The 124,805-nt window shown below is 41.7% G+C and overlaps 9 protein-coding genes and 2 long non-coding RNA genes across 21 annotated transcripts; 4 read left to right on the plus strand and 7 right to left on the minus strand.

Moving 5' to 3' along the window:
• Positions 1 to 340: 340 nt before the first annotated feature.
• On the minus strand, positions 341 to 3,302 carry LOC127142350 (acyl-coenzyme A thioesterase 6). Its single transcript, XM_051069815.1, has 3 exons — positions 2,846 to 3,302; positions 1,955 to 2,142; positions 341 to 1,417 (listed from the first exon to the last, which is right to left on the minus strand). The coding sequence occupies exons 1-3, from the start codon at positions 3,300 to 3,302 to the stop codon at positions 794 to 796; spliced, it is 1,269 nt and encodes a 422-aa protein (XP_050925772.1). The 3' UTR covers positions 341 to 793.
• Positions 3,303 to 3,908: 606 nt separating this feature from the next.
• LOC108884331 (acyl-coenzyme A thioesterase 1) lies at positions 3,909 to 7,311 on the minus strand. Its single transcript, XM_018678181.2, has 4 exons — positions 7,161 to 7,311; positions 5,730 to 6,244; positions 5,320 to 5,507; positions 3,909 to 4,783 (listed from the first exon to the last, which is right to left on the minus strand). Exons 2-4 carry the CDS (start codon positions 6,190 to 6,192, stop codon positions 4,175 to 4,177), a joined length of 1,260 nt encoding a protein of 419 aa, XP_018533697.1. The 5' UTR covers positions 6,193 to 6,244; positions 7,161 to 7,311; the 3' UTR covers positions 3,909 to 4,174.
• Positions 7,312 to 9,810: 2,499 nt separating this feature from the next.
• LOC108884326 (supervillin) lies at positions 9,811 to 52,275 on the minus strand. Of its 9 annotated transcripts, XM_051069812.1 has the most exons (41): positions 44,695 to 45,027; positions 42,480 to 42,543; positions 41,359 to 41,450; positions 41,194 to 41,251; positions 40,926 to 41,074; positions 39,110 to 39,944; positions 33,330 to 34,685; positions 32,693 to 32,863; positions 32,459 to 32,496; positions 32,253 to 32,317; positions 31,978 to 32,114; positions 31,628 to 31,723; positions 30,176 to 30,467; positions 29,236 to 29,301; positions 27,296 to 28,046; positions 25,305 to 25,842; positions 23,727 to 23,859; positions 22,318 to 22,374; positions 21,184 to 21,261; positions 20,541 to 20,688; positions 20,300 to 20,395; positions 19,933 to 20,013; positions 19,517 to 19,694; positions 19,147 to 19,325; positions 18,643 to 18,798; positions 18,240 to 18,376; positions 17,559 to 17,706; positions 17,283 to 17,428; positions 16,323 to 16,498; positions 16,000 to 16,147; positions 15,547 to 15,826; positions 15,081 to 15,232; positions 14,614 to 14,719; positions 14,067 to 14,274; positions 13,839 to 13,972; positions 13,525 to 13,680; positions 13,244 to 13,387; positions 13,020 to 13,141; positions 12,765 to 12,920; positions 12,420 to 12,441; positions 9,811 to 10,725 (listed from the first exon to the last, which is right to left on the minus strand). In XM_051069812.1, exons 1-40 carry the CDS (start codon positions 44,753 to 44,755, stop codon positions 12,430 to 12,432), a joined length of 8,100 nt encoding a protein of 2,699 aa, XP_050925769.1. In that variant the 5' UTR covers positions 44,756 to 45,027; the 3' UTR covers positions 9,811 to 10,725; positions 12,420 to 12,429. The 9 variants fall into 9 exon arrangements, with proteins under 9 accessions (XP_050925769.1, XP_018533691.1, XP_050925767.1 ...); XM_018678175.2 differs by lacking the exons at positions 12,420 to 12,441; positions 44,695 to 45,027 and adding an exon at positions 51,673 to 52,275; XM_051069810.1 differs by lacking the exon at positions 12,420 to 12,441 and having other exon boundaries at positions 40,944 to 41,074.
• A 2,256-nt stretch (positions 52,276 to 54,531) lies between these two features.
• On the plus strand, positions 54,532 to 83,680 carry LOC108884337 (uncharacterized). Of its 3 annotated transcripts, none has more exons than XR_007812960.1 (5): positions 54,532 to 54,574; positions 55,394 to 55,484; positions 56,604 to 56,674; positions 80,325 to 80,524; positions 83,542 to 83,680. It is a non-coding gene; the product is annotated as an uncharacterized LOC108884337 (long non-coding RNA). The 3 variants fall into 3 exon arrangements; XR_001961031.2 differs by having other exon boundaries at positions 54,538 to 54,687; XR_007812959.1 differs by lacking the exon at positions 83,542 to 83,680 and adding an exon at positions 81,454 to 81,591 and having other exon boundaries at positions 54,538 to 54,687.
• On the minus strand, positions 56,702 to 71,468 carry LOC108884328 (junctional cadherin 5-associated protein). Its single transcript, XM_018678176.1, has 4 exons — positions 71,330 to 71,468; positions 65,851 to 66,283; positions 59,881 to 63,779; positions 56,702 to 59,108 (listed from the first exon to the last, which is right to left on the minus strand). Exons 2-4 carry the CDS (start codon positions 66,174 to 66,176, stop codon positions 59,074 to 59,076), a joined length of 4,260 nt encoding a protein of 1,419 aa, XP_018533692.1. The 5' UTR covers positions 66,177 to 66,283; positions 71,330 to 71,468; the 3' UTR covers positions 56,702 to 59,073.
• On the minus strand, positions 79,251 to 90,097 carry kcnj9 (potassium inwardly rectifying channel subfamily J member 9). Its single transcript, XM_018678177.2, has 8 exons — positions 89,228 to 90,097; positions 87,950 to 88,363; positions 86,292 to 86,505; positions 85,216 to 85,417; positions 83,826 to 84,018; positions 83,517 to 83,714; positions 81,471 to 81,601; positions 79,251 to 80,587 (listed from the first exon to the last, which is right to left on the minus strand). The coding sequence occupies exons 2-8, from the start codon at positions 88,245 to 88,247 to the stop codon at positions 80,321 to 80,323; spliced, it is 1,503 nt and encodes a 500-aa protein (XP_018533693.1). The 5' UTR covers positions 88,248 to 88,363; positions 89,228 to 90,097; the 3' UTR covers positions 79,251 to 80,320.
• Positions 90,098 to 90,175: 78 nt separating this feature from the next.
• Positions 90,176 to 93,613, plus strand: eif3f (eukaryotic translation initiation factor 3, subunit F). The gene is made up of 8 exons (XM_018678183.2): positions 90,176 to 90,339; positions 90,740 to 90,810; positions 91,631 to 91,710; positions 91,799 to 91,936; positions 92,037 to 92,128; positions 92,350 to 92,486; positions 92,722 to 92,835; positions 93,192 to 93,613. Exons 1-8 carry the CDS (start codon positions 90,228 to 90,230, stop codon positions 93,267 to 93,269), a joined length of 822 nt encoding a protein of 273 aa, XP_018533699.1. The 5' UTR covers positions 90,176 to 90,227; the 3' UTR covers positions 93,270 to 93,613.
• Positions 93,614 to 93,911: 298 nt separating this feature from the next.
• LOC108884335 (MICOS complex subunit MIC26) lies at positions 93,912 to 94,901 on the minus strand. Its single transcript, XM_018678185.2, has one exon. The coding sequence runs from the start codon at positions 94,752 to 94,754 to the stop codon at positions 94,161 to 94,163; it is 594 nt and encodes a 197-aa protein (XP_018533701.1). The 5' UTR covers positions 94,755 to 94,901; the 3' UTR covers positions 93,912 to 94,160.
• A 228-nt stretch (positions 94,902 to 95,129) lies between these two features.
• dnaaf6 (dynein axonemal assembly factor 6) lies at positions 95,130 to 97,780 on the plus strand. Its single transcript, XM_018678186.2, has 6 exons — positions 95,130 to 95,417; positions 95,661 to 95,727; positions 95,855 to 95,960; positions 96,388 to 96,484; positions 96,850 to 96,935; positions 97,181 to 97,780. The coding sequence occupies exons 1-6, from the start codon at positions 95,319 to 95,321 to the stop codon at positions 97,302 to 97,304; spliced, it is 579 nt and encodes a 192-aa protein (XP_018533702.1). The 5' UTR covers positions 95,130 to 95,318; the 3' UTR covers positions 97,305 to 97,780.
• A 412-nt stretch (positions 97,781 to 98,192) lies between these two features.
• Positions 98,193 to 115,896, plus strand: pip4p1a (phosphatidylinositol-4,5-bisphosphate 4-phosphatase 1a). Its single transcript, XM_018678184.2, has 7 exons — positions 98,193 to 98,485; positions 99,513 to 99,706; positions 103,453 to 103,559; positions 105,801 to 105,906; positions 108,855 to 108,907; positions 109,881 to 109,971; positions 112,894 to 115,896. The coding sequence occupies exons 1-7, from the start codon at positions 98,368 to 98,370 to the stop codon at positions 113,035 to 113,037; spliced, it is 813 nt and encodes a 270-aa protein (XP_018533700.1). The 5' UTR covers positions 98,193 to 98,367; the 3' UTR covers positions 113,038 to 115,896.
• On the minus strand, positions 101,997 to 103,551 carry LOC108884338 (uncharacterized). Its single transcript, XR_001961033.2, has 2 exons — positions 103,418 to 103,551; positions 101,997 to 102,788 (listed from the first exon to the last, which is right to left on the minus strand). It is a non-coding gene; the product is annotated as an uncharacterized LOC108884338 (long non-coding RNA).
• Positions 115,897 to 124,805: the final 8,909 nt, after the last annotated feature.

A 124,805-nucleotide genomic window follows, 5' to 3' on the forward strand; every position in this document is an offset into this window, starting at 1 on the left:
AGTGGTTTGAGAGGGTTTTCAGACTGTCTATGAAAGACCAGAAAATAGTGCCAGTTACCTGTTGTATTGTGGCACTGGGCACATGGGTAATCCCCATCTTTTAAAGGGGCTAAAAGAGTCTGTTTTCGATCTGCTATAATGTTTGCCTGCACAAGCTTGCTGCGTAACTTAGGGCTTCTTTAACAGACAAGGAGAGGATCCCTGAATTACTGTGCTAATGCTGGGTCAGAGGTCAAAACAGGCCAATGTTTTAGAATAGTATTTTGTGAGGATATGGGCCTGAGGGGTGTATGTAGCACACAAAAAAGCACTCCCAGCAAACAGAGAGGACACTTTTTTTTTCCCATTTTTTCAGTTTATTTTGAACTACAGTACATACATCCTGTCATTATTTTCCCTTTTAAATGATAAGCCTGCCAATACATGATATAATCAAACATCAGTCAAATATCAAATTGTTCCATTCAGTACAGAACATTAAACCATAAAACATGATTATCTACAGTTAATTTAGCAGCATGCTGAATGCTGAGTTAAACAAACTCATAATTCCAATCCCTAATCTGTCATGGTACACCTGAGCCTGAAATCACTGATCCCACACCATGAGGAGACACCACAAATGCCCATTTACACATGCACAGCGTAACACTGTGTTTTGATTGGTAAAAACCTTACAATACATGAGGTATGTAACCAGCAATCTCAAATGCTGTCATTAATACAGCAGTTATCTTTGATTAAATGCAGCCATCATGCTCTAATGTTGTTACTTGTTCCTAAATCTTTCCTTTCATCTTATTTGAGTCTGTAACTTGGCTTTAGTCTGTGCAGCATCACAGCTCAGGTGAGTTCTGAAGAACTCCTGGATCTTCTTCCACATATGGACTTCAGCTGCTACGTGGGACCTGGGCTCACCCCCCCACATGACTGGTCTACCCATAACCCCATGAAAGCTGGAGGGGTAGTAGGGCCCATAAGGTGGCTCTAGTTGATGTCCCGCTCTAGGGTAACTCACACTCTGAACATTTTTCTTCCCATGACGCTTCAATCTCTCCACCATCTCCTCCATGTAACCCTTGCTGTCCCAGTTGAGGTCGTCATCTCCAGCCACAAAGAGGAAACATCCCCTGGTTTGTTCAATGGGAACCAGGCTGCCCCTGTTCTCCTCTGCCAGAGGATTGCTCACGCCATACTTTATTATGCTGGCACCTGATTCAGTGAGAATTATTTTGCTGGAGTCAAACAGTAATGGTGAGAGGATCTGCCGGTTCTTATAGAAGAGAGGAACGGCTGCATTGGCGCTGCAGCCGTTAATCCACACTGTGGCCTCAACACCTGACACAAAAGAAGCAAGTGAGAGCGCGATGTCTGCTCCCTTTGATCGAGATACTACACCAACTCCTTTGCTGCCCACCTGAGAAGAGAAGAAAGAAATAGAGGTGAAATACTGACTAGACAGAAAATCAACGGCACATGTCAAATCCTCACTGGAGCTGCTGAAATCACACCAGTGAATAGTCTGACCACGGTCTACTGTCCTGTTAACTGTCCTGAAATAAACTAAGGACATTCATTTGCATATTTCAGGATGAGCCTCATTCTGATTAATCTGCCAATTATTTTCTTGATCCATTAACTGATCTTTTGACCTTCAAAATGTGACATAAGTGAAAAAATGAATGTAACTCTCCTAAAGCCCTGACTAATTCTCTAAAACCCAAAGATAGTCAGTCTAACACCAGATGAGACAATACATTATCAAAATAGATGCTGATTAATTTTCTGTTGATCATTGATTAATCCTTTTAGTTCTGTTGTGTTTTGCATTCTGTTCGATGCAATATACAAACAACCAGGAACAAACTAAAATTAAAGGGAACCATTGGAGCAGGAGCAGCAGGACACATCACTGCCTGTTACTCAACCAAAAGCACCTGAGGTCCAACTTTACCTTAGGATGTTGTTTTAGGAAATCAACTGCCTCTTCAAAATGGTCGAGATGTAACTCTTTAATGTTGGCGAGCTTATCATTGAACACAGCTACTGTCAGAACCATAAACCCTCTGTTGGCCAACAGAGAGGCTCTTTTCTCACACGGAAAGGAGCACAGATCCAACACAGCAGGAAACGGACCATCTCCTGGAACATGGGAAATATAAGTTCACATCATTAGTATAGTTTGAATAGTGCATCCTTATTTTTTTTCATACACAGCTACTGTTTACATTTTTGATTTAGCCAGCTCAACATAATTATAATTAATTCTAAATTAATGTTTCTTAGCCCCTGTGACACTTAACAGATAAGTGGTATAGATAATGAATGAATTAATAAATGTTACTTAGTGACTTAATAATTTACCAAACAAAGATTAGCCAATATTGAGGTCAATGGCCATGAGGTTAAGCTGAATATAAGCTTTACTTTATAAACTTTTGGGAAAAATTAAACACACATCTAAAATCATTTCCTTCCTCCAACCTTTTTTCATGCTCACCATCGTAGTTTAGGTTGTTGGCATGCTAATATTTGCTAATTAGCCTTAGACACATTGTACATTTGTGGTTTATAAGAATATCGTTAGATTTGCAGATGGTTAGTCATAAACCAAAGAACTGGACTTATAGTAATTTTAAGCCGATGATGGTGCTTGATAAAAAATTAAAGATTCACCAGAGTTATTTCAATTAGGGGGACTGGGATGTCTGAAAGTAATTTCATGGCAACTACTTTCAGGGAGTTTTTGGGGCAAATTTGGGATTTGTGATATTGGTCATTAATATAATTGACCTGACCTCACTACTTCAACTATGATAAAGACAGAAAGCAGAGAGCCACTAACCTGGGGGAGTAAACAGGACTCCACGAAGGTTCCCCTCTTTGACAGGGCACCGACTGACTCCATCCCCCATCAGAAACCTCTCATTGATCGCCTCTGCCAGCATCCTGCCCTCCTCCTCCTCCTCATGCACAGAGAACTTCACCACATGGGGGTTTAGTGAATTACTTTTTTGAAACATTTTGTGTAAGGAGTCCGCCTTCAGCGACCACAGCAGACCCATGGGTTCAACCCCGACGTAGCTCCCTCTGAGTGAGGGGTCTCTGTCCAGGTCGATCTCCCCGCTCCCATCAGCCCTGTAGGTGGCCGAGGAGCTGAACGTCACTCCCTTCTCATCCGTTGACCTGGCTCTCATGGTGACCACCTGCCTCGACCTCAACCCGGCCACCTTCACCTGAACGGGCTCATCGAACAAACACCTGGCGCTCGGCAGCAGCCTCAGTCTGACCTGGGAGGACATCTCCTCTGACACTAAAGATCAATTCTTTCAAAGTCAAGCTGAACCATAAACACAGGAGGTTGATATTGATTTCTCAAAGTCTAATTGGTTACTTAACTTTTTAATAGTTAATGGAAAATGGTTAATTTTCAGCATGACAAAAAGCAAACTTTTTAAGAGAGACTTAGAAGTTGCACTGTAACTGTTCTGTCAGGTCACTGTGGCCCAGTGTTTTATTGAGACACTGATTTACTTTGCTTAACTGCTCTCAGCATCATCTTACTGTAAGTGGTTTGAGAGGGTTTTCAGACTGTCTATGAAAGACCAGAAAATAGTGCCAGTTACCTGTTGTATTGTGGCACTGGGCACATGGGTAATCCCCATCTTTTAAAGGGGCTAAAAGAGTCTGTTTTCGATCTGCTATAATGTTTGCCTGCACAAGCTTGCTGCGTAACTTAGGGCTTCTTTAACAGACAAGGAGAGGATCCCTGAATTACTGTGCTAATGCTGGGTCAGAGGTCAAAACAGGCCAATGTTTTAGAATAGTATTTTGTGAGGATATGGGCCTGAGGGGTGTATGTAGCACACAAAAAAGCACTCCCAGCAAACAGAGAGGACACTTTTTTTTTCCCATTTTTTCAGTTTATTTTGAACTACAGTACATACATCCTGTCATTATTTTCCCTTTTAAATGATAAGCCTGCCAATACATGATATAATCAAACATCAGTCAAATATCAAATTGTTCCATTCAATACAGAACATTAAACCATCATCATCCTCATCATACAGCCATGCTGTCATTAATAGAGCAGTTATCTTTGATTAAATGCAGCCATCATGCTCTAATGTTGTTACTTGTTCCTAAATCTTTCCTTTCATCTTATTTGAGTCTATAACTTGGCTTTAGTCTGTGCAGCATCACAGCTCAGGTGAGTTCTGAAGAACTCCTGGATCTTCTTCCACAGGTGGACTTCAGCTTCTGCATGGACCTTGGGCTCACCCCCCCACACAACCGGAAAGCTAAGGAGCCCATGTAAAGCAGAGGGGCAGTAGGGTCCATAAGGCGGCTCCAGTAAGTGTCCAGCTCTAGGGTAACTCACACAATCAAAATTTTTCTTCCCATGATGCTTCAATCTCTCCACCATCTCCTCCATGTAACCCTTGCTGTCCCAGTTGAGGTCGTCATCTGAGGCCACAAACAGGAAACGTCCCTTGGCTTGTTCAATGGGAACCAGGCTGCCCCTGTTCTCCTCTGCCAGAGGATTGTGCATACCATACCTTATATTACTGGCACCTGATTCAGTGGGAATGACCTTGCTGAAGTCAAACAGTAATGGTGAGAGGATCTGCCGGTTCTTATAGAAGAGAGGAACGGCCACATTGGCGCTGCAGCCGTTAATCCACACTGTGGCCTCAACACCTGACACAAAAGAAGCAAGTGAGAGCGCGATGTCTGCTCCCTTTGATCGAGATACTACACCAACTCCTTTGCTGCCCACCTGGGAAGAACAACATACACATTACAACACAAAAACTAAAACTGGTACTCAATCGAACTCTATTGCCAATATAAAGATAAATTGTATGATAAAACTGGATAAAAACATGCATTTAACATAACACTATCATGAAAGCAGTATGACCTTTTGCATATATGACAAGGCAGTAGAAATGTGTTATCATATAATTTAAAGGATAACCAGTATTTTTGAACCCAGGCCTTATTTTCCAGTGTTTCAGTGTAAATGATTGATAGGGACAACAGTTTTTGGAATCAGTACAGTAACAAGGACAGTGCACCTGGCAACTGCAACAGCGAGTTAGATCCTTTTTGTTTAATCAGAAACATTGCTGTATATCACAACAAGACTCCACTGACAAAAACAGCAATTTTACAGAGCAGAGCGCGGGAGTTGCTGGAATACCACTGCCTTGATTGGTCAGGTTATTTGTGTCATTAATCATATTATTAATTTATTGTGTCTGACCATAGAGAGTCAAACAACAACCAGAAAAACCCAATCTGTTAGGTTACCTTAGGCTGTCGTCGTAAGAAATCCACTGCCTCTTCAAAGTGGTCCAGGTACATCTCTTTGTTGTTGTCAGGCTTGTCGATGTACACCGCTACAGCCAGGACTACAAACCCTTTGTTGGCCAAGAGACAGGCTCTTTTCTCAGACATAAAGGTGCACAGATCCAACACAGCAGGGAACGGACCCTCACCTGGAACACCAGACACATACAAGTAAATGTCAATAACAGGTCATATTAAGTCCTAGATCTTACATAACCTGGACAGCCACAGATATAACCACAGCTTTATAACTGTTACAGAAGTTAACTTTCATGATGGCCATGGTCCATTTACCTCAGCTGGTTCCAGGGGCCTTGTACTGTGCATGGTCTCACACTGTCAGGACTTACTGGGACAGCAGACTCACTAACCTGGGGGAGTAAACAGGACTCCTTGAAAATTCCCTTCTTTGATGCGACGCCGGCTGACCCCCTCTCCAATCAGAACCCTCTCATTGGTCGCCTCTGCCAGCATCCTGCCCTCCTCTGCGTCCTCCTCCTCATGCACAGAGAACTTCACCACATGCGGGCTCAGCGCTTTGTTCTTGTAAAAGTATTTGTGTAAGGAGTCCGCCTTCAGCGACCACAGCAGGCCCATGGGTTCAACCCCGACGTAGCTCCCTCTGAGTGAGGGGTCTCTGTCCAGGTCGATCTCCCCGCTCCCATCAGCCCTGTAGGTGGCCGAGGAGCTGAACGCCTCCCCTCTCTCGTCCATCGACCTGGCTCTCATGGTGACCACCTGCCTCGACCTCAGCCCAGCCACCTTCACCTGAACGGGCTCATCGAACAAACACCTGGCGCTCGGCAGCAGCCTCAGTCTGACCTGGGAGGACATCTCCTCTGAGAGTAAAGACCCTCTCTGCACAGCTTCAGACTTTGTTCTGTGACTGTAACAAAGCAAACAGGACAGTTACACTTTCTGGGCAGTGTGACAAAGCAGAGCAACAACACTATCACTACGAGATCGAAACAGAAAGATTTAAAATAGCAACATAAGCTGATAAATACAGTGGTCTGCTGTGAAAAGACCTCACATTTTGGCTGATTTAAGAATATAATCAAGTATGAGGGTAGGCTATGTAACGGCCTCTGAGTAATGCAATAGTTAGAGAGTACCACAGACTATACCCTCCAAAATGATCATACACTTCTGTAGAACAGTTTCAATAAAACCTGAACATCATAACCTTCATGATGTGGCTGAATGCAAGCATGTGACACATAAGCTACAAAACTGGAAAAAGTCATCTCTCAGTGTTGAAACTGCTCCTCTATGTTCCTGGAAGACGTAAAGACAACACTCTCACACCAGCTGTGTTTTTTTTTTCTTCCTTTGGGTAAATCCGGCATTCAGTTGATCCACAAAATGACACTTCATAAAATCTGAACTAAGGCAGAAACAGACTAACCGGATGAGAATGAGGTGAGAGGTCAACAACGGAAAATAAGCGTTTAAAGTTTGTGACTACATCTTAATGCAGCGGGGTTCATCGTTTATTACAATAGCTATGACATTACTTTATATGTACGAGTTAAAAAAAACATTTAGTGGATTCAGAAAACCCCTCAGATTCTGCTTTTGCAGATTCCTCGAATCCCCCTCAGATTCTGCAGGGTCAGTGAGTACGACGACTCCTCTTGTTGTGATTATGATCAGTAGTTTCTGGTGAGTTTGAGACATGCCGAACATTAGCCTGGATACTGAGACTGGTCAAGCGTTATGAATCTAATTTATATGATGTGTGCAGTTCTTCACTACAGAAAATGCATGATAGTTAAACAGAGTTTTGAATGGAGGGGAACCTTTCGAGGTGAAGTCGCTGAGACGTTGTTGTTGTTGTTGGAGTTCGGTCGCAGTGTTTCTTTTCTCTTTGAGTTCTTGTTTTAATCTCGCTCGATTAAAACAAGAATCTATCTAAGTTTCGATCGATCTAAGTTTTCTCTGTCGTCATCAAAACAAAGTGCGTGAACTCACCGAGACCGAAGTCAAGTCTGTTCAAATATCCGGAATCACGGACCCGAAGGCGCGTTCCCGATTAGTGCACGTCAACACTGATATTAATGTGAATAAATGTGCGCGTACACCACAGCAAACACTTCTTCGTTATAATGTAACATTATCAGAAAAGATGAGATAAATCTGGTGCAAACACTGTTGCAAACAGCAGCTGGTGATTGTGAATGAAGCTCAGTGTGTGTGATTGTAAACTCTGACCGGCAGAGGGCGCTCACAAATCTCAAAACCTTACACCGATCAGCCACAACATTAAAACCATTGACAGGTGAGGTGAATAATATTGATCATCTCGTTACAATGTAATGTTCTGCTGATGCTAGTTTTCATCTAGACGGTAATTTGACATGTACCACCCACCTAAACATTGCTGTTTAGGTTTTAGGCACTCCCTAATGGGAGGGGCCTCTTCCAGCAGGACACAACCCACAGGCCCCAAACAATCCACTGCCAATGTCTCAGTGCCAGACACCACAGGACCCCCCACCAACAGACCACCTGAGGTCCAGGGCCTGTGTCCATGCCCTGATGGGTCAGAGCTGTTGTTGGGAGCATGAGGGGGACCTACATGATATTAGGGAGGTCCCACAGATGCTGGATCAGACTGGAATCTGGGGAGTTTTTATGGTGTGGTTGGAGCATTATCCTGCAGGGGGAGGCCCCTGACATTGGGGAGTGTTGTTGCCATGGGTGGATGTGCCACCCATGGTACATGTCAACGTAACATCCAGATGAATGAAGAACCCATGTTTCCTCAGCAGAACATTGTATTGTAATGAAATAATCAATGTTATTCTCTTCACCTGTCAGTGGTTTTAATGCTGTGTATTGATCTGATCGGTGTATTTGTGACAGGTATCTGATCACTGCAGGTGGAGGGGTAGAGGAGCAGAGGAAGAAAGAGAAAGAGAAATACTTTCCTGTAAACATGGGAAAGAAATGCACATCCATACACAAATATAAACACACACACACTTAAAAAATCAGTTTTGGGACATTGTATTCATTTGGATTAATCACCTGAGGCTGAACTCAACCCTAAACCAAGTTTTAAGCCTTTTATCTCTACATGGGAGGTGAATGAACAGGTTGATGTCTCCTCAGTACGGTTGATAATTGAGGCATGCACACACACACACACACACACACCTTCAGGAGATTAGTGAGAAGCTAATCAGTGTGATTGCTGACACCTGTGATGGCTGCTCCTCAGTTATATAAGCTGCTGGACTCAGGTCCTCAGTTTCCTCGGCTGTGGTTGTCTCTGGTGCTGAGTTTAAATCTGTTGCGTATTTCATGACATTTTAAATGTATGTGATTTACACACTCAACATTATTTTATTTCTATCTTTCTGCACGGTCTCCACTTCTGAAACCAAAGCCAGATGCAGTTTTCATTTTGTCTTCGGTCAGTGTCGGTCCTCTCAAAAAGTTTTTTCTCATGTGCTCACAACAGTGCTGCAGATATTACTGTGCTTCTTTAAGCCTGTCTCTCCTCTGTCTTTACTGGATGTTCTCTGTAAAAAAAAAAAAAAAAAAAAAAAAAAAAAAAAAAAAAAAAGTTGCACATGGCATTTGAGTGCAAGTGTGTCTATCTACAACAGCCTGGAAAACAAACAATCTGAATAAGTTTATCACCATCTAGTGGCCATGGTGAATAACACCAGGCTCTTGGGAGAGTCCCTAAGAGTCAGCAGGTCCCTGTACCAGAACCTCTGTTTGAAATGATTGTAAATGTTTTTTGTTGTAGCCAGTCAATCAAATGACCATAAAGTGATGCAAAATGACTGAGAGGAGATTCAGAATGAGCACTAAGAGAGAAAAAGAGATACAAAACAAACACGAAGAGATGCAAAACAACTGTATCTGTGGTGTCTTCCCTCTATGTAGGAGGGGTTGGGTGGCCTGTCTGTGCTCGGGGAGCCATTGTCTGTCTGTGATTACGTGTCCAAAAATATGTGGACACGGGAACAATGTATCCAGACATCCAAACGTCACACCCACATGTGATTACTGAGACCCCAGCTGCAGGGATTTGCTCCACTCAGCTGGAATTACCGCTCATCAGTGAGCTGTGGTTTTTAGGCCTGGCTTTGCAGGTGTTGGACGGGGGTTAAAGTTACACACACAACGTTTCTTTATGGACCTGCCCCCGTGTACGGGGCATATTATCACAATGAAAGAGGGAAGGGGCTTTCCCAAACCGTTGCCTTAAAGTTGGAAGCACACTCTCTGTGGCATTGAGATGTCCTAGTGATCCTGTTCAAACCATAAAACCACAAGTCAGTGGTGGAAAGTAACAAAGTACATTTATAACAAAGTACAGTAGCTGTTTTAAGTACTTGTACTTTACCTGAGTGTCTGTTTTCTAATACTTTATTTTAAGATACAGTGTTTTTAATGTGTGTGGCAAGAGACACAGAAAACACAGAGTCCTGGTTTGATTTGAGCATTATTGTGATTTAATTCACTATGTCTTATATCACAAAGAAAGTCTTTAAAAATGCAGACTAGAATTTCTGTATATAAACTGTACACAAAAAGCAAGGCACTATACATTCAGATTCCTCACGCTGCTGTTTCTCCTCTCATTTAAAGTCAAACCGTTTTTAAATTACAGCTCTTCTCTCTGCTATCAGGAGTCACTTCAGCAGTTTAACACAGTCGAGCAACATGAGTTCCCTACGTGGCCTGACAGCATCCAGACAGGAAAAAAAAAAGAGACAACTTTCCTCACAACATCTGACGTGACAGGATTCTTTTTTTTTTTTACATAGATACAAAGTCACAAACGCATCTACACACACATTTACAGAAATAAACATTACACGCACTTACAAACATTATATACAATCGCACGCACATACATACACAACCACAGCATGGCACTCTGACACCAAGCGTCCTAGTGTTTTTCTTTCACAAAGTCCATGAGCGGTGACTTTTTAGTGCTTGGAGGAGACTCCAAATACACACCACGTACTGTATGAACCAAAGCAAGGTGTTTTTTAATTTTCAGTTAAACCACTTGAGTTTGATTTTGTTATGTAAAGACAAAGTCGAGAAGTAAAACATGACTATAAGCAAGGTGAGTGCATCTCCAGTCTCATCATTCATGTAGGTTTTCTTCAGATTCAGGTTCCCTCTCTTCAGGACGCCGTGGATTTCCATCCCCCCAGCGTCGTTCATGTGACATTTCCTGTTATCTCCGTCTCAACCGTCCACCCTGTGTCCACTTCACACACCATCTTCAGTTTAAAAACTTTGTTAAAACAGTCCTTTGGCCTTCTTTAAATTCACTTGCTTCCACCCTGGCAGACGTTCGTATTCCTCTCTCGACATTTCTAAAGCTTTCTGTAACAGAAGACGACAAACAGACAGCTCGTTAATCAAAAAGTAAATGACACAGAGACGTCCACAGGCTCCTGGGTGAAGTTTAAACATACTGTTTTAAAGGAAAGTCTTAGTGTTTGAGTTTTGGCAGGAGCTCAAACACAGCTTCCTGTGGGGGAAGTATTGGTGTTTATGGTTACAAAAAAAAAAGACCAAATGCCAAAAAATTCAACATCAGGTTATTTTTTTAGCCTCTAAATTACAATAAATCTTCCCAGTTAGAATTTTCTGTTTAAAACATGGTTTCAAATGGCAAACTAAAGGGAAGATTTATCAGATATACATATATATTAAATTAAATTTTGATTGTTTTTATGAGAAAATGAGTTATTTTGTGCATTTGAACTTCTCTAGTATATATTTTTGATGTTTCCAGCTGTTAATTTGCGGTTTCTGTAATAATACACTTGCTGATTGGTCTAAAAGTGGGTGACATCAGAGCGTATCGTCATCATATTTAGAGCTCTGTGGAGTAAACCTCAGTAAACCTCTTGTGCCATATAAGGAGAGTTTAGTTGTTTCAGTGTTTTCATGCCTCCGTGCTGTGCTCCATAGACAGAGTGAGTCAGACTGGGGTTGTAGCCGACGGTGAATCACAAGTGCATTTAGAAAAAGAGTCTCAGGTAGAGGGTGTGTGTGTGTGTGTGTGTGTGTGTGTGTGTGTGTGTGTGTGTGTGTGTGTGTATGAAGAGTAGCAGCAGCAGAAAAGTGTGGACACAGGAAGGTGGTGTAGGTGAAGGTGTCGAGCAATTAAACATCTCAATTATCGCATCGGTATGAATTTGACATAAGTCTTTAAAGACCTCATTTACAATCTCAGTTGTTTCATGTTAAGGAAGTGTGTTAAAAACAGTTGAACCTAGTGTTATCACCTAGGGTTGTATGGAGGCTCAATCCTGCCAAGAAAAAAAAAAAAAAGAAAATGAAAATTTATTTTTCTGTAATTGAAAATTATGACATAAGGATAACTCTTTGACTTTCTAGGGCTGCAAGTAATGATTATTTTATTATTGATTAACCTACCAATTAGTTTCTTGATGAATCACTTATTTGTTTTGTTTATAAATATGAGAAAATAGTAAAAAATCTGGTTTGTCTAACCTCTGAGTCCAAACTGACATCTTAAAAAGTTACTGTTTGTCCAAACAGCAGTTAGAGAATCTCTGTGTTTGCTTGATAAATGACTAAAATTATTTATTGATTATCAAAATAGCTGCCAATTAATTTAATGACAGATCAATTAATATGAAAAGACATACTTTTATTTTTAAAATTTTGTTATCTTGTATCTATTCTTATAATTTCTAATATTTCATCTAGTTTACTTTCCTTGCAGAAATGGATTGTAAGTTTGGGTCATGTGTCTTTTTCTATATTTGTTATCTACTGTGAAGAAGCTAAACTCTCTGACTGCAGCTGATATAAAGGACCTGACTGACTGTAATGTCTGGCAGAGTAATCAGGATGTAACTGTGCAGCCAAGCGCAAAAAACCCTCCTCCTCAACCAGCACCACACTTCAGAGACGGGAGTGACACAGGAGTGAATCAGAGTTTTCAAATCCACACAGGAAGAAGGAGAAACACAGTGCTGACGTGCTCGAAAGAAGAACAGGTCGCTGGTGCTGATGAATCACACACGAGTGGCTCTTCTTACCTGAATCCACCTACAACTTGGTCTGAAAAGTGAGAGTTAGATGGAGTTAGCATGGATAATATGAATGAGGTGTAAAGATTGAGAGGGAAAATCCACCTTTTAACTATTTTATACATCAACTCTGATCAATTCAAACAGAGCAGAACTTATTTTTTAGTGATTAACTGAAGCTTGTGTTGTTTAATGATTCATTTTTTTATAACGTAATAAAATCACTACTAAAAGGACAAAAATGTCCTTCAAGTCTGATCAAGAAAAAGACACCGTGCCTCCAACAATACAAACAACACACTTAAAATAAAGTTATCCAGCTCTGTGCAGTGGTTATCTGTCAGGTTCACTGACCTCAAAGTCCTGGTCAGACAGGTAGATCTCCAGGCGGAGTGGGTCGACTCCCTCGGGGAGCGGCCGGGCCTGCAGCTGAGCCAGAGGGAAGGTGTTCTGACAGAGCCGGGCCAACACGTCCTCCACCAGGATGATCTGGTTACACACCTCCGCCTCCTGCAGCCAGAGGAGAACATACTGCGTAAAGTCCTTCATAACAACAGCAGGTGTGAAAAGGTTGGTGGTTGGTGGTTCAGGTTAGGGTGAGTCTCTGACCCTCTCTGTGATCTCAGCCACGTCCTCTCTGTGCTCCCAGCTGGGAAACATGTTGGTGAAGGTGAGAGGCTCCAGACCGGCGTGGATCAGATACGACTTCTGAGGCTTCTTCTCATTCTTCTCTGAAGGAGAAAATCAGCACAATGAGGAAAAAAAAGACCTACTCACATGACTAAAACTTGCATTAAAATTAGGGACTGTGCAGTACACTCCTCTTTCCTTACCTTTGCAGTACTGCAACACAGTCTCCATTGCACATTTCCTGTCTGCATCCCAGCGGATACGAGCTGAGCCGGTGCTCTCACTGTCCTGAGGCCACCAGCCCTGCCACAGGTAAACCTCATGGAAGTTATCCACCAGGAACAACGCTGGATGACGATAGGAGGGAGAAATATCTTTTACTCTTTCACTACAGTGTGTACACAGCCTGTGTGAACGTATATCTGTAGATTAGTTTTTAAATGTGCCAGCATGACTCAGAGTGAGATAAAAACACACGCCTCACCAGGCTGAGGTGCGTTGTACAAGTCTTCCTGCAGGAAAGGCAGCGAGCTGACCAGGTCTGGAGCTCTGGACAGGTGGAAGAACTCTGTCGCCACAAATTCTCCAGATGTGCTGCTCAGCTGGAAGAGGCGCGGAGTGAAATTGAATTTACCGGGATCTGAAAAGAAAAATGGGAAACCAGCATTTAACGACATAAATCATTCCTCCAAGTTTAGTCAACATTCACATGACACTGTAGCACCTACTGTAGCACTAGCTGTGTCTGAGGGGAGGGTTTATGTCTGAATGAAACACTGAGTACAGAGTTTCCTGTACCTTGCAGCATGCAGTCGTAAGCCTTCCTGTCCTTCCTGCCCAGAGCCTCCCAGAAGCCCGGAGGCTCCACTCCCTCATCACACTCATGGATGGTCACCTTACTGCTGCTGTGGAGACCTGCTTCCAGAGGACACCTGAGAGGAACACGAGGGGAAAAGAATTCAAACCATGTCCATGTTTAATGCCGAGTAAAACTCCCATGATACCCCACTGCCTTATAAAACTCACTGTTCTTTGATCTTGTGTGCGGCCGTGTTTCCCACGCTGCGAGTGTGCAGCTGCGTCTTGCAGCCGTGCCACAGGTAGATGATGGCCTTGTTGATGTTGAGCAGGATCATGGAGGCTCTGGAGCGCAGGCTGCTGCAGTGGCACGCCACCTCCAGCAGGTGGCCCTCCACCGGCACCTCGCCCCGCACACAGTACAGACGCCACTCACCTGAACACAGGTGAAACAGGACATTTTTATTAAGACGCCACTTAATAATAGTGATCTTTTACTGTCAGTTTTAGCTTTACTGTAAGTTTTGCACAGCTCAGATCTTTATCACACTCTAAAGGTAATATTTATTACTTCATATTTCTCAAAGTGCAGCCACTGTATGTCTGAATCAAAGGTCACTGTTTAATATTGATAATAGCTTCAGTCTTAGCTGTAGTTCCATAATGACTTTCAGTGTTTAACTGCTGCCAAAAACCCTTTGGCCCTGTCTCCTTGCTTGGAACTCTGAAATGGTGAAGCATAAATAACTTGCAGGAAAAGAGTTAAAAGAATTACTCTGAGTGTTCTCCTCCTCCTCCTCCCTTTTGCCAGCGTGGATGATCATGCCTCCGTTGAAGCACTGTAGGAAACATGGAGGCTCCTTCCCCTGCTGCACCTGAACCTGTAACACACAGACATGCACCACACCGGTTATGAGACATGACGCTAATGCAAACACATCACTATTTTATGCAGTTACAGTCACAGACTGACAGGAATCTGGAGAACCTACTGCAAGAAACCAACATCAGGAAACATCTGAATATCATTCATTAACATGATCCTTCAAAATCAGTGTTGACATTAAAAATAAGTGACCACGTCATGGTAGATAATACTGATGCTGTTTGGATGTTGGCATGAGAAAACCATTATTTATGGGTATAACATTTCTAATTTTTTTGTCGCACTTTACTTTCTTATAGATCTGTGTTTATTTTTTCTTCTGCCCACAGACTGGTGAGAAGCCTTGTCTGTTGTACCTGTGCCCCTCTCTCCTCGTCCAGCTCCACCGTCATCAGCGCTGACGTTCCCTTCTCGCTGACGGTGGAGTGTCGGCCCTGCCAGAAGAAATAGCAGCATTTCTCTTTCCCCGGTCCAGTACTCCTCGCCTCGGGGTTCTGCCTACGACCAACTGGGACACACACAGGCAAAATGAAGACTCAACAAACTGCTCTGAAATATCAATTCTGCTAAAAAATGAATGCTCCTATTGCAACAAAGCCTCATTTTATCTCCCTGTATGAACTGTAGAAACCTAGAGGCTTTTAAAAATATTTTTTTCTTTTAATTTCTAGAAAAATCTATCTGTTGTTTTGACACCAGTAGACTCTCTTGCTCTCAAACTGATCATAAAAAAACTGATGCTGTTGCAGAAATAAGAGTAACCTTGAATTTCTTTCACAAAATCAAACAGATGTGTTAGAGCGTAAACACACAGTGACTCACCTGAAGTGCTGACCATGTACTTCCACTTGACCACGTAGGCGTCTCCCTCGTGGAACTGGCCGATGCTCTGGCGTGGGAGGCGGCTGTAGTCGAACTCCAGGATGTGCCAGACGTCCACCGACACCGTGCTGATCTCCTGAGTCCTCATGTGGTCCTCGGTCTCCACGGGGCCGTAACCGCGGCCCACGTTTACGCCCTCCAAGATGGTGGAAATGGACGACTGGAGGACGGGCAGCATCAGGGTGGCGTCGTAAGGCCGGCACTCTCGCCCCGGGGCCTCCTGAGAGTAAGAGTCAGATCACAGACAGGATTTATGATAAAAGTAAAGACTGAGAGGGAATGGATGATATGAAGCACTTTGATGTGTTCATGCTTCTCTATGAGCTCTAAATGAAGAGCCTCTGATGTGTGTGACCTGTGTAATTAATGTAATTATCCTCCTAAAACAAGCACCTTCTGCTCAGGCACGAGCTCGCCGCCTTCCTTTGGTGTTGGCGGTGTTGCTTCGGTCCAGTCCACGAACTTCTCCTTAAATAAGATTGTCTCGTTGTGCTCTGTCAGCCGGCCAAATATCGCCCAATCAGGACGGCCCTGGCCCTTTCTGCGGGGAAAATGCAGACACAGGGGAAAAGGAGTTTTATTCCGGTCTATGCTAAATCAGAGAGCAGTGGAGAGAGGATATTTTTGGACAGCACGGACACTTGGTTTACAGTTAAGGTTATAAGGGAAGTGAATTATTGTGCATGCAAAAAGCATGTGTGTGTGTGTATTCTCACCTGGGTATGAGTGTGTTGCAGCCTCCAGGGTCCAGCGGGTTGATGTCACAGCAGGTGTAGTCAAAGGTCCCGTTCCAGAGGTGTTTGGCGAGCTGGAAGGCCACCTTCCTCTGGGCCAGGGTCACCTCCTTACCGTGCCACACATACACCTCACTGCCAAAGTCAAACACCAACACCTGCAGCACACAGACAAAGGGAAACAATGTCCAGTTAACTAACATTGTACAGCTGTTTTATCACACAAGCTGCATGTGGACAATATAAATTTATACACAGATTTCTTCCAGTTTTTACAGCAAGACCCATCTATACTACACACTGTACCATATACACACTGTATATATATAAAAAGACAAAATATAACCTGAAAAACATGAACTAAAAGCAAATTACATTAAACTAATTCACAATATTCTAGACACCGTTCAGTGTCTCTCCCTGGTCTTAGCCCCTGTGTCCTGAACCCATGTAATTTCAGCAGAAGCAGAGCACAGATGGATGTAGGAGGATCTCGTTGCAGCACCTGCTGTTGCTAAGCAACAAATTAAAACCAGCTTGAAGCACAGAGCTCCTCTGAAGAACCCTGAAATATTTTAATATTCAGAGGTTGGCGCCTTAGAGAAAAAGTCCACCATTACATTGTGTTATATAATACTCTCTAAGTGAATAATACCATCTGAATGATCAAATCAAATTTAATACAATGGCAAGTTGCTGCACTGTATTCTGGTCTAGTGGGGATACAGAAAGGCAGAAATAGAGAAAGCGGTTTCTCCTCTCACCAGTCAAGGTGCGACTAAAAGAAAAGCTGAACAGTGCAGACAAAAAAAAACCCACTGTTCTGGCACCAGGCAACCAGACTCAAAAGAATTACAGCAACATCTTTTCTGCTCAGATATGAGACCAAGAATGAAAAGGATGTAAAGATGTTTTTATGGACAAACGTGACGTTCCACTGACCTCTTTGGATGCCAGCAGGGAGCTGTGAGGGACCTTCCCCCACTCATCATCATCAGGAACCAGCTTGTCGTCCAGCAGTCTGAAGATACAGTTAGTTTCCACGATGGCATTCTCAAACTGCTCGTCCTCCTCTGGGGGACCCGCAGCTATGGCACAATTGGAAATATATTAAGTCAAATGTTTGAAATGGTCCAACAGCACACAGAAAAACAGACTGTTGAGAGCAAAGGCTTCAAACTTCTTGTTGAAGCTGAGTTTATAGTGCTCATTTCTTACGTTGATAAGCCGTCTGTCCTCCCAGGATCGACCAGAACTGCTGGTTGTCTGGACCCTGTGGGTTCACACCTTCCTCGATCGTCTGCACCTGGTTCGCCCTGCAGCCCATGTCCTTCTTCGTCTGGATGAAGGTGGCCAAATCTATCGCCTATAGACACCAAACAAAAATCTGTTTTTAGAGATGACGTGTTCTTATTTGACTTTTTACGTCTACAAAATCCTGCTTCACATTTATACACAAATTCAGAGAAACAAGTACAACTTAACAACTGAGTCAGATACTGAAGACAAAACAATGTTGCTGTGAACAGACTTGGCTGATTGTTCCAGGGCTTCCTGTGCATAAAATCATAATAATATGAGTAAACAGCAATGAATGAGGGGGCGGTGTAGAAAAACAAATGTTTATTACAAAGTGTCTAGACAGACCTCCTTTGGGGAAATGGAAAAGCTGTAACTGAGCCAGGAAGCGTGTGTTTGATGGGGAGCACAGATGGGCATATGTGGCAGTGTGTGTTTTTGTGTGTGTGTGTGCAGGGAAATGGAAATAAGAGACAGAATCATCAATGAATCATCTTTGTTCAGCTGCCAATATTACGGCAGTAGCCTTGATACTCAGCGTCTAAAACTGAAAATATGAACATCAGGCCCGGTCTGACATAATACTGGTTCAGTGCTCACCTTAGCCTTCTCGATCACATTTGCGAACTCTCCGATCCAGACGAAGCAGCGCTCTGGAGTGACCAACAGGAAACAGTCTCCACTGTTGAGTGAAGACGCTCTGGGCTCCACTAACCTGGTCTGAACATGACGACGACCTGGAGAAAATTCGTTCTTGTTACATGCATGTGGAGCTCAACTCTTTATGTCATTATGCAGAAAGTTTGAACTTAATAACTTATCAATCATCCCTTGTATTTTTAAAAATGTAAACACAACACGGACATCTGATAAAAATCCAGTTTCTGCCTCTCAGCTATCATTGTAATCCTGAATGTAAAGATATTAGCACTGACAGAAAATTTTATGTGAGTAAAACACAACAGTTTTCTGTAGCTCAGCACAATCTGAAATGTTTTTTTACCTTTGATCTGCATCAGCATGAGATTCTTGTACGGCACAGCGCTGTTGTTGGACATCTGCTCCGAGATGTTGATGCTGCGCAGACTCACGTTGCTGAAGTTTTCTTTACTGGCCAGACCTGCCAGAGCAGCTTCAGAGTACTCTGAGGTTTTATTCACTGGAATGAGAGAGAGCACACTTTTTTTTCTTTTTTTTTTACAAGAACACAAACCTGCAGGGGGTCGACAAAATAACATAAACGCTTCATTAAACTTTAAATGAACAAGATCCTCGCTGTAAACACTGCTACAAAACTGGGTCATACGAGGCTCCAATTAGTTGTGTTTCCACAATCAACAAAGAGGTGCAAACACCCATGATGTTTTCAAATTCAAATTTTCCAGTGAGATTTTTTTATTACAAACAACATGACAAAGATGCTAATGCTTTATTTAGCTCTCTGTAACACAGACTTTCTGTCTCCCTAACCAAACACACATCCATAAACACACGCCGGCATCCTTACACTCCTTCTTCTCAGCCCTCATCCTCTTGCTCTCCAGCTGTGCCACATTCAGTCTCTGCTCGGTGTACTCGTGTCTGATGTCCTCCCTGGCCGCCAGCATCTTCAGAGGGTTTCTGGATGCCTGGACGTTCCTGGACGGACGCACCGACCGCTTGTGTTGCACCATGGCTGAAGTCAACCTGGTGAGGGTGACAAGCAGGAGTATGAGCATGATGTAAAATACTAAATAATTATAAACGACTAGCTGTTGTCCTTATAATATTATTAAAGAGCTTCCGGTTACAACTCCCTCACTAAATGACAAAGTCAACATGTGTCGTCATACAGTCCCCCGCTGTAACCATCATCAGATGATTTCCCATTTTCTTACTTGGGACCCTGAGAACCGAAGATGGTGTCAAAGTCCTCGCTGATCTCGATCCTGGTGGGCATGCGTGGGAATTCAGCGACACGTCTGTAAAACTTGGAGAAGATTTCGTCATCCAGCTTCATCACTTCCTTCACTGCCTTCTCCGTCACTGTTATGGTGGTTTCCTGCAGACCTGCCACTGATCAACAGAGAAGAACAAGAGGGAGACAAGATTAGGTCCTGATGCAATAAGAAAATCAATACGCACAAAGGAAACAGGTCAATGAGTGGAGCTTAATGCTCAGTAAACCCCTCACTGAATAGATAAATAAAACATTTACAGACTCTTTAGAGTGTACTACAGGTGAGGATGACAGAAAATGTTGCTTAATAAAAATATCACGTAATGAGCTTAAAGTAAAGATGGGGGGACAAACCTTTGCTGTTCAGACGTCCCAAGAAGGTCTCCAACTTGTCTAGTTTCTTATCTGATTCCATGTCTGGTCGAGCCTCAATTTCTGGAGATGAAATAATTCAAATTTACAAACAATGGTGACATTTACGGTGATTAAGTTATTCAGCATTTTTCTGATTAGGTCTGGTTTTAGCTATTTTTATAAAAATATTGTGCAGGTAATGAGCTTTGAAGTGAAAGTGCTGTTCACTTCCACTTACAGAGCTGGAACAAATGGTTAAAGTATCTTTAAATCCATTCAGGTTCAAATTAAGTTTATAAAATCCTCTGGCTGGGATTTCTTTAGCTGAGGCGACAGTGATGACACACGACTCGCTAATCTCTCTCACCCTCTTGTGGTTTGCTGACAGCAGGCGTGCTGCTCTTGAGTTTGGTGGAGACTGGTGACAGGATGGGGCTGATAACAGAGGAGGAGGCTGCGAGGCCTGTGGACAGAGACAGAAATTCACAACACTGTGGAAAGAATACTTCAAAAAAAAAAAAAGAATCTATAAATCATACCCAGTGGCATTTTCAAACTCTGTACACCTCAGTGAGGATTGGTAGGTAACAGCAGGTTTGTGCACTGACCTTTCTTGACCATACGTGCAGCCACTGTGTACTGGGTGGAGTCATTGGCTGCTCCTTTGCCCTTCGTCTTCCAGGCATCCTCACGGGTCGAAATCATCTGTTTCCTCTCCTCGATGGTCATCTGAGCCTCGGTATCCTCTCCCGTCTTCTGCACAGAGGAAAGAGGAAATCATCATTATCCGTCATTATTAAATTCAAGTGCCAAGTCTCACATGCAAAGCAATAAACTCTGCACACAATGAGGCTGACTGTCAGCCTAAAAGGAGATCATAGAGCAAAATTCAGAAGCTTCCAAGCACCAATGGATTGACAATATAACACTGTCACTTGTGACACAGCGTCACTTTAACTTTATGTGACTCCTCCGTTCCCTCTGGAGCAATTATTCATGTAGTAACAGTATCAAACCAAGCAGATATAAAAAGTTTTGATGCATTCAAGCGTGCTAGGTGCATGTCCTTCCTAGTCTCTATTCCACAGTAGAAGTGACGGCTGTACACTGAATTGTTCTCATGCTGTCGCAACCAAGTCAATCTCAGCAACTAAGAAAGCGCCCCTCACACGAGAAGCTGCAAACCAAGCAAGGAAGATAAAAACTCCAGTACATGCAGCCCATTCGAGCGTGCCAGGTGCATGTCCTTACCTGACTGTGATGGTCAATATACTGACACTTTTGGCCAAGTGAGATAGGAGGAGAAAAGGTAGAAGAGAAGACAGGTTCCTGGAGAATGCAGAGGTGGATGGATAAGTGGAAGAAGGAAAAGAAAAATAGGAAATGGAAGGAAAAAACAATGAAAATGCAGACGATGGAGGATAAAGGACGGATGCAGAGGAGAGACGTCTGAGGCCAGAAACTGGGAATGCAACTCGCTGTCCTTCAACTTCTAGAGCTAATCCAAAACCTCTGTAAACAACAAGTTGTGTACAACATAAACACACATGCACAACACACTGTATATATCAATTTGTTTCTGTATCTTTAAGAAATTACAAAAGCTTTTCAAAAGAAAGAACCATCATCTAAAAGGAACTTAAAATTATTAATAGCCACTAAGATGTAAACTTGTACTGTTAGTTATAAAGCAGCAAACTGCAGAAGCCACTGACTCTCTGGTGCAGTGAAAACACAGCTTTAAGTTTAAAGGGGGCATTAAGTAATAATTGTTCTTAAAATGACCAAATGAACAAAAAAGATTCTTGTGCTGAAAATAACCATAATATAATGTGGAAGAAAAGGTGTTTTAGCCTTTCATGACCCCTCAGATTTATTGTATGACCTCTAGATTAGGAACCATTGGACTAGTTTAGTGTAATGATGCACTCAAAAACATACTTTCTGCTCTGTTTACCTGGTTTTTGAAACTGCTCTTTTTAAACTTAGACATGTTGTTCTCATGTATTTATCTTATGAAACTGTATGAAGAGAGACCTACTAATGTTACATAACTTCCTTGGTCCTTGGTTATAATTGAAGATGATTATCTGAAAGAGAAACCAAAACTAATTTAGATGTAACTTTCTCTGGACAATTCTAATTTAAAGTAAGTTGATTATTTAATGCCCCTTTAAGACAGAATCAGCCAAGCTCAGAAAAGTTCCAGCATCAGCCAACCACCACCCTGCTGCTTCAGAGAGCAGTGTTACAGAGCAGCCAGAAAGATCCACAAGAAGCAAACAGCCCCACGCAACATCCAAACACAACTGTGATTGGACAACACAGGTCCCACATGAAGCTGATTGGTTTAGAGGTCGGTGTGCGGCTGCCAACGGGTCTTACCCACAGCTGTTCAGACACAGACACAGCAGAGTAGTCTTGAATGACCACCCCTTCCTCCTGAGGGGTTAAAAACAGGGGAAGTACTTGGTCAGAGGGAGGCGGGAGGGGGGCGGCCATTGTTTGCTTTAATGGGTTTAGGGGTGAGACTGCCTGGAGGATTACCATCCAGGGTTTAAGCAGGCAGTTTCTCCCTACAGAATACTAATGAGAGGTAGATGAGCTGCAGGAGGAAAGAGACCTAAATCCTTAAATCAGATGTTGTATGAGCATATGACATCATTTTAACTGCTGTTTAAACTAATACTGACGCATATAAGAGATCTTTATATCATCTCCCTCTGTCAAAGATGCTTTCAAAGTCATTCTCTCTTGAGGTTTTAAGTGAAAGCCTGGAGTTTACCCAGCTCCAACTCACTCCCGGTACCCTCGACTGCTAATTCTACAAGCAGACTGCCCCTTATGTTCATGTGTTTACAGTCTACGAGGGCTGGATGCTGCAGTGATCTGGACGACTGGGCTCAAACAACAGATGGACTAAAGGGGGGAAATGAAAGGAGCACTTAACTAAAAGAGCGGAGGACAGGAGCTGGCATGGCAACCATGAAGGATGGGGGATGAAATGTGGCACTGGTGTTTACTCTGTTCAACCATAACACCAGACAGTGTAATGTTTTGTGAGAAATATCTACATTTTCTATTCAGGGACGTACAAATATTTTAACACAAGCCCTCAGTAAGTAAGTGAATTAGAAAGTGGAAGGGAAAATTCAGTTTTTTCTTCAACCTGGGTTGTACTTGCATTGTTTTGGATATTACCTGCACTGGTTATGTTAAAATGTGAATCACCAGAAGTGAGATTGAGATTTCTAGAAGACTGTGGCTTAGTCTAATTCTCATTTAGGAGTCAAATCATATGTAAGTGTTAGAAGTTGTAACGTGGAAACGGCATTGCAATCATCCACTGTACTGTGTATGCACTGGTTAAATTTGGAGGCTGAGTCATATTCATGAGCAAACACGGTTTTATTTACAGTGCTGTAGAAGCTAACATAGTTAATTTGGGGAGACAGGTGGTGCTGCAGAGCCTCTGCACACCTGTGCATTAGAAAAAGGGGGACAGCAGAAACCCAATCAGTATAATCAAGAAGTCTTACATAAGGTAAAGTAACGCACACAATTAATCCCAGTTTGTGGAGCTCAAATGTCTCAAATGTAAAAACAGAGATTATATGAGAGGAGCAAACTTGCGACAGCACATTTTATTATGTTATGAAGACAGAGTCAATGCTGATGTTTCCTGCTCTAGCACACGCTGCTGTGAATGAAGTAATCCAGGTAAAAGGAGAAACAGATAACTGATATTGATACCAAACAACAAACAAATTTGCGCGTGTTGTGTATAGACTGACCTTCTTCTGGCTGGTCTGCTCTGTCTCCCATAGCTGAGCCTGCTGCTCAGTAGACGCCACTTTAACCACTTCCTGTTTCTTGTTGATCCTGTTCCTCCAGTCCTCCTCACCACTCTTCTTCAGCAGTGCCACTCTGACGTAAGACAAAAACAATTTCAGGTGAATTAACTTGATCTTAAGAACAATAATCCTATGACCCTCCCTGTTATAAGTAAGTGAAAACAGCTCCAGGAACAAAGTGAATATCAGCTGAAAAACCCTTCAGCCCTTCACTCAAAATGTGGTCAAATCTATTTTGAAATGTTTCAGACTTATAGTCTTATGACCCAGTGAATCCATGAAAAGAGAAACACAAAGTCATAATGCATAATAAATGTCACGGTAAATTGTTAATTCTAAATTTGACCTCTTGTTCTGCCAGTGAGAGGCTCAGAGACGGTTGTTGTGATCTGTCTGATATTAAGAATCAAATAAAAAGGGCATGAAGCTGCTTTTATAGCAAACCATTTCCACTTCCATTATTTCCATCAAGGTTATAAGAAAAAAATCCTTCAAGGGTGAAAAACCAGGTCAGATTTCTGCTCTGCTGCAGCCAGCAAACGTGACTGTTGAAAAAGACCTCCACAGACTGCATGAGGAGTGGCTGAGGGGTAAAAGAAAGTATGTCATCATCTCCGCTGCTTGAGTGTGGACAGGGCAGAAATGAGGGCATTAGGAGGAATCTGTGAAATCTCTGAGGATTTCTTCAGTCCACGCAGCTCTGTGCTGGCTGGGAGGAGAAACACAATGATGCTAAAAATGAATCTCTCTCTCCTCCAAAAAGGTAAAGGGTGGAACAAACCTATATACTGCAAGGAAGGGCAGGCGGCAACTCTCGCCTGATTCTGTCAAACACTGCAAGATTATGAGACACTGGCTTTTGACCCAGCTGGCGAAAAATCTCTGTCGGTGTCTGATCTTTGCTGACGACTCGGTTTTCACCTTGTAAAGGGTCGAGCTCTGACAGGATCCTGGATTTGTGAATGGAATAAAGGTTGAACAAAGCTCGCAGCTTCACAGAGCTGTTTGTTTTTTCATCTGGCTAAAATTAGAGACCCAGTTGCTGCAGACTGAGAGTGTTTAATTTTTGCTCATGTTTCTTTCCTCTTGTTCAGTTTCATGGCATTTTGATGGGCAGTCAGATGGGCAGGTTTCATGCAGTATGAGAAGATGAGAACTGAGCCCCTGGCTTCAATAAGTCGGCTAATGTTTAGTGATGCAAAAAATGATGCCTGTCTCTCCCACAGAGTCTCTCTAGCCGTGGATGACAACTGAACATCTGTGCAAGATTACAGCTATTCCTGACAGACTTAAAAACTTGACATTTACCATTTATCTTTTAATTGTGGACCATGTTTCTGCTGGTGTAATTCACAGAGAGTACAGCTGCAGTGGAGATTTGTCAGCACTACACTTTCCACATTCGGTCCATAACATAATGAGGTAGGAAAAATATACTACCAAACAACAAGAGTGTTTAGTGTTGATTTTAAATAAAATTTGTAGAAATATAATCTCTCTGTTTCAGCCACCACTCACCTCTCCTTGATAGACATCTGTTTGGTGGACATGCCGTCAGACAGTTGCTCTCCAGACTCTGTGGGGGACAGCAGATCTCCAGAATGGACACTGTGCTTGCTGAGGTCCTCGCTGTGGTCCAGGGGCAGGGACTGGGACTTGACCAGGGCCTGGGGGAAGGACTGGGGTTTGGGTGGTGTCTGCGGAGGCACCTGAGGTTTGGGCTGAGGCTGGGGTGCTGTCTGTGGGTAAGGCTTAGGGAGAGGCTGGACAAATCCCTGAGGTTTGGGCTGGGTTTGAGGGGACTGGGTGAAAGGTTTCGGATATGTGGGTGGGGGTTGTGGGGGCTGGGAGTACGGCTGGGGCTGGGGCTGGATGTAGGATGGTGGTTTGGGCTGGGTTGGAGGAGGAGGCTGCTGCGTGAAGGGTTTAGGAAGAGTTTGAGGAGGCTGGATGACAGTTTGCTGCTGATGCTGCTGACTGCTGGACACGTGAGACACTGTCCTGGATGATACTTTAGAGATCAGTGGCCTCAGTGGTGCAGGATGATCCGGCACGTCTGAAAGAAAAGGATACAAGACAATGTCTGAGGTTAACTTTCAGACATCTGACACCCACAACCTTATTAGTATGTTTTTTCTCTGTCTTTTAATGTTTAGAATCAGACATGAGGTATTAAAATCAAGCCTTTATTCAGTAAAACATCTGATTCTTCTGTTTTTCACTAAGGTTTGAACAGCTCTTCACACTCACACAGGTACAATACTTTAGAAATTAGCACATTGGATTGCATCCATCCCATAAGCAAAACCTCTGATATAACATCATTATATACATATATATACGATGTACACTGATCCATATTAGATTACTGGAATCCCCTGGGTAACCAGTACTCATCCCTTAAACACATGCATGCACATGCTCATATGCAGTTGGTTTGAAGGGGAAAATTAAATAAAGCCACACAGAGCCTGCTGTGTTGGCTGCTATGTCTGTGTACGTATCTGTATGAAGTGCATTTGTCCATCTGTCCACTCCTCTTATTGGGGAAAACAAGCTGCTCCCCTCAAGGAAAACCTCTGCATCTTAGGCTTTAGTCTTGTCCTTTGTTAAGGTCAGGGTGAAGGTTGGTGTCAGACATGTAGTGATAAGTCCCCAGGGAGTTAGTGTAAATCAGTGCAAGCCCTCCTAACCTCATGAAACTATAGTAGAGTAGACTAAACTTTCGTTAAGATCTATCCATGCAGAACTAAATAAGAGCACAGCCTGCAGACAAGGCTTCCATTGTGTCCTCTCTGTCCTCTACCTGCTTCGTGTAAGTGCCGACCAATTGTTCTGCACTCTCTCACTGAGTGCTTTCATCTCTCCGTGTACTGTTTGTGTGCAGGCATGGGAAAGGACCACCCCATGACACATTCTGCATTAGCACATAGAAACAGGTCAGGTCCATTATACTGTAGTATGTGCACAGCTAACCCACAGGCGTAATCTGGTGCGAGGGGACCACAGCCCCCGTACAGGCCACGACAGTGGGCACACACAGCTCGATCTAAAAAATCTCTTAGCTGACAAACAGCGTGTCAGGAGAGGGCTTCCTCTTTCTAGACAAAGGAAGCCACGAGGCAAATGCATGGAAAAATATGCTAATTAGATGCAGCTTCAGACGTCTCTCTCTCTCTCTCTCTCCATCACACACACACACACACTCTCTCTCCCTCTATGAGCCAAATCAAATACCCCCAGCTGGGACAAGTGTGTGTGCAGTCGGCAGAAAGCAATCATGCGTGGGAGCATGCTGCATAAGACATTGAGGATAATGAGAGCAGCCCCTTCCCTAGACATTGCTTCCTCTTTTTTGTCACTCCCTTTTTCTCTCTCTCTTCTTTTTTTGTCCCCTGTGTTTTAATTTTCAGACCCCTCCCTGTACCCTCAGCTATTCCCTTCATTTTATTATTCTCCCCATGCCTCTTCATCTCCTCTGTGTTTAGGTCATCAGAGTAGCCTCCTACCTGAGATGCCTGCCTGGTTCCGGCTGCTGTTCCTCTCCTGCTCCTGTGTGGAGGAGCTGTGAGCTGCTGCTGCAGCCTCTCTCAGGTAGCCTCCTCTTCCTCTTCCTCCTCCCTCTGCTCTCTCCCTACTCTCCTGGGAGTCTCCGTCTGCAGCTCTCCAGCTGGGCAGAGGCTCTGACTCGCCCCTCCACAAAGCGGGTTCAGCAGAGTGCTGAGGCTGAGGATGCTGCTGCTGCTGCTGCTGCCTGCCGTCCCGGTTCCTGTCAGGGGAGTGCGGCTTCCCCTTAATGCTGCCGCCTTGGATCTCCTCTCTGGCTCCTCCCTGCTGTCTCCCCCTAACCTCCTCCTCTTGCTGCTCTCTCCAGCCCCCCTCCACTGCCTCCCCCTGCTGCCTGTGACCAGAGGAGGATGTGGGAGCAGGAGGAGCCCCCACTCTCTCTCGGCTCTCAGGGAGGAGAAGGGAGGAGTCGAGCTCAGGCTCGGGGTGGCCTGGGTCCCCGCTCTGGGTCATGGAGAAATACCTCAGCGCCCTCTCCTGGTGGCTGGTGGTGGTGCTGGAAGCCTGTTGTTGGGCAGGGATGTAGGGGATGGCGGTGGACTTCCCTGGACAGAGACCGTCATCGTTGCTAATGCCGCCGCTGCCAGGCGTCATGGTTACCGTGGTGACAGACGCTTGGGAGGTGACTGCTGCCACAGATCGAACCAGGGAGGCTGACAAAGGCTCCAGTTTGATCTCGCCTCCGTTTTTCAGCTGCAGGAACAACAGGAGTAATGTCAGGAAAGTCAGGAGGGATAGAATCACAACAGATGAGCCACAGGGATTGATATGGAAGAGACATGGATTAAATACGGTTGAGAGAGGAAAGTTATTGATTAATAGAGGGATGCATGGATGTTACAAAAGGTATGTGGTGATGAATAGATGGATGGAAGAGTAAAGTGGCTTGGCAAAGGGGATGAGAGGTAGGAAAGAAACAGATGGATGGATGAGAGGAAGGAAAGCAGCAATCAAAGCAGATTAGGGAGAAAACAAAGTAGTTCAGGTTTGCTCATGAAGCTGCAGCTCCATAGCAAGTCTGTCATTCACAAAATGGCAGCAAGAAGCACAGACTTTAACACAACTGAATCATTTATACCTGCAAGAAAAAAACAGTTACTAAAGCTAGATGATGACTTACAGAAGAAGCCCAGACATAATAAAATACTGATAATGTAACAGTAAAAGTGACTTGAAAGAAATCAGCATTTATTGTTTATTTAAATTTATTCTGTTACTGTTTATTGAAACTAAGCTAGAAAGGTCAAATGGTTGCATAAAATGATATTACTTACCTGTAATACAGCCTTAAAGGCCAGAAAAATGCTGAATTAAAGCTTTAGCATTAGTAGCATATAAATTAGTGCACTGTATATTGAAACCCATCTTTCCTTCCAACAGCAGCAAACAGAGGTAGTTTTCTTCTGTGTCCAGAGCAACAACCAAAAGGTTTGCAATATGCAGCTGTCTCAAAATCCACACTAGACTACTGTCAATTGATTTTTGGTTGCAATTCAAGGCCTTGTATCGACCCTCACACATTTCTGCACACAGTCAATATCTATCCGCATACTCATTCCCAGGATAAACATATTTTTGTGCTAGTTTATTCAGGTTCGGAGAAGGCCTGAATAAAGTAGCATACACCGTTTGCATTCAAATATCCCATGCTTGTTACGCAACAAACAAGCATGTCATTACAAAGAATACATTTAATGCTTCACAGTTTGACAGTCATTTCTTGATTGTATTCGTGAACACCATTAAGCTCAGCATTAAAAGCTACAGTAAGCATCCACTGCCATACCAAGACTGGTCACTGGAGAGACCAATTAGATCAATCAATAACGCGATCAATCAGTGTAGCCAATCAGAAGCTCTGTACAGGCAGCAGAGGTCTTACATGTTCTCCCTGATTGGCCTCTAAGTCGTCGTTACACGCTGCAGAGGTTACAGGTGGTTCAGCTTCCTGTGTGGACACCAGTGATTCACTATGATTCACTACTGAGAATATGGTGGAGGTGAAGGTCAACCTACTATACAGTACTGGCTAATTGTGTGTCCTGGGACAATGTGCTTAGGTTTGAGTCCATATACTAAAGAATAGCTGTGGAATTCATTTTTGCACTAAACTTCACCTGCGCTTAAACATCAGTGTAGGGAACTAAAGAATATGTAATTATAGGATGCAAATACAACAGGCAAGGTTTTATCTATGAAGTTGTTAAAGTATAAAATCATCAGGAGACAAAGATCAAAAATATATTCCAAGCAGAATGAAAGCAGGATGATTATTCATGATTAAACAGAAACCACTCTTCCAGATACACAGTATTTCTGACTTCCCTTATATGAAAAGTTAGTCATTTGTGACATCTAGAGGCAAAAGAAGAATAAACTCTGTGTCCTTTGTTCTTGGTATCTACAGTCATCCAGCTGCACAGAGATCCATGTCATCCATCCACAACGCATTAAGGGAAACTAGTACACTGCAAAACACTCACCGCACTGAGTGTAAGTGACCTGGAAGTGAGTTGTCTGTAGCTGCTGGGCTTTTACAGAGGATTCAAATAATGCTTAGATGCAGTATTTCAATTCATTATGATGGCTTGTGCACATCTGTTCCAATGGCTGCTCTGCATGAAAAGGCTACTTAGGAACATCCACTGACCTGTCTGTCTAACACTGGGTCTTTACTTTATTACAACTGAACTGTTGTTCGGAAAATGCCGTAGAACAGGTAATACCATCCTTGATCTTGAGTATTGTCTTTATTTCCTTCAACATTTATTGGTCATATTTTAGTGTCACAAAGAAAAATTAAATGAAGTAAACTTTTGTACCTGCTCCACCTCTCCTTGAGTGATGGGCTGGGTCTGAAAACGGGTGTTGGCCCTGCGCTGCCGGGTGTCCCCTCGGGCCCCTTCGGTGGTCTTGCCCGTGGGGTGAGCGAGGCGGTTGAAGAGGGCCATCTTCTCAGCTAAGCTGAGGGTGGACAGGTCGGGCTCATCTGAGACAGGTTCCAGGCCGTCCCCTTCCACCCCAGAGCTGAGAGCTTGAGCTGGTCTCTGTTGTTCCTGGGTGTCCTTCTCCTGCTCCTGCACCGATGAACCCGGCTGAGAGGAGGCCTGAATGCTGGGGGAGTGACAGAGGGGTGTGAGGGTGTGTGTGATGGGTATCAGTCTTCAAATATCCACTTGTGTTTGAAGTGTTTATGTCTTAAACACAGCAATTAATGACCAAAGAAAAAACCTGCATCCTGAAGGCTGAAATGAGAAATCTGAGGTAACTAAAATTCAAAACATAGTATATATAGAGTGTATGGTGTCTAAATAGCGGGAGATGTCTTTGGAGGATAGTATCTTTATTTCAAGAATAAAACACTAAATCCAGCTGCCTTTGACTGAATGAGTGAATCTTTATGAATGAATAAATACATTTCAGTTTTATAAGAGATAACTGTAAATGGTACCAAAAGCTAGTGTATGACATGCATGCAAATACCAGCCAGTTAAATAACTCTGATAACTGTGTCAGATTACAGGCACAGCAACAGAGACATAAGTGGATCAGCGCACGTATGCCAGATAATCATATAATGCACTCAGATGTTTGCAGGGGTTATGGTGATCTCCCAGCAGTGTGCTAAGTTAAACCTGGGTTGGTAAACAAACTGCAGGACACGTGAACCCAGACATGCAGAGGGGCTTTAACTGGCTCAACCTCTGACCTTTCCATAAGATATGTAACCTGTTTCTTCACACTGACATTTGTGACCTGCGTGTGAGAAATGCTGCGAGAAAAAATGCTTGGAAACCAGGCATGGAAATTACTGAATGAGTTATTGTGTAAACACCAGATTCTTTCCCCTATAAGGTGCACACGGCTAAGAAGCAGCACATAAGGGGGCAGATTTAACGAGGTAAAGTGAGCTGGATGAACAGGTCTGCACTGCAACCAGGAGAGGGAGATGGAGAGTTAAATGTGGGACATTAACGTTGTTCAGAATCAGTGCAGATGAGACATTAAGTTCATAAGAGGAAACAGTTGCACTTCTGTCCAAACTTTCTCTGGCATTTAATTTCAGTTGGCTGCTCTGCCTCAGAAACAACAAGAACAATCTCCAGTGTGCTTCTGACAAACTGCTGATACATTTTGGTGTCAAGCCTTCATCCAATACATACAGAGTATCTCGTACAATCAGCATTTTCCTTTGGTTAGACTCATATTGTAGAGACATTACGTGGGTTTACGCATAAATCACCACAATCACCTATAGCCCAACCCAGCTGTACCTGACGTTAGTCACACTGGTGTTGACTACAGCAGGACTGGGGACGCAAGTTACAGTAGTGTGAATGCCCACAGGTTGTGATGATGTGGCAGGATCACTTTAAGGTGGAGAAAAAGGAGATGCAGATGGAAAAAAAGACTGAGTGAGAGAAATATAGATCATTTAAGATGAGGGAAAATACAGTCACTGAAAAAGTAAGGACAGGAGAAATTAACGATGTAAGACTTGAAAGAAGTTGACAGAGGCGTCAGATGAGGAGGGATGGAGCAAAAGACCAGAGAGAAAGACGGAGCAATGGTATTTTGTCTATTGTATGATACAAACTACAGCTATATAAGCAATACAACCTACCTTGAAGCATTGACCACCTCCCTGTTGGTGACGGGTTGTGTGTGTGATCTGTCCTGAACTCTTCTCAGACGTCTTTCTACAGCAGCATTTCGAGAGCGTGGTTTGGGAACACCTCCGTCTGATGTCCTCTCCAGCTCCTGGAGGAAGATGTCAAGAAACATCACAGTGTTCAAAAGTGTTCAAAACACACAAGTTCAGCTTTTGGTGCTGAAAACATTATTCATCTAAAAAATAGATAAATTATTCTGAATGTCTGTATTTAAAAGGACATGTACCCTGAAAAGAGACCTCTTGGCAGCCACACTCATCTTGGCTCTCTCGTCAAGCTTCTCTTCATCTACTGAAAAAAAGATAAGAATTATGTTGCATGGCATCAACTGCATTTTAACTTCTGTAAAAACATCACAGAAATTTTCTTAAATTATAAAGAATCATGTATAAATATTATATATTGTGTATGAATACAACAGACTGAACTTGCCTTCTGCATCCTGTAGCTGTGATGGGCTTAGACGTGACCTGCAGAAAATATGAATACACATTAACCAGCAGCATTTATACTCCTTTTTTTAAATTTGAGGAACCACTGGATATTATCTTGATCTGAATGCTAGCCTAGAACCATGCTCTGCCACCCTTTTCAGTGTACTGTTCATTGTAAATGAAATGATTCTGAAGAGCTCCTGCAGACCGCTACAGAGAGCCTCTCCTGTACCTATCAGACTCCAAACGCTCTGCAGAGGTGATGGGCTGGGTCCTAAACCTCTCCGACATTCGACTGTCTCCTGGGGTGATGTAGCGTCGAGGCCTCCGAGCCCCCCTGTCTCGATCACTGCTGCTAGCTGGATCTACCTCCATTGCTGAGAGATCTACTTTAGTTGTCTCACTTTTGGAGTGGTGGGTCAATTAGAACGGATTGACGAAGACAACAAAAAGGGAGAGTACAAGTAAAAAAAAAATATTAACGATGGTTGGTTTTGATGTTGTTTTAGTAGATGAACAGTTCACCAGCCACTCCATTCAAATTAGAAGAACAGGGCCTCACACACTGATATTGCCGCACACACTGAGCACAACCTAACTGCAACCCAACTGTGAAGAGCCATTAACCAATGTTAACATGCAGCAGGAGACAACTGCCAAAGGACAACTTGCACAAATAAGTTAAGCTCAAAAAAGAAAACTGCAGACATTATAATTAACATGAATTACAATTAGATAGAATCAGAATTAGATTCTATCAGCATCATTTTCTTGGATCACCATTAGATTATTTGTTTGCAACAGCTCACTAATGCAGAGTTAGAGAGTTATTTAGCGATGCCACACAGAGCCCATGCCACTGGACGTACAACTCAGGTTTCCGGTTGGCATTCTCCAGATAAGAGTGTCGCAGCTGTGCTACAGACACCCTGGTGTCTAGGGTACCCATCTCCCCATTTGCCATCCCTGAAGGAGGGATGCCCCTGGATGTCTCTCTGCTGGCCGCTGCCCTCTCCATACGATACATGGCAGAATGTTGGCTTACACCTATATCTGACATGGAGCGGGTTCTTATCTTGGGTTTGGGCCCTCCGCTCATCTCCATGCTTCTGTGTTTGGCCTGAGGCAAAGAGGAGCCCTTCTGGAGGTAGACAGCTGAGTCAAACCCCTGGTGGCCTGATGGATCCAGCTTCTGCTGCTGCCTCTGAGGCTCAAACTCTTCAGCTAGTTGGGGCTCTTGTTGTTTTCTCTGGGAGTCTTGCTGCTGACTTGGAGGCTCGTGTCTTTGGATCTCATACTCCTGCTGTCTTTGAGAGTGTTGTTGTCTTTGAGGCTCTTGTGGCTGTCTAGAGTGGTCAAACTGATGCTGCCTTGGAGGATCTTGCTGCTGAATTTGAGCACTATGTTGTCTCTTTCTGGGTTCATATTGCTGTTGTGTTGGGGGCTCTTGCTGCTGAATCTGGGGCTCTTGATGGTACACAGGCTCTGAGGATTGATGCTGCCTGGGCAGCTGGCGTACAGAAGAGTGGGGAGGCTGCATAGATCTAAATACTCTCTCCTCTTGGCTGTCATGGCTGGAAAGATGCTCTCTCCCCCTTTCTCTGATCCTCTCAACATTTCTCTCCCTCCCCCTCTCCCTCGGTCTCTCCCAGTCCCAGTCCTCCTCGCCTCGACTCATTCTCCTCTGTTCTGGACTATAGTTTTGCCAGTCCATATCTTCATGCCGGCCCCTATGAGTATCATCCACACTCCTTTCCCTTCGGCGGATCTCTGAGGGCAACACAGCTTTCCTGCTCTTCAGCAGGCCCTCTGTATGGGCCTCCTCCTTCAGGGCCTGCCTGGCTTCTGACCTTGCCTCCTTGTGGGCGGCGTAGACTTGATCCGCACTCACTCTCCTCCGTGGTTGCACCTCTGGAGGACCAGGATGTTTGGCAGTGGCCACTGGGACAGGCATGGCCAAATAGGGCTGAGAGTCCATTGCAGGGCCAGAGTGTTGGTACTCAGGGGCAGAGGAAGTATAGGCTGTTTGGCCGTGGGCAGGACGGTGGCCTGGGCTGGGCTGAGGCTGGTGAACAGTCCTTTGTTGGGTGGGTTCTGAGTGCTGTGGTGTATGCTGTGCAGTGTTCCCCTGAGTGCGGTGTCTGTTAGTCTGGTGCCTGTCTGGACTCCAGTCAGGGGGCCTCTGGGCAGTTTCATCCCTGGACAATCGTTCCCTTACTCTGATTCTTGGGGAAAAAAACGGATAAGGGAAACTGAGATTCCAGTTCAATTAAACAGCTACACTCTCGAAACTCTCCAAACCCAAAACTCAACTCAAACCAGTGATCTTAAAGACATATATGAAGCCTTTGTTCCATGACACACAAAGACTAGTAATGATAAAACAAATATTTGGAGTAGGGTGGTGTATAGTTGCCTGTAGGTGGCTGGTTGGCCAGACAAACCTAACACAGACATTGACTAATTTATTAATTTTGAAGACTTTCAAGTTATTCTCTCTAAAACTTAATTATGACAGATCATAAATTTAATCTATCAAGTTTGCTCAAAGTGCAAATTGTGAACTAGAAATCATCTTTCAAAGGTTTCACACCAGCTGCAATACGGTCACCATAATGACGTTCCGACATGAGATCTCAGTAGTCATTACTAAATTATTACGGTTGGACCACACCCATCTTCCAAGCTGGTCTTCATTTTGATCTCAGCTACACACCTGCAAAAACCTTTTGTCATAGTTGTGACAAAATCTATCCACAGATATAAACACTTGCCAAAGTACTTGGACAAGCCTCAGTGGTCGTTGCCTCAACAGGACCACATAGTGCCATAATAACACACACACACACACAGACTCACAAAGTGAAAACAATACCAGCCCTGCTGTCGCTGCTGGTAAACATATGGTACAAAAGTTTATGACATGAGACTATCACGGGACAAACTTGAGCTCCCAAATCCTACTCTAGGATTGCAACAAGGTCAAGCATCAGCATGTCCTGGGTTTAAATTTTACTCTTAGTTCAAACAACTCTCTCTCTCTGATGTCTCTGTGCCAAAAAAGTAAGCCAAACTATTTTCATCTGCAACCTTCTGACCCCTGGTAGCCAAAGGTTCCTCTAATCTCATTGTAGACCACTAAGCCAGACATAATTGATGGGCCTCTGCTTTATCTGACATGGCATGAAGGACTTAAACGTGCTTGTGCTACATGAGTACACACTAATACTAGCTAGCATAAGCAGCTGATAAGGCCACAAAGGCAATCACTGCCAGTGGCATACAGTGATTAGATCTTGTGAAATCTTTTCACCCTTTGAGAGAAATTAGTGTTAGATTTCCAAATCATGTTTATGTGTACCAGTGAAACCAATTAAGCTTTACTTATACTCTCTAGATGGATTTCTCTGACTAAACTATTCATGCCTCTTTGAATTACACCTGTCCATATAGCTCAGAGGAACACCATGGGCTCTCATCCTTTCATAGGCTATTAGCAATGCAGGTATGCCTTGAATCTGGGCCACTGTCTCGTCCAGAAATACATGTATGCCCAAGGACCAAAAACTTAAATGGCAAACTTCCAGGACCACATAAATCAATCAATCGAAATTTTTGAGTCATCTGTTTCTCTAACAAACCTTTCAACACAAAACCACATCAGGTGATTAAAAAACATGCATGCGAGCTTTCAAGGGGAGATACATGTGTTATGCAACAACATTGTCAAAGTTACTGACAGGGTGCAAGACTAAGATGTAATTTCATAGGGGTTAACAGGCCAGAATCTGAGGAGGAGGGGGTGTGAATGCAGCCTCAGCTGACAAGTGCTGAGTCAGTGGATCTGTGACTGACTGGGTCAGGGTCTGAAGCTGACTAATGTTGTCACCCCTTCAACTCCATTTCACTAACACCACTCATCTGCTAATTAGACCCAGACCACACATAGCCACACTAATTTAACAAGAATGTAGGCGCAGGGGCTGGTTTTATACAGATGACAAAACTTTACAGCTTTACAGAATTCTGGGTATGTTCACAGCATGTGAACTGACATATATGACAGAAGAGTTGTAACATGAAGTGGGTCAAGTACCTCTGTCTCCTATGTAATGTCACCATTACCAAGATACCCTTAAGCAAGGCCCTAAAGAGACTATCCTGATTCTTTACAGGCTGGACATTAATTTAGTTGAACGCAATTCAGAGTGCTTTACAAGTGTCTGATGCACAGAGTGGTACAAATAGAATAGGAGAAAACCAAGACACAAAATATAAATACAGGTAAGAGTCAATTGGCCTGGTGTCATTGGGAGACACAGCCACATAAAGCTGAGTGTCATCAGCATAGAGTAGAAAGGAAACGTATATAACTGAAAAAGTAATGGTCCTAAAGTTGATCCTTTCTGCACCCCATGGGTGACGTCACAGTGCTTTGAGGAGTGGTAGTTTCTTGATACTGATAGCTGATGGTTTAATGAAGTCATTCAATACTTTTAGCAGGGCTGTCACTGTGCTGCAATTTGTCCTAAAATCTGATTTCTTGATTGCTACAGGTGGGTGTCACAGTGGCAAAACACAGCAAAGTAAATATGAAAATAGCAAACTTATCATTCAAGACTGACATAAAAATTTGTGTTAAATTATGAGACTAAATTAGGAATGAAAGTTTGTCAGTTGAAAAAATAAAATCTATAGAACCCCGAACAAATGTTAGGTGGGAAATTATGACACCAATTAATTAGGGAAGTATTATTGAATGAAATATAATAATGAAAAGTAATATCTAATGAAAAGAGTTAGCTGCTTGTCCACCGGAAATGTGTTTCTAAAAGTGCTTGCTTAGTTACCTCATTATGCAGGTTTCACAATATCAAAGGTTTTGTAAGAAACTTTGTATTTAAGAAATTTCTCACTCCCCATAATTGTTTTCAGACATATGAATACCCCATGAAAAAGAGATGAATACAAAAAAGAAATGTTCAGGCTGGTTTTCAGAGAAAAAAAAAAAGAATGTGACGAATTATGACCAGTGCCTCTCTGAGTGTCTGAGCGCTGCCAGCTAAAAACACATGTACCCGGTGGACAATGGGTGTCTGACAGGTCTTCACACTGATGACATCCTGTGTGGACAGTACCTTGAGGGCAAGCCGAAGACTGCCTGAGTGTCACTCTCTGAGTCTATGTTGAGAGACCAGTCGCTCTTTGACAGTGCAGCCAGGCTACAGGATGATGTGGTGACAGTGTCAAACCCTGAGGGAAACTTCTGATCATTCTTTCAAGGATCAAAGCAAATTGAGCTACACTGATCAGCTGAACCATAATCAGGAATATTTAAGAGGTTTTGTTTAAAGTTGGCTGTGTTGAAGTGGTTATTATTAACATGTGAGCATTCCCAATTGTTGCATATTTATTTTTGGTGTTGTCACTTCTTAATGTTCATAAATATGAACAACATTATTTATAGGCTTTAGCTCTTAATGTTATCAAATACTTCATCATTTACTCAACTTGACAACTATTGCAATTCTCATTCCTTTTCTGGTAACATTTTAAAGTTTATAATAGAAAGTGATATAAGCATTTAGCTAATGAACCAAGCTGCTGTTAGATCAGGATTACCTCTCGGGACACGTAGGGAAATCATATCCCCTCCAAAAACCTACCCTGCAACCTTCCCTCCTGCCCTACAGTCTTTCCCTGATGAGCTCCCCAGAGTACCTTTCTATGTGAAACTGGAGCAGGGTGAGTGTGACAGAGCTAGATAGACCCACAGTCTAGAAAGATCTCAGCACTGGCATAGAGGTAAAAGCAGCACACTAGCTAGCTCAGTAGCCCAGTTCACAGCTATAATTGCACCAGTTCATGAAATTTGGCTCAAATTTCAGTACACTTTTCCACATGGTCGGATTTTCTACATCTTGCAATTATATTTGATAAATAATTTTGGGTCACTACCTTTACAATGGCAAAAAAGATCTGACCTGTTTAGCGTGTTCCTGCAGAAAGTTACTAGCAGCAAGTGGACTTCTGTGAATATCAGTGGGACATCTGGGGTTCATGTGGTTTCACATCTCTTAGACTAAATGCTCTCTAAAAATACACTGTAGACACAACATCAGATTCTTAATGGAAAGATTACTTCATGCTCAACAGGCCATATTGCACTGCAAACAGAACTACCCAGGCAAGAACTTAATGACCTCTGATAATGACGCTGTGGCACATGTTGGCATCTCATATTGAAAAAGTGCCACTGTTATGACGATGACTATTATGGTATTAAATCAGCAGGTAAGAGTAAAATCGAAACAGAAAGAAACATTTACAATGTGGTGATAAAGACATCACTGAACAGACTACATTTATATTTAAGCATTTCATTACATGAAAAAGTCAAAACAAACTGCAAGAACCAAGATACAAGCTGAAGATGTATTCTTGATTCTGTTAAGATGTGTTAGATTTAATTTACCGGACATAATACTAAAAAGCAGGTATGCAAATTAGGGTTTTTTCTATTATTCTAGCTGTACTACAGTCTGTAAATCATAAGCGTTCATCCAATAGCACAGCACTATTTAGTTCAAAAGCGGGTGATGACCTTACAAAGTTATATGATGTGATAACCTAGCTTTTATAAACTCACCCCTGCCTGTTGAGGATGCTCTGGGCCTGCTGCTCTATGAATAAATCCCCAGGTGAGATGCCATAGCGGGTGGAGGGCAGGGAGGCCCGGCGGGCAGTGCGAGGAGAGTTGGGCACCGCTGCGATGCTATAGTCCCTGGTGGGGGCAGAGCTCGGCTCCTGGTGGGCAGCGTCTTGGTGGTGCTGGGTGTTTTGTTGTTGTTGGGGCTGGGGCGGATGCTGCTCCTGGGATCTGGTTCTTGAAGTGCCTGAGCGCTCTTGATTCGCTCCACGCCGGTAGTTCTCCATGTTCATTGCTCTTTCCCGCTCTGAAAATCTGCTTGGTCTTTCTTGTGCAGGGGGAGGAGCTTGGTTTGTGTGGGCAGGGCTTGATGTGTTAGCAGGTGCAGGATCTGGATGAGTCCTCATGTAAACCCTGCCCACCCCAGAGCGGTATGGCACCTTGGGCTCCCGTCCTGGTTCCTCTGCTTCCTGTCTGTCTTTGTCCCGCCTGGCAGTCGTCGGCCGACCTGAGGTCTCAGGGTCTCGACGGGACCGGTAGCGTGGCGTGTAATCGATGTCCGCCTCCTGATCAAGGAGGATGCCATAACGCTCTGACAGCTGGCGGCGGCGCTCTGCTTTGTAGCGGGCAATGCGTTCAGCCTTGGAACTGAGGCTGGTGGGGTCTGTGGGGCCAGATGTGGGTGTAGAGGAGGTGGATAACGTTACTGGATCAACATACACCAACATCGGCTCTGGACGGCTGCTGCCAACTCCACCTTTGACCTGGGATGATCTGTCTGCAGATGACACCTGCTTCTGTGGAGCTTCCAAATCCTCTCGACTGTAACGCCTCACTGTGGTAAATGGTGGAAATACTTAATACTTATCAACATCTTGCCTTAATAACCAAGAATTATGCCAAATTCATATCACATGGGAGTAATTACTTGAAACCAAGCCTACATCGACTACATGTTTAAAGAGTTGGAAATATAATAGTTGGAAAGTTCACCAGCGACATTAACTAAAAAATTAATGCACAATAGGAAAAAACAGCAGGTCAGAGATCAGTGCTCTTTACCATAATTGTAATCGTATCGCAAGCTAAGGTACCTGACAACTTTAGCTAGCTAGCCAAACAATCAGTAGCACAGATAATTCCTTTGTGACATTTCAGGGTAATGTCAAGGACGAAGGGTAAAAGCCAAAAAACCTCAGAAACTTTTTTTAGAAGGCCAAATACTGGAGGTGATGGAGGCACCACCGAGTCAACGTTAGCCCAGCTTAATGCCGTTAGAACAGGACCAGCTACTGAGGACAACGTGTATTTCTGAAAGCTCAGATCGACTTGGCATGGTACAATACTACTATGCCTAAAAAGGTAAACAAACATGGATGGTTAAACACTCACTACTTTCCATCCCACATGACAGAAATGTGGCATTATTCTGACAAAATGCAGCACAGAAATTCATTTCAATGACTGAATTCACATCTTGCAAAATGCAACAACATGCAAAACTGTAAAATTTTTTGTGTTTTACTGACACTCACATTCACTAAACCTACAGTGCAGCTGCCCAGTATAACCACAGATACTAAGTGTTGGTCACTGAGCAGCTCCACTGGAGGAAGTAGTTTCCCTTGACGGCTCAAGAGTATGTTAAGACACAGTGAAAGTAAATTACCATTATAAATCCTATGGGTTACAAATATTGAACAACAAACATAAATCAGTGGTTCTATTTCAAACATCAGAGACATTTCAGGAAGGTCAATCCAAGTCAACTAAAGGCTGCATCATATATTTCTACAGTGCATCGTGCCATGCTTACCCATCACACAAGGCTCACAGGGGTCTGAGGCGCGGGTGTACCGCGGTGGATCCTCCTCTAGCATTCTGTTTGCTACCAAACCACCGGGCACCAGAGCAGGAGGAGCATCACTTTCAATCCCCTCCAGGCGCCGGGCTATCCTCTCCTTCCTGACAGAAGACAAAAGGCAGAGGGTAAAGTTTAGCACTGATTAAATCAGTCTTAATGAAAATATTTGGTTCAGTTCAGTTTAGTTCAGAAAATTCAGTGTAGTGAACCCTGTAGATACCTGTTCATTCCCAAATCCTTCGTGACAGCTCCCTCAAAGTATTTCTTCAACTCAGATACTGATTGAACAGAAAATACAAAGTTAGTCTCAAAAAAATGTCAAAAGTAATAACTAATAATAACTATATGTGAGGCTATATTATGTATGATTAAAACCAATGCTCACCCTTGGGAAGGGCAGCCAAAAGTTTGGCATCTGTATCTGAAGCACTCTTGACCAAGGTGGTCTTGTCACCCAAAGAGAAGTCACTCTGAAAACTGAATGAGAATGGAAAGTCACAAACCTGCTATCAACATACTTAATTTAAAATAAAAATAAAATAAAATATCTATTGTAATGGTAGAAATAGTGAATTAGAATTGTTCTACTCTGCAATAATTCATCAATGAGTGCTTTATTGTGATTTGCTCATGTATAAAAAGATGAAAGTGTTGACACTGAAAGAACAGAATCTAGAAAATGTCGTAGCCTGAAACTAATGACATTATTTGCTGAAAAGAAGCCACATAAAATGCACATCACAGATAAATGGTAGATTCTCATCTGAGCCCTCACGATAACTCTGCCTTAAATAACTCGTCTTAAAGAGGTGACGGCAGGTAAAGGTGAAGCTCAGCTGGTGTCACTTCCATCAGGATCCAGTTTAGGAACTAGGTCATCAAGTCCTGACTCTGCTCCAAGTGGAAGCAGATCAATCATGGCCTTCTCTTAATGTCTTTAAGTGTCAGCTTCAACAGGTCACACAGACACATCAGGTGTTTCAGTTAAGAACTCAATTATTTTCTTATTTCAAGGGTTTTTTGAAAATAAGAGCTGCTCATTATGGAGCAGATAGTGTTTTCACGATTTGATTTTACTTTCTAAACCTTATTTTTAAGACTACATACCTTTTTCTTTAACAGTGATGGAAATTTGCCTACGTGGTAAACAACCATAAGAAACTGTAAATTAATGCAAACAGGGACAAAGTACTCTTGAAGGAGGTATTATGGCTCTAATACCCTGAGAACAAAAAAGTGTCTTAGGATAAGCTGTTCCAGGCATCTCCAGCTTTTAATGCTTTCTGTGCATGATAAGCTAAAGCACTCTAGTAAACCTATATCCGTATATATCCCCATCTTGATGACAAAGCAAATGAGAGGAATGTAAATGCGCTTAGAAAATGGTACACGTTGTTTCTGTAGTTCCACTTTCTGTCTTTGAACTACAGAAATTTAAGCTCTCCCATTCGACCCATGTCTATGAGTGGTGACTGCATAAAAACAGACTTTTTTTTTCTTCCTCACCTTAAGGCTTCTGTTGGAAATGAGGCTGAGCTGCAAAGCTTGGCGGGAGCTTTAGACCCAAATCCTAGGGGGAAAAAAATGAGACTCATTCAAGAACCCGAATTACAAAGAAATCCACCTTTCAGATCAGTGAGTAGTATCTCTGTGCTGACATTGGATGTACAGTAGTAGGAGTAAGGTTCATGATAAGGTCTTCATCTATGGATTAATGACACTGTTGAACATAACAGAACTGTTAATAGACAGTCAATCTCCTGTTTAGCAACACAACATGCACATTAAAAACATCTTTACTAGAAAAGCATTGACCTTACTCTGAAAGGCCATGTTCAGCTTGACATTATCACTGCATGAAAACAACACAGCAACCTCATTAATTTCATTAAAACCACTGAGTTGCCACCCTAATAAACAGCCCTGATGTAGAGTAAAGTATGATACCACTCTGTGTAGCACTGTGCTGGCCAACCAAATATCCTATCCTTATAAAGTATTATAATCTGCAGTGCAGTGTTTCTGTGTCTGATAAGGACTTAAACTCATGGATGTATTACTCAAACTAGACCTTTTCTTTTCAGCAATAGAGACAACATGTCCCCACAGCCCATATTTTCTAATGCAGTGCTGCTTTTGCTAGTTTGATTCCCACTAAGGCTACCAATTTAAAAAGTGGCAGCATTCATTATTATGATCTTTAAAATTAAAATACAGTGCTGATGAAAGAGACTATAAATGATTGCATCTCTCAGAGCAGTAAACACCGACAATATGCCGCTCAGTTCTGACAGTAAATTCCCAACCTCACTATGAGTCACTCGTCAGAAAAAGGTTACTCAGAAAGTTCACATCCAGTTCCCAGCTGATAGCTGACCCTCTAACTCATGTCACAGCAACAGCAGCCTGTTGTAAAGTTGTATCCCAGTATAGAGGAACAGATCGTGTTACTGCTCCAGACGCCTCCAGACCACCTCTGACTTATTTTGGCCACCAAAGACTATGTGGCAATACAGTGGGGAACAGAGTATGGACATGGAAAAGCGTGGTGTGTGACGTAAAGTCCCGGTGCTCACTTGGACATCAAGTTCAAGGGTGTGTGAAGTGACCTAATGAAATTCAAGGACATGTTATGATCTAAGACAGGACACATGTCAGAATTAGACATCAGAGAGGCCAGAGATCAGGGTTTGAAGTCTTCATTTTATAACTGTGCTGCATGAATGTGAAGCTCCATCACATGTTTATCCTAAGGATGTTGATCCTGGAAGAAGAGATGGCCATGACAATTCTGGTGCTCTATTTTCATACCCAAAATCAGTAGATGCCATAACCTTTAAAGGATTATTTCTTCTCACATCCACAAACATTCAGTATTTTTAAAGCCGGTGGGACTGTTGTGGAGGTGTGAGTACACGTATCTGCCTGTTTATCTGTCTGTCTGTGACTTCACAAGTCTGCTTCCACCGATGGAAAGCCCCTTGCACAGGAGTCAGTCCGGCTTTCCTTGGAAACGCCTGAAGGTTGTCAACAAACCAAGCAGCACAAGGCTCAAGGCTGGCAGTGCCAGAGAGCAGCTTAGGCTGCTGACGGTCCCAAAGTGAGCGTGGTGAGGAGAGGGATTTTCTATAAATATTCAGAGGTGCAAAATAGACTCCCTGAGTGAACTGGGCCCTCACTTGCACACAATCTGTGTGGAAAGGTTGCTGGCAGAACATGTCCAGCCATCTTCCACCTCAGAAGGCAATGATACAATGTGATGTTTGTAAAGGGCATTTTGTGTAAAGAACACTGACAAGGTAAAACATCAGGGAGGAGGCAACAGGAAAAAGCATGACAGATAACACACAGCGTCACCCACCTGTTGAAAATACAGCACCAAATAAGTGTAGTGAAAATGCTCACACACTGATTGTATTCATTCGAAGAAGCCAATATGCTAACATTCATGCTCATAATAATAGAAATATATTTAAACCCTCTGTACCTTAACTATTAGACAGGGATGATCAGAATTCTTACACTTGCCATTTAAACCAGAACAAAAAGGAAGGAATCAGGAAACTTCATGGGCTCTCAGTACATCTTACCAAGCTGAATCCCCCGCCTGCTGCACTACTGACACCTACCAAGCTCTGTCATTTAGCTCAGTAAGGAGTTAACTTGCATTAGCCAAGTCATCCTACAGGCAGACCAAGCCTTCCCTCTCTACAGGCCTTACCTTGGCCACAGGGCTGCACATGGTTCACATGGTAACTAGAAATCCATGGGTTTCGAAACATGTTTAAGGAGATGAACAGCAAGTACGCTTCGCTGCTAGACTCCCCTCCGATCACAGCGGTGGTGACGGGCAGCGGACAGCGGGAGCAGCAGCAGCAGTGGAGGCGAGAGGGCTGCTACCGGTAAGCAGGCAGGCAGGGATGAAGGTGGTGACACAACCACACACTCACGCACACACTCTCATACACACAGACAAGCACACAACCATATCAGAGTGACTGCCACGGCCACACAGCAACCTACAGCCTACACAGACTGACTGGCTGTCACACAGTGTGTGTGTCTGTGTGCATGTCAGTGTGTGTGTGTGTGTGTGTGCACGCAAGGGAGCTGAGAGAGAGAGACAGCGCAGCAGGGTGCTAAAGCAGCTCAGAGCCCTAATCAGATTACAGGCAGAAATTAGCCTTGATGATAAAAACTCTGGAACAGGATTGGAGGAGGGTGCCAGCAGGGCTACAGAGGGTGGTATGGGGTCCGGGGATCCTGGAAGTCAGATGGTATCCTTAAAGCACACAACGCATCAGACATGCTTAAGCCAAGATGGTTGGGTGGCATCAAATGTCCAAAAACTGCAGCCAAAAACTGCATTAATATTGATATGATTATGAAGTTGTCAAGACAGTTTGGCTGTGAAATCTTCCTTATTCTGGGTTTAAATGCAGCTGGAGTCCACCAGGTCATAAAATTTAATGTACCACTGGAAATATGATTCCTTATGGTTGTAGGGCTTTTACTGACAGCCTTGTCTTGATGCCAGTTCAGCCAGTAAGAAAAGCTTTATTAAGCTGTCACAGTATTCATAACCTCCTGCCATATTCTAATCTATTCTCATTAAACACAACACTACTAAGACTTTTGACAGTTCATACCAAGACTTTAAACAAACCTAACTGATAGGGTTTTACTTTATATCTTCCTCGTGTTGCCTGTTACTTCCTGTTTTGCTGTCTTCCTCTGTCCTCTAGCTGCAGTTCTCTATAACATGCTCTGCTTCTGCCACAAGTTGGCCTGAACCCAGAAGTGCAGACATAGTCACACAGTGGGTGCACGCTAAATCTAATCTAAGAGATGACAAAACCCACTTATGAAAGTCATCACATCATCATATCAGGGAGTGTGAGACAAGAAGACAGAGCAGCCTGGAGGTTTCTGAGAGTCCAGTATCCACACTGTCACATCAGAAACTGAGTCCTTAACTGCTCCACAACTGCACTCTGACCCTTTAGTTCATGTTCCTCTGGAGTTTTCAACTGGGACTTGAGGACTGACAACAAATATTTAATCTGCTAAAACATGAACAGTTGACCTTGGATCACAAAGACAATGAAAGTAAAAAGATGCAGAGTAATGTAGCCTACTCTAAACTAGGCTAAAAGTGCACATGTACACTTACACAGATATGTCACAACACAAACAAGCTCTGAAGAGCAGAGACTGACAACAAATAAAGGAACCTCAGTCCAGAATTAAAAAAAAAAGAGTAATATATCTTTTTAGTGTTTCAGATAATATCTTATTATTTTATTCTGAACATCATACAAGTACAATGCATGGACATGTAAGGCATGCAGGCATTATGTCACAGTACAGAGATAAAAAAAAGGGGGGTTTGTGATTCTTTGACATTAAATAGATTGGTAAACAATGTTAATGTGGTACTCTGCAGAGGCTGCAAGATAATGCTAGACATGAATGTTACCTAATAACCTCCGGCACGAGGAAAGCAGACATCAATAGAAGAACAAAAATGTGCATTAATTTACACTTTCTTCCTCCTAGAAGAGACCCTACCCTTGAAAAACTTAACAATGATCTCATTTCATGCTGTATAATGTACATTCTTTCTGTAAGATCTACAGTATGTAACACTGAGCAGCTGAGGAAACTCTGTTCAAATCTAAAAGCTATCTGACCCGCAGTGGAGAGGTAACATGCTCATAAAAAAACAGCTCTTTTGCTCTTGTTACACACTTCTGGACTCTCTTAAGTCTTGCTTGCTTGCACACTCACCCACCTCCTCTGTGTGATGCTTTTTCTCACCCTTTCACACACAACCCCCCCCCCAACCTTCCCTAGTCTGCCTACGCTCCCAGTAGACGCCCCTAATAAGGCAACATGTGTTGTGAGTGGCTGCCTTAGGGAGAGGTCACCCTGTCAGCCAGCCGGCCCGTGTTTACCAGGGGACCGTCTCTGCGACTGCTCGCTGCTCTGCCTTGTTTTCTTTCCCACTCCTTCTCCCTTTCCTTCAACAGACTTGTCATCCTTGCCATCCATCACGCTCGCTCTCTCTGTTCTCTGGCCCTTCCTACTCATTCCTATCAACTCCCTCTCATTCCTCATCCCCTTTTCTCTCTTCTCACTCTTTCCTCTCTCTTGTGTTGCTTTTGTTTAGATTCCTAACTCTCTCTGTTTGCTTCTTCACCTGTGACTCTCCATTTTGTTTTTTATCTGTATGTTTACACCCACACCAACACCCACTGCAACAAACATGATACATCCTCCGTCAATCTCTCTCTGTCTCATCAGTTGCATACCAATTTACAATTTCAAAACAGGTCACATGTCACTCACAAGGCTTTTCTCAGTTGTAAACTACACTGGTGTGAGAAATAATAGGCTCCTGAGTGACTAAACTTGTTGGCGAGTCGATGACAACATGGGAACTTGTTAGAAATCGTGACCACAGAACTGAGATCTGGTTTGCAGAGCTTTTAAGGGTAACTTGTGGACAAATAAGCTTTTTTAAATGGTCCTTTAGGAGTCTTGCACAACTTGCAACTTTCTCTGCTGTTTTTGTGTTTTTTTCATTTTTATATACAATAAATGATATGTGTGTACACACTGTAATTCAGGTATTTTCATCCTCTTAGGACAATATGAGACAATATGAGTGTATAGGATCACAAATTTGAATCAAAAAATACTGCTAGTTTACCCATCAAATTACTGCGTCAGGTTTTTCTGTATATAAATAGTTTTTTGATCTGAACATGTTACCATCTAAAAAATAAACCTGCCCAAAAAAAACTTTAATTGTCTCTTGATCTGTTGGGTCACAGACAGAAATGTGAAACTCAGCTCAACAATTTCATCTAGCAGTCACACACTTCAATAAAACTCAACACCCAGGACATCATGTAAACAACACGAGGTGGGGCCTCAACAAATCCCCGGGTGACTCAACATCAAAGCATCTCTCAGCAAATCAAACTTTAAGCTGTGAAGCACAGCAGCACACTGAGGTTAAGGAATAAGGATGAAGTTTTGCTGTGGAGGACAATACCATTTGATCCTTTGTTTCGGTCTGTCTCTCTCAGTCTGAACTGAGCTTTACTGAGCTCAGTTCTTTATATGATGTACATTATGACTGACTGGAGTTGAGCCACAAACCTCTGTTTTAGTCAAGCTAACCCTTAGTGCTGAGTTCAATGTCACTTCCCAAATCAATATTTTCAATATTTTTATGTCATTCTGTCAGACATTATTTTGACCAGTAACCTGACAACCACAATATTATCCACAATAAGCCAATAAGAGCCACTATACCGGACATTTTGTAATCTTGCAGTCATTAGAACGACAAAAACAATATGGTAAACAAGCGTATTACGCTGAATCACTAAAATACACTGTCCAATCTCTTGACACTTTGGCCTTAGTAGTGCTACTTCAGGTGCGTTTTTGTTTGGAACAAACTCAATCTTCACACAACAATTCTTTGAAAGTCTCCTGATTCTATCTGAGCAAAACATATTTGGTTCCCTCATAATACTGCAAAAGCTGTTGATGCAGAATTGGTTCAGCCTTACTGAGTGTTTTCCACACAAAATGGACAACTACAGGCCTCCTGTTCCAAAAGAGGTGAGGCAAGAAAAACTTCTGAGTAACCTTTTTAATTAGGGTACATTATTTTTGGGCTTGTGCACAAAAATGGGAATGTCTGGCAACAGGTTAAATGTTATAATTAGTAGAGCAGATTGTCACTCAACATTAGGAACCAAACTTGTATCTCTAATGTCTACCTCATTCTCACACTGCCTGTTTACACGTTTGGACATTACATAAAATACATGACCTCCTGTACATCCTGGATGACTTTTCCCAGACCACTGTTACCAGACACTGGTTGCTTAGAATAGCAAAGTAGTTATTGTTCTATCAGACGTCTTTGTACTTTAAGCAGATGCAGACAGTGTGGTCAAAGCAAGCCTGCCTTTATAAGGAAAAACTTTCTGTGTTTAGGTTAGCTTAGCACAAATGCACTAAGGTACACTAAGACACAGACATGCATGCACTAATATCAACACATGCACACACATGCAACAGAAGCACATGATCCAAACTTTCTCTCTCTCACACACAAATACACAGGCCAAGTCAGAGCCTGAGGCAGCAGAGCAGGAACCCTCATCCTTCCTCCCTCCTTAAACATTTACTCTGGCATTCCCTCTTTAGATCCAGATCTGCGTTCCTCTCTGCTGCCTTGCATCAACTCTGCCTGACACTCGGCACAGAAATCTGCCTGCTCTGCTCTTATATGGATATCGATGAGCACAGAGCCCGGTGCTGAGGAGAGACACTTAGGAAGTTCTGCAACTTCTTGGGCAGAGGAGGAGAGAGGGAGGAAAAGCAAAGAGAGACAGAGACAGAGGGAGAGAGAGGGTGAAGGAGGAGGAAGATGAGGATGTCAAGCCAGAAATGGTTACTTGAGGATTTGGCTGTCCTTCCTTAAAGGTACTTCATCCAGGAACATCTTCACACTATGAAACAGGACGTAACTTAAGGGAACTCAAGACCAGACAAACGAGTCAAATCAATTTAGTGTTCAATTTGATGCAATGCAAAGTTATAAGTCATTGGTAAAGCATGTCTCAGTGTTGCAGGGTCATTTCTACAGCTTCACTATGTTTGGCTACATAGAACACAGAAAGCTAAGGTGGGAAAGAGAAGGTGCTGTAATGTCAGTTGTTCAGCTATTAATGAGAATAGACTGGCCAAAACCAATCTTTAAAGACAACACAAGAAGTTGCTTTTTGCTTGTGGTATGATAATATGATACAAAAACATGCCAGAAATAGATATATCATTAGTTAGTTACTATGAACATCCTAGAGCTAAGGACCTGTTTGTGAGTGTGTGCATAGTGCCCATTATCAGTGACTCCTGTCACATATAATCTAAACAGCAGTCATACATTCAGAGAGAGGCCAGCATGTTAGCAGGCCAGCAGGAGCTTGAAGGCCATTTCTGCCTTCTGACATACTAGGTGCTGACAGTAACAGCAGACAGTGGGGACAATCAGAGATGTTGCTGAGCACAAGCTCCAGGGATAACTGGTACATGAACACAGGGGAAGGTGCTGGAGTCACTTTGGTCATAGGAGTATGATGAAAGGTTGTAAAAGAAGATACAGAGAGTTGGGGTTGTTGTTCAAATTCTTGCTTTGCTTTTCAGAGAACTGAATCTTTGCCCATTCATTTACAAGAAAGTTATTCTTACAGCTATGACAACCTGCTGTTTCAACATCCAACACTGCTAGTACTTTCATCCTGAGAAAAACAACAACTGTATATTTTAGCACTGACTAAAGTAATAAGTGCAAGAATCTGCACTTGTTTTTAAGAGTGAAACAAACCTGAAACTACTTTGTATAAAAGCTTTTTGTTGTGCAACCAGGAAGACAAAGAAAAGAATGCATGCATATGTGCATATATAATTTGACCATGTTTTAATGAAGAACGCTGGCCTTCAGCAAATGAATACGCGTATCACAGCTGGGTGATAATGTGTGCATGTCCTTCGTCTTATATGTAGATGAACAGAATCCAGTGGCAGGGGGTCAACAAAGAGGCTAGCCAATAAACCTGTCTGTTCATTTTGATGGGTACAACAGGTGCAACTGCCTCTCTCTCTCTCTCTCTCTCTCTCTCTCTCACACACACACACACACACACACACACATGCACTATAAAAACTGTAGAGAAATGACACCTGCCCAGTGTTGGAACAACACACCAGCCCAACACATAGCCGATAGATCAGCTGCACACACATACCACCATACAGCCATAATCTGAAGCTTGGAATGCTAATACCCATGTGGTTACTTGAGACAGCACAAAGCAATTGGGGGGGGGGGGGGTTCAGCTGGGATACTACATTCAGTTCTCAGGGGGGAGAAAAACTAAACCAGATACCAGTTAAGTACTGCTGAGTTTTGGTGTTGGCACCAGTGTTTGTCTCCTCTACTGGGCAGTTTGGCAAAGAACAATGAATGAACTCCCCAATCTTACAGTCACTTTAGAGGGCACAACATTTATACCACCAAACTAAAAAATCCACCAGGTGACTGATGAAGGAGAAAATACTTGTCTGGGATTCTGCAGTAATGTGACAGAATTCATTCATAAAGACATTTGCAAATAAAGTTACTCTGGTTTTGTCTGTGCGAACAAAAGTGATGGCGATTGTGCTTCAACAAGCTATGCAGTGGGTTTAATCTACCAAACAAAGACCAAACAAAATGACAGAAAGCTTGTTTATATTTACCAGCAATGGCAAAATTCCCTTCCTTTTATTGACTGCACCCAAAGCCAAGTGTACCAGATCAGTTGAGAGGCAACTTCTGGACTGTTAAATTCTTCAGTTTCTAAAGGATGTTTTTTGTTACCCTAACTAATGCCTGGTAGTCATGTCGTATTTTATGTTTAAGATCTAGCAAAGCTTTTGTAGCATACAGTATTTAATAACCTGCCATAAAGGCAAAACAATCTTTCAGTTTAGCATATACGTGAAAACCTTTGCTTTGCAACTCACCACAAAACTACGTCATAAATGACTGATTACCTACTTACTTGCTTACCTAATATACATCATAGCACGGATGAAATTAAACTAGGAAAGAGGAAACAATACTTACAGTTACAGTGCTTTAGCTCCAATAATACAGGACTGAGAGAGATGCTTCACAGGAGAAGTCCATTTGTCCTGACTGTAGAGTTCAGATATGACACCACCAAACCAAGGAACTCACTAGTTCAGAGCAAAGTAGATGCAGAGGATGCAGGAGGTGCAGGTGTGAGCAGGTAAACCCAACAAAGGATCCAAAGTCATCCACCTTGAAGCAGGTCCAACCTCAGCAGCTGACAAATATAGCCTGGTGCTTTCCCACTAGCTCTGCTGCACCAGGCCAAATAAATCAGTCCAGGAACAGCAAAGAGGAAAGAGGGGAAGGGAGAGGGAGAGAGAACGAGAGGGAGTAGGGTATGCAGGAGAGGGGTGAAGGAGAGAGACAGGGATTGAGGTGAAACGAGGGTGAAACTGAGAGAAAAAAAAAATATTCAAAGGGGTGCTACAACTGGCTGATACTCCTACAGTTTCTTCAAACTATTCCAAAAGTCAAGACTGTGGTTCCTAAAATGCCCATTCTTGTGAACCAGGTTTGGGACCCTTGTCTGATAGAGTTTAGACTGACGGTGAGAGGCAACACAACACTGCTTCCAAAGCGTTTGGGGAGTGCGGGCCAAAACCGGCGTGGTAACCTCATCCCACAGCAACCATGTATGGGCTGAAGAGAGCGGCCTCGATAGAGGGGCATCTGCCATAAATAGCCAGGAAGCGTCGGGCTCCCAGTGCAGGAGGATCGAATCAGCTGTTAAAACTACAATCCAGCAGCACAGTGCGATCCAGGCTCTGCGGGGGCTCTCCTCTATTACAACACTGGGGTCTAACAGCACAGACTGGGGCCACATTTAATTTAATTTCTACATTTTTTTCAGCCAAATGGTAGGATGCATTCAAATTTGTGTTTCATCACACTATATAGTTTTAAAGGCCACAAGTGACAGGTGTTTCACTGAATCTAAAATTAAAGACAAAGAGTGGAGCTTCCATCTCCAGTATCCCCACTTATGACTTAATGATCCTTGCCAAAGGACTCATTCCAGGACAGCTGTGACATGCACACAACAGGATCTTCTCTGCACTGCTTATGTCGAGGTGTTCGCCCACATGAACACATGTGCAAGACATAGTGTAAATATTTATGAAAAGTTATGCAACTATTGTTTTCATCTCCAAAAATGGGCACATGAGGGCAACTTGCAAACATACTTTATTTGCCACTGCAGTCGACAATGACGTCAACAAAATTGACTTCCCATGGTCTAAACTGAATAAAGCTGCAATTTCTTTTAAGAGGAAAATTACAGCATGTGCTAAAATTTACAAATAAACATGGAGTTATACAACAACGCCACTGTTTTCATTAGTCAGTTCTGACACACTGAACTTTCCAGACCCTATCCAGATGTGCAAGTGCAACCTACCAATATACAATATACTGTAAACGTGTTAGAATAAACAGGTTAAAGTATTTACTGTCCTCGGGTGCTCAAGTGAAAGAGAAGCAGCAGGGACAGTTTAGGATAGTGGTTCCTATTTCTGTTTATTTGTTGATTGTCTCCATCTTGTGGATTTAGCTAGCTACAGCAGGACATGCAGTCCCAGATTCCACCACAACAAATGTTCTGAATGTCAATCGATTAATCATGTTTTACTAGCATTAAATATCAATTCAACAAAACACAGACAAGGAACTAAGTTAATATAATCTTTGTTACTTTCATGATAAGGATGATTCTTTTGTCTCATTTTATTTATTTTTATGTTGTTCATAATCTGAATTTGTTTGTTACAATACACAGTATTACATTCATATTTAAAACTGTATCTGCTGTCTCTGCTACATGAATATACAGTACATAAAGCATCACATTCTTGTAGTACCATCGACCACATTCATGCAAAACTGTATCTCCCACCTCTGTTCACTGCTTCAACAGCCAAAATCTTGACATCAGAGGATCTTTAAGAGTTCACCTGCTATACCACTTTTGGGGTGCAGCACAGTAGAGAATGCAGTCTATGTGCAAGGAGTGGAGGAGAAGGAGGGCAACTGTCACTGTGCCATTAATGGAGTCACTTATTCATTGAGCAGCGGAGGCGAGCATGCTTGACAGGTGTACAGTGATGATAGATATGTAGTTTACTTACCGAGGTCTGGTGTGGAGACTGAGGCAGCTGTGATGGAGGGACAGCTGGAGGGCTGGATGGATGGCAGTGAGCTCCCAAGAACAGTGGCACACTGTGTCATTTTGAGAACGCTGCAGTTCCACAGTGAAAATAAGGATGGTATATTACTAGATATTTAGAAAACATAGTCACTAACATTATCCTTGCTCTGTCCTACCATTGCACAAACTAAAATAAGTAGATAGAAATAAAATGAACAAGCAGCAAACCCTCACACCTGAGAAGCTGAAGCCATTGGAAGTTAGGCACTTTTGCATGAAAAAAGATGTTAACGTTTATCAAAATATGTTCATTTTTAGTCACTTGACTTATTGATTAATCAACCAGTCATTGCAGCCCTAAGTCTATGATACTGTACAGTTAATTCTATATTAAAGCAGAGAGTATAAAATAACATGAAAGTGCAGTAGTCAAGTAAAGAACAAATACCTCAAATTTGTACTTAAGTACAGCAGACCCGTAAACCGTAATCAGTAACTGAAGCTGCAGTATATAACCGTCTGATAACAGTGTCAGTAACTTGTCTTTTATGACAGAAGAAACAACTACTAATAAATATAGCAGTTCACTTAATAGCTCTTTAAGTTTTAAAAACATGTTGCATAAACTATCAATCATGCTAAAAGTGAATATGAAGCTGGTCTATCTTACTTCCCTGGGGAAGATGATTACCAACGGTTATAAACGGCCATATTGCCGGTGAACTGTAACGTCAACACTGGAGAGAGGTGGGGCTCCTAACTTACGTTGCTTGTCATGGCGAGGTTTGAACTTCTTAATCGTGGTCAATAGTAAAGACTAACTTCTGAATCTAAGAAATTCCGCTCTTAATTATGTTAAGGTAAGAGCACAGTAAAACAAAACTGTCCAAAAGTCCATTAATTATTGTTCTGTCATTCGTAAAGTTAAGCTAGAGTTGCTTAACTAGCTAACCCAGAGGTGTGACACCTAAGTTACTATGTCAACTCACCCTTAAAAGCTTAAAAAATGTACCGAATGACTGGTTTTCTGTCGATCTTTACCCATCAAACTAGGCTGGTAGACTGGCAGCACTAAATGACTTTAGCGTAAAAAATACCTCAATGCAACTAGCTTGCTAGTAGCAGCTAGCTAGTCGGAGCTAATTAGCAAGCTAGTGCTACTAGCCACTAGTCCAAAGCAGGTAACTGACTTGGGGCTAATAGAGTGATTCTGGCCAACAGGTGCTGTAAAATGAATGCATGCATACATAAATCTAAACTAAAACAAAATGAAATTTTTTTGTCTTTTGTGAATTAAATAACTGCCCTTTTACTATTATGTACACAGGGTATACAGGTCTTAAAAGGTCTTAAAAAGCACTGAAGTCAGTCCTAAAATAAGTACAAAGGTCTTGTACTTTGTACGTTTTACAACCTATAATGTTATCCTTTTATATAACCCTTCCTCTTTCTCTGCCTTAGAGCATAGCAGTGGGAGGAAAGTGAAAAGAGAGCATGCTTGCATAATAAATTAATAAAGTATCACATAGGAGGAAGCATTAATCAGACTTCTCACTCTCCTTTTAGAAAAAAAAGATGGAACATAGAGGAATTTGAGCAGCGCCTAAGGATGGATGCCCTCCAAGCCTCAGAGAGCATGCTGGGAGGTTTTTACAAGGTTCAGCTCACATATTGTCTTTGCCAATGCTTTAATCCAGCAAGTGGAGCTCAGTGTGACAGTCTGGCAGGGTAATTGGACTGAAATTGGCAGTACACAACCCTACATGTGTGAAAACACATGCAGACTTGTGCACATACAAATTTATTATTTTACTATTTCCTTTCCTTACTTTACAGATAGAAGTGAACTTTTTGAAAATGAGATATCTACCTTTAAAAAGCATAAGACCACTTACGACAGTAGTTCTTGCTGAACTTGCTACTGACCACTGATTATGTTTGTTTTGCTTTCTTATGACCTTCCCACACAATAATATACATTTTAGAGAAAAAGCAAGATATTTTTTTTCATAGATATATGTGAAGTGCATAGAGTATACAAAACAATTAAGCAATTGATCACAAACACAACTTTCATGCAAAGAGTTTATTTATGAATCAGACTGCAGTATCATACAACAGTAGCACAATCATATGACTATGGATTATGCTCATATTTATAGATACAAAGATAAAGGCATGTGTTAAAGGAAAAAAATGAATGAGCTCTCTTTTGATTTACTCTAAAAATAGCTTTTAAATACTTGGCATAGTTTTGTAAATTAAATTATGAAACATAATGTTTTGCCCACTGGTTTTACTATTGGAGTACCAAATGCAAATATACTTTATGAAAAACTTTTTTTTCCTCCTCTCTCTTGCATTTCATGCAAGGAAGAAAAAAAGATGTCAGTGAGTACAAAAAGCACTTAAATCTCATATGAAAATAGAAAATATTACAAGTGTGCATAATTACTTCATGTTGCACGTAACCTGCAGTACAAAAAGTCAAATGACACTATGTTCAAGTGTACCTGACATGCCAATTATTAGGGGGGCGTATGTACTGAAATAGCTATTTGAATGTTATTAGGGGCAGTTTACACACAAGACCGAGGCAAGGCCTTTCAGTCTTTAAAATGAATTGAAAATGAGATGTTAGTAATTATGGGCGTGCCAGCTTGTCCTCCCTGTGATGCTGACTATGGGCTTGTCTTGAAACACTGAATCTCTACTTTCTATAATTATGCTTTTTGTATTGTTTGAAGTTCACAGTTTTGATTCAATGTTCCTACAGATAAACAGCATGAAGAGCAGAAACTATCCACAATGCTACTGTACCTCTCCAGCCAGAGGGATGGCAGAACAGTAAGTCTGTAAAAACCTAAGGTATGAAACAGTGCTTAGTACGTTAATATTTGGCATTGCCTGGAGTATAATGTAATGCACACATAATAAGGCGACATGATTATTCCAAATTTACAAGAAATGTTTGAAATACTAAGACAAAGTTCTGAGTTGATAAAATGCTACAACTGTAAAATGCTACATAACAATTAAGTGATACTTGATGAATGATCAAACAATGGATTCCTACAGATCTGTTGTTGATACATCATACCAATGTAACAGTGCTGTTGTGGAAAAACCATGTGACTGCAAATTTGTTTTTATCCACAAGAAGATTTTTTAAATCATTTAGATTTTGAATTATGAATTTAAATTTATCAAAAACCCCTGTACCTTTTTAGAAAAAAAACTTTTTTATATTTTTGCAAATACATGGTTTTTAGCCAATAATAGCATGCTGCATTGTATCCTTTAGTGCAAGAGGTGTTAGTGACAGCAGAACAATTTACACAAAATGAACACACTGTGAAATGAAAGAAACAAAGAAATAAAGGAGGGAATTAGGTGGAGGAGAGAAACAGGAAGGGAAAGGGTGAAAGGAAGGAAAAGAAAAAAAAATCCCAATTTTATTTCAAAAAGTTTTGAAAGAACCAACAACAGAATACATCATATATGTTGAATTGGAAGACATACAACGACAAAAATAAGACACAGGTGATGTCTCACCACCAACATAGGAAATACAGCTGAGATGGATTTATGTATCAAATATCTGATATCATATCTACGACATGTTAGCAATGAAAAAGCACTATCAAATAGGAAATCATAGCACAATCAAAAAGTTTCCACCATGTCAGCACTCGCATTGATGAACCCTATCGCTCACTGAAACCAAATCGTGTGATCAAGGCACACCACAGGGTCATCCCTTCCTATATCACTCTGTTAGATTTTAAAGCACTAGAAAATTATGTATACTCTCAATATGACACTATACAGACATATGATACTTTCAGCTTGATATAAGCGTGGAGAAATAAAATTTCATGGTTGAATACAAAATATCTCTTAAAATATTTAAAATATACTTTATTTTGTACATTATGCAAACTGATTAACAATTTGATGATAAAAAAAATAAATATTCAGTGAAATGTTGTCTCTTTGCGATACAGATGTATGAACATAGATATATATCATGAAGTGAAGCACCCACCCCCTGTTAAGCGCCTATATACCCTGACACAATTCCATATCCCTGTAATATGACTTGAATGACACGTTCACATTAAAACTCCTGACCATGGTTCCTACACATAGCTCCACTACACCACTGAGCTGTTTGTACAACAGTATTGCTCTACGGATCTTTTTTTGTTCTTTTTCCCTATATCCATCTTTAACAATTATCAAAGTTGCTGACCACCATTTCAACTCAATCTGTGCCTTTATTGCTTCCTGAAATTACCTGGAAATGGGAGCTATACATCAGATTGATCAGGTGACTAACCAGAGACTTCACCTGATCCAACCAGGAAATACACATCTGGTTAAAGAAGGCAACTCTCCCTCTCCAGCGTAGAACCAATGTATCATATAATGCGTCACTGATCTATCATGTCATGTGGTATAGAGTCACTCTTCATTGAAGAGCTCTATGGGTTATGGTTGCAGTGTGTACAAAAGCAATGAGACAGGGCACAATGTCATTAAAGTTTAAAAAAAGAAAGGCTGATTTATCTCATCTGAAAATCAAAACAGTTCTTGAGCCAGAGACAGTGATGTCCAGTTCTAAAACAGCTGTTGCCTCACCACAACAATCAGATACGCAGTTTATTTTGGTGTAGTTTAAATGCAACAGAACAGGTTTGTGACAACAACCCTTCTATGTCTACTTTAGGTTAAACATAAACGCTTACATTCATATCCTTAACGGCTCGCCCGTAAACAAACAGATTCGTTCAGTATGCAAAAAATGTCTCAACTGTATTCACTATGGACATTTTAGAATTTCTAGTATGCGCGACAGAATTGCATAATGTCTGCCAATGAGAAAAGCATAGAGAGGATAGAATAGAAAGGACAAGCCGCTACAAGAAGACTAACTAGTAGAAACCCTATAAGAGGTTGGGTTTGGGGATGGAGGACAGATGGGGAAGTGGGAAGTCAGTTTGGGAAGGCCGGGGAGGGATTCGGGGTGGAAGTTGCCCCTCAAGTTAAAGGGGCACCTCCCTTTGGCAGTGGAACAGCACTCTTAGTAGTCAACGCAGCGCCGAGGGTGAGGGTGTACACAATGCTCTTGTCGGACAAGAAGGCCATTTCAGTGTCAAGATGAGATGAAGGCATTCTAGTAGGCAGCCAGGTCACAGTGTTGGAGCTAAAAACCTCAGATGGAGATGATGGTCGTAGTCTTTCTACAATGTCTCCACTCGGCTGGGATCATGGGGTTCTGAGATATACAGAAGAAAATTAGTCATTTAGAAAAGATGTATTTTATCTATATCAAATATTTTATTACATTATTCATCTAAATTATCTACACCAAAGAAGCAAAATGAAAAAAATGGACAAAGATTACAATATCTATCGCTGAAATTCAGTTTTGAAAGAGCAGTGAAAAATGTCTTGAACACTGACACCATCTTGTGGAGATGTCTTTAACAGCAAGGCCCATAGACGGTTTCTACAATTTTGATATTATCTAACCTCCAAATATAAATAAACAATACATTTTCAAGATTTTATGCACACTTGGGACAATATCTTCTCTTCTAAATTTGGGTTTTTATTGGTAAGGAAAATACCTATGATATATTGGGAAAATAAACTGTAAATAATGCTTTCAGCCACATTTTGATGTCTCCTTTACAGAATAAAACCATGAATAAAAAAATAAAAATGATCCATGTAGCATACACTGACTTTTTTCTCTAAATAGCCATATGCTCATCATTCCCTACCAGTGTCTATAAACTCATTCATGCAGTCACTCAGTGGCATGCATAATAAATCTGTGCATAGCAACAGTAAAATTGTAGGATTGTTTCAAATAGATGTAGTGGTATTTTCCTTCTTGATGGTCTTCTGAATCTGTGTGGAACTCCAGGAGGAGTATTTTACTTTAAAAGTCACCCTGGATAACTTTTAAATGTATGCAAATTTGTAAACAAACTTCTCTCTCTTTTTCCACCAAGATCCTTAATTTCCTCTCGTTTTCTTACCTGAGAGAGATGACTCCTCCTCTTTTTGTAACACTGTCTCCTCTGAGACCTGCTGTGAATGGGTGACCTCTTGATCGTTCTCCTTGTGTCTCTGAGGAGCGGGGTGGGTCTCCTCCGCTTGTTCGTCCTTGCCCTCCCCCACCCCCTCCCCCTCTGCCTCTGCCTCCCCTTCTCCAGAGTCTGTACTCCTGATGCTGAGGCGCCTCATACGATACATAACATCCACCTCCCTCATCCGGGCCAGTCGCTCAACTGCCACCCTACCTGGAGAAATAGCCAGCTTGTTCTGCAACGCTTCAATTCGGTGAGATGGCCCCCTGCTCCTCCTCTCCCCCTCCAAGCTAAGAGACAGCCTGCGGTCTAGGTTTGGGGGAACTGAAAGTGGCAGTCTATCTGGCGGAAACTCTGGTAACCCTGGGTGGTCTCGCCCCAGATGAGTCCGTAGACCAAGTCTATGCTCTGGGACAGCAAATGGCTTCTTCTCTTGCTCCTGTTTGTCATCAGGCATTGTATTGTCTTGTCTCTCACACTCACTTTTCACTTCAGTAGACTGTTTGTCTGCACTGCCTTCAGGTGTTTCTCCTTTAATGGCTTCCTTCTCTCCCTCCTTAGTTACTGTTCCACTAACTCTCTGTTCCTCTGTGACCTGGGGGTCTCCAGGCACATCATTTGCTAATATTGTGGATGCACTCTCCTCTGTAGCTCCATTCGCTGGTATGCTCTCAGCAGGAGTAACTGCACACAAATTGTCCAAATTTTCTGCCTGAGCATTGTCTGTTTTTTCACCCCCTCCCACATTTTCCTGTGTCAATGAATGCTGCTCCCTTGTGTCAGCACATAGGTCAGACCCTGACTGATTCAAACTTGAATCATTTGGCTCCTCAGTTTTTGTGTCTTCTGCTGGACTTTCTAAGGCAGTGCATTGTGGTGGACTGCCATTTTGATTGGCTGAACTGTCTGAGCTGTTCTCCTCATGAAGTGGAGGCAATGGGCCCTGTCTCATCTGATTCTCAAGCTCTCGTTTACAAATAGGGCACTCCTCCTCTGATTCAACACTGAGATCTTGAAGAGGCTCTGCGTCATTAGGTTTGGAATTGCCTGTGGATGCTTTATTGACATCCGTCGGGTCTCTAGATTGACGCAAAGCCTGGCATATGTCCTCATAATCTGGAGGACTAGTGAGTGTAGAGGCATCCTGCATGGGCTGTCTATCTGCCCACGGCACCTCAGCTGCAGTGGTGTGCGTTGTTGGACTGAAGTCACAAAGTGGTGTCTCAATGGGCTCATCTGGCAGGTCTAGTTTTACTGTCCTGCCATCATTGCTCCGTCTGCGCGAAAGATGCGCAACAACCCTGTATTCTCTGAAGCCTGTCTCCCGAGGTGGGACAGGGAGTTCCTCCCTAAGCTGCTTGCTGAAGGTTACCGACTTTGTTGCAGGCCTGGAGAAGGCGCTCTTGACTTCCCTGTATTCTGGGTCAACAGACCAGCTTACTGCACTGCGCCTAAGGCTGCTGGGCTTGTTGAGAGGTTCTGATGTCAGTCGGATTTTGATACGCTCTGGGATTTGTACAGAACCATTTGGGACTTTATTGCTGGCAGTGCCTAGCTCCAAGATGTCTTTGTAGGCCTCATTGAGGTCCTCTATGCACTTATCAACACTGGGCTGTTTGCTGCTCTGCTGCTGCTGTTGATCCTGGACTTCCTTTTTGATGGTTTCCAGCTCCTTGACAGCATCCCATGGTCGCTGGATGGCCGGTTTCAGAAGGAACTGTTCAAATGCCTCCTGACCACTGTTTGCTGCTGGTTGGGTCTCCTCCACATTTCCTGAGGATGGTACTGCTGGCTGCTGAGCTGTGCTCTTGTTCAGCTGGTTGGAGAAGGTGGATGTTAGGGAGAAGGCGCTGTTGCTGGACAGTTTCAGGCTCTTTACTCCCTTTATAGGAAAACTGAAGGCAGTGCCCACTACACCGCTGTTGTCAGGAGGGACTTCAGTGTCAGGAGGGACAGGATCTTGTTGTGCTTCCTTGTTTTCAGGGGCAGGTTTTCGAGCCTCTGGGCTAGTTTGTGTCTCCTGGTCTCGATACTGGTTTGAAGGCCAGGATCCCGACAGTTTCAGCTCCTTGTAATGGTTTATCTTAGGGGGCCTACAGGGTACTTTTTTAAACATTTTGCTGCTTGCTCTACTGCTTGTTTTGCTGCTCGCTATGCTACCAGTTAGTGCTTGCAGCTCAGCTTCAGCTGAAGATGTGCTTTGGAGACTTTGGTTTGTTAAGTGGCCAGTTTTATTGTCACTTGGACTGTCTGCTGGGTCTGGTGACTTCTCATTGTTGTTATTCTGATCTCGGATTGTCCCACTGAGCTGCGGAGTGACAGGGACAGACACCAGACAAAAAATTGTCTCACTAAGTCTCTTTTTTAGATTCTTGGATTTGTCTTTCTCTGGTGGATCAGGTTGTTCCACCTTTTTTACCTCTGTCACAGTTTCTGAAACACCCTGGTCAGCCGGCTTGCATGGGGGAGGTGGTGGTTTACCCAGAATAGATGAAGGAAAAAACTGACTACGATTTTGTTCGGGACCTACACTATCACTTTTTTTAATTCCCCTGTTGCACCATCGGTTACTGCTGTCGTTGTCATTGAGAGCTGTTTTTCGGCCGTCAGTATTGAGAGCTGGCCCCTGTTGGGTAGGAAAGGCACTATCATGTGTAGATTGTCCTAAAATCTTAGCGGATGAAACCTCTTTGTTGATGGTACGGATCTTGTCTAAGTCAGTGAGAGAATTTCCGCCAGGCCCTCCTGAGATTTGCTTCACTCTTGGGTCTTCAGGTGGTAATTGACGGGCATGAACTGGTTGCTCTTCGTGTGCAGAATGCACCTGTTTTCGATAGGACGCACCACGATCTCCATAGTGCTCCAGCCATGAACTACTTGACTGTCTGGAAAACCATCTTCCAGGATCTGAGCTGTGCATCTGCAGAGCTTCCGCCCTCCATCTTAGGTTTGCCATTTCATTGCGGTTGATTGAAACTGCTCTTGGGGGTGGGGCTCTTTTATAAGATGGGGGTGGGATGTAGCCAGGGGGTTCCATTCCTGTGATGGCAGAGTGTTGTGCGAAATAGTCCTGTCTCAGCTCCCCACCCCTTGGATAATAGATAGACCTGTCTTTTTGTTTGGCACCCTGGTCTATAGCAAGCATTTCTGCGCTACCCCTAGTCTGCTGGTGAATCTCATATGACGGAGGCTTTAAAGGCCTGCTGAACCTGGGCTTTGGTAAAAGTGCAACATGGCTGCTTGGCCCAACATTCCTACCCCAACGCTCCCTGCCAACAGCACCACTATAGATATATCTACTATAGGGCCCAGAGAAAACAGTGCTGCTTATCCTCTGTTGTCTATCAGGTAGGCTAGGCCTGGATGGAATGAGCTCTCTGCTGTCAATTCCACCAGGTGACAAAACTCGGGGGAGAGACTGAGACTTTGCTTTAGTTCTCGGGTGAAAAAAACCTTCAGGTGTCCTCAGGCGGTACTGGTCCTGAGCCCATCTGTCCCCATCCCCATCGGACAGCTGCCTCCCCAGGCCCACAGCAGGCCTCCACTCCTCTGTACCAAGGCTCTGGCATTTCCTCTCCCCAGTCACCCTTAGCTGACCAGGGCCTGCATCTGGGTCCCTTAACCAGGAAATGTCCTCCCATAGCTGCTGCGCTCGCCTTTCTGCCCTGTGTTCCTCTGCTGCGATCAGGGCTTGTGGCCTCCATGCACCAGCAGAGGCCCTCAGCTCCCTGCCATCAGCATAGTCCAGGAGGATGCTGAAGTCCTGGCCTCGCCTCCGCCAGTAGGAAACATCCCTTTCATCATGGCTCAGTGGCTCTGAATAAGTCAAACTAGGAACATCGTAGAACCTACAAAGACAGAAAAGTTCAGTATTAATAAGACAGCCACAGTGTTACAGATGGAGAGTGAGGTGGACACTTGTTATAATTCTAAGTCAGTATTCTTTTATGTACTATGTACTTTTACCCTTTCCAGAAAACAAAACAAAATGAATCAGAATTCTTAGTATTATCTCAGTTAAAATAATAGCAAAAATAAACCAAAACCACCCTTTTGAGATTTAATGATTATTAAATATTAGAAGTGACATATTCATGCCAGTCTCAAGCATGTGTTTTGGCTTTGGCAGTATTGGCTTTCTAACGCAACTTAATCAAGGAGAGCCAGCACATATGAGACAGAAGTGCTTGAGTCAGCGGCTCCCAAGTCCCTTAAAGACACCATGAAATTGTGATGCTACTGCAATATGATTTGCATATTAAATTGTGCTGACCTTATCTTAGAAGCTCCTCATCTGGACAGTGACTGTGGAAAGTCTAAGCAAAAACATCCCATTACCTGATCTGACACAAAAGATAAAGTACCTCTTTCCCTCTGTTTAACTGATCACAGAACTCAACTGGAAAGATCAAACTGTACCCTTTTAGGAAATACATCCTACAACTGCTTCACTGTGTCACAGTAAATAAACTTAAGGAGAAAATCAGAAGAAATGGGCCTTTTTTATTGTTGCTAGGGCAAATATGTAATAACAGAAGCATTCCTGTAATTTTAAAAATGCGTGATGAAACTAACATAAAATGGCAACTGCGTGACAAGTGACTGTTGGCAGGTTCAAAACAGTGGTTCCACTGTAGTGTGATAAAGCAGTGCTGCCTGGAGATAATTTTAGTTACGGTTCCATATTTACCTCTTAGGTGCAGGATATGGCGGTAATGCATGTTGCACTGCCAAAACAATTATCTTAGAAACAGCATACTTAATCGTAACAGATTAAGTCCAAAAATCAGAGCTTCACTTCTTTGTGGTAAAGAGGGTCATTTTGTTAAATTACACTGTAATTTTAATTTTCCTCAAGCAGTCGTGGTAATTTTCTCACTGTGGTGAACGAGCACTGCTGAATGAAGCAGAGGAAACACTGAGAAATCCATGAATATTCCCAGGTCATCAGTCATATCCAGGCATGTTTAAAGCCAGCCTGATGACAGTCAGTTATCATGGAACAAAGGAGTGTGGATTTGAAATCCTTGTTGAAATTCAAATATAACCATCAGATCTTTCAAATAGAATAAATCAATAATTGTATTTCCTCGGGGGTAGTTTGTTCATATTTACTATACAGGCACATATGGCCACAATTTGCAGTTAGCAGTTCCATAAAAAAGCAAATAAAATGTAACCATAAAAAATGTAGCATAAATACATATTACAGTGTAAGTTTATAAAATATCAAGTCTAATAAATAATAAAAGAGAACTAAAAAAATGAATGAATTACAATTACCCTTTTTAAGAGCTCAATTTCATATCTGCACTGCACTAAATAACTGTGTTAGTCACTGTACTCATTCATTTAAGCAGCAAAGTCAATGGATCATCCTCAGCAGCATATGCTACTGTATGGCTGAGGGGAGCCACGCTGTGCACACTTGCCCAGCAACATGCTTACATCACAGAGCACGTGCTGGGCGTGATTCAGTGTGCCAGTGTTTACAGTGGAGTGATTACGCTCCTGTCTTGAGGCATGTTCAGTTCTCCTCAGTTTGTTCACTGTCTAGTGCTGCTGTTTACATCTGCCTGCCTCGTGGAGGCTGTGGAGACTAAACCAGTACATGGGTGGGCTCCACAGAGACGCAAGCCACCTCTCTGTGCAGGCATGCAAACAACTCAAACGAGTGCGAAGGCACCTTTCATAATTCCTTACATCCCAGCATAAGATATGTCAGTGGTGCTGCTGCAGCCACAGTGTTCTGCAGCTCTGGAAGGAGGGGAAGGGGAAGAGGAGGAAAAAAAAACCCTGCGCAGTGCAGACTCAGTTTTGCATGCAATACCGAAGGGCCCCAGTGAGAAGGAGGGGAGAGGAAAAAAGGGAAGGTAAAGGGTGTGGGGGATTGCAAAAGAGAGGGAAAAAAACACTCACCCACTATCTGTGGCGAGAGAATCACCCAAGGGCTGAGCGTCACCTAGGATACCGATGCCGGCTTCTTTTCTCCTTTGGTTCCTTTCCCCGCTCTCGTTGTCTGTGGCGGGGTAGCCCTTCACCAGCGCCTGCCTGCTGCCGTAGATGGCTGTGATAGATGCCCCCCGGTCCGCCTCATACCCGTTCAGTGTCCCCCGGCCAGCCCTGTTGTCCACAAGTTCACGCTGGCAATCAGCAGGGCGCTTGTCATAAGGCGTGGCAGACGGAGGGCCGCTCTTGGGCAATTTATATCCGTGCGAAATGAGAAGGTCTTCCACACTGTACATGGTGGTGTCTCTCTCACTTCTGGGCAGGAGGGCAAAGGTGGGTGTGTTGCCTTATGCGCAGTGCTGCTGGTGGAAGCTGGAGCACGTTTGCTCAGCAGAGGCCATCACTAAGGAGAGGACAGGGGAGTGAAGAGGTAACATGTGAACAGATTATTTCTGCATGCATCTAATTCGGGGATGTGTCTTTTTCAACGCTCAAACTGATGATGCCAGAAAACAGATGACTGCGTTACCTTTAAAGATGTGTTAAGATGTTACTTTTCAACATAGTACATGTTGAAACCTCAGTGAGTGTTGTCCTAAATTAAACATGAACATGTGCTAAACATAACTCAGTCTTTTGTGCAGACATTATTTGCGTCTCCAAGAGCAGCTCTGGAATGTACAACTACAGATTTAAAGGTGCACACTGCAGAAAATGTGTGGTATTACCAGCACTCTTTGTTCCTCCCAAAAACGTGTTACCATCTTTTTCTAAAACATTTCTCTAAAATAGGAAATTGACAATTGTTCCTGTCCATTAAACCACTGCCTACATGATTCCTCTATCCTTTGTCTTGGATAAATACAATGAAAAAAAAAAAAACACAAACAGGTTCTAGGAGAAACATTTGTCATCAGTCAGTACAATCACTGTTACTGTTACGCAGACACTCAGAGCACCATATTCTATGTATGTTGATATTAAATACCATATTTCCAATAGACAAGAATAACTGTGTATATGTTAACAAAACTACAAAGAAATTCTTCCACATTAAAATAAGAGATTGAATACCCCACCATGCTATCAATCTGTGTCACATACTCTTAAGGTAATCTCTGCTGGTATAGGTTGCATCATACATTTGCTCTCATGCTAATTTAATAGAGTTGCACACATCCCGTATGCCCACAGACAGGAAAATGGAGTATTCAGTATAAATTACAAAATGTATACTGCCCTTTGTCTCTGTGCTGTGTCAGGATGCATGGTTTAGTTCATATGACACCACTATTTCTTGTGTTGTAATGGCATCAGGAAAAAATATGGCACATTTATTACATGTAATTAAAGTGATTTAAGCCCTGATTCACATTCAAAGTTTAAGTCTTGCTGTGTTGACAAAAAAACTGAAATGAACATGAAAAAAAAAAATATATATATATATATATATAAAATAAGTAAAAAGAACTGGAAAGTAGTTTTTACATCTCTGTAAAAGTACATGCTGATGAGTGCATTATATTGATTTATTTATTTACTTTATGACAGAAACTTTATAAACCAAACCAAAACTTTGCAGACCACCTCAGCAGGCATGTACATGATTAAGTTGTTCAACAACAGAACAACAACAAAGGTTTTCAGCTCTTCTCTCAGACTGAAGTGTTTGTCTTTAATATGCAATAAATTAGATTACATTTAGTTAGTTAGTTTTACACAAAAACTGCCAATGCGGAATATTAGAAAATAATTGACTATATCATTAGTGAATATTCTACAGATTATTGTCTCGATTAATTAATTGTTTGGTCCGTGTAGTGTCAGAAAGTGATGAAAAAGGACCAACAACTAATTGTTTTGTTCAGCCAACAGACAAAAGGATATTCTGGTTATGATCACATTAGACAGAGACATGCAGCAAGTCATCACAGTTGAGGAGCAAAAACTAGGAAATATTAAAAAAAATGACAAGCAATGAAAAGAATATCAAAATAGTCAGTGATTACTTTTCTGCTGATCTAATTGTAAAATCAACTATTAATTTTCAGATGTAAATATAATACTACAAATGTATTAAAAAAAAGAATAATGTTGTTTAATGACTGCTTGAACACACTAATGTGAAGAGTCTATTCTGCTAAGTTCCTCTACTGTTTGTGTGTTTATGCGTGCATGCGTGTGTGTGTGTGTGTGTGTGTGTGTGTGTGTGTGTGTGTGTGAATGCACAACTAGCCCTGCCTGTCTGATATATTAATTAGTGGCTATAACAGTCTGTCCTGCCTGGAGATGACAGTGGATGGCTTATAAAACAGTAACACAGTGATCAAAGGCTTTGCACACATTAGCATTTTGACTAATCATGTTTGGACTTGAATAGTGGCTCACTATTCATTTTCCATTATGAAGGTGTCACTTAAAGGACAAGTACAGTGTTGAATCAAAGACGTGAGCGTTAGAGTAGAGTAACATACCACTACTCACTTTAAGTCAGGGTAATACTTTGCCAACATTGTTCATAGTTCCATTTATTTAAACTACAATACTCCACCTGTATTTTTATGGGATGTTACATGACCGAACTTCTATGGTAAATGGTGCATCTCTTACTTTTCTAAAAGTTTGCAACAACAGAGTACTTGTTACAGTATGTTGTATGTGTATGAACAAAATGTACTGGTTTCATATTGGTAGTTCACCATGAACAACAACAACAATAAATCAGTGCATTTAAATAAGTTTATATGAGACTTCTGCCTGTCCTTTTTGATGATAGTGACAGGCCACAGCTTTCCTCAAAAACTATTAAAAGGGAGTGCAATGGATAGTTAATATGTAAGATATTAGTATTATATTCACTTTCTAAAGATTCTTAACTTATAATCCTTCCAGTGCAATATTGTTTTTTAGCTAAATTGAAAAGATATTAGATCAGATAAAAATGACTATTCATATAGAATATTTATGACAGAAGGTATTAAATCTATCTTACAACTTTTGTTAATGCTAATAGTTTATCAATAAGCGGACTAGGACTGTAACTCAGTATCGATTAATCTGCAGGTTACTTTATCAGTGAATGGATGAATCATTTAGTTTATGAAAAGTAGATAAAAAGTCCCAAAGTGACGTCCTAACAGTGCCACTTCTCTTCAACCAAGTCTAAAACCAAAACATATTATACATTATATAATACACATAAATTATTGGATATGAGAAGATGGAAACAGCAAATTAAACAATATTATCAAAGTAGTTGCCTATTAATTCTCTTTTCAATCCTGTAATTGATTAATTGACTGATCACTGAAGCTCTGAATTATACTTCATTTGTATAACAATTCCAAGAAAACTTAACCAAACCCAGTAAATTATTTTCTTTTTTTCTCCATTCTTATCACTAATGCAAAATATCTCTTAAATAAAGGATAATTTCATTTAAATAATTTGTATAAAATTCCTTCCCCTTGTCTTGACCTTAAAGTGACCTTAACGTTTCTTACTTCATAACTTTGTGCACTTTGCGGTAAGGAGTTGCCTCTGGCCTGGGAGCTTATTTCATACCGTATGATTCACTGTAACACTTCAGATCACTCTATAGCCTGGAGATAATTAATACTAGCCAGATGTATAATGCTCAGCAGAAAATCTCCACTTTAAGACCACACTTTGTGTGACCATATTTTCAAGGACAACACATGTGAAAATGGATTAGCCAATATATGAATGTCATTGTAACTTCACCAACAAGACAAGCCTTAGCAGAGCCTAAAATAACATTAAACAAATCAGCATGCTGAAATCAGAGCTTCTGATGTATAAGTCCTCCAACTACCCCTCACTCCTCAAGTGGAGCGAATAGATAGTGTGGTAAATGCAGCAAAAATCAACTCAAGGGCTTCTTGAATTAGCCAAAACCAGGAGCAGTCATGGCCAGTGAAGATGGACTCGTATAGATAGAAAAGTAGCTTCCTTTAACAAAGAGTCTGATCAGAGAGAACCAGAGTGAACCAGACACACACTGGCCCTTTTTTGACAAGGTCACAGCTTCAAATGATTGCAGTGGAAATATGGCACATGAGCCTTTTTTGCATAGCAACAACAAAACTACCATCAATAACTGCAACACAAGTATATTTTTACATGCACATTACTGATATCCTGAGGGATTTAACAGGTTTTGTATGTTGTGAGAATTAACAATAAGGTCAGCTGCTGTAAAAGTTGCTGTTGATGTCATTCATTAGCTGATAATTACTGCTATTAACAGCTGAGTCCATTTCTGCTTTTGGAAAGATGGATCATTTTTTTAATGTGAGAAGCTGTCATTCATAACTTTCTCATGCAGCCCTAAAAACACAACTTTAATCAGGAGGTGGAGTCCAACTTTTAAAATTTTAGTTTTATTGACCACCACCCACCCGAGCTCCCTCCCCGGAGCTGAGGGAGGGAGGCCCCCCAATGTACAGCCAGGCCTAGCAGACTGCATGCACAGGTAGTGGCCACTGTAACACATCAGCACTAGCAGGCAGCACCACCCTAACTGCTAAGGGAGTGTACCTACATCTTACCTAGTGACAGGGAAAACAGAGCGGCACAGATCAGGCTGATCATAAAAAAACTGCTTATGCAAACTCATTTAAAGCGCGAGTCCAGCACATTTATAATTAAGCACTTTGTGTTAACTAAGATTCTCTTAAAAACATCTTCCTCACCATCATTTCCCCTAAATGAAAACTCACTGTATGAATGAATAATGATTTGAAATAGATCCGTTGTATCATAACACATCGCTATCAATAATATATCACTGTTGTAGGGATAGCTGTCTGTGCATAGATACAGTATGACCTACTATAGCCATGCTATAGCCTACTGCAGTGTTATATGGCACAGCCTACATAAAATTGACTGCTATGAAATGATTTTTCAAATCAGCTCCCAATACCTGCTTCGCCCAGTGCCGCAAGTCCAGCGCCTACCAGAAAAAAACCTCTACCTGCACGCACTGCAAGTTGAAAATATAGTCAGCGGTCATGTTTTGACGAAAGCCGCTTGGCCAAATCATAACCCCGTTGCAAATTTTCCCCGAGAAATGCACGCAGCTACAGCAGCGAGCGCACATCCCCGCCTCGCCACCAGCAGCGGCGGCTCGGCGCTGATCTGTCGAAGGGCGAACATTTTGAGGTGTGTGCAAGTTGACGCGCGGTTAACGAGAAGGTTTTGCAGATGCGTCTTCGCTGACTGAGAGTGTTTACCAAGATCCGCTGCCCTGCGCTACCGTGGAGGCTACGTGAGGCACCAAAAAAAAAAAAACAACAAAAAAAAAAAAACACAGCAACCCCTCCCTGGAAATAAGCCAGAGTCGGCAGAGCGGGAAACAGCATGCAGCAAGGATGCCATAACATTGCAAAAACGAATAAGGGCGTAGCGACATAGAGACGCATACCTGGGAAGATGCTTGGCGCGGCCGTCGCAGTTCCCCTGCGCCCAGCTTCAGCTGCTGAGACTGAGAGCACTGCACAGAGCCTGAGCCGAGCATGCCTATTGGTAGGCAGAGACGCGCTGGTTGCTGGCTGCCTGGACTGGGCTCTCCTCACTACAGCTGAGGTGGGGTGGGCTCCTCACAGGCAGGCAGCTACAGAGAGGGATGTCAGAATGGTTTCTTCCAAACTGTTTCTCCTAACTTTGCTTTTTTTCATAGCAACAGTCATTTTTTTCATTCAATCTGGCATATTGACTTGAATGATAACTACAGACACGTGGAGCAGTGAGGTCTTTGTATCTCTTTGTGCCCTAATCCTAGTCTCATGTCTGGAAGATAAAAACCTGAAAGGAGCACACCTTATGTATTTCTACAAGAAAGGTCAGCTACTGCTTGTGCTCTTTTTGCTGCATTACTCAGCCGATTAAAAAAAAAAAAAACATTATCCCCTAGTGACAAATATCTATATAAACGCCCATGCGTCCCTTTACCATCCCATTAAGTTTTAGACGTGCAGTACGGTAGCGAGCAGTACCGCGCCCTTGGTGATGTTGATGACTCGTCACTGTGTGTGTCCCCCCTCCCATCCAATGCCAAGACAGCTTGGCTAATTAAATGTGCTGGGCTCAGGCCTTCCTGTGCCAATTGTGACATGCTGCACTCTGAGGGATCCCTCGTTTGGAGGAGTGACGGGCAACATGCACATCCCAGAGATCCACTCACTGATGAGGAAGTGTTGTAGGCTGACCTTTCACTGTTTGCACTTACTCAGAGGAGAAGGGTTAATTGGCATGCATCCACATTTGGTAGCTACCCAGTACAACCAGCACCAGTGACCAGTGGCTCCCAGCTACTGATCAGTTCAGTCATGTGATGACTGGTGACACTTTATTGAGAAATGATGATTGGCTCCCTTGGCTGATTTTGACAAAGCAAATTCTATCCAGGATGTAGACAGTACCACTCAAGTGAACCCAAATAGCCAGAACACCTTGACCCTTATTCTAGGACACCTGGTTGTCAGACTCATGATAAATGACGCATCTGGCTAACACTGGACCTGCTGATTTTCATTCCAGATTTATCCACATCTTTAATGATGAATGAGGAAACCATACATGTGCCATACTTGGCTCACCTTTGGTCCTCCTGTGCCAATATACAGCCACATCTGCTGACCAGGCTTACTGTAGTTGGAACGGCACTGCACATCATTATCATGCACCAAACTCAGCAACATATGTTCAACCAACCACACTGTCTCTCCTGTAGTTTAAACATTATTCCAGGTACTTCTCTGCTGATGTGTTGGAAAGATGTGGATTTCAGGCTCTGCTCAACTACACAACTGTTCATTCAGCTTACAGTCCAGATTTTACAGCAGAAAACTAATGAACTTTTTGTTTTTTTTAATCTCCTACACATACTGTCATTAAGACAGAAATATGTAGCTGGGAAAAAAGCACCTGTGAGCATGCAAGAATTTTGTTTTGTGGTTTTGTGTTACATATTCATGTCACAACAGAGGAGGTAATAGAGCAGGATGATGTTTTCACATTGAAACTTGGAAATGCTCACACGTTTTTAATGAACATATTATCAACCATAAACTGCAGCAGATATTGTCCTACTGTAATGTTGATATAAGTAATAACTGTGTTTTTCCTTAAGCTATTATTCCCTTGTTGATGCAATTTTTATCATTTCTGCAAATAGATTTCCTGCATGTGTAATAAAACAGTCTTAACTCTTTTTTCAGGCTTTTTTTTTTTTTTTTTTTGCATTTTGCAGATGAAGAACATGAATTGTGATTGGAAGCTCAGAGAAAGCTAGTACATGGATCTTAAGTTGAGATTATTCTAAGAATTAACTTTTGCTCAAGACTACCTACAGTTTGTTACTTTAGGGGATTTTTAGAGTCAACAAGAAATGTTCACATGCTGCTAAGATGCTTGTGTGGACAGCTTTACTCAGTCAGCAGCAATTATACTTTATGTGTTAAATACAAGGTGATGTAAACAAGATGCTGGGTAAATGAATAAGTCATGTAAGTTTTTTTATTTAATTATCAGTCTTTGTAATGTTAGAGCTTATCTCACAGAAAAACTGTGAGATGCCTTAATTTGACAGCCATTAGAAAATTCAGAGCAGAAAATTCTTAGATTTTAGGATGACCAACACTATTACTGTTGACATTGCATGTGTTAATTGGAAGATCACAGGTTCACACCCTGCACAAGCCAATCATTTCCAGTGCAAAACAACAGAGCTTTATAGCCAGTAGTTGTAAAACTAGTTTGAGATTCCAGGCTTTCATTAGATTCCCAGTATTTTTTCCCCTTAGATTTTAATTTACGCTGTACAGTATTCACTTCACAACCTCCCTACACCTGACTAAACACGTGAACAAACAACATTTTATAGGTATACGGAGTGACGTTTAGAATCAATCAATAAAAATCAGTCAACTTATTTTTAGACCTCTAATAACTATGTGTGTGAGTGAAGAGCGTTATAATCAGAATTCCACCACTTCACATTTTTATGCACATGTTAGTATTTCACTTGCCTTGTGCTGGATGTCTTACCATTTTAAATGTTGCCAGCCAGGAATACCCACTGAACACAGACCACTGTATCAGCTCTTCTCCTGCTTTCTGTCATACTGTCAAGGCACTGCCAGCAACACCCATCTCCAAGGTAACATACAGTAACTTATGCCATTTGATGGAGGCTTAAAAGTCTTATAGTACTTGAGTGCAAGCTGCTTTTTTAGAACAATTTTCCAAAGGTGAGGGCCTGACTCTGGTCTGATCACAGGAAGGGTCAATATTGCTAGAATATTTTACCTGAGAGACACCGAATTATTGATTAGCAGGTTGTGTTGCATTAATCTGATTTTACCTTTTAATTTTCTTGAATTGGAGTCAAATACAGTGTTGAAACATAAATATAACAACATAATCACTTTTGATATGTTTTATTATAGTGTCTGCTGAGCTTTTGCAGATGGACACGTGTCTGGTGAGTTACGTTAAAATTTTCGTCATTTTTGCTGTTAAAAAGAGCTGCACGTTGAGTTTCAGTATTCCTTCTTGGACTTGAAATTATCTCTTATATCAAATTATTTTCATGAGACATATCATGATAATAATCTCACCTTGAGATCTGTTGAGAAGTCTGTCAGGAGTTCATAAGATGTGATCTTTTTCTGAGCTCTGGAACTAAATGGACTTAGGGGTGAAATTGTTTTGTCAAAGCTGTATTTTTTAACGCACGTCTTGGTGTTGCTCCCTGAATAGTCCTCTATCTTGTTTAGCTCTGATCAGTACTTGATCTTGATTACCTCAGGCCTGCATGGATGTGGTCTTCAAATTTACTTAGAACTCGTCTGTGGTTTATATCTGCCTGTTCTTGGAAGGCACTGGTGATTATTCTTAGAAAACACACCACATCATTGTACTTGGAAGGCACTGTACACCCTTGTCATGCTTCAAACTCAGTAACATATGTTCAGTCAACTACGCTGTCTTTCCTGTAGTTATATAAATTATTCCAGGTTTCCAAGGATTGGGTCAAGGGCAACTGGACTTGGTTGCAGATACATGAAGACGTTTCACCTCTCATCCAAGAGGCTTCTTCCGTTCTAGAGCTGAAACGTCAAGGAACAACAACCAAATCCAACTGCTCTTGATTCAGCCCCTCTTGGATAACCATGACTTAGATGACTGAGAGTCTTCACAGACGTGATTCCAGGTACTTGTCTGCCAGAGGAGAAGACGATGTGCAAGAACGTTTTGGATTTTAGCTTTTTAAAAGCTCTGCTCAAGTACAGAATACTGTGAATACTGTTCCCTCTAACTTGCTTAACTCTGATCAGGACTTAAATCTTGATCACCTCAGACTTGCTGCAATGTGGTCTTGAGATATACTTAATAATAGTCTGTGGTTTATATCTGCCTCCTGTGGCACTGCGATATAGAATGATATCATTTGCCAGACTGAAAATTACTTTGCCATTTCTGTAGCCCGTCTTATAGCCTGCTGCATGTTACAGTGGGTGGTCTAACACCTTTATCAGCTCTGCTCTACTTCACATGGCAGGCAGACTTTTACTGGATGGAGGTCTTTGCCTCTAATTTACTGCTTTTAAAGTAATCGACTAAAGGGCTCAGAGATATGTCACAAAAAAGCCACAAGACAACCATTTATACCTCTTGGAAAAATATGGTTTGAGATTTTATCAACCAAAGACATTTGGACTTCACTTTAAACAATTCTTTACGTTGATTGAATGTTGTGAATCAATTGTACTTATTCTCAGAACAGCTGTTACCGGAGGTGAATGTCTCACTTTAGATTGAACACATATCAGAGGTGTTGCTGCGTGTTTTTCACATCAACAGTGCAGCAGGAAGAAAGATCTGACTAAGTTGTTTGAGGCTTGTTGGAGGTATGTGGCTTCAGAGTGTTGCAGTGGAGCCTTGTGGTTCATACAGTAAGGAAATGGTTGCGAATATGGGCAATTAAATGCAGAAGGAAAAATAATCAGTCCAGTGCTGTGATCTAAAAATGATTTTTGCTACAGCTGATATCACTAGTACATGAGGTGAGTTCAAAAAACAATTCTTGAAATTCATTTTGATTTGGCAGTTCCAGATGTAGTTTTTACTGCAGCAGATATTTGTAAGTCACAGACACACACAGACCTGCTGTGTTGTTTTGCAAAGACACTTCTGTGGTTGTCTAAGCTTTCTTGCAGGTTCTCTATTTTTCTGTGTTTCCATATTGGGCTGTTTAGCTCATATTCTTAACAGGATGCTAAACAGTATTAGTATTCCACAACCACAGCACCCTGGAGTCTTTGAGGTGCACTGTCAAAACCTCATGGGAGCTGTAGTTATATTGGATGCTAAAGAAACAGGCATTAAGCCTACAGTGTATCTCTATTTCACTGGCGTACTGTAGTAATCAGACTTGTAATGATGCATGATATCTGAACATAGCTAGAAGATAAAGATTCTGTGTCTGCCCAGGGACATTTTGATATGGCACATCTTTGAGATTTCAGGGACGTGATGGTCTAAGCTCACTACTCAGGTTTTGAGTAACTTACCTGTCTCTGCTTATGCCAACAAAGCCTGGACTTTAAACCCTCATTAACTGATTATTTTTTTCCACTTGGTGCACTGCAACGATCTATAAATGTAACACAGACACAGAGCAAAATTAACATTAAGTTGTGTTCCTGGCCACCTGGCGAATGGTCCATATTCACTTTTCTTTTAGCTCTGGTTTTGTTTCTAACTACAATACAATTTTTTTTATCTGCTGACTGATGATAATTCTGTGTGTTCATACTATGAGTGATTCCTTTCACATATTGAAGTCAGTTGATCCTCTGTCAACATAAAAATGTTGGTTAGAGCAGCTGTCACTGGCCATATTTTGTACCACCAGCCATCAAGCACATTGTCATAGTTATTCTCAGTTTGTTTCAAGCTTGAGCTATTCATATTTACATTGACTCTAACAGAATGATGACCCACTATTGATTCTTTATTTTCAAAACTGTTAGTGGGATAGGTTTTGTGTTTAAATTATGCTGCATATAGAGCATTGATGTAAAACAACTTCTACTGGTTACTGTAATTGGATTTTGTCTGGAGAGTTTTGTGCACTCTAAAAACTTATTTAAAACCCTCATTTGCTGCATGCTAGTAGTCACTGTCTTGTAGGTAATATTTTATTTTCTTCTATTTTTAACATTTTTCTCTCCTCCTCCTTTTTCCATCTGCCTAGACTGAAACCAAACTGTCATGACTTCCTCCCATCAAGGGAAACATTGATTTTGGCTCAGCAGGGATCATGCAAAACAGCCTCTCATTAAAATCATAATTAGAACTTGGAAATGGCACATGGGGTTCAACTCTGTGGCGAACTGAAAATCACTGGAAACTATTAAACTCGCACTTAGCCTTTCACTCCCAAACAAAACGTGTGTGATCCCGGGTTGTGGCGTCTTATACAACGTGAGGTGAGAGCTAAAAGCTAAGTCTGCTGAAGCTTACATTGAGTTTCTCTTTAGAGTTAAAGTGTATTTCTCATTAACTCTAGAAATACACTTCAGCCTGTCCTCTTTAATCCTTTTTAGTGACCAAAAAAGTCCAAAAAATGACTTATTCAGATGCTAAAACTTGTAGTTCTATGTGCTATTCCAGATAGCTTTATTATAACAAGTAAAAACAAAATGAAAACATCTCATTATCCTTTGTGACTTATTGTTCAATGTCAAGGGCATTCGCTCTTTTCTGCCTGAAGGTCACTCCTTTGCATCATCACCGTCTTCTACTCTTACACAAATATCAAACTCAAACATCAAATTAACCCTCTGACAATCCTCATAAACTCCCCCATCAGTCGTGAAAGTCCAGTTCAAACACACATTAACACACACACACACAAACACACACTCTGCCCTCTCCCTGTCCCCAGCCCCGGTTGCCTAGGAGACAGCTGAGCTGGGGACCCCATCTCATTACACACCAATAGGGCTGTGGGACTGGCTGGAGGAAGAAGCTTGGGATCTTTATCGCCATCTAGCAACCAAAACAGAGAATGACAGTTAATTTTTTTTTTTTTTTTAAGCCAAGATTCTGCCTAGTAACCCAATATGCTGACTTCTCCTGGCATCTAGATCCAACTCTGAATTTCTAATGAGACACATTGCGCTGTGAGGCTTGACATGAGACACAGTTAAAAAGTTTTATATGGGCCATTAGTCAAATAGTAAATTGATAGGTAATGAGTTATTGATTGGCCCATATGAGAACAAAAATGTGTGTTTTTAAAAAATGCAATTAAGAAAGGCTAATTAAGCTATTATCACACTTAAAAGAGTGATTCCTCTGAAACCTCAAGAATAAATCCTAAAAATGTGTTTCCTTCTAGACAGATACAGCTAACACATTGCCAGTTGTGAAAAGTAACTAAGTACATTTACTCTAGTACTGGTCTTAAGTATAGTTCTGAGGTACTTGTGTTTTACGATTTAATGCTACTTTATACTTCTATTTGAAAACATTTGTAGGGACAATATTGAACATTTTGCTCCACTACATAAAATAGTTAGTTTTCAGTTTCAGATTTTACAGGTAAATTACATATATGATCACCTTCAAAAATATGTAGGAGCATTATAAACTATGCACATAGGTGTCAGGGGATGAGGGGTGGTGACTTTGAACACCACAGATTATATCTAAAAATATTCCATTACAAATAAAAAGCAGTAAATGTACTTTAAGTATTGAAGTACTTTGTTATGCAGAAAAATGGTTCCTGTGGGTGTCTTATAGATTGTATTATTTATTCATTCTTATGGCTGCATTACTGTCTGAGCAGCATCTTAATCTAGCTGGTGGAGAGACTACTTTGTAACTGTTGAGCAGTTTATCTCTCTCATCTGTCACAATTCACCATATTTTTTTAAGGTGGTTAATGTTTTGTTGCCTGTGTAATCTTTTAATATGTAAAGTATCTAGTAATTTAACTATTCAAATAAATGTAGTGGACAAAAAGTGCAATATTAATCTCTGAGATGAGGTGAAGTAAAGAGTAAAGTGGCATAAGGTAGAACTAGTACTTCAGTAAATGTGCTGTTATGTTCCACCATTGATTTTATACTGTAAACATGGTATTTGTACACTGGAACTTGGTACATGGTATTCTAATAAATAGACTAAGCAAATGTAGTTACTTTTTACATTAAGAGTTAAGCCTATTCTTAAACCTAGTTTGATATTCTTACTGAACATATATAATATGTCATGTAGTATGCATGTAATTTATCCTCCGAACACCACACAATGGAAGACAGTTGCTCTGTAATATACTGTAGTTTATTAACTCTAATTGATGTGTTATATTAAATATTAAAAACATCAAGTAAAAATGGCCACATATATATACACAGCAGCAGAAGCAGGAGTTTGGGCTGAACTGAGCAGGACACACTGTTGTGCTTTTAATTTCTACTTGGCTGGGGACAAAAGATAGATAATCCCTGTGCTACACACATCTTACGTGAAACGAAGCCACAGACACACTCAAGTGATAACCTGTCTCTACATTAAAGGTTTTAGATAGATACCCTATTGGCCATAACGTGTTGAGTGCAGTTAGGAATGTCAGCAAATCTATATTAGTGTTATTGACAAACGGAATACTCTGTGCTTCCTGATGATAAGAAATTGTTTGTATTCAGGGCAGGAAACCAGCTTTGTTGTCCTCAGGCCACAATTCACCGGCCACTGTCTCTATTTTGTCAGCCAAATAGGTTTTTTGGACATTTTTCTAGCACCAAAAGATGGTTTGTAGTTAAATTAAGATTCTAGCAGAGTAGACACATTTGGGCTGGTGTTTCTTTCCCACCCTGTTAACATCTGACAGATGCACAATAAATCTTAGAACAATCTTTGAATCTAAACAAACTTGAGGTTTCTACAATTTCATTCTACACCTCAATATCATCTAGTGATATTCATGCGCAGGTGAAAATAAAGCGTCTATGCACTGTACCTATTTTAAATGTGAACAAACCATACATTTAACTCTGCACATTAAACCACCTTGGTCCACAGGATATACTATTGTTGACCCCACCTGAAGCATAGTATTGTCATTTAAATGTAGATATAGGCAAGGGTGATTGGAGCTAACACAACAGATTGAAAAGAGATAGCACACATACAGTACACTTGTAACAAAGATCAACATAGAAATAAAAGACAAAAGTATCAAGAAATAAACTCCTTCATATGGTAACAAGATATGGCATATACTGTAGAACTGAGCCTAATGGAACTACTCATTTTACCTTGAAAGAAAATATCTGCAAACACTAACTGTGGTGTGGTGGTGATATACTGAAGGTCTTTGTAAACATTCTCTGTTCTAGGCCTCTGATTCGGACTGGTCGGTGGCAACGCTCCCGTTCAACTCGCCCAGTCCTGATTGCTCCTGAATGTCGGTCATCTCCCCGACAATGAACGTCGGCTCCCCTCCTTTGCTGTTGGCCGAGCTGCTGTCCGGCTGCTTGGCCGCCTGGTTGGCCAGGGTGGGCTCCTCATCCAGCCTGCTGGAGATGGACCAGTAGAGGTGAGCATCGAGTCTGGCTGCAGCCAATGAGAGCTCTCGGGCTGAGCAGGAGGGCGTGTCCACCTTAGAGGAGGGAAAACACGAGAGCTGGCAATATCACTAAACCATATTTAGACGTCTACTTGATGAAGATATAAGCATTACCACTGAGAGATGTCCACTGGTCGGTCAATCCACCACTTTGGTTATTGGACTGGTTGACGTTCATTCAATTTACTTTGTCAGTGAACCCATCTTCCTTCCATCTATTACATTCTCATTTATTTCTGCAACTCTGAGTGCATCTATGGGAAATTATAAGGTACCATTTTGTCTCTCACATATATAAGTCAAAATGGAACACAAATGGGATCATTTCTAACAACAGGTGAAACAGTTTTCAAGAGGATGAGACATCTCACGACATATGTTTTTACTGTATTATATTTTGCGCTCTGTTTTGTTTTGTTCTTGTTTTCCAGTTGAGTTGTGAGCATGTGTATAAAGACTCATCCGGGGATGGGGATTGCAAGCTAGCTGAGGCTCTAAAAGCTTTGGTATGTTGCACTGGTCCATGCTGTGTACAGTATGTGTCCCTGTAAAAATAAACATGATATAAATACTTTCGTCAGAGTTCCTACATTTCCCAGCATGCCTTTCAGCAACCCCAAGAGAATGTGAGAATTCAGCTGCTGGTTACACATGTAGGTGGAGACAGGAATAGGGATAACAAAGCAAGAGTTGTTCCAGTTTTTCTCTCTCAAACTCTTGTAGTTGGAGTCCGGTTGTCTGGTGTTAGTGGAGGAACTAGTGTGTTGGCCTCTTTTGTTTAACAAGGTCTTTGATACTGAGGGACTGAGGCCAAAATCTGACATTTGTGCTTTTGTTGATGATTTTTGACACATTTTTACTACCAATAATTAGCATTCAGTGGTGTTTTTTCACACCAGCTTTCGAGAGACGTTACCTCAAATGTGTGATGAAAGGCTCCGTAGTCAACGTCAAAGAAACCCTCTGCCAGAGACATCATCGGGCTGAACCTGTGACCCCACAACACCTCCTCCGCTAGATAGGAGCTCCTCGCCTGGCATGTCATCCCTGCACACACACACACACACAAGCAAAACGATGAGTACATAAACTCATAATACACATTATGTCTGACAAACATTTATTCAGCCCCTTGGTGTGTTTACAAGAGGAAATAACTAGGATTGTCTGGGCTTAGCTGTGACAAAAAACTAAAGAGAAAGTCAAAGCGCCACACCTAAAACTCTGACGCAAACATAATTCATTTACCCATTTAGTCACAAACAATTTAATTGGCAAGCTGTCTTTTTATGAATATTCTCTGCAGCAGAGTTATGACTGTCAGCTATTTCTTTGTAACTCTCCACAGCACTCTGACTAAGGGAATCAATATTTGGAGTAGGCAGAGAGGCCACCTTTACCTCGTGGAGACGCATCATGAATAGCTCTGATACACTGAATTCTTGCCAAACAGTGAGGAACAGTTGAGTATATTATCCTCTCAGAATGAATTTGACATAAGGCAATAAGAGAAGGGGATAAAGTAAAGGAGATAAACACAGCCTGCCCAAATCCTTACAGAGTACAGCTACCTGGCTACTCGTCCCTACCAGAGTCTGTTTAGAGCTGTTTGGATTTTGTAGTTTTTACAAGTCAGTTCAGCCAACAACATGAAATACGACCATGAATATAACATAGGTGTTAAACTCTGCTTCTAAATATGTCATCTCTGAGGGGATCTCTGAGCAGAGATTGTGTGTTTCCCATCTGGTGTGAATGATATTCCCACTAAATCCAGACTTCCTAAAGGTTTGATCAATTTGGTAAGACTAGGTGGTGTTTTGAGGTTCAATGAAAACTGAAATCTGTTTGAAACCAAAGCCACATAGCCACAGTTATGAGCAATTATAACACAACACACTGCTCAAGGGCAGATGACACATATTGGCTGATGTGGATACAGCTGTGGATGCTCTCTCTGCCTGCCAAGGCCCCGTGATGCAACACTTTTTACTTTTCTCCCAAGACAAAGATTTTAAAGACTGCTACTTTAGTCAATGATGAAGTGATGACAGTAAAACATCCACATATCCTCAGAGATCACTCCCCGGACTTGTTCCTCACTATAACACATTCACTTACATCTCTAAATACAGTAAATATGTGTATTTCCCCCATTATCACAACATCATAAGGCTCTAAAGTACAATGAGGGACGGAGAAGAGATGATGAGCTCTCAAACAAAAACACTGCAGCTCTAAACTCCGACATCCTGGAAGGGGAATTTCATTTTCTAATGGCCAGTTTTAAAGGGTATGCTTTCTGAAAAACAGTGATCGTATTACTGTAATATCAGATAGTTATATGCATCTGCAAGATTAATTTCCTAATGCTCATTTCTAGATGTTGCAGCCAAACATGCATTTACAATATAGAGGCCATTGGAACTTTACAGTCAAATTAAATTGCAAGGTATTATTTTCCAAACAATACAATGTGTTAGCTGTTATCTTTCTATTATTTGTGATGATTTTAAGTACAGAAAACTCAATCATATAAAACCCTCAAGCCTGTGCCTTCATACATTTTAAAATGTAATCTGAATCAGCTCAGTATAGCTACATTTATTTTTGTCACTATTTCCAGTGAGTAACCATGTATTCATTCACTGCACAGTGCTTTTTAGCAGCTCATGGTTTTCCCATCGCCCACATTTTCATTTCATATGCAAACATGGAAATGTATTCCTGCTCAGTCACTTTTATGTTGCATTTTATGATTACTTTATCTGTCTTGTGCACAAAACTACCAGCATTAATAAGATTAGTTACCCTTCACCTTAAGCAAATCTAAAACATCTTCTTAATCTCACTTTCTGAATCATACTAGTCAGGTGTTAGCATGGAGCTCTAGGACAATGATTTACCAAGGACAGAATGATTTGGATGTTTGTGTTCTCATGACTTTATAATTATGTCTCACCGGTGGCTTCAACCATTCCCTCTAGGATGACCACAATCTCAAAGTCCTCCTTCTCCAGCTGGGCCTGGGACATGTCCCAGAAGGGTGAATGCGCATCAATCTCATGGGAGATCACCAGCGGCGAGACGAGGAAGAGGCGATCGTCGCCCGTCTCGAAGCCCACGCTGATGTCCGTCTGGTCCAGAGGGATGAACTCACCTGAAGGAGACAGTATAATAGGAGGTGATAGATGAGAGGTTTTCTTTATCAAAATGCTTTTAGACAGACTGCAACAACAGTCACCATCATCACTGTGTGTTCCGGTCTCACCTTCCTGAGTCTGTTTGGACTTGATGAGCTTGGCCCTCATGTTGGCCCCTACGATGTGGGAGCTGCGCAGGTCGCCAACTCTGAACATCAGGCAGAGCTTGTCGTCCCTCAGAGAGATGACGGCGTGTTTGGAGAACACCAGCGTCTCGGCTCGTTTGTTGGGCTGTGAGATCTTCACAAACATACAGCCGACCTGGGCGGGAGGGAGATGACGGGGTGAAACAGTGAGTTACACTAACTGGAAAATGAATGACGTCTCTTGTTATTCAGCATTTATAATTGACCTGTCAGCTAAACAGCCAGCTAGTCCTGATGTAGACTGTACAGCATGTACCAAGCTTGTTTGTTTTGGGGTTTTTTTTTAACAGAACATGCTATTTCCTGTTCTCAGTGTTTTAAACAGTAGTGACACTTGAATTAACCTCAGACTCAATCATTTTTAATATGCATAGTAACAGCCCACATTTCCATCAGTTGCTAATATGGCATGTTTCCAGCTCACAAACATGCATAAACATGATTCTGCCTGGACATCAATGTGTGGATTCATCCTCATCAAAAGAGTGCTTACTTGCTGCGAAAAATCCAGCTCCATCAGCACTTTCAAAGTAAATATTCGTTTTCAGGAAGAATACCATCTGCACTGAATTAGTGTCATTTCACCTGCGTAGTATTTTTGCGTTCATTCCTCTCTCTGGGCTCAAGAAAAACATTCATTTTTTGATTTGATTCAGCTGAACTGATGGGAGGCCTCCTAATTAGACAGACTCAGAATCAAACAGTATTTACATGATTTTTTTTTTAATGCATTTTAACTTATTTAGGCACCTCTCAGAGAGGTGGGGTTTGCCTAAGTTTTCAACATTTGACAGAGAATCTTGAAAGCCAGTTTTGTATGTTTTTTATTTAACCTTAATCTGACCTCCTGGTGTGCCACAGTAGGTTTACGATCATTCATGTCAGTTTGGCAAAGACAGGTTTTATATTACTAATATTAAGATTCTTGTATGCAAGAAATTACTTTGACTACAGACTTCACCATTATTTTAACTGATATTTCATCATTATAACAGGCTATGCTAATATTTCTAAATTAGTTAAATGTGGAACTAATTCTGCACAAATTATCACACATTATTATATCCTACAATTTTAGCTTAGGTTTTTTTTAGATGCAGAGTTTCTCTGTGAGTTGAATTAATTAAAGTTTTAGGTCAAGTTTTGTAGTCTTAAAAACAAAACACTGCGTAAGATGCAGGAAGGGAACTAGCGTATTTAATTTTCACAATAAACCATAATAATCTTCAGTAACATTAGATACAATACTGTATCTAAAAAATCATCTTAACTGTCATTTTGACTATTACTGACCAGCAGTGATTTCACTCACCATGAAGGCATTGACCATTGACCCCAGTATGGCCTGCAGCAGCAGCAGCATGGTGCCCACCGGACACTGGTCAGTGATGACGCGGTGGCCGTAGCCAATGGTGGTCTCTGTCTCGATGGAGAAGAGGAAGGCCGAGATGAAGCCGTTGACGTTGTTGACGCACGGCGTCCACGTCTCATCCTCCAGATGGTCCAGATCACCCCTTGGGAAGAAAAAGGAGGAGAATGTGAGAGAAAGGGAAGGAGGGAGGGTGACAGAGTGAGTGTCAAGAGGGAAAAATAGAGAGCGAGAAGATTTATATTTTTAGAATGGAGGTGTGAAAATATACAGTATGTATGATGAGACAACTCATCTCCCCTGATATTTACAGTCTCCTTTCAGCTAATTCTTATAATGAATAAGAAGTAGAGCCATTCATCATATTTAACCACAAGGATTAACCTAACATTCAAACTGTCACTTTTTCTCGATGCAGCAAAAACCTACTTTTCCATCATATATCATCACATACAGTATCTGCACTGTAACTGCAGGTTCCTCAGTCCTGTAAGAGTCTGCAGCACCTCCTTCCTACTACACTGGCTAATGTCCCTGATTAACACAGCTTCAGCCAGAGAGGGACTGCTAATTAATGAAAGTGGTGTTAAGTATTTTTTATAATCTATGCCTTTTATTGACCTGTGTTGGTGACCAAGGAATTGCAGCAACAGCGACAGCTCTCTGGCACCGCTTAGGGTGGCCTGTAATTGATATAAAAAGGTCATGATTTTATGAGACGAATACGTTAGCTAATTAGAGTGGGGATCCAGCAGACACATCTAGCGAGGAGCTAACACATCATGATAAAATACACTGTAATATTAATACTGCTTTGTCATCTGCTTTTTTGGCTGGAAAATGGGGCTTTTTTAGCCCCCGTTGCAGAAATGTCTCACAGCTTGTAGCATCATCTTCCATCTCTGAGCTGTTAAATAAAGTAGCATTGTCTTGTGGTAATTTCATTAAAAGAGGAGTTTGACATTTTGAGAAATATGATGCAAATAAAAGTACTTTTCTCCTTTGCACATGAATCTTACCTGCAGTAGGCTATGAGGTACCAGATGGCCCCGAAGAAGAGCCATGTGACAGCATACGCCATGACGAAGACGAAGAGCGAGCAGCGCCAGTTGAGGTCCACCAGCGTGGTGAAGATGTCGGTCAGGTAGCGGTAAGTCTCCCGCATGTTACCGTGCTGCACGTTGCATCGACCGTTTTTCTCCACATAGCGCTGCCTCTTACGCCGAGTCCGGGCTGGGGAAAAGACGGGGTGACGGGCCACCATGTGAAACAGAGGAGAAGCAACAAACACCCGAGTTAGAAATACATAAAACACATAAGGCTGAAAACTTTCTGAACTGATCTTGCTCTTGTGGAAAACACCTGCAACATGAGTCTTGGTACTCTTCTGTACTTGAAACAAGGTTGAAGACGAATCTTCAGCGGTTTCTCAGTTTCATAACCCTCAGGTTTAAGGAACCCTTTCAAAACACCTTAGAAAACTTCAAAAACATACGAGGCTGCCTTTCTAAATTTCTAAAAAGTTTCGCTCTTTGAAGCTACAACTCTGACTGCAGTCACAGGATGCAGGTTGAATGAAGGCACACAGAGAGATTGGAGGATAAACATAGGAAGGTGCCAGGGGACAGAACTAGGAAGAGAGATGCAGCGAGGCTCAAAGGAAAGTTGGGCTGGTGAAGAAGGGATAACAGAAATGGAAACAGACAGGTGAGGAGAAGAGAGCAGATGAAGTACGACAGGACTAGAAAAGAAAAGCTTCAACATTGGACTTTAGTTACTATATAACCCCGAAGGCAGTTGATGAGGCTTTTCTTTCTCTGTAGAGTCTTTTTACTGTGGGTGTACCCAGCCAGAACTGAGATTATGATACAGGCAAAATACTAAACTACTCTTGTGTTTTGTCACTTACACTGACAACAACAACAACAACAACAACAACAGTGTGTGTCTAAATAAATATATAAAGGAATAGTTAAGTCCAAATTGTCAGTCTTTCTGACTTTTCTATGATAAATTTCTCACTGTATGATCTCCATAATCAAAGTCCGTGTTGTTTTACTGCTCTCTGACACTGTGACTCCAAAACGTGATGTCTGCCACTGTGGCTGAATTGTAAAAAATGACATGTTTGTGATACACACACACAAACAACAGACATCCAAACAACCAAAGGGGTCACAGAAATCTTACATTACTAGTTCTTTAATTACCAGTGTTTTTAGGTTGAGATGTTACAGCAAAGAGGAGAGAGACTGGAGCAAACAAAGAGCAGAGATACTGGAGAGGCCTAATGAAAAAGGATGAGCAAGACTGTCGAAATCGCTGAGGGGTGAAGCACTGCAGCATGGTCCAAATGAGAAGAGATTCAAAACTATTGCAAGCAAGATGGGGAGGAGAGAGAGGCGCACAGGTTTAGTTGATATACAGTACGTGTGTGTGGAGTGGCGAGAAAAGGTTGATCCAGACTCCAGAGTCCGTCAATAGCTCTCAATCTCTAGAGGAGTTAAATAAATACCAATAATGATGTTCTTGCAACCTTCACTCAGACTTGTGCAGACTTGAATTGAGTGACTAGAGAGCAGCCATAAGATTTTACAGACAATTATTCTACCATTAAATAGGTTCACTGTCTTAGCCCTGAAATGGAGGGCCATCCAGGACAGGAAGTCACACTCACCCCACCCGAATCGTCCCCTCTCCTTCTCCGTCCCCTGGGTCTTTTTCCGGGTCTGATTGGCTTTGGCCTCCCGCTCGGCCAGCTTGGCCTGGAACGACCTGCTGACCTTGGCCGAGGTCGGAGGGGACGGCGCCGTCTCTGTGGTGACGACGTGGCCCAGCTCCTCTGACAGGTTGAAGACTCCAGTGGAGGCGGTGACCTCGGTGGCCACCTCCACTTCTTCCCCTTCCCCCTTCTCCTCCACGGGGAGCGAGAGGGAGTCTGGGCGGGAGGGGAAGACCGAGTTCTCCAACGCCATGGCCCGTGTGTGTGTGTGTGTGTGTGTGAAGTGTATTAGCGTGTTATTGATATCCTCCCTATGGCAGACTCTGTCCAGTGGCTATTGATTGGATCATTTGTTTGCTTGACTGAAGCCTAGAATAGAGGAGAGGAACACAATGATCAAATGTAATCATGCAATTGATTAGCTGCTTTGCCGTCGCAGTAATTCACTGACAAATGATTTTTTTAAAAGAAACAGGACCTGGTTCAGGAGCTTCTCAGCTCCTTCATCCCTTTCATTTCTCTTAAGCCATGTTTTCTACATTAACAAAGCCTACAGGTTGCTTGCCGTGCAGATTTGACTTCCTGTCTTTGCCTGTTTCATCATTTCACCCCTTTTAAAAGAAAAGAACATGAAGAAGGAGACCACAGTTTTGAGGTTGATCTTGCATAGCAAGTGTTAGAGTTAGGGAGACTAAATATGTGTTATATCTTTGAAAGAAAAACTAATCCTGGAGCACAGTGTGGCATATACACATTAGAGCCACCTTTGCTGTTTTAAATGTTTCATATAACGCCTTGGGGTAGGTGTGTGTGGTCCATGCAGGTGTGTGTCTGTGTGTGTGTGTGTGTTGTGTAAGTGCTCGACAGCATTACTGTTAAATGTAGTGTGTTTATACCACAGGCCTGCTGGGCTTTCTTACATAAAACCTACATAACTCTGAGAGTTAAATATGTATGTGGACAATGAGACATGGTGTGTCTCTGAATCATTAACACAGTAAAATGGAGTCCTAGTCCTCTGTAGCCTTGGATGATGTGCGTCCATTTGGACAATTGGCGGATGGACGCAAGAGGAGACTGATGCTGACAATCAGTGTGACGCACTACGCCTGATGGATGGATCAGAAATAGCCTCTATTAAAGGGAGTCTGTTAGCCAGCCAATAGGCTACAGTAACCAGAAGGCTAAGATTGTGGATTAATGTGAGGCAGCGAGGAGCGATTAAAATCTTACCTGCTCAGTGTAGCAACTTGTAGATGTGTTAGAGATGGATTGGACAGATGTTTTATCAGGAGAAAAACGAAAATCTGGTCCAAGAACGAACCGGGATTGGCAACCTTGACTCGATGACACTCATTTCTGGTGTTTACCAGCGACGCAGCATCTGTCCACTCCTGTTCGCTTTTCAAGGAAAAACAAAGACCACCTCGATCCGATCACTCAGCATTCACAATAAATAAAAAGCGAACACGCCATCCACTGAATAATCACGCGTATAAAATAAAGACCCCGGCAAAAACAATTCACCTAAAAAATAAAATAATAATAATAAAAAAAAGATTACGGCGTTTGTAGAACATGTGTCGGCCAGTGGACGTGCGAAATGGTGGCAACAGGATAACCCGGCAGCGCGGAGAGCTCCATCATCTGTGCATCTGATGGAGTCGGTCAGGTGTGGAGCCACTGAGCGGCGGAGGATGCTGTCATCAGCCCAGCCCCTATCAACCGTGCCTGCCTCAGACTCCCCTCATTTCCTGAGCAGAAGGGACGGTCCTCTCCCTCCTCTCCGCCGCTGGCTCCCAGACCCTCAGCATCTGCACACAGTCCAGAGATGAGGAAATGTAAAGGCCTTTTATAGTGCAATTACAAAGTAATAACTTCAATTCAAGGTCTTAATGTTTTCTCAAAATGACTGGCACTATACTGAGGCGCATTTAGGGGTTTTAAATGTAGGTTGTGGTTTTCTTTTAGCGCAAATCATCATGTTTTTGGATTCTCCGATAAGGAAATTATAGCTGGCTCTTTTGATGATGAACATGATTTTTAGAGCCACTCTCCACTGATTAAAAACAATTTCTGATGATCTCAGATACAGTCACATTGTATGATCAGTGATATCGGTGATTTAATTAAACTTATATTCAACATATTTAATAACCGCTGTTCGCCCTCCGGCCTCTAGGAGGTAGTATACGTGGTAACCGGAGCCGGTGCTCAGTCCTCCTTTTCCAAGATGTCGGTGTTCGGGCCAGTGGTGAAAATTCACCCCGTCGTTCTCGCCTCTATCTGCGACTCTTACGAACGAAGAAATGAGGGAGCGAGTCGTGTGATCGGGACCCTGTTGGGTAAGCAGAAACTTGACATATTTGTCCTCCGTTGGATGGATCGCCTTCGGTTAGGACAGGTGATGGTTAGCTAGCTAATTTTAGCCTGCCTGCTAACGCATGCTGGCTCCAGCGTTAGCTGCTGTTAGCCAGGCAAACAGCTAGCAGCATCACTACTAACAGCTGGATGTCCGTTCAAATGACCACGTAGACGAAAGCCACACATTTCTAAATCAAGCTAGACATTTTATTTATTCTCTTCTGATGTTTTTATACTGCTAAGACGTGCAGCATGTTAGCGTTGTTGTTAGCCAGTATAGATGATTCGTCATGATGTTAGTGTATTGGTTAGCTAGGTAGCTAACAATGTGAAGGCGGCTAAATAATAATAACGCTCACTTGTAACATTTGTCCCTCTCAGGTACAATTGACAAGCACTCTATTGAGGTGACCAACTGCTTCTCTGTCCCCCACAATGAGTCAGAAGATGAGGTGAGCTGTGAAACGTATTTATTCACAGTATGATGTTAACCTATTGTGTTGTTCTTGTGGACACCTCCAGTGGAAATCAGTTCCAGTGCTTCAGCAGCCAAGTCACATCATTTTCAAACACTGTGTGGATATAAGTAAGAAATTAAATGCACGTTTATTGAACTATTAACTTGTACTCTTTTCTAAAACCGAATACCCATGATTGTCAGGTTTGTACAGTAGATACTGTGTGTTGATATTTTGTTGGTAATGGAGGTGCTTGCCCCACAGAAGGGAAATACAGTTCTGTGCAAAGCTTGTAGACACTAAATTAAAGTGAACATTCTCTTGAAAATAAACCCATTTATAGCTTTTATGCACCTTTACCTGTAAGTGGGAAATGCTCACATACATTTTTGGTGTAACCACCATTTACCTTTACACAGCGCCACGTCTCTTAAGTCACACTTGCTCACATTTTTTCAGGTACTTGGCAGGTAGCTTGTTCCAAGCATCTTTGAGAACATGCTCTAGTTCATCTGTGGGTTTATGTTGTCTCAACTGCTTTTGTCTTTTGTAATGCAGTCTCATGTTATCTCAGACTGACTCCATGATGTTTAGATCAGGGCTCTGTGGGGTTCAGGCCATCTGTTGCAGGACTCCTTGTTGCTGAGGGTGGTTATTTATGACTCTGGCTGTATGGCTGGTGTTGTTGTCATGCTGCAGAATGAATTTGGGACCAATTACAGGCCTTTCTGGTGGTGTCCGGCATCTGAAGTCCCTCATATTGAATTCTGTAAAAGAGGTGGCCATGTGTAAAATTTATACTCTTTGACAACAGGTGGCTGTGGACATGGAGTTCGCCAAGAACATGTACGAGCTCCACAAGAGGGTGTCACCCACTGAGGTCATCATCGGCTGGTGCGTCAGTAGATCAGGCTCGAAATTTCAAAGATGAAATGGAGAAAAGAAACCACCTTTTCTCACACAGTGCTGTCTTTCCTCACAGGTATGCCACAGGCTTTGACATCACAGAACACTCAGTGCTCATTCATGAGTACTACAGCCGTGAGGCCTCCAACCCCATTCACCTGACCGCGGACACAGCACTGCAGAGTGGCAAGATGAACATCCGCGCTTACGTCAGGTTGGCTGATCCTCCTGTCGGTGACTGTTTTGTTTATGTGATCAACTACACACTGAGAGTGTGTGTGTTTTGAACGTGTTTGTGTATTTCTCCCACACAGTGCACAGATGGGTGTGCCAGGAAAGACAGTTGGTGTGATGTTCACCCCACTGACTGTCAAGTATGTCTACTATGACACTGAGAGGATAGGCGGTAAGAACACGAAGAATAAATGAGAGTCACTGTTTGAAAACAAGTGCTTCCTGACTAAATATGTTTGATCTTGAAATTGTGTCTTATCCAATTTGTCATGTGGAAAAAATTTTCAATCACAGAATCATAACAGAAATTTTTAGCGTGCATGTCAGGAGAAATGAAAGTTATTTCTAATGCTCAGTAACGCTGCAGTCTAACAGTCTGTCTCTGTGTTGCAGTGGACCTTCTCCAGAGGACACGTGTAACTCCCAGTCGCACCAAGGGGCTGACCTCTGATCTGTCCCAGGTGGCTGGATCTGCAGCCAGGATACAGGACATGCTAACCACCGTGCTTGCATACATTGAGGACGTGCTGGTGAGCATTAAAGCTGTTGTAGTGATGGTGTGATTCAAATCAGAAGGGTGAAAGTCTATGAAGGACCAGGCAAAGAGCCCCCTTATATACTGAATAATAAAACATTGCTCTTTGTTGTCCTGGTCGTGTTCCTGCTATTTGATGTTTTACTAATCAGTCGTCTCTGTGGAGATCATCTGTGAAGCACTTAAATTTAATGCTGATAGAAGCTATAACGCTGTTCGATCTGTCTCAGTCTGGCAAGGTGACAGCAGATAACAGCGTTGGCCGCTTCCTGATGGACCTGGTCAACAAGGTGCCCACCATCTCAGCCGAGGACTTCGAGAACATGCTCAATTCCAACATCAATGTAAGTTCTTTTCATCAGCTAGAAAACCACTACTGCTGTGGGTGGTTGTTTTTCCTGATTAGATTTAGTGCAACTCCTTCAACCTCCCATTCTTTATTTGCTTGCTGCACTTAGGCTCGTTCTTAGCACATTGACACACTCCCATTAATTATAGGAAGTATTGAATTAGTCTTTGTGTACTGTTAGTGCTCTCCTGGCTCTTTCCTCATACTTCTTTACCCAGCACTTATATTAGAAACATAGGAGCAGCTGTTACGTCTGTAGTTACTGACCATGCTATCTTTGACTTTTATTCCCTTGTAATACTGTTGTAATACTGTTTAAGACTGTAATAACAAATTGTCTTTTTGTTTCAGGACCTGTTGATGGTGACCTACCTGTCTAACCTGACCCAAGCACAGATTGCTCTAAATGAGAAGCTGGTGCTGCTCTGAGGGGATTTCTTTAAAGTGATTCATATTTAATTTTTGTACACTTTTTTTTTTTTTTTTGGCTGAGATGAATAAAGATGTTAAACAGTCATACAGAGTTCATTCCCCTCTGGCTCCAGGCGTTGTCCTTGCCTTGGTAGTATTGTAATTACAAATAACACAGTTATGGTTTCCCCTCAAACTGCTAATGAACATTACAGTAAGGGTTATAATGCTAATGTAATCTGGCTTTTTGAATTAATGTTCCAGAGCCACACTTAAGACAGCTCACATTTACCACTGTTAACTCCCTGCGGCGCTGCCTTTGTGATAGTTGACAAAAAAAATGTATTAAAATGTTAATTTTTTTAGGGCTGCAACTGATGATTATTTCCATTGTTGTTCAGTTAGCCAATAGTTTTCTCTACTAATCAATTAATTATTTTGTCTCTTAAAAACTGACTAAAAAGTGTGTCCATAAAAAAGGTATTCAGTTTAATATAATGTAAAGTAAGGAAAAGCTGATAGTTGCTGATTACATTTATTTTATAAATTAGTTAAAGAATTGTCTCAGACCCAGTTGATTTATATTCATCTTAATTTATGTGATATGATTTCTGTTCGAGACAGTACACTGCCGACAGTCTATAAAAAAATGGCTTCAGATTTTAGTGTAAGACAAGGAGATTTTTATTCTCTACATAAATATACATTCAGATCAGAAGCAGAAGTAAGTCATTCAAGTTGCAAACCCCCTGTGACAGGCCATGCCCGGCCTGAGATACATGTGAAGCTTAGTGCAAAAAGTGGGCATGAGGAAGTCACACAGATTAGAGCCGCTCTAAAGTAGCACGTTAGAAAAAGCTGCTGTATGATCTCGTATTGCTGAGTTGTTGCAGAGTCACGCTGGGGTCGTCAGGGTTTAGTTTCTGAGTCGGAGCCCTTTTCGGTTTTGCTTTGGGGTTTCAGCATCTTCTCCACGGCAGCGTAGCTCTGCACGGCGCAGTCGTACACCGAGTCCCCGGTTGACTTTGCGATGGCGGCAGCCTGCTCAGGGTAGTAGAGGGAGGCGCTCACGGTCATGAGGCCTGCCGGGTAGATGAGTTTCTTAATCCTGGAGCCTCGAGCAAGATAGAGTCCAAGGACACCGGTGAAGCCGATGACTCCTGCCCGGGGGTAGAAGTCCTTCGGCGGGTTCTTCAAGTAGGCGTAGGTGTCAGTCCCGCACTGGATGACACTTTTAACTTTGGGTTTTACTTGGTTGTAAGTGCTCTGGCACCAAGTCGTGTATGGCTCCACCAGCTTCCTGAGGGTGGCGACACTCTGCTCCAGCTGACCCGCTTCGGGCTCCACATACCGAGACTTCTGCTGAGGAGCGGTGTACAGAGACAGCTCGTCCCGGTTTAACGCGGTGGTCGCCTCCTTTTCTCCGTCACCGGCAGCAGCAGAGACGGTGATCGGCAGCAGACTCAAAGCCACCGGCATTGCACTACCTGTCACCTTCAACATGATCTCCGCGGGCCATGCATTCACTACGGTGTCCGAGGAGAGACATACTCGCTACTCGAAGCGATAATCACGCCGCCCTTCAGTTGACTTTTGACATACGTTTTTATCCTGCTTGAAAGCGCTATAATAAACCAATTTGCATCTGTATTGGACAAGTGTTGTTCATAACGGACTTTATTAACTATAAAACAAATGAATTAATAGGATATTACGGTTATTTAATACATATTACAAAAAAGGGAAGTATAAAACTAATCAGTTGAAAGAAATAATGAGCGCTTTCCCTTTTTTATAAGCACATTTAGCGATAATACTTTGGATAATTTCCTTTTTCTTTTCAGAAATTTTCTTTTTTTTTTTTTTAGGTTTTCCCGTATTGTGTTTCGCCTGTGACATCACTGGTTCCCATGGCAGCCTGGTCGTCTCCAGGGAAACGGGAAGCGTCAACAGCAACGGTCCAAACGTTCAATTAGCAGTAGCTACATTTACATTATTAACTTTTGCGGTTTCGAGGTAGTAGTTGTATTTTTTCTGGGATAACAGCGTGAATTTGTGTTTTTCTGAATGGAGTGTCTTGGAGTATCATCCGTTCAGAACCTACAGGCTCTGTCCGCCTTGTTGTCAACTCAGCAGGATGATGATGAGGAGGAGGAGGACAGCAAAGTAAGATATGGTACACTCTGTGGTGAAGGAATCTCAAGTGGAATAGAAGCAAAAAGTAACATAACATTTAAATATTCAAGTACAAGTAAAGTAAAACACTGGACATATTAAGATTTATTATGTACACATGTCAAGAAGAAGACAGACTGCAAGCTGAATGACTGGATGCCACTATTGTGTATTTGAGTTGAGACCTAAACACTCTCACTTTTAGTGTACAATAACATCAGTTAATCTCAACAGAATGTGACGGCCTGTGCACGTCTGGGTCCTGGACACATTGGTCCCGCTCGTAAAAAAGATAAAGAAGGTAATGCTTTGTATTTCTTGGCAGATAACTCCTGAAAAATCACTAACAAATAAATCATTACAGTAACACAGAGGTAATGTACAAACTGAATGTGAATGTGTGTGTGTGTGTGCTTGTGTTTATTTAGTGTCAACTGCCTATGTGAAGAAGAACAGCAAAGATATCTGGAGTGAGGAAGAGGTGGCTGAAGGCTCCCAGTATGACGATCTGACAGACCCGCGGCCACAGCCTGAGTAAGACTACAGAAACAAGTGTGCAAAGAAACACACACACTGAGGGGTTTACTAATGTATAAAGAGATCAGACAATGGGAAGTAAGATTGTGTCCACCTCAGTACTTTTTTCATCTGTTGTCTTATTGGGATTGCACCTTCTACTGAGGCCAGAAAAGTCCTCATCCTCACTTTTTGAGTATATTTAATATAAATACTTGCCATTATTACTATTGTGCTATTAAATAATTATAGTAGTACAAAGGAAGGGGAGAGACTATCTATAGAAAGTATTTATTACAACTAACATTTTCCACAGTCCACTGACCTCAGTTGACACCCTCCTATCCCTGCTTGTTCCTGTTTTTTGTTGTTCCCTTCTGCCTCTGTCTAATGTGACATGACTTTATGAGATAGATATTATACTGATTGTGTGTTTGGTGTTCAGGTATGAAATAATTCTGAAGCAGAGCGTGGGCACAGAGGATCTGTTCTTGGGCTTGAGCGGGAAGGACCCGTCCTCCATGTGCTGTGAAGCCATGCTGGTACTTTAACCAAATGTCCTCCTTAGGGTTTTTGCATGCTACAAAATGAACAAAGATGTGACCAGGAATGATAATATTATTTCAAATATGGTCAGGATTCGAGTTAGAGCCTCTGAGCCTCAACTATGGCTAATACATGTTCTGACAATATTTGTTAACAGTATAAAAATGTTAAGGGACACAAATCCAACTTAAGCAGCACAACTGAGAGAGTAAACGTTTAGAAAGTCAGATACTTTGAATAATCTTACAGGGTCAGGATCTATTGTTTGGATAGCATAATACCAGTGGAAATGTCATATTCTCTCAACATAAAATGTACACAGTGTAAAATATTAAAGATGCTGACTTTTTCCTACTCTAAGGTGAAAATCAAACTTCCAGACACTAAAGCAACAGATGTGGTCCTGGATGTGAAAGAGAAGTTCCTTGATCTACGGACGCCGAAATAGTAAGAGATGCTTTGAAAATGTTCTCTTTAATTTTTAATCCCCTCAAGACAGAGCAGCGGCAGTTCACACCAAAAGCTCCCATTTTCCAGACGCGTCCTTTTAATCAGAGGTTCGCATCACGATCTGAGCTTTGATTGCTGTGTCGCACGGCTCTTAACATCTTCCCCCTCTCTAGATACTGCAGACACGCTCTCTCCCTTGTGCTCCCTCCATCTCTCTAACCTGTCTTATCTCCTCTCTCCAGCAAACTGGGTCTCCATCTCCCACACCCCATCCACAGCCAGGAGGGCAAGGCTCAGTTCTTCAGTGAGAGAGAGGAACTGGAGGTGACTCTGTTACTGAAACGCTCCATGGATTTTATCAGATAAGGAAGAATGACAACACACTACAAGTATTCAGAGGAAAACAAAGAAGATGTGACACAACAGAGATCATACATACTGCCTTCTTTATGGGTTAAGAAAAAAGGAATAGAGATACGATCAGTCTAAAGTCTGTTTATTTCCTGAAATTCACATTATGCAAATGTTGAGTTCATGCTGTTATTGCATATTTCACCACTGATTCTGTGAGTATTAAGATATGATTCTATTATAAATATTTGTCTTATTATGTGACTGCCTTATTACCTGATAGCTACAGATGTACAGACTCCATCTCTTCCTCTTCCCAACGCAGTTATGTACAGTATTCCTCAGTAATACATGGCTCCAATTTTGGCCCCAATAAATCAGGGCTTTGAACCATATAAGCACAATATCAACTCATTGATGAATAGTTTATACACAGGACTCCTTTTGTGATCAAGTAATAAAATAGGACTGTATTGTCACATTAAATCAAACTTTATCTGCATAGCACCTTTAATCTTGAACATTTACCATCATGCCATAATTACTGTTTTCATTTTTTTCTATTTTTAAATCTTGTGTAAATAAAAAGTAACAAGTTGAAGAAAGGCTCATTTTTAGTGGAGCTGTGTTAAACTTCAAATTAAACTTAATTTAATTAAACTTAAAATTCCAAAGTCAGCAAAGTATGTAATTTGCCCAGGCCTGCCCAAACTTCTGCTTTTAGCTGCAAGTAAAGCACTTGAGTAAATATTTTCTTTCCACCTCTGGCTAAAGATAGAATAAGTAGCCTAACACTGCCTCATAGTAACACCACGGTTCTATTGGTAAATAATTCAAACATAATTACCATGTACTTAGCATTAGAATTGATTAGGGCGTATCTCTGGAGCATCCCTGGGTGTGCAGTGAGTGCCACACCCCCGAGCACCGTTACCGCAGCAGCGGCGGCGGCGGCGGTGGTGTGATCATGTGACGCCTGCATTTCCGACACAACAATACAACAACAGCGTATCGGTCTGCGTTCACGCTCCCACTCTCTCTCACTCTCCCCCCCGCCCCCTTACGCCTTTCTCTCGGTATGGCGGACGGCGAGAGGTCCCCGTTACTATCAGATCTGGGAGATGGTGCTCTTGGCAGCGGTAACGGCGGGGTGTCTCCCGGTGCAGCGCCTTACGGTGTGCCCAACAAACCACAGAGTGAGTATCCATGGTGCTCTCTCCTCCGCCCGACTCCAGCCTCTGTTAGCCCTAGCTGACATTAGCCTCCACTGACTGGGCATTCTGGTTAGGCTGCTAACTCAGCTGTGACAGCGGCAAAGAATCGGCCTGTTGTGACTGTGTATGTGCACGATATGATGTTAGCTTCCAGGGTATTTTTTAATGAGCATCCCCTGAGGTTAAAATATGCTGTTTTGCAATAGTAGTGTAGCAGAGGCTGAGGGGAATCAGCGTTGTGCTAACTAGCTAGCTGACCTAGCAACCGCTTTATTAGCTTGACAGCTAGCTCCACTTGACACCGGCAAAGCTTCAGGTTTGCAGCTCATTAACGTTATCACCATTCTGTATTTTGTTTTCGTTTCCTGACACAGGTTGGTGTGTGTATTTCAGCAACTTAGTTGAATCCACTGTACCCACAAGCTAGGCAGATGCACCGCTTAGCTAGCTAGCATCTGAGAAGCACCTGATCTGATTGACATAGGAGAAAGCCATTACAGAGGCTGCTGATGGATGCTGCAAGGCACAGCTGCGACCAATGGCAGCTTACATAGGGAGGGACTGTGCCTGAAGACATTAATGGAAAAGGCATGAGATAAGGCTCCTAATTATGTTTTGCTCCCACAACCTGCACTGATCACTGCCGTTCATGCTGCTTGCCAGACATGCCTTGTGCAGAGCAGATAGTACCGGGTGTTGCATCAGATTTCCAGATAGAAGTCTGTCCCATTTAGTTACACTCACTTTCTCTGCTTTTCTCTCTTGGAGTTTTATTTGAAGAAACTAACCCTGCTCAGCATTCCTGGAGTGTTTATCTTCTAAAGCTCCTTTCAGTTGAACTCAGCAAAATCTTATTAACTTGTTAATCATCATGCAAGAGGTTACTTGTTATGGGAATTGAGGGAGCTCTTGTGACTGGGTTTCCTCAACAATCCTTCATTTGTCACTGCTCCTACTACTATTGTATTCATCATTCTTTCCCTTCTTTCCCCTCCCTCATCCTGCTCAGGCTTCCCTCCGTTCCCCAGCCCAACTCAGCCCTCGGTGCTCCTAGGGGAGGATCCTCCACCCTACTCCCCGCTCACCTCCCCGGAGAGTGGCAGCGCCCCTGTTATCAGCTGCAGGGTGTGTCAGAGCCTGATCTCTGTGGAGGGCAAGATCCACCAACACGTGGTGAAGTGTGGGGTCTGCAATGAAGCTACGGTAGGTTTCTAGAGGAATCTACACACCCAGATACTGTATGCAATACACACACGGAAAAATACTTGACCAGTATCTTCTGTTAAAGGGTTGTTTCACACAAATGACTAAGTAACATTTTATCACAGACCTTTTGTTTTATTTGCCCAGGTATCAAGTTACACATCTCTGAGATTTCTACCTCCACTGTGACAAATTATATAATATAAGGCACTCAAAGCAATGGAAAATTACATTTACAAAATTTGACAGAGTCTTTCCAGAATCAGTATCTTCATTAATTTAGATAATCCACAGAGCTCACAGAGAGGTCACTAATGGTCCCTATAATCCCTATGAAAATATTCTTTGGCAGAAAATTGTTCCAATTAAACAAGTTGTTACCAGTTGTTGAAAATCAACTACAAACAGAAAACTCTTTCTCCATTAGATCCAAGGACGGGTTCACTTCTAACTGTTGGAATTTGATTTATTGAAAACTTGCGTTGTCTTATTTTATCTGATTGCAGTGTAGACAAATCACTGGAGACATGTATATGGTATGAATAATTAACATTTTTATAAACTCAGAGTTGTTCATCCTGTGATTTATTTATTTGATTTTTTTTCTTGGTCTTTGTAAAGTCTTTTCAGGGTCATCCACTAGACAAAACATAGAATACAAGCACATGTAAGTGCTTGATTTATTTATGCCAGGGGTCAGAGTGAATTGGATTCTGATTTATCTATGCCATAAATTTTAATAACAGTTTAGTTGAGTTTAGAATGACAAATGAGTTCTCTTTTTGCAAACATGTTCATGTGACACTGTGAAAAAATGTGTTCCAGCATAATTTGGATTGAAGGGTTTATGGAAAAATTCGAAGAGGTGGCGACATTCCTACTGTTAGAAAGGTCAACAAGTTTTATGCACAACAAAATCTGAATGTTGGGACATACTCACTCAAACAATACTAAGGACAATAGACAGAACCTCACAGTCAATTTGACAACGGTCACACAGGTATCAGAAGTAATTTGACAGTGATAAACTGATAAAGTTTTCCATGCACTGTCTCTGAAAGACTGTACTGCAACTGCTCAGGTGTGGCAAGAAAACAAACAAACAGATGCTCAGCTGCACTTTTACTGTCATAATTTTTGAAAACTCCCATTTCAAGGTAAATTTAATTTGACCACAGAAAAAGTTGTTGATGATCATGACAATTTGACAGTTGTAGAGATGATAACACAGCATGTAATTTCAACGACCATCACAGACTGATTCACAGGCTGCAGGGGCTCTGTGTGTGTGCATCACTAGCTATGCAAACCAGTGTGCAGATGGAAGAAGAAATATGAAATGTGTCCAGATGTACCAATAGGCAATATCAGCAGTTGACAGATGGAATCAACATATGTAGATGTACAGAAATATGTCCAGGGTGTGCAGATATAAATTGTCAGCCACAACCTTATAAAAGATACAGATGAGGTTGCATCTACCTGGATATTAGTTCAACTGTGCAAACATACATCATAACATTACAGATGGAAGTTGCATCATATGTTAAAACACAAGTATTGGCTCAGTATGTACCTATAATATCTGTGGGACAGCATGGTGGGACAGTGATGCTAATTAGGCCCTGTCTTTGTGTCAGACTTCTTTGTTAATTAGGTTGATAAATGAGAGACATTTTGTGATAACAGTTTTGTCTAGCCCAGCTTTAATTTGACAGTAGAAGTGAGATGACAGTTCCTACAAGTAACTGCAGGTAAATAGTTTTAATAGCTGTTTCACTGCCACAGGTTTGTGTTTCAAAAACTGTTTTCATTGCAGTTAACAGTTATAATCATGAGGTGGAGCCAGTCGCTCTGTAGCAGCCACAGAGGACAAGCTGTAAGCAGTGATTTATAAAACTGGCTAGATATGAAACACCGGTCAGTATAAGGCAGGGCGGTTCAAACTGCAACCCCCAAAATGGCCATGCAGTTGAATCAACACCTTTCTGAAACAGAACTGAATGTTATAACTTTGATGTGGTTAGGAGTTATTGTAGGACTGTTGTTTAACAGTCTGTTGTTGAAAAGTATTATTATTGTTGAGATTGCTGTAAGCCCTCATGACAATAATTGTAATGGACAGAAGTGACTGGAATTGCATAATACACCATATAATGATTACTCGTATTATTAGTTTTCACTCCCACCATTATCTCCCTCCTTACAGGGCAGATATAAACTTCACTCCCACGGCAGTTGTAAGTGAAACTGATAATGGAGCAGAAAACACGCAGCTTTCAGTCTGATCTGGTTAGTAAGAGTTTAATGATGCAGTGAAGAGAACCATCAGCAGGACAGACAGCAGACAGTCTGAGAGCTGGATGTTATCTGGAGCCCAGACGAAGGTGTGTGTATCATATAGTGGTAAAACACAGACTAAAATTTCCATTCTGTCAGTGAGCTCAAACAGTTTTATTTGACCTAGTGAGATGAGGCCGCCCCAACGATCAGAAAATACATATACATTACATTTTAGAATTGGAAAACAAGCCGTAATTCATCATTTGAATTTTGAATACAATTTATACAACAACAACAATCTTTAAAGGGGCTATATGTAAGAATTTTAGTTTAAAACATTCAAAAAAACTAACAAAACTTATCAACAGAAGGTGAGGAAATAACAGTTTTAATCTTAAAAGATGTCTACGTATTGTGTTGCAGAGACATCCACTGAAGTCAACATGCTAATCAGCTACTCACGGCGATAGTGAGTGATTATAGTGTCCAGTCTGCCCTCAGTCCAACATGAGGGGATGAAGAAGTAGTAACTGCAAGTAGACCACAAACCTGTGTTGCAGCCATCCTCTCTCAGCGACATCCCTCCACTTTTTCCTCCAGCTCAGGAATTTCTTAGATACACCCCCATCACGTCGTCACTGATCTCTCTCTCTTCTGCAGCCCCAAATCGATCCCATTCAAAACTCTGCACGGTCTGGTGGCAACAGAAGGGTATACTGCTTCTTCTCCGGATAATCCTTAAATTGGCACTAGTGAGCCCAGTCCTGGAACACACAGGCAGCACGCTCTCATGCGCACCCTGAATGACAAGTACACAGAGTGGGCCAGATAAAACTTTATGGATTTTTTGACAGTCCAACAGGATTTATCCCAGTATGCCCAATGGCCTGTCTGACTGTGGCACAGGGGTAGGGGAGGGTGGAGGAGGGACCAAAGAGGGCATTTCCTTGTTTTGTATGATAGGGATGGACATCCCAACTTTCTGGTAACATGCTGCTCCCTTCCTTGTTTGGAGTATGAATTCAACAGTTGGTCAGTTGTTAAATATATACAAGTCTCCGGGACAGTTCCTTATAACATTTATTAAACCTCTGTCTGTATTTCCACCTTTTTCCTCACCACAAACATCTTTGTGATCACACAGAGTAAATCCTTGTTGTGTGTTTTAGTTAAAATGGCAGCTCGTCTATTAACATTACACAAGAGCTGTAAAGTTTTGTCTTTTTTGCCATTTGTAGAGCAACAAGCAGCACCTTGGTATTATCCTATTATGCCATCCCTTGGCTTCTTACCCACAGCTACAGCACAGCCTCTTCCAGTATCTCTCAGAATACCTCCCGCATGTAGCATTGGTTAATTCTCGTCCGTCAAAAATAATTGGGTTGTTATCTACTCCTATTCTAATTCGTTGTTCTACTGTCTTCTTACCTCATCCTACTGTGTGTCTCTGACTCCCTCTGCAGCCCATTAAGAATGCCCCAGCAGGGAAGAAGTACGTTCGCTGCCCCTGCAACTGTCTGCTCATCTGCAAAGTCACTTCCCAGAGGATCGCCTGTCCCCGGCCATACTGGTGAGGAATTCTTCTTGTATGTGTGTGTGTTTGTGTGCACACCACTATTAGACTGCAAGAACACTGTGTATCTGTGTGAGAGAGAAGTGAAGCAGAGGAAACAAGGTGCAGTGGGAGCAGCAGTTCCTCAATTAAGGCTGTGCTCCCAGCACAGCTTACATGCAGTGCTCAGCGAGCCGGATGAAGAAATAACAGCCTCATTAGAACAGCCACATCATGGGTTTCACTTCTGCATGTTGTTAATATTAAGAGAAGTGTGTCTGCATGGATAACATACTGTACTCTATGTGTTGTATTTGCTGGCCATATTTTATTCAGGGATGGGGATTATGTAAATATTTAATTTACAATCTAGACCTTGCAGCCAGAAATCACAAAATTCATTCAGCACGGAGTGAAAATGTCCCCACCAGATACTAAACTCGTGACAGTCTGGTGTTACCGATTACACCAGACATTCTGCAAGAAAAGACATGCGTCAGCTCAGTGTGTGTGTGTGTAGATTAGTGTTACCTTCAGATGCTGCCTCCTTCATCAGGCAAAGTTTGCAGATTGCCTCATTAATTTGATAAATTTTCTCATGGAATTGGGTTTAAATTTCAAATATTGCCATGTAGGTGCTGTTGCTTTTCACTCTGACACCAAATCCTCCACCGTTGTCTTGTCTCCTCATGTCAGACACTTTCTGTTTATAATTGTAGCATCCAACTAAGCGTTGGTGTTTCCACTGATAAGCAAATGAACCAAATGGATTTTATCTCTGTTAAAAAAAAAAGGAGCCAAATGGTAAGTTATGTAATCGGTGTGTGCCTGAACACTGTGTAACACCAGTAACACCTACAACGGCAGCAACCTATTTGATAATGTACAAAATTCCTGCAGAGTAGCCACCAGATAAATGCACACTTAGCAAATTCATTCACACTTTAATATCTGAGGGCAGAGTCAGTGCAGAAGCCTCTTTAGAACAAAAAGTGAACTGGAAAAGTTCCATGATTCGCACTAAATATCACCTGTGTGGCAGTTTTTATTTTTCAGGCCATAAAGAAAAAATCACAGGGCTGCTGACAGTTCAAATACAGTCTGGGAAAGAAACGTTTCTGTTGTCTTCTGTCAGGAAATTTGCTAAACAAAAAGCCATAGAACACTTTTTTACAGGTCAAAAGAGATGCCAGCGTGTTGGGATTTTTATCGTCGAAAACACAAGACTGGTGTCACCGAAAACGTACAGATTTGGCAGTGCATCTGAACATCATGCTACTGCAGCCTAGTGTAATTGCTCAGGAAGATAAGATTCCTTGTTTATGCCCGAGGCATAAAATGTGCGAGAGCAACATTTTTAGCCATCCATTTTCTTTCTTTCTTAATTTTCTGCTACTGTGTAAATATGTGTAATTTTAAACTGTACATCACAAAATCTCTTGTCATAAATATCTGAAACCCATAATTCATCTGTCAGCTTTGGTGCAGATCACAAGGTAAGGCTCAAGGCTAATTAGGGTTTGAATGTTAATCACAGGCAAAAAATAATTTTATGAAATGTCCTGATGCCTGTAACAAAAAATATTACATCATTTACCCTTTAACCAGTCATTCACTTTGACATCAATGCACATTTTCCGCCTTGTAAACAAAGAAGGAGTCTTGTTCTTGAAAATCCTTTCTGTTTGAAATGACTGTATCTGAACTGTAAGGTTTGTATCTGTGATGTCCTTTAAAATTGGAAGTGGTACAGAAATTTCTGGGCATTAAAACGAGACTTTTACTTTCAGAGCTGAGCGGCGTGTTTCTGATATAACTGTCCACATTCCTGGTTTTATTTTTTACTACAGCTGACCACAGGTTTCCCATTTTGTTAAAGTGATGCCAACAGGTTGTAAATATTCCTCATATGCCACGTTTCCTGCATTAAAATGAGTTTACCTTTAGTGTCATTGTTTTGCATTCAAACCAGACATGCTGACTAAACACATCTCAGTGCTGCTGTCTGATCAGTGATTCTGAGACACTTAGTTGTCTGAGGATCTTGGTTGGAGAAAAGCGGCGTCAGTGGTAATCAGAGGGTTTGGCTGCTGATGGATCCCAAAAAGTGAATCTGTCATCACTCAGCCTTTTCCACAGCAGCAGAATGAGACGACTGCTCACAACATCAGGCACTGAATGTTAGCCTAAACACTGAATTATATCTTGAGTCATTTGTGGAGTGGATGCTGACTTTGTGTTGTTTTTGTCTCTTCACAGTAAGAGGATAATTAATCTGGGTCCGGTTCATCCTGGTCCAGCCAGTCCTGACCCCCAGCCAGCCGGGGCTCGCGTCTCCTGTGGACACTGCAGCAACACCTTCCTGGTACCTCTCTCTCTCTCTCTCTCTCTCTCTCTCTCAGCTTATCACATCACAGAGGAATAGTTTGACATTTGGGGAAACAGTAGTTCGAGTGATATCGATCTTCACGTTTAACTCTTTAACTATTTTTCCCCAAAATGTTGAACTATTCCTTTAAGACTAAACAAATATCCCCTAAAGGTGAAAATGTCAGATTTGGGTTGGAAACAAAAAAAGACCTCCAAGTACGTCATGTAACAAAACAACCTGATCTCAAAGGTCATTCACATCTCTAAGGCAGTACCCGACTCGTGTTTGTCTGTTCAGTATGAAGGTTTGACCATTTAGATATATAATTTTTCATATATCTGGCAATCACAAAATCTTTGGCATTAGTTTCAGTGATGATTTCAGTGTTTTTACTGTAAACATTAGATTTCCACACAGTCAGAAAAAGTGAAGTTGGCGTCCTGGTCCCACTGCACCACAGAGTGTCTCTCCTGCCGGGCTGCTGACAGCTCCGTCAGAGCTCAGAGCATTGCAGCAGTCAACAGAAATGTCAACAGAAATGAGTCACACTGCCCTGCGTCATGTTGCCCGGTGCCGCTCTGCCCTTCGTTCCCATCACCGCCTCTACTTCCATCACAGTTAGTTTTGCTGTTTTCTCATTTTAAGTCAAGACTCGGTTGTAAAGTTTACAGCCTGCCACACTGTTGCTCCTGCATCAGCGAGGCATTTTGTGAGTTCGACTCGATGGAGGTATTGACTCATCGACTTTTAGAGGGCAGCCCTACGCGTCTCATAGTCTTTATTCAGAAAATTGAGCTGGCCAAGGTATCTTCACATGATAGAGCTTCACACTTAAGTCACATGATGATACCTGAGCCAGCTCAAGCTCCAAAACCTTGTAAGTTATTATTAATATTTTTTTCAAAATCTAATGAATTTTCAGATTACCTACTGTGCTCGTTCAGTAAGTGTCACTGGATTATTTTCATAGGTTTTTAAGACATATTGCTAAAATCCAGAAGAACTACACATATTGTCTGAGCATAGTTTAAAAAACAAATATCACCCTCCAGCATCTGTAGTATCGGTTTGATTTAAAAAGACATTAATTGATTACCCTTATCAACCTCCATGGCAATCAGTAGAAACTGTTCATTAAGTCTCTGGCACAGGTCCACACCTCTCCTGTCTCTTTGAATGACATAAACCTGAAAAAGACACAACCAATAAAATCACATTCTCTACAGAGAACCAGGCTCCAATAAAAATGTTTTTGAAGAGGTGATGTATTACCATGCAAACTAGCAGGATAATAAAACTGCTTTGGCATTTACTATTGTGGCTTTTATCATCTGTAGCTGAAATATCTAGTGACAGGTTCAGTAAGCCTGCAAGGTTTTTGTTGTGAAATGTATTGTTGCACAGCCAGAAAAGTGAATTATTGAAAAGCCAAAACATTCTTGCACTAGGCCAAATAAATGTTGAGTTATTGGTGTAGATCAATAACCCTATCAGCTCTCTGCTGATATATTCTGGCCACTCTGTGCTAAAGGGGAAGTAAAATCTTAACTTACTGCTCTTTAACAATGTGTGGGACAGGTAAAGATGGTGTGGATATATGGTGAAAGGAAGGAAGGTGGCGCAGGCAGAGAAAGAGAAGAACAGAGCTGTAAAAGGGGTGAGATGGATGGTACAGGGTGCTTAGCATTCAGCTGGACCTTCCCCACCTGTTTAAAGACAGGGTGGCTGAATGAAAATACAAATCTGTGCCCTGGGTGGTGTCACCGTGATCCCTCTTGTCGCAGATCTAGTGATAATGTTCTCTGTGCTTCCCATACAGAGTGTTTCTATCAGAATAAGAAGAATGTACAGCATGCGCAGTGTATTCAGCTCTGCAGAGTTTACAAATGTATCACGCCCCAACGTTAGGGAGGGAATAAATGTGTCTACGCCCTGAGAGAAGCCTATTTTTCTTTCTCATTTTTTTGTGTGGCATGCAGCATCTGTTGTCGAGACCTGGGATGGTTGTATTAAATTTCTTAAAATGTGTTATCAATCCATGCAGCTGCAGGTGTATCTGAATAATGCCATCTGTAAAGGGATTTATCTTAAAGTTGTATATTGCCTGCACATGTCGTGTACGTTCAGTCGAAGCACTAGTCCCATCAGTGGAGATTTGCATTGGACTTGCATACAGTGCTGAGATGAGTTATTATTTCACTGACTGCTCAGAGAATATATCAACAATCTGACGATTGATTGACCATTTAACTCATTTATCCCAAGCAGAAAAGCCAAATATTTGCTGGTTTCAGCTTCTCAAATGTGAAGATTGTTGCTTTTCTCTCTTTTATATAATTGCAAATTGAATATCTTTGTACTTTGGATCATTGGCCAGAAAGAAACAAGCAACTGGAAGACATCACCTTGCGTTCAGGGAAAGCATGATAGGCATTTATTACTTTTTCTGACACTTTAGAGTCTCTATCTATAATTAATTTATACCCCTAGAGTTTGTTGTTTTACTGCATTGTGCAGATTTCTCTGCATCCAGACAGTTCAATAGCAGACAGCCCTTATCATAGAGTGCAGTGCCCTTCACACCCCCTCCATAACTCACTCCAACTCCTCCAGTCAGGTCACTGATATAAAAACTGGCTGGCCCGGACAAATACATTCAAAAAATCATTCATTCCATCTGCCATTAAAACACATATAAACAAGCAGTGAAGGACTTTGCACTGTAACTCCTTCTTTTTCCTGCACAGCCATTATCTATTTTTCCAGATTTATTAAACTTAAATCTAACTTGTTTTTATTGTGAGCAATGTCAAACACACACTCTGCCTTTTGATAGACAATAATGTTTCTCTGATTGCATAAGAAGCACAAACACAGATGTTAAACACATCTCTTGGTTTTCGTCAAAGCTGAAGCTCGAGTCTTTCTCCTTGTGATTTCAGTGGACAGAGTTCACAGACCGGACGCTGGCCAGGTGCCCACACTGCAGGAAAGTGTAAGTAGCTATAAGCGATCCATCCATTACCCCAACTCGTTCTCACTGTACTTTTACATTTTAGAGTCACGTCTTAACACATTTAGCTGAAGCTTTTGTACAGAGAAACCTAACACAGAGTAAGCAGGCGGTGGCATCAGGGTCTTTGTTTTTCTGTGAATTGAACCTGTGGCATCCTGTTGATGTGACTCTGTCTCTAACCTCAACTGCTGCAACACGTTTTTGTGTTTACATGTGTCTCATAACATCATGAGGTTTCTGATCTCAGGGATTTGCTGCATGTATGTTTCATACCTCAGGATTTTCTTCAAACTTGGCTACTTGCCACATTCCTATATGACTAGCTCCATTAGCTTCTTAACACAGTGAGCAAAGTTTGTAGGACTTTAGGGACAGGAATTAGCAAGAATAACCAGATATGATGTAGAATCAGTTCTTGAGGAGCTGGTGTTTTTTTTTTTCAATTATTTCAAGTATGGCATATCATTAATATTACAGTTTGTATTACTGCGATGCAGGTGTGCCCTAGCTGTCTTGATGAACAGATTTAGTCATGAGATTTCACTTTGTCACGTCCAAAATAGTACCCCAAAACCCAGACTGACCCTGGACAGGTGCTGTTTGAAGGTGAATTTCTGCAGGTGTATCATAATCATGTTCTACATGTTATTTTAGCTCTGCACCTCCTGGAGGAGTTTACCGGCTTTAGCTGCAGTAAAAACACAACAATTATACGCTCCCAAAATATACAAACCAAATTTAATTATCCTGGAGTAATTAATTGAATTTATTTTAAACCCCATTCTTATTATTTAACAGGACTTTTACACAGAAGACATTTTGACATGTCACGGTGACTGTCACACAGTCATACAATAGAAGGGATGCCTGTGCTGTCAAAATCAACATTGCATTTGATTTCATTTCCTAATAAAGTTAATTTCCATGTTTCTCTTTTTTGTCTCACCTGAAGCTCCTCCATTGGTCAGAGGTATCCCCGGAGGCGGAGCTTGTGGTGCTTTCTACTCTGCTTGCTATTTAGCATTTCCACTGCCGGGCTGATGGTGAGTAGGACGCCACCAGACACCACACTGACATCCAGGAGACTGAGATCTGAGTTTTAAAAAGCTGCACACAGCTGACAACAGGTGGAACCACAGGAAACACTGTTAAACTGCTGTCTTATTTATCCTCTTTACTTTAGAATGTGAAAACCTTACAGTTGCAGATAAAACAAAGGTAGCAGGGAGAAGAAATGCGATTACAGTCCTGGAGGATGTGCACCTTGCAGCAGCTTTCCAGACACTGTGTGACAGGCCTCCATTTGTCAGTGTGATATAGCACAAACAACCTAGTTTAACTGTAAGCAGTGTTCAGGGTGCAACACCAGCTGAATAACAGAACAGTTCCGACCTTCAGTTTTTCTGTGTTTGTTCTTTTACGCCCACTTTGATGTGTGTACAACTTGTCAAGGCTCACAGTGCTTTGTATAGTTTCTGTTATAGCTGTTGTTCTTATTTAAATGATTAGAATAAGAGTGCAGCAGTAGAATATTCTCAGAACTCTGCAGTAAATCAAAGTTTTATGGACAATTAGGAGTAAATGAGGAGTACAGAAGTCTAAAAATAAACATGGACACAAGGAGAGAAAAACTGGATAGCTGATACATTCTGCTTCACGAACAGCAGAGGGTGCAAGATGAGCACCAAACAGCCTAAAATAGTAAAGACACTCTGAACACAAGAGGCATACGTGCCTGCCAGCATGGAGATCAGTGAGCAGTGTGCAGACAGTGAATATGCTGTGCTGATAGCATTGCATAATGGTGGTGTGGTGGCAAAAAATGTCACAACATGACGTTAAAAGGTGGTTTTAATTATAAGAATGGTCCCAGAGCAGCAAGAAACCAAGTAGACAAGTAACAGATGAAACTTCATTTCCAGACTAATGGATACGAAAGCTGATTTTTAAATGAAGGCAATTAAGAAATGAAGGAAGAACAATACAATCACAATTTACAAAATCAATTAATTCAGACTGTTGGAGAGGATGTGATGAAATCACACACATTTTCTCTTACTGCCCAGCACTTGAAACACATTTTCCATTATGGAAATATGTTAAATTAAACAAGAGCTTGAACCAAAATGTTTTATTTTGGGCACATTTCCATCAGAGCTCATGTTAGAAAAGACAAATACCTTTACAGGATACTTAGAATTGCAGCCATGAAACAAATAACAAGGAGCTGGTTAAAAACCTGCTCCATCTTCATTTAAAAATTCAAAATAGTCCAAAAGACTCAGAAATCAAGAGACAGAATTCGCAACACGATGAAGTAAATGGATTGAATACGAGACCAGCATCTAAATGACCAAATTATTTGGAGGTCTTAACCTTTCTAGAGGAGGCAGAAACACAAAGAGAAAATAAATAAGACCCAGCCTTCGAGAAGAAACAGTACAAGGTCAAACTGACAGAGGAACTGATAAGTTTAATATGGATTGTAGTTCAATGTGTTTTCTCGTGTAATATGTGTTCCTCGTTGTTTTTTGTATGCGTGCATGTGTGCAGGCCTACGTGTATCTGTGGTGTGTGTGTGTGTGTGAGCATGCAAACTGCAGAATGTTTATACAATTACTCCACTCACTTTATATTGTAAATAAATGCCAACCACATAGAAACTCGCCAGTAACACACATAAAACCACATCAGCCTCTAGTCCTGGACTTAATCACACAATCTAGATTCTAGCATTAATCATCTGAGCCAGGTGTGAATCAAAACACTACAACAATATGTCGGAGCATTACATTCATTCATTTTTTTGACTTTTTATATCTGTATTAGCTTTGCTCCAGTGCTGTGTGACTTTGAAACCTTTCATATTCATATTTCCATATTCTCAGAAAATCCCTATGGGTTCTCTCAAAGTCATTTTTGCCATCTTCATTAAATAATTTTCTTCTGAGCAGCTGCACACTTAATACTTGATGGGAAAGCCATTTTCTCTCTTACCCCTCAGTCACTCTTAAGAATGAGCTCTTCCGTGAAAAATTGTGCATTTTTAACAGTAAAATTCTTTGTCAGTGCATCAGTCTGGAGCAGGTGGATTAATCAGTCACTGTGATACATACACTCAACCAAATGTTTTATCGTCCTGATGTTGTCGATGAAGTGAATTTGTGTTTAATTTAGAGCTGTAATTATTAGTTGATCAAAAAAACCCTCCATGTTTGACTGTGTCACCCTGTGTTTCCCTGTCTTATAATGAGTTGTATATATGTGGGCTTTAGAGAGGTGGTTGGACAAAAACATTTTATTATCATGGCCTTGGGCTCTAGGAAACAGTGATGGACTGTGATTGGAAAAAATAATCGACAGATTAATCCACAAGTAAAAATAATGGTTTGCTGCAGCCTGAGATTGAGCAGAAACCAATCAGTACCTGTGCTTGTTCATCATTAATGGGCCTGATAATGAACGCATAAAATATTTTCAGGCATAATTCTAGCTTTAACTTGACCTGGTTCATAGAACGCTGCAGGAATGAGTCCAGAAACAAGTTTGCAGTTCAGCACTTCCAGTTCCCCCTGTCCTGAAGTCAGTGGGTTTTTTGAATGTGTACTTGCTTCAGTGCCTTAAATAAGCTCAACACAAGCTCGAGTCATTTTCACGTTTTAATCTTAAAATACATCAGAAAACACTCCACTTGTGTTTTTTAACTAGAAGGCAGTTGCTAACAAGTGGCAAATGAGACTACAGACGTTTGTAGAAGGTCAGAGCTAAACTAAATAACAAGTTGGGAAATCCCATTGGCTTTTTGTTGAGAACCCAGGGTGATGCTAACTTCTGGCTTGGCCTGCAAAAATACATCATCCCTGCAGCTCTCTGTTGTAGCCACCAAAACACGCTCAGGACGTGCCTGCAGTTCCCTGAAAAGGTTTTGCATTTCTGAGACTTTGTGTTGCCGTGTCCGTCTTCAGGCTGGAACGTGGGTGAAGGCTCAGACCTACCAGGGGATCTACGCCTCGTGGGCCGTGCTGCTGCTCCTGGTTCTCGTCACCCTGGCTCGGGCCTTCTACTGGGCCTGCATGAGGGTCAGCCAGCCCCTGCAGAGCTTCACATAGAGCGCCCCCCTCCCCTCCCAAACTCATCGGCACCATGTTCTCAACCCGCAAGGCAGGAGGAAAGATGGCTTAAGAAAAAAAAACACAAAAACACAAAAAAACAATATTTATTTAAATTCAAGGTTCTCCTCCTCCTCCTCCTCCTGTTCCCTCCCTTTTAGTCAAATGTGTTTCTAAAACTGGATGGCGGCGGCTGCGACTGCTATATATCTATCGGTAATTATGATGATGAAGCATATAGCCTAATGTACTGTTAATCTATTCTAATCTCGTGGCCAGTGTGGGGTTCATTTTAACATTTTTAACACTTTTCCTTCTTCTCTTTCCCCTGCGCTGTTTATAAATTTTGGCTTTAGTCTGTGGCACATCTGTTGCACAACGTCTAAGACGAGGGCTGAAAGTTAAGTCTTAGATGTGAATATTGCCCTTGTTTTTTTTTTTATTATTGTTTGTTTTCTGCAGGGACTGTCCCCTTTCAGTCCTAATTTGACATTAGGTTTAGTATTCCAGCATTTAACATTTTTTAAACAGAAAAACAAGTTATTTTGTGAAAGCGGCGATGAAGTCAGATGAAGCTAAAAAAAAAAAAAAAATTGTAAAAATCAATGCCAGTAGAAAATGACTGGAGTGACTGGAGGGACATCAGCCTCCTTTTGTGAATCAAAAGATCAAGTAGGTGTTGAAATGTGTCTGAAAAATTGAATTCAGCAGTATGTGAAGGTAGGCTATGATGTGTCTGAACTCAGTGTTTATGCTGAATTATCCCCTGGGACTGACTTTGATCCAAAGCAGCTTGAAAGCCTTAAAAGGAGGTGTGATAGAAGGATTCAACACACACAACCAAACACACACACACAACCACATGAATACATACCGGTACACAACAAAAGGAGGAAGCTCTTTTAGAGTTGGAACAGCTCAGAAACCAGTTTGTCAAAGACGTCCCAGCCTCTCTCTTCAAAGACAGACCGGTAAACACATTTTCTCCATACTCACACGTATGTCCTTACTTCAGTAAAGGAAAAAGTGACTTGCATGCCACTTTGCATGAAGGTTGGATTATTTGCTCTGGTCCTATAAGAGTGTAACCGAATCTACAGCTTCTCTTTGATCCTAACTGCAGCCAACAGGTTTACTCTTTTCCAACTTCAGTTTGTTTTTATTTTTTTACTGTTATTACAACACTCTGTCACATATCTCCAGTTAACATATCATAAGCAGCAAAATGTGGCATAGCTCATCAACTCATTTCCAAGAGACAGGTTTATTTTATTACTATTCTTCCAAATGGTTTCACCCGAGGTCATTTTAGTCTGCTCGACTCTGAGAAACCGACCAGAACATGAAACGAAACACGCGGAGCTATTGGCTTTAAGACGTCGATATCTGCCTCCTGTGAGTATAAGGAGTGCTTTAGATTTGTTGGTTGTACGTTTTCATCCTTACAAACTGCAAAACATTTGTCCTGGGAGGAAGCGAAGAGCAGACTTTACAGGTCAGACTGTGTGTTTTGCTAGCAGCGTGTGAGAATGATAAACCTTAAGCTTCCAAATACAGCACTTCAGGCTTTCATAGCTTCTCATAATAATCCTAAAAATTTTTAGGATGTGCAGCTAAAAGCGCCGAAGCTCAAATCAGACACTGTAATTGCCATGAAAAGACCATATTGCTCAACTCCGTCAGCACTTTGATTGCGTTTTGGGACCATTCATGGTGGAAAATAATGTCCTTTATTGTCAGTGAAGACGGAGGCTGGTTCTGAGCTTTCTAATTTGTTGGTTGCAGATGGAGTTTTCTCCTGAGGGCCAGTTGAATATTTGTCAAAGAGGAAAGCTCCACCCAAGTTACTCAAAGCTTGATATCAGTCAGAATAGGTCAGTAACATGAACACAAACACACACCACACGTTACATTCTCACTCCGTGTAAGTCCCATAACGACTTGTCTGTGGTTCTGAATGTGGTGACATTTCTTTTGTTATGAATTATGTATTTTTTTGTTTTGTTTCGATTGTAAATATATTTGTTGTTTATGTACAATGGCAGTGACAAAGTGAATTACATTGCACTCCGAGCTTAACACTACTGCTGTGATCGCTGCGGACGTTTTGTTATTTTTAAAGAAGGTTATTTTTGCAGCTCTTCACCTGTTACATATATTTAATGATTTGATGAACTACTAACCTAATAAGCCTCTGGACGCCCGGTCGTGTCCAAATCTTAACTACAAACACATCAGCATACTCACACCAACACTACATGATGACCGAATCACATTCCCAAGCGACGACATTTCCATCTCTCTCTCACACACACACACACCCAGCACCTTATACAGTAGTGAGAAACACTGCATTACACCAAGTAAGATGAGATGAAGTAAACCTGCTAGACTGAACTGAGGTCGCAGACAGTTCAAATGGAAGTGTCATGTTATTTATTATGCACGCTGCAAAGAAGGGCCTCTTTAACAGTCAAGTCATTTATTTTTAAGCCCTAAAATTTTATTTATCGTGGAAAAAGTCTGCTATGGAGTGAGATTATTTCTTTCTTTTTTTTCAAGACTGGTCCAAGGGCATTTTTTGTTATTTCTTATTTGAAGTCAGTACAATAATCTGCCAGTTTCAAGTTATGTTCAGTGCATTAATTTTTTAAGACTGCATTGGCAGCGAGATTATAGGACAGAATTTAAGATGACATGACTTGTTTCAGAAAACCCCTTTTTTGCAGTGGAGTGATCATGTTTTATCCATGACTGCAAAAGAAGTCAATCATGTTAATGCCAATAATCAAGAACCTGGCTGATGCTCTTTTCAGAGTTTGTTTACACACAAATAAAGACATGATGATGTACAAAACAGCCGACGTGAGGTCCTTTTTATTTACCAACACACATGATGTAATAACAACAGAAATCCCAGTGCATTCTATTTATCTTCTATTTTACTGATTTCTTGCAGATTTTAAAGATAGCATATGAAAAATGTTTGGAAGCAAACATGCCTGACAAAAATCTCTAAAGTCTATCATAACTGTTGAATCATAAATATTTTAAATATTCTCACTGTGCAGACCACCACTTCTCTTTTCATATTCTGCTTTTGTCCAGCACCTGTAACCAAACTGAGGTTGGACGTGTGCCTCACGTGGATAAGTGAATAAAAATGGTAAATGTGGGAATATATTCTTTTTAATCAAACCATAATTTCTGTTTTTTCAAAGTAGTTGAGTTTCCCTCCAACTACCTGGGGTATGTACCCCCGTCTGTGATGGCTCTCAGATATATCCTTGATTTTAAAACAGAAACTACACCTGTCTGCAGAGAATTTTTGGAGATGTGTTGGTAACTGAAACCTATAATTAAAGCTGTCATCCACTCTCCTAATTGGGATAATTACTAGTCATTAAAATGGGAGAAATCAAACCATTCCTGTTTTTTCTGAACCTGAAGGACTCCAGTTATAGAACCACTAATTTAAAGCTTTGTGCTGTTCTTTCAAAAGAAGCCAAATTGGGGTTTTATCTTCATGTTGTTGTTTATTTTTAAGGAGCAGCTCTCCCTTATTTTATTTTTTCTAATTCCCACAAAATGCTGGAGAGAAGCTCATCTTTTTCTCACACGCCTTGGCCCCTGTCGGCCTCTTGAGTTTCATGCGGATATATTTTTTGCCTGGACACAAAGAGATGGAGGGATTAAGGACACTGAGAAACCTTTCAGGAACCACAGCTCCCTGGAGAGCAGCACGAACCAGGCAGGCTGAGAGACCAGAGTGAAAGAGGGAAAGAAAAAAACAAAAAGGTAGTGAGGAAGACAATTGGTTCCATAACCTCCTGGTTTTAAGTGAGAGGGCATTAGCCTGCTTTCATTGTGTAGCACAACACACACACACACACACACATACAGCCTCTTTCTCACATGGACACACAATCCTTCTCAAAGTGGTTCAAGTCCATTTTATTGACTTAATTTTTCATTCATGATATTTTACAGCTTTACCTCCGCGGGGAGCGTCGCTGTCTCTGTTCTCCATCTTTGTTCTTTCTTTGCCATCTTGATAGTTTTCTCCTGTGAGACTCTTCAGTGACAGTTCAGCTGATGCAGGGCTCATGAGACGGTACAAAGCAGGAAAGAGAGAGGAAAATCTCATTTGGTTTAAATCTTTGTCTTCTTATTTGTGCCTTTCTTGGATCATGACAGTCTCAGCTTTATTCATTCTGTACCGCCAAGTACAGTACAGTACGTACTGTACTGTCATATAAGATTTTTTATTATTGCAGACAATGCTTTGTGCAAATCACTTCACAGCTGAGAATCCTTTTGCTCATTGCCATTCGACTAATCCAGTCATTAAGAAACATGCTCTTTTTGATGAGAATTATTTTTCAAACAGCATGACTGGAGCCACTGAAAATGCAGCAGTACAATAAATCCAGTATGTGAATGGTAATGGTTTGCTTTACAGAAATTTGACAAAGCAGCTTTTATTTTGGATGTTATGAGTGATTTTGAGGCCAAATTTCAGTTACTGAGAGAAAATACAGCCTAATAAAATAAACAATACGTTGAATTAAAGCTCGGTAATAAGGTTGGAATTAAATCATAATACTAACAACATTTCTTAGATGTGTTTTGTCCTTATTATTTCTACCACTTTGTAATTATTACCTACTTATCCAGGTTTTTTATTACCCCTGGCAGCAAGGTTATGTTTTCACCTGTGTCTGCTTGTTGGTTTGTTTATTTGTCAGCAGGATTATGCAAAACCTACTGAGTCAGTTTGTACTTGGTGGAGGGAAGGGGGAAGAGCCGGAGAAGAACCCGTTCCATGTTGGTGCATTTCTGGTTAAAGGGGCTGATCCAGGAGCATTTTTCAACATTTTCGTCAGTTCCTCAGGAAATGATGTGGACCTTGATGTAAAAAGTCAGACATATTTATGGTGCTGAGATCTACGAGTTTGTACAACAGACAGATATGTGAGGGATTGTTTGGCCTTGGCTGAGGTATGCGCTCGACTGAGTGCCATTCTACATTTTTCCCCTTTCTCTGTACATCCAAACATCTCCTCAAACTTCTCACATACAACTATCAACAAACAGTAAAAAAACAAACATCTGTTTCCTTTCTTCCTGATTTATACATCACACTATGACAAATCTAGGCCAAACTCGCAATGATCAAATCAATGTTCAGTGTGATGAAGTGTGATCCACAGAGTAAATTAACAACTAAGCTTCACAGTTTTTAATTAAGATTTGCTGTGAATCCGATCTCAGTGAAATAATAACACAAAATCATCGTATCGTGACTTTACGAGGTGTTTGTTTCTCAGATGGTGGAGCAGGTTTTCCATCAGTTGTGGCCATATGTTACAGTGTCCTTCAGCAAGACGCTGAACCCCAAGTCACTCCTGATTGGCCAGTTTGAACAACTGTGTCTGCTTAATGATTGAATTGTAATGAAATGTAATCATGGTACGATTCCAACTCATGTCAGTAGACTATACTATTGAATTATCTCAGATCTCCAGGGTAATATGATTGTAATTAGTTACATTTAGGTGCAGGATTTTACTGTAATGAGTCAGAAATACATACATCAGCCATTTTACACGACTGCAGCTCAAAGAAAGCTGAGGTAGAATATAAGAGATCATGGTCGACATATCAGACCTGAAGCTTAAATGCTTTTTTGATAATAATGTAAATCTTGAATTACATTCCTCAAAAATAACACAACATACACCCTAAATTACAAAACATTATGTCAATAGTAGCATCAGCACGGTTGGTATCATCATGTTTCTCTTAAAGTGACCCACGTCAGTAACATCTGAAGCAGCCGCTACAAACTCGTCTTATTTCTCCAAACGTTGTCAAAACTTACAAAACTTTATTTTAAGTTCTAGTCCAGATCCCAGCATTTCCATAGATACCAAATCTCCCCGGCTGCAATTACAAGAAATTTGTATAAAATGATGCTCAAGACATCTGAACTAATTTCCATTTTTTCCATAAACAGTCTTGCCTGTTCAGAAAATATTCAGTAGTGTCTGGCAGAGTGGAATAAGATGATTTTAACCTTAAGGGGAAACAAAGGGGAGGGAGCCTGTAGACTGTACTAAGGGGTATTTTTCTACCGGTTATTCCTTTATCTCACCTGCACAACCTGTCATTTTCCTGTCTCCTCTCCTTCTGTTTTATTTATTACGTGTAGCTGAGTTCAAGCAAATCACACTAAGCGGTTTTAAGCTTTTCCACAGCCGCACTCTCTTCCCGAACGTCTCTCTCACGGAGCCCCTCTTGCACACTGACAGTGAATATTGCAGCAGCAGAAAAGGCAGCGCTTTGCTAAAGCCTTGATCCCTCTTACTTCTAACAGGATTTGACCCTTAAGACCTGGAGCATGACCCTCATCTGCTGCAATTCCATCATCCTGTTTAACATACACTCTCACTATTGTCCTCCTGTCTTACACACACACAGTTTCACACACATACACGCGCATTTAGAGGCCCAAAAACACACACACACACAGGCACATTACAGGGCCCTGAAACCACCGTCCTCCCCCACATACACACACACATACACATATATACACTCACACATGCACCCACTGTACTGTATGATGTAACACCGCTTAATTTTACGCATAACGCACAACCTGATGGATCCAGTTATATGTAAATTGCGTACAAGCGCTCCCGGCGCTACAAAGAAAGAGAAGAGAAATAAGGAGATGACAAGGGATGGAGGATGGAGAGAAGGTGGATGATGGAGGGGTGGTGAGGATGGCGAGGAGGAGGGGGGAGTTAACTCACTGCGAGAGGATGATACGATTGAGTGAGTGAGAAAGAGAGATGAAGGGGAAAGAGAGAGAGGCAGGGACGATGAGAGGATGCAGGGAGACGAGATTGAGCAGGCAGCTAAGCACCAGATTAAACTCCGGGGTCGTCAGCTGTAAAACAAACAGTCCTTTTAGCGGGGATCAAATCCAGACTTAACCCCCCCTCCACCCCCACCCCGCTTCCCCAACACCAACACCACCACCACTCCCTCCTCATCCTCATCCTCCTCATCCTCACACACACAAACATACAGTTCGTCACAGAGGAGATAATGCTTCTCGCTGAAGGAGAAGACGAAAAAAAAAGAGGATGACAATCTCGGTGGAAGGCAAATTCCCGTCTCAGGGCCCGTTTTTTGTGTGCTGCTACCTAAATTGCCCCTCAGGGAATGTGAAGTCTTATTATACCCAGGCAGACGTCCTTCATTATATTTGTTTTTTTTTTTCTTGCTCAGCTTCTGTTGGTGATAGACTGGGCTAATATCTGGCACAGAGACGCTGAGGAGTAAATAAGGCAGATGAGAGGGTTTTCCTCTCACAATTCTGTGTTTATATTACATCTTTACAGTAATATTCCCCTGACAACGCCGCTCGCCTCAATATTCAGCCCGTTTGTTTAAATCTCTCTCTCTGTCATCTGGTTCTGGATGCTGCCTGGGCGGCTCCATCAGTCCGAAGGCTCAATTTCCAAACTGTCAGCTTTTATACTCACTGTGAGGCCTCTTCCTTTGTGGTGGATGTGTGTTGTGTGTGTGCACAAAGATATGTCTCTGTAAATCCATGAGCAGCAGCAGCAGTGTTTTTTTTTTGTTTTTTTTTCCGTGTGTAACTTCTTGTGCTTCTATCTTTGAGAGGACCAGTTTGAGATTTTGGTGGTTGAGTGGGAACACTTATGGAAAGTGAGGACAGGAGGAGGTTTTAGGATTGAAGCACCCGAAAACAATCCACACATCAGGTCCAGCACTTGGCCTTCATCAAATAAAGTTGTCCAACATTCCACAAGAACCACAAATAATCATTTTACATCTGTTTGTGTTAATTAATGAGTATAAAGCCTGGCAGACGCTGCATGATTCCCTGAATTGGTCACCCCCGATTGATTTTAGAAGTGAGCCAGATTTCTGTCAGATTGGTTGTCGCTTGCCGTGCAGTTTGAGACGGGCGCCCAGTCAATCACATGAATAATCAGTGTATTTGTAAACATTGGAGGGAGTCAGACTAGCTGTTTCTCTCTGTTTACATCTTTATGCTAAGCTAAGCAAGCTGCCCTCAGGCTCTAGCAACATACTACAGCACAGACAAGAGAGATGTATTGATCTTCATCGTCCGTCAGTAGGAGAGTGTGTTTTTTCTTTTAGGGCTTTAAAGAGTGAGTAGAGTAACCAGGCTGAAAAGCAGTGCTTTGCTGCTCTGTCTGGCTGCACCTGTACCACACCCAACAGTGATGTCATGTGGTACAGCAGTACACCTGTACATCACTAAACCACTGTGTGTTTTCTTGCCCATGTTAGGATGGGGGTAATTACAGGAGTTTAGGATGTAGCTGTGGTGTTTTTAGAAGCTTGTTGTGTATTTCCATATTTGCAGCCTGATGAAAGTGAGTAATCCATCACTGTGAATGTCAAATCTGCATAATTGTTCTTCCATCATTGCTACATTGTAATGCAGTTTAAGTGCAATATTATACACTGTTACCTCAAAACAATAATATAACTGACAAACAAACAGAAACAAATGCAACACTTAACATTTCATTTGATGGATTTCACAACTCAAGAGAGTCTACTGACCAGTTTTCATACTATATGGAAATGAATGGAAACTAATGACCATCTGCAGCAGTAATGTCAAGTGAAGCAGAATCACTGCTACGGTCTATTGAGGTTAAAGTTAGAAACTAAGGAATGAATGATGTCAATAATGGTCCTCACAAGTGAATAAGTGGAAATATATAAATGTGTGTGTGTTTGGTTTCAGGCTTTCTGTGTGTGACCCAGGGTCCCTGGGCTGCTAAAAGCACAACATTCAACTCAATTAGCGGCATGCATAATTGATAGCTGTCTGGGAGAGTATTTGTATTTACACTGGAATTAAAAGCCTCCGGTGTCAGCTATCACATCTGAGGGACGATAAGTGTGGGTGTGTGTGTGTGTGGGTGGGTTTTATGTGTGTGTGTATGAGCAAGACGGGAATGTATAGGGATGAATGTATATCATAAGCCTTAATGGATTGCTGCTGGAAGCTTTTCTCTCTGTCTCCTTTTCTGCTGCAGAGAAAATTAAATCACCTCTAATCCACCTACAAACACAGCAACACACACACAAAGTGAGCCAGAGTAAAGCACAGAATTAACTTGTAACCCACTTCTCACTGAAAAAAAACTTTGTAAAACACACTTCACACACACTAATCTACCTGCGCAGTTCTTATTCTCGCCTGTTCTCTGATTATGGCTGATAATTTTAAAACTTACAGTATTTGTTCTCATCCAAGACAGAACAACTTCCTCTTCATTCTACAGAAATACGCTTATTTGTTTTCCTGCTGAGAGTTAGACAAGAAAACTGATAGTGTTCTTGTGTGTATGGAAAATATAAAGCCACATATAAAGCTAATAAACTATCCTGGCTCTGTCCAGTCAACTCGAGAACGTTACTGCACCTGGCCAAGAGACAGTCCAAAAAATGTGATACAACATCTGTCTCTTTCTGCAGGTATTTCTGCCTCTGGAGCTGTAGAGTCTGATCTGTGATGACAAGCCAGTTCTGTCAATTCTGTTACACCTGACACATCTGCAGCTTTCACAGATTAGTTCATAGATAAAACAGCTTCTCTTTGACTGTAAAATGAAGTTTTAATGTGCTATGAAATGCGATAACAGAATGTGTTTCAGAATTTTCTGCACAAACTTACTGTAAATTTCTAAAAATTGAGAGTAATATGACTTTGTAACCATCATAGTTCTGCTGTCTTTCTTCTGTGGGCTGTAGGAATTCATCCTCTGTTTCACCGGAGGGACACTAGTACTTGAGACTGCAGTACTTGAGGGACAGTCAGCAGGACGTCAGCAGCTCGAGTAAACCGTGTCACGGCTGCCTCCGCCTCTAACAGCCTCCTGAGCCTGTGCGGCGGAGTATTGAGCAGCCTGTTGACCTTGGAGAAAGTCACTGCTTGTCAAGTGAAAAGCGGCTGTAGTGGAGTAAAGTGTGGCTCTGGTATTGAGTTCATCACCTACTTGATTCAGCAAAAGGAAAACCTCCAGTCACCTTCACTCCACTCAATCATATCTTCCCCCATCGGCTCACTCTAATACGCTCCAATCCTGACGTGGAGGAAAGTACCTTCACCTATTTCCCCCCCAGTTTTTTTTTTTTTTCAGGTCTAAACCTTTACTCTCTCACTGGTAATGATAAAGTGTATTTTACTGTTGCCCTTTGCACTTTAGGAAATGGCTGCAGTTGACCTAGACTCTGTGAGTATCCCATGTAGAGCTGCAAATATGGTTTCTAAATTAATCTAAATAATTCACTGATTCATTAAAATGTCAAGAAACAGTCTATCATTAAATTCCTTGTTTTGTCAAAAATCCCCAAATATTCAGTTTACAGGGATAAAAGCAGCAATTCTCACATTTGAGAAGCTACAATCACTGAATTTTTAAGATTTTTTGTTCAGCTAATGACTTAAAAGATAAATAGAGCTGGGAAAATTGGTGAATTAATCAATTGGTACATTGACAGAAAATTAATCATCTGCTATTTTGATTTTCAATTCATCGCTTCAGTAATTTTTCAAACAAAAAATGCCAAACATGTTCTGATTTTAATGCTTCAAATGTGGTGAATTTAAGCTTTGCTGCTTTTTATTTGTCATTTAAGACTGGAGACTGAATATCTTTGAGTTTCTGACTGAAAACAGAAATTTAAAGTCAATGGGAAATTCTAATTAAAAAATTTCACTATTTATTCATAAAAACCTGTTCAGTGAGATTCCTCAGTAATGACTGTAACTGTGAGCTGCAGGCATTGATTATCGATTATCAAAACTCGACTCGTCTTGATGCACTGTGAATAATACTGAGAAGTGTTATTTCCCAAAAACTGATCAATGTTATCAGCACAAGATCTTTTAGGTTTGACCCAGTCTCCCTAAGTCTGAGATGGGGGTTGGGGGGTTGGGATGGGGAGCGGTGTTACAGGAGAGGAGGGTGGAGGGTGGAGGGGAGGGTGGCGGTGGGAGAGAGTAGGACTGTGGTTGGGGGTGAGATGAGATAGAGGGTTTAAGATTCGGCCCATCCATCCCTCAGTCCTCCCAGAGTTGAAGTGGGCCGGCAGACAAGCTGATCATTGTCATTCATCTAACGAAGCCTTTTTCCTCTCCTGCTCCAACCAAGGTAACAGGACCAATTGAATCATTATTACACTTACACAGGAGCCTTTAATTAGCCCACTTTTGTAAACGAGATGATTGTAATGGAGAATTCTTGTCGATGATTAGTTAAATTAGACCTGAAAGACTACTTTTTAAAAAATCCCCTTTGGGCTTGGCTGTCACAATTATTTCAACATATTATTTTTGAATGTAGCATTTAGTGTTATCCTGGCTATCATTAGATTAATTGTGCACTTAGATGTGCATGTTTAGGCACGTAACTGATGCTGTTATTCAGAGGAATGAGCTCTAATTTGTAGTTGAGCAACAAAACAGCTAATAAAAAGAAAAGGGAGGGATACACATATCAGAGCCACAGTCTGCACTGAACTGCAGTGCCTGGAGCGTGACTGTCTTCTTTATCCCTTTCCTGTGTTTTAATTTGTTACCTGTTTATGTCTTGAAAAGAGAACATTTGGGACGTGTTTTTGTGTAAATGCTGCCCTGTGAGTAAAACGTCTTGGCTCAGCTTCCCTGGTTTCCTGATAAT

The sequence above is a fragment of the Lates calcarifer genome, linkage group LG4, assembly GCF_001640805.2.
Source record: "Lates calcarifer isolate ASB-BC8 linkage group LG4, TLL_Latcal_v3, whole genome shotgun sequence".
Taxonomy (NCBI): domain Eukaryota; kingdom Metazoa; phylum Chordata; class Actinopteri; family Centropomidae; genus Lates; species Lates calcarifer.

Coding starts and splice junctions, on each gene's coding strand:
- LOC127142350 (XM_051069815.1), bottom strand. CDS start 3,302: ATGTCCTCCCAGGTCAGACTGAGGCTGCTGCCGAGCGCCAGGTGTTTG. Junction 2,143..2,845: donor AGTCCTGTTTACTCCCCCAG/GTTAGTGGCTCT, acceptor CCCATGTTCCAG/GAGATGGTCCGTTTCCTGCT. Junction 1,418..1,954: donor TCCTAAAACAACATCCTAAG/GTAAAGTTGGAC, acceptor TTCTCTTCTCAG/GTGGGCAGCAAAGGAGTTGG.
- LOC108884331 (XM_018678181.2), bottom strand. CDS start 6,192: ATGTCCTCCCAGGTCAGACTGAGGCTGCTGCCGAGCGCCAGGTGTTTG. Junction 5,508..5,729: donor AGTCCTGTTTACTCCCCCAG/GTTAGTGAGTCT, acceptor CTGGTGTTCCAG/GTGAGGGTCCGTTCCCTGCT. Junction 4,784..5,319: donor TCTTACGACGACAGCCTAAG/GTAACCTAACAG, acceptor TGTTCTTCCCAG/GTGGGCAGCAAAGGAGTTGG.
- LOC108884326 (XM_018678174.2), bottom strand. CDS start 44,755: ATGTTTCGAAACCCATGGATTTCTAGTTACCATGTGAACCATGTGCAG. Junction 32,497..32,692: donor GAGCGTTTGGAGTCTGATAG/GTACAGGAGAGG, acceptor TATTTTCTGCAG/GTCACGTCTAAGCCCATCAC. Junction 19,695..19,932: donor GGGACGTCTGAACAGCAAAG/GTTTGTCCCCCC, acceptor TCTGTTGATCAG/TGGCAGGTCTGCAGGAAACC.
- LOC108884328 (XM_018678176.1), bottom strand. CDS start 66,176: ATGTACAGTGTGGAAGACCTTCTCATTTCGCACGGATATAAATTGCCC. Junction 63,780..65,850: donor TCTCTCGCCACAGATAGTGG/GTGAGTGTTTTT, acceptor CTGTCTTTGTAG/GTTCTACGATGTTCCTAGTT. Junction 59,109..59,880: donor GGAGGAGTCATCTCTCTCAG/GTAAGAAAACGA, acceptor TGTATATCTCAG/AACCCCATGATCCCAGCCGA.
- kcnj9 (XM_018678177.2), bottom strand. CDS start 88,247: ATGGCGTTGGAGAACTCGGTCTTCCCCTCCCGCCCAGACTCCCTCTCG. Junction 84,019..85,215: donor CAATGGTCAATGCCTTCATG/GTGAGTGAAATC, acceptor CCTCCCGCCCAG/GTCGGCTGTATGTTTGTGAA. Junction 83,715..83,825: donor GTCCAAACAGACTCAGGAAG/GTGAGACCGGAA, acceptor TGTCTCCTTCAG/GTGAGTTCATCCCTCTGGAC.
- eif3f (XM_018678183.2), top strand. CDS start 90,228: ATGTCGGTGTTCGGGCCAGTGGTGAAAATTCACCCCGTCGTTCTCGCC. Junction 91,711..91,798: donor ACTGAGGTCATCATCGGCTG/GTGCGTCAGTAG, acceptor CTTTCCTCACAG/GTATGCCACAGGCTTTGACA. Junction 92,129..92,349: donor TGACACTGAGAGGATAGGCG/GTAAGAACACGA, acceptor TCTGTGTTGCAG/TGGACCTTCTCCAGAGGACA.
- LOC108884335 (XM_018678185.2), bottom strand. CDS start 94,754: ATGTTGAAGGTGACAGGTAGTGCAATGCCGGTGGCTTTGAGTCTGCTG.
- dnaaf6 (XM_018678186.2), top strand. CDS start 95,319: ATGGAGTGTCTTGGAGTATCATCCGTTCAGAACCTACAGGCTCTGTCC. Junction 95,418..95,660: donor AGGAGGAGGAGGACAGCAAA/GTAAGATATGGT, acceptor TAATCTCAACAG/AATGTGACGGCCTGTGCACG. Junction 96,936..97,180: donor GATCTACGGACGCCGAAATA/GTAAGAGATGCT, acceptor TCCTCTCTCCAG/CAAACTGGGTCTCCATCTCC.
- pip4p1a (XM_018678184.2), top strand. CDS start 98,368: ATGGCGGACGGCGAGAGGTCCCCGTTACTATCAGATCTGGGAGATGGT. Junction 98,486..99,512: donor TGTGCCCAACAAACCACAGA/GTGAGTATCCAT, acceptor CATCCTGCTCAG/GCTTCCCTCCGTTCCCCAGC. Junction 103,560..105,800: donor GCCTGTCCCCGGCCATACTG/GTGAGGAATTCT, acceptor GTCTCTTCACAG/TAAGAGGATAATTAATCTGG.